The 144,179-nt window shown below is 46.4% G+C and overlaps 2 protein-coding genes across 4 annotated transcripts; one reads left to right on the top strand and one right to left on the bottom strand.

The window, feature by feature from the left end:
- Window positions 1-44,509: 44,509 nt before the first annotated feature.
- LOC140207355 (relaxin-3 receptor 1-like) lies at window positions 44,510-45,685 on the top strand. Its single transcript, XM_072275909.1, has one exon. The coding sequence runs from the start codon at window positions 44,510-44,512 to the stop codon at window positions 45,683-45,685; it is 1,176 nt and encodes a 391-aa protein (XP_072132010.1).
- A 7,337-nt stretch (window positions 45,686-53,022) lies between these two features.
- On the bottom strand, window positions 53,023-136,599 carry smg5 (SMG5 nonsense mediated mRNA decay factor). Of its 3 annotated transcripts, XR_011889762.1 has the most exons (23): window positions 136,422-136,599; window positions 127,166-127,264; window positions 114,708-114,831; window positions 113,538-113,694; window positions 109,001-109,090; window positions 108,221-108,310; window positions 104,309-104,387; window positions 102,056-102,181; window positions 101,690-101,758; window positions 97,182-97,393; window positions 93,388-93,525; window positions 92,528-93,166; window positions 88,438-88,607; window positions 86,003-86,078; window positions 82,986-83,161; window positions 76,949-77,107; window positions 73,439-73,498; window positions 71,417-71,576; window positions 70,948-71,038; window positions 69,997-70,071; window positions 68,450-68,588; window positions 64,004-64,240; window positions 55,085-55,165 (listed from the first exon to the last, which is right to left on the bottom strand). XR_011889762.1 is itself a non-coding variant. In XM_072283619.1 (22 exons), the coding sequence occupies exons 1-22, from the start codon at window positions 136,496-136,498 to the stop codon at window positions 55,082-55,084; spliced, it is 3,090 nt and encodes a 1,029-aa protein (XP_072139720.1). In that variant the 5' UTR covers window positions 136,499-136,599; the 3' UTR covers window positions 53,023-55,081. The 3 variants fall into 3 exon arrangements, 2 of the variants coding, with proteins under 2 accessions (XP_072139720.1, XP_072139734.1); XM_072283619.1 differs by lacking the exon at window positions 64,004-64,240 and having other exon boundaries at window positions 53,023-55,165; XM_072283633.1 differs by lacking the exons at window positions 55,085-55,165; window positions 64,004-64,240; window positions 68,450-68,588; window positions 69,997-70,071; window positions 71,417-71,576 and having other exon boundaries at window positions 70,953-71,038.
- Between the last annotated feature and the right edge of the window lie 7,580 nt (window positions 136,600-144,179).

Here is a 144,179-nt window from a genome sequence, read left to right as displayed (position 1 = left end):
TACCTTCTTAAAATCCAAGTACACAACATCAACTGATTCTCTTTTGTCTATCCTGCTTGTTATTTCTTCAAAGGATTCCAACAGATTTGTCAAGCAAGATGTTCCCATGCTGACTGTAGCATATTTTATCATGTCCCTCCAAGTACCCTGAGACCTCATTGTTAATAATTCACTCCAACATCTTCCCAACCATTACGGTAAGACTAACAGGCCTATAGTTTCCTTTCTTCTGCCTCTATCCCTACTTGAAGACTGGAGTGACATTTGTAATTTTCCAGTCTTCTGGAACGATTCCAGAATCTAGTGATCCTTGAAAGATCAATACTAATGCCTCCACGATCTCTTCAGCCACCTCTTTAAGGACTCTAGGGTGTACACCATCTGGTCCAGGTGATGTATCTACCTTCAGACCTTTTAGTTTCCCAAAAACCTTGTGCAACTTCACACACTTCATTACCACTGACTCCAGAAACTTCCTGTATATTACTAGTGTATACCACAATGAAGACTAATGCAAAATACTTATTCAGTTCGTCCACCAGTTCATTATCCCCCATTGCTACCTATCCAGCATCGTTTTCCATCGGTCCAATATCCACTCTCGCCTCTCATTCACACTTCATTTAGCTGAAGAAACATTTGGTATCCTCTTTTAGTTAAAGGTGACTTACTAAGATTAATCTGAGGGGAACTTCTCTCTAAAATTGGTGCGATTGTGGAACATGCTGCCAGCGAAGTGGTAGATGCGGTTCGACTGCAACAGTTAAGGGAAATTTGGATAAGTACATGGATGAGAGGGTTATGGAGGGATATAGTCCGGCAGTGGGTCAATGGGACTAACCAGAATAAAAGCTCCAGAAGGACTAGATTGACCAAAAGGTCTTTCTGTGCTGTCGTGCTCTATCATAGTACTCTATGCACACGATGGACGGAAAAGCCTCCATCTGCATCTCTGAGCCTCAAGATTAATCAGCCTCCTACACTGACCTCACAACGAGTCATAATTATAACAGGCCCTTCGACCTAACTTGTCCATACTGACTAGTGTCTTCCTGAATGAGGCTCTTTCACAGTTCATAAGGTCAAAGAAAACTAATTATCTAAGTACTTATATATTGCCATATATTACCCAGAAACTGATTTTCTTGTAGACATTTTTAGGTAAAAAGAAATGCAATAGAATTTTACGAATAGCTGCAAATTCATAGACAAGTACTCGCGCAAAACAAATTGCAAAAGAAGGCAAGTCGTGCAAACAAAAAATAATATGGGATGTAAAGAGTCCTTGAAAGTGAGTCCACAGTTTGTTTTGCGGCAGCAGTACAGTGTAATACATAGTATACATATACACATATTTTTAATCACCATAAGACCCCAAGGATAAGGAGCAGAATAAGACCATTCGGCTTACCAAGCCTACTCTGCCACTCAATCATGGCTAATTTATTGTTCATATAATATTACACATATTTTAATTACCATAAGACCCCAAGGATAAGGAGCAGAATAAGACCATTCGGCTTACCAAGGCTACTCTGCTACTCAATCATGGCTAATTTATTGTTCATATAATATTACACATATTTTAATTACCATAAGACCCCAAGGATAAGGAGCAGAATAAGACCATCCGGCTTACCAAGCCTACTCTGCCACTCGATCATGGCTAATTTATTGCTCCTCTCAACCTCATTCTCCTTCCTTCTCACCATAATCTTTGACGCCCTTACTAATCAAGAATCTATCAAACTCCACTTTAAATATACCCAATGACTTGGCCTCCACGGTCATCTGTGGCAATGAATTCCACAGATTCAACATCCTCTAGCTAAAGAATTCATTCTTATCCCTGTTCTGAAGGAAGGTCCTTCTACTCTGAGACTGTGCCCTCTGGTCTTAGACCATCCCACTATAGGAAACATCTTCACCACGTCCACACTATCTGTATCTCCTCACCCACCTTCTATTCTGGCTTCCTCCCTCCTTCTTTTCCAGTCCTGATGAAGGATATCTGCTCGAAACATTAGGACCAGAATCAGGTTTCTTGCCATTCACCTATGGCGTGAAATATGTTGTTTAGTCGTAGGAGGACGGTGCAATACATAAAAATGTTATAGCTTACAATAAAAAAAATGAATCATTAATAAATATATCGTGCAAAATGGGAGCAAAATACTGAGGTAATGAGTTATGGAACTTTCAGAAATGTAATGGCAGAGAGGAAGAATCTGTTCCTAAAACGTCAACTCTTTATTCCCCTACTGCACAATCTCTTTACACCCCTTATTAACTTCATTGTCCTTTCTGTCAATCAATTGGCAATGGAAACGGACCTCTGCCTGCAGCGCACATATGGCGGTGGGAGAAGACCCACCATTGCAGCCCCAGTATCACCCGGCGATTAGGGCGGCCTCCAGCGGAAGGAAGGTCGTCGGATGACCATGAGCTGTTCAAGGTTCACGGTGACAAGGGTGCCAACCTAGCTCAAGGTGCCCACCAGCTTCAGCTGAGCTGGGTGCAACAATGAAATGCCTGGGTCTAGACCTTTGCCCTTTACAGACAACAACCAACATAAGGCCTGACTAAGGGTGGGGGGACTGAAGTATTGAAATGGAGTTTCGGGTAAGCGCCTCCACCAGGAGTGTGACCTTTAAGAATGCTTCTCTGACAGTCCCTCGGCATCGACGGTGCGTTGCCTCCATTCTGGTGCTGTGGGATCTGAGGTGCATAGGAGCCCATTGAGGAAACTGCAGACTCTTCCACGGAACGGGCAGGACGCGGTTGACTGGAGGGTTGTGTGGGTTTTAGTGACGTGGGTTTGCCATTCGCACGAGGCCTCTATTGGCTCCTAGTCCTTCCACGTTCACCGTGTCATCCCAAATACTGCTTCACCGCTTAGAAAGGTCATGCGCTCGAGCCTTCGTGGAGTCAAAGTACGAGCCTATCTCTGAAAATCTATCCTGGGCCCAAACGCATTGCAGCAGTCACGAAGAATCCGCGACACTGGCTATATTTCATTAGGAGTTTGAAGAGATTTGGTATGTCGCCAAAGACCCATGTCCTGTGGAGATCATATTGACTGATTGGTATGGAGGCTCCAATGCACAGGATCGATAAAGTGCAGATGGTTACCGTCTCAGTCAACTCCATCACGGGCACTAGTCTCCCCACCATCAAAAGGCGGTGTCTCAAGAGGCCACCATCCGTCATAAAATACCCTTACCATCCAGGACATGCCCTCCTATCATTATTACCATCATGTAGGAAGTACAGGACCCTGAAGGAGACATTCTCAATGTTTTAGGAACAACTTCTTCCCCTCCGCCATCAGATTTCTGAACGGGCCTCGTGAGTACTGCCTTCCTACCTTGCTCTCTTTTTGAACGATTTATTTATTCTTTATATATTTCTTTTCTTTATCATTAAGTGCAATCGTGAACAATAGCCAGATCAGAAATGCTGATCAAGTCAACTAGTTCCCAAAGAGGACTCTGATAGGCCGATCAGATGGTTCACTGCTGCTCAGCGATAGAACACAGAAAAAAAAATCATATGTACAATTAAAAAACATTTTTAAAATAGTAGAAATGCTGGCGTCATGATGATCATGATGATGTCTGCTGGGGAGGGACATTTATACACCTGCTGCCCTCCATAATTCAAAGAGATTGAAGGATCAGGTTGCAGGGTGACAAAACGTGGCAGGAGCACTTGGAACTAAAAACTAGCCCCTACCGGGAGAAAACAGCACCTGTTCTTTCCGCACTGTTCTCCAGCAGTTTAAAGACAAAGTCCAGCCGGAACATAACTCACAAGTGCTCTTGAAATTCAGGTATTCACCCTACCTACTAACAACTAAGTATTGCCCTCCTGGTCCCCTTCATGATAGCTTATGAAGAAGCATGTTCTTACTGCAACTTGTTGTATTTTTATGCCTTGCAGTGTATGGGCGCAACACAACATTCTGTATTTCATGACGAATATCAGTGATTCCGGTTCTGATTGCGCTTTTTAAATGCCTCCACTGCCTCCCTGTGACGGGGTTTGGAATTGCAATTGATATTAGTTTATTGTTATCATAGGCATCGAGGTATCCGGAAGAGCTTTTCTTGCATACTGTTCGTACAGATCAATTCAATGTCCAGTACATTGAGGTAGAACAGGGTAAAACGATTAACAGTGAGGAATAATGTGTTACTGTTACAGAGAAATTGCAATGCAGTTAAACAACTAAGTGCAAGATAAAACGAGATGGACTGAGCGGTGAAGAGACCATCTTATCGTAGTCGGGAACCATCTTATATTAGTGGGTTAGAAACTGTCATTGAGACTGAAGGTATGTGCTTTTGTATCTTCTGCCCGATGAGAGAAGGGATGGGAGAATTCCGGGGTGGGTTGGGTCGTTGACTGTGCTGCTTGCTTTTTTGAGCCAGTGAAAAGTGTAGACAGAGTCCACAGAGGTGAGGCTGGTTTCCGTGATGTAAATGAAGTGTGTGTGGTCTGGGGAATAAGAATGACGTAGCCATGCCATCGTGGCCGCCTCAGAAACCATGGCCTCGGGTATGGTCATGTTGACCCGAGAGGGAACTGTGACATTGTTCCCCTAATCCATGTTACAACAGGGGGGGAGGGGTGACGCCAGCCATTGAAACCGAAGGATTCGTCACGGCAGTCAATGACAGAGGGGGTGGGCGGGGTTTCCAGCAAGCCAAACGGTTGCAAGCATTCCACAACTCCTGCAGGCTGCGAGCTGACAGGTTTAAAGTGGTTTCACATTTGCCACATGTTCCGTAGTGCAGTGAAAACTTTGTTTTGCATGTCATCCATACAGATCACTTCCGTGCATCGAGCTCTTAGACCACTGAATCAACAGATTAATGCAGCACTGCCTTGATGGGTGATACCAACGTCCAGGAATTAGAAAAGTCGACAGAAAGGTGTGGATACTGCCCAGTCTATCACAGGAAAAGCCCTTCCCACCATTTACAAGGAGTGCTTCCACAAGAAAGCAGCATCCATCATCAAAGCCCCTTATTATCGAGACGATACAACCATCAGACAGTCCCACATCACCAGGTTTAGGAACAGTTGTTACTGTTCGACCATCAGGTTGCAAACCCGGTGTGGCTTATCCAATCACCGCTTCTCTGAACTGATTCTACATCCTTCGCAGGCTCACTTGCAAGGACTCCCTACAAGTCATGATCTCAGTATTTGTATTATTTGCACAATTTGTCTTCTTTCACACTCTAGTTGTTTGTCAGTCTTTGTCTGTTTGTGTACTTTTCTGTTTGCAAACTCAATTGTGCTTCTTTTTCTCTGTAAATGCTGCAATAAATTGTATCTCAAGGTAATAGATGGTAACATATACTTTGATAATACATTTACTTTGAACTTTGTCCTATTCCCATCCCAATGCAAGGTAACTGCATGATCAAGTGGGTGAGTGGCCATCCTCGGTTGCTTCCAGGACAACAAGAACTTTGTGCTGAATCAGGGTATCTTCACTTTTCCCACTAGATTTCACCTCTAACCTCCTCACCAGTGCATTCCCTTCACATCAGAATCAAACCATAAAAGCAGAATTAGACCATCAATCTGCTCCGCCATTCCATCATAACTGATTCATTTTCCCTCTCAACTCCATTATCCCTCCTTCTCCCCTTGACACTTAAACATAATCTTTTTCAGACACAGCAGACTTAGTCTCTTAAGATCCACGATGATATAGTAAACTGACTTGACAATCAAAGACAGGGTAGTGGTGGAGGGATATAATTCTGACTGGAGGTCGGTGACCAGTGAGGCTCCGCAGTGATCAGTCCTGGAAACTAAAGAAAAAGATTGATTATATTTATCACATGTACAAAGCGTAGAGTGCCTCAAATCTAATCAGTGAGGATTCTGCTGGGCAACCTGCAAGTGTCGCTGCGCTTCCGGCGCCACAAAGCATGTCAACAACTCACCTCTGTCGTATGTGATGTCTGGCATGAAAATGTAATTGTCAGATTAGCAAATTTGCAGATGGTGTAAAGATTAGTGGTGTTGTGGAGAGCGAGAATGGTTGTCAAAGGATACATGGAGTCATAACGCCATAGAAAAGTACCATCTAATCCGTGCCAAACCATTTAGGCTGCCTACTCCCACCGACCTGTACCGGCACCATTGCCTTCCATACCCCTAGAATCGGCGTACTTATCCAGACTTCTCTTAAATGTTGAAATCAAGGTCGCATCCACCACTTATGTTGGCAGCACATTCCGCACTCTCGCGACCCTCTGAGTGAAAAAGTTGCCCTCTTGTTCCCATTACCCTATCTATACCCCTCATAATTTTGTATACCTGTATCAAATCTCCTCTTAATCTTCTACGTCCTAAGGAATAAAGTCCTAACCTATTCACTCTCTCCTTATAATTCAGGTCTTCCGGAGCCAGTAGAAATTCTTGTAAATTTCCTCTGTATTCGTTCAACCTTATTTACATCTTTCCTATAGGTAGGTAACCAAAACTACAGACAACACTCTGAATTAGGCCTCACCAATGGCTCGCACAACTTCAAAATAACATCGCATCTCCTGTGCTCAATACTTTGATTTACGAATGTGAATGTGTCAAAAGCTTTCTTTACGACCCTATTTACCCGTAACGCCAGTTTCAATGAAATATTGACCAGTATTCCCAGATCCGTTTATTCTACCGCACTCCTCAATGCCCTGCCTCTCACCGTGTAAGACCTACCCTGGTTGGTCCTACCGAAGTACAACACCTCCTGCTTGTCTGCATTAAATTCCATTTGCCATTTTTCAGCCCGTTTTTCAAGTTGGTTCAGATCCCGCTGCAAGCCAGGATAACCTTTCTCACTGTTCACCGCACCCTCAATCTTGGTGCCATCCGCAAATTTGCTAATCCAGTAAACCACGTTATCATCCAGATCGTTGATATAGATGACAAACGACAACGGAACCAGCACTGACCCCTGCGTCACTCTACTAGTCACATGCCTCCAGTAAGAGAGGCGACCATCTATGACCACTCTCTGGCTTCTCCCAAAGGGCCAGTATCTAATCCAATTTACTATCTCAGATTGAATGTCGAGTGACTGAACCTCCTTGACCAATCTCCCAGGTGGAGCCCTGTCAAATTCCTTGCTGAGGTTCATGTAGACAACATCCACTGTCTTGCCTTCATCCACTTTCCGGGTAACTTCCTCGAAAGCCTCTATGAGATTGGTTAGACATGATCTACCACGCACAAAGTCATGCTGAGTTTCCGTCCATGTCTTCCCAAATACATATATATCTGGGCACTTAGAACACCTTCAAATAACTTTCCCACTGGTGATGCCAGATCCACCGGCCTATAATTTCCAAGTTTATTTTAGAGCCTTTCTTAAACAGTAGAACGACATTGGCTACCCTCCAATGCTCTGGTACTTCACCTCACCTATCCTTAATGATGAGTTAAATATCTCTGTCAGGGTCACGACAATACCTTGCACTTGCATCCTGCAGAATCGGAGGGATCATCTTGTCAGGCCCTAAGGAGTTATCCACCGTAGTTTGCCTCAGGACTGCAAACACCTCCTCCTCTGTGGTCTCACAGGGCCATGAAGTTGATGCTGCTTTGCCTCGCTTCTATAGACTATGTGTCCATCTCCTAAGTAGATATGGATGCACAAAAAATAATTAAGATTCCCCCATCTCTTCTGAATTCACGCTTGGTTTATCAATTATCATTCTGATCTTCCAGAAGATCAATTGTGTCCCTTGCAATCCTTCGCTCTTAATATATCTGTAGAATCCCATGGGATTCTCCTTCACCTTGTCTGCTCATGAATCATCCTGCTCTCTTTTAGCCCTCCTGATTTTTTCTCCAATCTTGCATTTCATTTTTTTCCTACCTGCCTACAGGTAGAAACCTGGGCTGAGAAATGGCAAATGGGGTTTACTCTGGACACATGTGGGATCAAATGCAAGCGGGAATCGTACAGTGAATGCCGGGAGCCTGAGGAGCACAGATGTACAGAGGGACCTTGCGATGTAAGTTCCAACACAAGGGCATCAGGTGGCAAAGAAGGAATAGGGGTTGCTTGCCTTCATTGATAGGAGAACGGTGGAGTATAAAAGTTGGAAAGTCGCATTGAAGCTGTATAAACCTTTACGTAGGCCACATTGTGTGCGTTTCTGGTCGTCCCACTACAAGAAGGATGTGGAGGATTTGCAGAGGGTGCAGGAGAGGTTCATCAGAATCAGAATCTGGCTTATTATCACTGACAGATGCTGTGAAAGTTTTCTGTAGCAGCAGTACAGTGCAATAAATAACATTAAATTACTACGTTACAATGAGAAGTATAAAAAATAAATAAGTGCAACGAGAGAAAAATAGTGAAGTAAGAGGGAAAGTTAGTGAGGTAGGGTGCAAAGTAATGAGTTATGAAAGCAAAGTTTGGTAGGGAGCAAATTTGTGAGGTAGGGGGCAAGATAGTGAGGTAAGGAGCAACATAGTGCAGCTCGATAAAACTCTGGTTAGGCCACACTTGGAGTACTTGTGTTCAGTTCTGGTCACCTCACTATAGGAAGGATGTGGAAGCATGGAAAGGGTACAGAGGAGATTTACCAGGATGCTGCCTGGTTTAGAAAGTATGCATTATGATCAGAGATTAAGGGAGCTAGGGCTTTACTCCTTGGAGAGAAGGAGGATGAGAGGAGACATGATAGAGGTGTAGAAGATATTAAGAGGAATAGATAGAGTGGACAGCCAGCGCCTCTTCCATAGGGCACCACTGCTCTAATCAAGAGGACATGGCTTTAAGGTAAGCGGTGGGAAGCTCAAGGGGAATATTAGAGGAAAATTTGCTACTCAGAGAGTGGTTGGTGCGTGGAATGCACTGTCTGAGTCAGTGGTGGAGGCAGATACACTAGTGAAGTTTAAGAGACTACTAGACAGGTATATGGAGGAATTTAAGGTGGGGGTTATATGGGAGGCAGGGTTTGAGGGTCTGCACAACATTGTGGGCCGAAGGGCCTGTACTGTGCTGTACTATTCTATATTCTATGTTCTATAGTAAGGTAGGGAGCAACATAGTGAGGTAAGAGAAAATAGTGAAATAAGAGGGCAAGATAGTGAGATAGGAACAAAATGATAATGTAGACAGTAAAATAGTCACGTAAAGAGTAATTTGTGAAGTAGTGAGCAAGATAGTGAAGTATTACACAAGGATGTTGCCTAGATTGAAGAGTATTAGATATTAGGTGCGACTGGACAGATTTAGTGTGTGTAATCGTACAGATGAAGAATGCCTGAGTGCTGGTTGTAGAATAACTCAGTACAAAACCATACCCTTCCGTCCACTCTGCCCATGCTGACCCTCAGTTACCCCTCTGCACTAACTCCTTGTCTCGGGGCCCTCTGATCAATTCCAATATCTGAAACCACCCGGTCACTCTCAAAATGCAGTGGCCCTCCTCTGTTTAGCTGAGCCGCGCGGTTTGCGGAATTCCCCCAGCGCCCCGTATGTAAAGCAGTTTCGAGATGACGGTATTTTTGTTCTTTCTTGGGGCCACGTGGCAGTGCCGGGGGGAGGGAGAGAGCAGCCAGATCGAGAGAACATGCAAATCCCCATCGCGGCTCGACTCGAGGGGACGAATGTAGCTTTTAATAATGACTGGAGGAAGTGTGTCAGTGTCTGTTGCTGGGCAGGAAGCGATGCAGAGTAAACGGTATAGGGGCAGGGGAGGGGGGGTTGGCCTCGGTCTCCTCCCTCTTTGTGCTCTCTGACCCCAGAGACAAGATATGCCAGATCAACCCAGCCGCTAATCTTTACTTGGGCACGCAAGCTGTTCATTCTTTCACAAAACGGGAGCAAATCTTGCGGGGGAGAAAACTGGTTAACCCCTTCACCCCTCCTGCGCCTTCTCGCTCCTCCACAGTGCTACAGTAGCTGCTGTTACGCATTGAGAGTTGCTGCTGAATCAGCCCCTGTCATCCTTTCAAGGAGGCAAGAGAGCGGCTCTGATGGCTTCTCCCCATCTCTTTTCGAGGTTTTCGAATAGACAACACAAAATATAGAACATAGACGTATAACAGCGACACAGAACGTAGAACGTAGAATATAGGATGCAGGGCATAGGACATAAATGATAGAACATAGATTTCTTAAAACTTAAAATAGCACAGCCTTTTGGCCCACCATATCACCGTGGCAAACATGAAGCCATTTTAAACTACGTCCCTTGAGGCAGGAGCTCATAGCTCCTCCTTCTTTCCAATTCCCTCAATTATCTTCACATTCATCTGTCTATCCATCAAACTCTTAATCACCACTATAGCATCTGTCTCCACCAGCAGCCCCGGCCGCCTGTCCCACCACTCTCTTTAAAAGTACTTGTCCGTACATCTCCTTTAAACTCTTCCACTCTCACCTTAAACTTATGCCCTCCCGTATTCGACAATTATACCATGAAAATAAAAGATCTGACTGTCTATGCTACTCGTAATATTATAAACTTCTATCAAGTACCCTGTATCCCATCAAGCCTCAGACGCTTCAGGGAAAACAGTCTCTGATTATACAGGGTACTGGTGAGGCCGCACCTGGAGTACTGCGTGCAGTTCTGGTCTTCATACTTGAGGAAGGATATATTGGCTTTGGAGGCAGTGCAGAGGAGGCTCACCAGGTTGATTCCAGAGATGAAGGGGTTAAGGAGAGATTGAGTCGCCTGGTACTATATATACTCTCTGGAATTCAGAAGAATGAGAGGGGATCTTACAGAAACATACAAAATTTTGAAAGGTATAGATATGATAGAAGTAGGAAAATTGTTTCCATCAGTAGGTGAGACTAGAACTAGGGGACATAGTCTCAAGATTCAGGGGAGAAGATTTAGGACGGAGATGAGGAGAAACTGTTCTACCCAGAGAGTGGTAAATCTGTGGAATTCTCTCCCCAGGGAAGCAGTTGAAGCTTCTTCACTGAATATATTTCAGATACAATTAGATTTTTACTTTATAGGGGAATTAAGGGTTATGGGGAAAAGGCAGGTAGATCGAGCTGAGTTTACGGACAGATCAGACATGATCTTATTGAATGGTGGGGCAGGCTCGATGGGCCGCATGGCCTACTCCTGCTCCTATGTTCTTATGTTCTTATGTATACCTCCAATCCAAACAGGATCCTGGTAAACATCCTCAACACCCAGTCCTAATCCCCCACATCCTTCCTGTAATGGAGCGATTAGAACTGCCCACAATTTTCCAAGTGTGGCTTAACCGAAGTTTTCGAGAGCTGTATGTGACTTCCGGACTCTTAAGGTTCCGTTTGCTCTGTGGCCGTGTGGTTAGTGCTTCTCCTGCCTAACACCGTCTACGGGTCTAAACTGCAGAGTCTGACGAGTGATGTAGATAGATTAAGTGAGTGGACGAGGTTCTGGCAGACGGAGTACAATGTTGGTCATCCACTTGAAAGGAAAAATAGATCAAATTATATATATGTAAATGTTGAAAGGTCGCAACGTGCTGCTTTACAGAGGAAAACAGCATAATACAGGCCCTTCGGCCCACAAAGCTGTGTCGAACATAGGAATGCTTGTGCATGAATCACAAATGGCCAGTTTGCAGAGGCCGCAGGCTATCAAGAAGGCAAATGGAATGTTGGCTTTCGTTGCCAGAGGGAATGAATTTAAGACCAGGGAGGTTATGATGTGACTGTATAGGGTACTGGTGAGGCTGCGCTTGGAGTACCACCTGCAATTCTGGTATCTCAACTTGAAAAAAGATATTCTGGCTTTGGAGACGGTGATGTGGAGGTTCACCAGGTTGATTCCAGAGATAAGGAATCCATCCTATGAGGAGTGAATGGTTCACTTGGGACTATACTCACGGGAATTCAGAATGAAGGGGATCTTATCGAAACATGTAAGCTTATGAAAGAGATAGACAAGATAGAGGAAGAAAAAAATGTTTCCACAGGCAGATGAAACTAGAACTAGGAGACATAGCCTCAAAAAATTGTATAAGATGATGAGAGGCATTGATCGTGTGGATAGTCAGAGGCTTTTTCCCTGGACTGAAATGGCTAGAACGAGAGGGCACAGTTTTAAGGTACTTGGAAGTAGGTACAGAGGAGATGTCAGGCATAAGTTTTTTACACAGAGGGTGGTGAGTGGGTGGAATACGCTGCCAGCGACGGTAGTGGAGGTGGATACGATAGGGTCTTTTAAGAGACTCTTGGATAAGTACATGGAGCTTAGAAAAATAGAGGGTTATGGCTAACCTTAGGTAATTTCTAAGGTAAGGACATGTTCGGCACAGCTTTGTGGACCGAAGGGCCTGTGTTGTGCTGTAAGTTTTCTATGTTTCTATGTTCGAACAATACATTTCGAATGGAGATCAGAAACTGCTTTTCCCAGAGTGTAGTGAATCTGTATAAATTCGTGGCCACAGAAGCAATAGAGGCTGCCTTAGTAGATATACTTAAGACACCGTTGGATAGAGTTATGCCTACCAGGGGAATTAGGGGTTATGGGAGCTGAGTCCATGTCCAGGTCAGACACGATCTTATTGAATGGTGGGGCAGGCTCGAAGGGTCAGATAGCCCACTCCTGCTCATGTTTCTCATTTTATGTTTCAGAAACCATTGGCCCAAACTGCTTCATCTTTTCTCATAAAATGCCCCTTAATTTCTGGAGCCAAGCCATTAAACCAGAAATAGTAACACTGGAGAGGAGGAAAAGGACGTTTTAAGGACGTTGTTTATAAAACTCTAGTTAGGCCGCATCTGCGGTGTTGCATGCATTTCTGTCTGCCCCGTTACAGGAAGGAAGTCGAGGCTTTGCAGAAGGTGCAGAAGAGGTTGACCAGGCTGCTGCCTGGAATTTGGGGCGTGTGCTATAAAAAAGGTTCTACAAACTTGGATTGTTTTATCTGGACAGAAGGAGGCTGAGGGGAGATTTGATACAGATTTATAAGATTATGAGAGGCATAGACAGAGTAGGCAAACGGTATCTTTTTCCCAGAGTTGGAATGTCTAATACCAGAGGGCATGTACTGAAAATGGGAGGGGGAAATTTCAAAGGAGATATCAGAGGTAAGTGTCTTTGCACAGACAGTGGTAGAATGCGATACTTGGGGTGATGGTGGAGGCAGCTACTGTACATTTGGGACTTTTTAGAAGCGTTTAGATAGGCACGAGAATATGAGGAAAAGGCGAGGATATGGACGTTGCATAAGAAGAAGAGATTAGCTTACTTGACCATTTGATTACTAATTGATTTGGCTCCGTACAACATTGTGGGCCGGAAGGCCTGCTCTGTGTTGTACTGTTCTGTGGTCTGTGTTCGATTTCTATGATCTTGCCTGCACTGGCAAAACGTTATATGCTATCCCGTCTAGACCAAGCTCGCTTGCAATGAGAGAGGTGGGAGCCTGGAATGTTCTGACAGGGGTTTAGATGGAAGCAGGTACAATCGGACGTTTAAGAGCATCTTAGATAGGAACACCAATAGACATGTCGTTTGGGGGCAGGTTAAGCGAGATAGGACTTTTCTCTATGGAGTGGAGGAGGATAAGACGTGACTTAATAGAGATGTACACGGTGATAAGAGGCATAGATGGAGTGGACAATCTTTTCCACGGCAGAAATTGATAATATCAGGAGAAGTGAGCATAATTTTCAGATGATTGAAGAAAAGTATAGGGGGGATGTCAGAGATATGTTATTTACACAGAGAGTGGTGGATGAGTGGAACACGCTTCCGTGGATGGTGGTAGAGGAAGATATATAAGGGGTATTTAAGAAACACTTAGATATGTATATGAAAGAAAGAAAGAGGACTATGTAGGAGGGAGGGATTAGATTTATATTCTACGTGGTGTCTGTACTGCGCTGCCATGTTCTGTAAAAGGGCAGAGAATGAAAGGATATGGACATTGTTTAAGTAGAAGGGCTTCGTTTTGTTAGTTAACTCGGATTTCATTAGTTGGGCACAATATCGTGGACTGAAAAGTGTGATCTTGTACTGCACTGTTCTATGTTCTGTGTAGACACGCAGATTAGAGGAGGCTGAGAGACTGTTTCCTTGAAGTGGAATTCTTCTTCTTAAGCCCAGCACCCGTACTGAGGCATAGGCCGCAGACAAGCAGCTCGCCAGATTCCTCTGTCCTGGCCGAGTTCTTCAAGTTGACCCCAGGTGTATCATATCGAACATTCTTCCTGTCCCAGGGATGAGGTCTTTGGAGGTTCTGCTGGCGTTTCTACTGGATGGGGTTGCTAGCCCTGTCCCCAACCTTCCTCCTTTCGCAGCCGGGCTTGAGAACGTCGGTTGCGGAGTTTTACTCGAGGTGAATACGTGGAATTTATTACATAAGGCTGTGAAGGCCAAGGCATTGGATATATTTAAAGCGGAGTTTGATAGGCTCTTGATTAGTAAGGGCGTCAAAGGTTGCATGGAGAAGACAGGAGAATTGGGTTGATAAAGAAAATTAATCATCCATGATCAAATAGCGCAGCAGACTCGATTGGCTCAATGGCCTAATTCTGCTCCTATGTCTTATGATCTTATTGTGGGGGCAGCCCGACAGGTTGAGAGGAGCAATCCACTTCCTACAGCACATCGTCAAGTGGTTAAGGCGTTCGTCTAGTTACCTCAAGGTCGCTAGTTCGAGCCTCAGCTGTGGCAGTGCCTTTGTGCCCTTGACCAAGGTACTTAATCACGCATTGCTCTAGACTGTGCGAGGAGTGGCGCCCCACAAAGACTTCCAATCTGCGCCTTGTAAGGCATGAAAATGCCCGACGCAGGCCTCTCATGCTCTGAGTCGACGTTCCCTCCCTCCGTCCTACAGTAGAGAGGACAGTAATCAGAGGCTGATGGTCACATTCAAAGACACTTTAGGGCGCCATTTTGTGGAGCTATCACGTCTTGTAACCCATGCCTGGTCCCTGAACTGCAGTAAACTGCTACAAATATTAACTCCTTCCATTGTGGCACTTTATTGAATTATCTCATCGGTTCTAACAGCCTCTAGTGGGTGCCCACTACTGATGTGAAACTAACCGGCAGGTAGTGTGTATTTCTCTCTCTCTCTCTCTCTCTCTCTCTCGCGCTCTCTCTCTCTCTCACACACACACACACACACTGTCTCTCTCTCTCTCTCTCTCTCACACACACACACACACACACACACACACACACACAGGACTCTCTGTCTTTCTCTCTCTGTCTCTCCTCTCTCCTCTCTCTCCTCTCCTCTATCTCTCTCTCTCTCTCTCTCTCTCTCTCACACACACACACACACACACACACACACACACACACATACACACACACACACACAGGACTCTCTCTCTGTCTGTGTGTGTCTCTCTCTCTCTCTCTCTCTCTTTCTCGGAAGTGGGAGTGTCAATATTAATTTATCACGCCATCTGTGAAGTTCTGTACCATTAAGGAAATATTCCCAACCAACCCTGGCCTCAGCCTGTCCCAAGATGCTTCACGGGCCATGAAGTGGCGAAGAGTAACAGAGTCACACCGCACGTAAACAGGCCCTTCGGCGCAACCCGTCCATGGCCTCCCAGATTCCTACCCTTTTGTCTGAGTTTGGCCCATATTCTCCTGAAGTATTCGTATACATATACCTGTCCAAATGTCCTTTGTACCCACCTGCACGATATTCCATGCTCTGTGTTCTCACCGTTGGGCAGAGGATAGGAAAGCCTGAAACCATCAGGACGGTTTCTATCCCACTATTATAAAACTCTCGAATGAACCTCTTGTACAATAAGCTAGACACTTGGCCTCACGGTCTACCTCATTACCATCTTGCATTGAATCGTTTACCTGCTCTGCAGTTTTGCGGTAGCTGTTACACTTATTCTGCATTGTTATCGTTTTCCTTTATTCTCGGTCACTGCACTGAGTAATCATCAGATCTGAATAAACAGTATACAAGGCAGACTGTTCACTATCTCGGTACATGTAGCAAGGATAAAGCAATACCAATACCTCCCAGATGTCACGCTGAAATTAATATTGACTCTACAGTTCATGACTACAAATATAATTAGAATATTATAATCGAGATTGAACCCAGTGTGAGAGAAAGAGTCAACATTTACATCATATGGAGAGCGTGCCTGTGGGTTGTTGGCAGGGATCGCTGTAAATGTGTATACTTCCTTCCTAATTAAAATAAATTAACGTTTAATCCCCCTGCTCTTTCTTCGAGAATGTTTGTTTACCATTGCGTATGTCAATATGGATGGGAAATTACGGGGAATAAAGGCAGATTTCGTCATTGTATCACGTGGGTGGTAACTTCACCCCTGCATTTCATGTGGGGCCTCTGTGAATGTCCCGAGATTAGCTGGGGGGGGGGGGAATCCGTCGAGGCGAAACATCTTCTTCCCCCAGACCCACAGCGTGACGCTTTGATTATTATCTGAGGTATAAACTTTGAAACGTAGCATGAATCAAGGTAATCTGACATGCTTGGGCCACAGTCCGTGCAGTGTTTTTTATAGGTGACACGCGTCTCCAGATGACGGAGGGAGGGACGGAAAATATGGAAATTTCTGGCGCTGCCCAAACTAACCACACTTCTTAATTCCGGGTTTGGGGCGCTGCTGGCCGCAGCTTCTCGAACGTTCTTTTGGATGATTTTAAAATCTTCTCGGAAGCGAAAAGTTCATGGGGTTTTCACGCAGATTCCAGCTAATTCGTTGGCAATGATGAGAGGGCCCCGTCCACGCTTACAAAGGGAACATGCCTCTATCTTGTGGGCCTGCCCCTTTACAGACCACATTCTGCCTGCCTCCCAGCGCAGCGGCCTGGCAGCATGCCGCCTCACTGCCTTCCGTTAGGGACAAGTCCAGGTTTATTGTTGTCAGGGGCACCCACAGCACATACTCAGGGTACAAATCAGCCGAACTTTCGGATTGAGACCCTTCATTAAGTCCTGATTTGAGTCCTGATGAAGGGTCCCGACTGTTTATTCATATATGCTCTCCGACTTGCTGAGTTCCTCCAGCATTTTGTGTGTGTTGCTCGAGATTTCCAGTATCCGCAAATCTCTTATGTCTATGTCTGTAGCCGCTGTACATTAACTGCATGATGACCACAGAACACTACAGCACAGTACAGGGCCTTCGACCCACGATGTTGTACCAACTTTTTAACCTACTTTAAGATCAAAATAACCCTCCCTCCCCATATAGCCCTCCGTTTGTTTCTAAGATTTTCTTAAATGTTCCTAATACACGTATCTGTCTCTATCACCAACCCTGGCAGTGCATTCCACGCACCCACCACTCTCTGCGTAAAAAAAAACAAAACCTTTGACACTCTCCTATTCTTTCCGACAATCACCTTAAAATTATGGCCCCTCGTATTAGCCATTTCCATCCTAGGAATAAGTCTCCGTCTATCCATCCTATCTATGCCTCTCCTCAACCTATACACCTCTATCAAGTCACCTCTCATCCTCTCCAAATAGAAAAGGCCTAGCTCATTCAGCCTATCCTCAGAAGACTTGCTCTCTCATCCAGGCAGCAGCCTGATAAATCTCCTCTGCACCCTCTCTGAAGCTTCTACGTCCTTCCTGTAATGAGACGACCAGCGCTGAACACAATATTGAAGTGAGGTCTAACCAGGGTTTTACAGAGCTGTAGCCGTACCTCGCGGCTCTTGAACTCAATCCCCTGACTAATGGAAGTTAACACACCATACGCTTTCTTAACCACCCTATCATCTTGCGTGGCTGCTTCGAGGTATCTACAGATATGGACTCCAAGATGCTTCTGTTCCTCTACACTGCTAAGAGCCTTGCCATTAACCCTGTATACCTCCTTCTAGCTCGACCTTCCTAAGTGTAAGTGAATTACTTCACAATTTTCCAGGATGAACACCATCATAAGGATGAACTTATGTTAACATCAACTTAAATTGACATAAACTATGCATAACTTACACATATGCAAACTAAATACGAGAACATTACAGTAAGTTGAGAGAGAAAGGATGGTGGGGATTCCTGATGATGTCACTTTCTTGACACATTGTCTCCTGAGGATCAAAGTTCAAAGGTCAAAGTTAATTTTTAATTAAATTGAATATATGTTACTGCTTTGAGATTCGTTTCATGCGGGCATTTACAGGAACGTAAAGAAATACAATAGATTTATGAAAAATTATAAATAACAAAGATGGCAACTAACCAATGTGAAAAAGAAGACAAATCGTGCAAATAATAAGAAGTGTAAATAAATAATTCTGAGTTGTAGAATCCTTGAAAATGACTTGTTTTAGCGACGCAGAACGGAGTAGGCCGTTCTGACCCTTCGATCACGCCGCCCATAACCCAGATTAACCCGAACCAAATCACGGGAAATTTTATAACACTCTGTGACGCCCACAGAGTGTTATATCAAAGTTCAAAGTAAATTTATTATCAAAGTGCATATATGTCACCATATACAGCCTGAGGACTCATTTTCTTGCAGGCTTCCACAGTAGATACAAGACTACACACAAAGACGGACAAACGACCAACGTGCAAAAGGCAAGAAACTGTACAAATATAAAAAGAGGGAAAATAATAAGATTAAATAAATAATATTGAGAACATGAGCTGTGGGGTCATTGATAGTGAGATCATGGGCTGTGGAATCAAGTCAGAGTTGGGGTGAAGTTATCCACTTTAGTTCAGGAGCTTGATGGGCCTATATGGAATGTGTTGCCAGAGGAAGTAGCTGAGGCCTGTACAATAATGCACAACGTGCTTGAGAAACTCAGCAGACGAGGCAGCATCTATGTAGAAAAATAAACAGTCCTCACAACACGCTGGAGGAACTCAGCAGGTCGGGCAGCATCCGTGGAAAAGATTGGTTGACGTTTCGGACCGGAACCCTTCGTCAGGACCGAAACGTCGACCGATCTTTCCCACGGATGCTGCCCGACCTGCTGAGTTCCTCCGGCGTGTTGTGAGTGTTGCTTTGACACCAGCATCTGCAGATTATTTTGTGTTTGAAAATAAACAGTCGACGTGTCGAGCTGAAACCCTTCATCAAGACTGGAAAGGGCGGGGGGGGGGGGCAGAAGCCAGAGTGAGAAGGCGAGTGCGGGGAGGGAGTTACACAAAATGGCAGGTGATAGGGGAAACAACCTTTAAAATACATTTGGGCAGGCATGTGGATAGGAAGGTTCGGACCAATACGAGCCCGCAACAGGCAACTGGGACTAGCATAGTTGAGGCATCTTGATCGGCATGGACAAACTGGGCCGAAAGGCCTGCGGCTGTGCTGTATGACTCTGTGATGTAATGAGAGTTGCTGTCTGAAGGGGAAGGTTGGGAAGAGTATTCGCACCCACACCGGATGGAAAATTGAACAGCCTTAACAGTGACGATGAGCAGACAGAACGGAGTCCAAGTTCATAGGTCCCAGACAGTGCCTACACGGGTGATAGGATGGTTAAGACGGCAAATGGTACGCTTGCCTTTATTTATCAAGACATTGAGTTCAAAGGTCAGGAAGTTATGTTACAGCATTATAAAATTCTCGTTCAGCCATATTTAGAATATTATGTACAGTTCTGATCACCTCGCATAGGAAGGATGTGGAGGTTTTGGAGAGAGTGCAGAAGAGCTTTACCAGAAAGCTGCCCGGATTCAGAGAGCATCTGTGAACATGAAAGGTTGGATAAACTTGGGTAATTTTCTCCGGAGTGGCGGAGGATGAGGAGGAGATCTGCTGGAAATGTATAAGGTCATGAGAGGCATAGATAGAGTAGACAGACAAGCGTTGAAATGTCTAATCCCAGAGAGCATACACTTATAAGGTGCGAAAGGGTAAGTTCAAAGCGGAGAGTGGTAGGTGCCTGGAATGCGTTGCCTAGGGTGGTGGTAGAGGCAGAAACATTGCAGCACGCAAGAATGCTGGAGGATCTCAGCAAGTCAGGCAGCATCTACAGAAAAGAGTACAGGCCGCATTTCGGGCCGAAACCCTTCCTCAAGACTTCTTTTTTCTCCAGTCCTGAGGAAGGATGTCGGCTCGAAATGTGGGCTATTCCGTTTTCCATAGATGCTGCCTGGCCTGCTGAGTTCCTTACGCATCTTGGTGTGTGTTGTTTGGATTTTCAGCATCTGCAAATCTCCTCTTGCTTGAGACAGAAACATTGTAGGTTTTTAAGAGGCGTTTAGATAGGCACATGAGTGTGAGGGACGTTGACATTGTGCAGGCACAAGAGATCAGTATCGTTAGCCATTTGATTACTAATTTAATTGATAAGGCACAACGCTGTGGGCCAAAGAGGCTGTTTCTCTGCTATACTGTTCTATATCCTATCAGTAAGTCTGCAGATGCTGGATTATCTAAAATAACACGAACACTTAGCAGGAAAGGCTGTGGGAAGAAAACCGGAATTAACCTATGTCAAAACGCCGAAGACCCTGTGTCAGAACGAGGAAATTCTCCAGCAGTTTGGAATGGAAAATTATTCTCCTTATCTCCCTCCTTCCTGTTTGTGCCGTAAATTGAAATGCTGCACAGTAAACTCTCCGCGCAGATGTTTGCAGAGAGATGTGTGCTGTTCTTCATCAATAACTACAAATTTAATCTGTTGAGATGTCGCCTGGGAACCGTGCAGATTAGAAGCAACTCGGGCGTGCAAAACAACACAGGCAGTCTGGAGGAGATAAGCGGGGAGGGGAGGGGGGAGCCTGCGCCTCTTCGCACAGACACAGAATGTCGCGACGCACTAAGGAGCTGCAGAAATGCTTCTCAGTGCAAGGAAGCAGAGATGGAGATGCTGCGGGTATTCTCAGAAATGCTCTCACACGCGGTGCAGTGGGCACGACGGGATTGTTGTTGAGGGATAACCTCATCCACATGTGTAGCACCTCACCCTGTGACACTGGTGCACCCTCGGCTACATCCCTCTAACCAGGCAGGCCTACTACCGCCCCTACCAGAGTTGAATGCTCCCTCACAGGTACCCCAGCAACAAGCACTGTGCGGACCCCATTCAGCACCCCAATAGGGCCACACTCGTTCAGCATCGATCCGCCCACAGTGTGACGCTCCCTCTGTACTGTCTCTCCCACAGTGTAACCCTCCCCCAGTACCCCCTACACAGTGTGACCCTCCCTCAGTCTCTCCCCTCCTACAGTGTCACCGTCCCTAAATTTCGCCCCTCCCACCGTGTGACCCTCCCTCAGTAAAGCCCTTTTCAAAGTGTGACGCTCCCTCAGTACTGACCCTCCCATAGTATGAGATTTAATCAGTACCGCCCTTCCCAAAGGGGGGCCCACCCTCGGGGCCTCTCCTCTCACAGTAAGACCTTCCCTCTGTACCGCCCACTCCCCACAGCCTCACAGTGCTGCCCCTCCCGTAATTAACCCTCCATCACTACTACTCCTCAAACTGTGTGGCACTTCTTCGGTGTGCTCCTTCCGATTGTGAGACCCTCCCTCATAAAGTTCCCTCAGATAACGTGGCACACGCTATAAAGTCCCACTAATAGTGAACCTCACTCAATGACCTCCTGTGACTCTCTGACCCTCCATTACTGACCTCCCTCGGGCATTCTGGCCCTACCTCAGTGAGTTCCTCTGACAGTATGACCCTCATTCAGTGATCTCCCTCTGCCAGTTTGACACTACTGCCGAACGTTCCTTCAAACAGGAAGGTGTGATCCCCCCACAGTCAGCTCTCCCCAAAAGCGTGACACTCCCCAGTTAGCTTGCTCCGACAGTCACACCCTTCCTCACTGAGCTCCATCTGGGAGTGTGAGCTTCCCTCAAGTGAGCTCTGAGAGTGTGACACTCCCTAAAACTTCTCCCTTTGCCAGTAAGTCCCACCCACAGTGAAATCCCTCTGACAGTGACGCTCCCTCAGTGATCTCCCAAAGGCAGTCTGATACTCCTCTCTGAGCTCCCACTGAATTTTCTGAGCCTCCGCGGTGAGATCCCTCTGCTGTGTGTCTCTCCCTCATTGACAGGTTGTGACCCTCCACCAGTTAGAACCCTCCGCCAGTGAGACCTCCCTCAGTGAGCTCCCTCTAACGTGAGAATTCCCTCAGTAGGTCCCTCTGATTGTGGTTCCCTTGTTGTATGAACTCAGGTGAGTCACCGTCCCTCTATTAACCCCTTCTGACGGTGTGACTCACTCCCTCTCAGTGATCTGCTCTGAGAGGTAAATATTTCCTCAGATATCTCCCTCGAACAATGTGATCACCCCTCAGTGATCTCCCTCGGACAATGTGATCCTCCTTCAGTGAGATCCCTCTGAATGTGAAACACTCCCTCAGTGATCTCCCTCGGACAATATGATCATCCCTCAGTTAGATCCCTCTGAATGTGAAACATTCCCACAGAGATCTCCCTCGGACAATGTGATCCTCCCTCAGCGAGCTCTCTCAGACAGAGCGATCCTCCCTCCGTCAGATCTCTGTCTATGAATCCCTCTCTTATTGAGATCACGCTAACTGTGAGACCCTTCCTCAGTGAGATCCCTCTGACTGTGAGACAGCGTAGCCCTCCATCGATGAGATCTCCTACATTGGGTACCTCGCTCAGTATTCTCCCGCTGGGAGTGGACTGCATCAGACAGTGATGTTCCCTCAGTCACCTCCCTCTGGCGGTGTGAAACATGCTCAGTAGGAACCCTTTGAAAGTGCTCCCGTCCCTCAGGGTGTGTCTCCAAATCACTGAGCTCCCTTAATGTGATCCCGATGACAATGTGACCCTGTCACAGTGAGATCACTATGACAGTGAGACGCTCCCTCAGTGAGATCCCTTTGATTGTGAGACTGTTCCTCAGTGAGCTCCTTCAACCAATGCAGCCCTCCATCTCTGAGATCTCTGACGTTGGTACCTCATTCAATATTCTCACTGAAAGAGAGCCCCACGTTCACTGACCTGCATCAGACGGTCACGTTCCCTCAGTTACTTCCTTCTGGCAGTGTGAAACGACCCCAGAATATCCCTTTGAAAGCGTTACCGTCGGTTAAACGTGTCCGCCTCCAAATCACTGAGCACCCTCAGTGTGATCCCCACGACAATGTGACCCTCCCTCAGTAAGATCCCTATGGAATGTGACCCATCCTGAGTGTGATCCCTCTGGGAATCTGACGCTCTTTCTCAGTGAGATCCCTATGACATTGTGATCTCCGTCAGTGTGATTCCAATAGCAGTGAGTCCTTCCCTCGGTGAGATCCCTATGAAATTGTGGCTCTCTCTCAGTTTGATCCTAATGGCAGCGATGCCCTCCCTCGGTGGGATTCCTATGACAGTGATCCCCTCCCTCACTGGGGTCCCTATTGCTGTGAGACCTTCCCTCTGTGTAATCTCCCTCAGTGAGCTGCCTATGACGATGTGGCCTTCCATCTGTTTGATCCCTATGGCAGTGAGACTCTCCCTCCATGTGATCAATATGACGGCGAGAGCCTCCCTCAGTGACATTCCTATGACAGTGATCCCCTCCCTCACTGGGATCCGTATGGCAGTGAGATACTCCATTAGTGTGATCAATATAACGGCGAGACCCTCCCTCGGTGAGATCCCAACAATGTGACTTTCCCTCAGTGTGATTCCTATAGCAGTGATCGACACCATCAGTGTGATCCCTCTGACAGTGAGACACTCCATCAGTGAAACCTTATGATAATGTCAGTCTGCCTAATTGATATCTCTATTACAGTATGACCTTCCCTCAGTGTGATCCCTATGACAATGTGACCCTCTTTCGGTGTGATCCCTACGGCAGTAAGATACTCTCTCACAGTATGATCACTATGGCAGTGAGACACTTCCTCAGCGAGATCCATATGGTAATGTGATTCTCCCTCAGTGTGTTCCTTACGGTAGTGAACCCTTCTCTCAGTGAGATCCCTATGACTGTGACACCCTCCCTCGGTGAGATCCCTATGATTGTGAGACCCACCCTCGGTGAGATCCCTATGACTGTGACACCCTCCCTCGGTGAGATCCCTATGGCTGTGAGACTTTCCCTCAATATGATCAATCCGACACTGTTACCCATCCTCAGCGTGATCCCCATGGCAGCATGTCCCTTTCTCAGTGAGACCCCTATGACACTGTGACCCTCCCTCAGTGAGACCCCTATGACACTGTGACCCTCCCTCAGTGCGACCCTTATGACAATGAGACGCTCCCTTAGTGAGTTCCCTTTGATTGTGAGACTGTTCCTCAGTGAATTCCTATGACAAATGTGAGCCTACCTAATTGATATTCCTATGACAGTGTGACCCTCTCTCAGTGAGATCCCTATGACAGTGAGATACTCCCTCAGTGTGATCACAGTCGTGGCGAGATCCACCCTCAGTGAATTCTTATGACAATGTGAGCCTACCTAATTGATATTCCTATGACACTGTGACCCTCCTTCAGTGAGACCGCTATAGCAGTGAGATACTCTCTCATTGTGAACTCTATGGCAGCAAGATCCTTCCTCAGTGTGATTCCTATGATAACGTAACCCTCCGTCAGTATGATTAGTATGGCAGAGTGACCCTGCCTCAGCGAGATACATATGGAAATGTGATCTTCCCTCAGTGTGTTCCCTATGGCAGTGAGACCCTTCCTCCCTCAAAGTAATCCCACAGACAACGTGACCCTCCCTCAGTGTTAGTCCAAATGACTGTGAGACCCTCCCTCGGTGAGATCCCCATGACTGTGAGACCTTCCCTCGATATGATCACTCTGACACTGTGACCCTCCACTCAATGTGATCACTCTGACACTGTGACCAACCCCTCAATGTGATCACTATGGCAATGAGGCACTCTCTCAGTGAGATCCCTATGAAAATATGACCCATCCTCAGTGTGATTCATAAGACAAAGGACCTTCCCTGAACGTGATCACTATGACAGTGATCTCCGCCCTCAGTGAGATCACTATGACAGTGATCCCCTCACTCAGTGAGATCCCTATGGCAGTGATCTCCTTACTCAGTGAGATCCCTATGGCAGTGATCTCCTTACTCAGTGAAATCCCTATGACAGTAATCCTCTGACTCAATGAGATCACTATGACAGTGATCCCTTCACTCAGTGAGATCACTATGTCAGTGATCCCCGCCCTCAGTGAGATCCCTATCACAGTGATCCTCTCACTCAGGGAGATCCCTATGATAGTGATCTCCTCACTCAGTGAGATCACTATGAAAGTGATCCTCTCACTCATTGAGATCCCTATGACAGTGATCCTCTCACTCATTGAGATCACTATGACAGTGATCCTCTCACTCAGTGAGACACCTATGGCAGAGATACTCTCCTTCGGTGTGATCTCTCTGACAGTGAGGCGCTTCCTCAGTGTGATCCGTTCCACAGTGTGACCCCCCCCCACCCCTGAGAACCCTCTGACGCTGTGACCTCCCCCGCTCCCCACCGTGAGATCGCTCTGATAGTGTGACACTCTCTGTCTGAAATTTCACTCTGACCATAAGATACAGGAGCAAAATTGGGCCACTCGGCCCATCAAGTCTGCTCTTCCATTCCATTATGGCTGATTTACTATCCCCTTCAACCCATTCTCTTGCCTTCTCCCGACAACCTTTGGCTAACTAAGGATCTATCAATCTCTGCTTTAAATACACTCAATGGCTTGGGCTCCATTGACGGTGGCAATGAATTCCACAGATTCACCACCGTCTAGCTGAAGAATCCAGCGATGAAATCCCTTTTCATCTCTGCTCTGAATGGAAGTCTGTCTGTTCTGGTCCTAGACTCGCCCACTATAGGAAATATCCTCTCCACCTCCACTCTGTCATTATTCGATAAGTTTCAGTGAGATCCCCCCTCATTTGTTTGAACTCCAGCGATATCAGAGCCATCAAACGCCCCTCATACGTTAACCCTTTCATTCCCAGAACCATTCTCGTAAACTTCCTCTGGACCACATCCAACGTCATCACATCTTAGAGAAGGGATCCAAAACTGTTCACAATGCTCCAACTGCGGTCTGAGCAATGCCTCACAAAGCCTCAACATTACATCCTTGCTTTTCTATTCTCGTCCTCTCGGTGCCTTCCTTGCCATCGAGTGAGGCTCCCTCAGTGAGCTTCATCTAACTGTGTGGCCAACCTTCAGTAACCTGTGTCTACGTGATTCCGCGTCCCCCGCCCCCATTTTTATTCCTCTAATGGTGTGACTCTCCCTCAGTGGAATTCCCCTAACAGTGGGACCTCCCCTCGGTGAGATCCCTCCAGCAGTGTGACACTCCCTCAGTGAGATCCCTCTAACAATTTGACCCTTCTTCAGGAAGATCCCACTGACAATGAGATCTTCTTTCTGCGTGCTCCCTCATATTGAGAGGCTCTCTGTCTAACAGTATGACACTCGCTCTGTAAGGTCCCACCGAGAGTGTGACCCTCCCTCAATGAGCAAACTCAGATCTTGTGACCGTCTTTCGGTAGCTCCCCCTGGTTGGGTGACACGCCCTCTGCCTCTCAAACCTGCCCCGATTTATCACGACCACTGCGAACGCAGGGCCCTTAGCAATATCGGTAATCCCTCCCATCCGTCCAACAATCTCGGCCCATATCATCAGGCAGGAGGTACCGTAGCACAGGAAAGAACTGTTAGGATGGGAAACTGCTTTTTCTTCCAGGCAGTAGGACTACCCGCTGCCACCACCCAGGTCTCGTCACGCATGAAGCACCTGTAGCGTTTTATTGTTTACTTTTTGCAACTTATATGCACCTTATTTACATTCATATATTTATTTATTTCGAGCTAAGGAGCAGAGTCGTCCATTCCGGCCGTTCAAGCAGCACAGCCCAGCGACCCCCGACAACCCGGACTTAACCCTAACCTAATCACGGGACAATTTACAATGACCAATTAACCTACCTGTTATGTCTTTGGACTGTGTGAGGAAATTGAAGCACCCGGAGAAAACCCATACATTCCCCAGGGAGGACGTACAGTGGACGCTGGGATTGAACTCCGAACGCTCTCCAAGCTGTAAGACTGTTAGGCTAACTATAGTGCTACCGTGGCACACACTGTAGCATAGTTGTTATAGATTATTTGTTTATTTATTTGCGATAATATTACTTCGTGTGTTATGTGTGTGGGTTATATGTACTGTGATGAGCATCTTGGTCCGGAGGAGCTTTGTAACATTGAATTTCAATAAGCCTGAACTTGAACCGATACTTATCTATCTCTGCCTGGTACAGTGCCCCCTAATTTCATTATCTAAACGCCTCCTCCTCCACCCCCACCCCCCCCCCCCCACCCCCGGGTAATTTTTATGAATCGATATCTTGTATTCAGCAATATATATAAATGAAATACAAACAAACAAAGACCACTTACGTTTCTTTTGACGTCAAAAGCAGACAACACTTGCACACTCTGACCGCCTCAGTTTTTTTCTCACTGATTGGCCCCGGTTGCCTTGACAAGGTCTAGAGGGAGCCCAGACCATCCCTGCACTTAACCATAGAATGCTGCGGCACAGAGACAGTCCCATCAGCCGATCTAGCAGGTGCCGATCTGATCCTCTGTCTAGTCCCATCTCTCTACATCTGGACCATATTGTGCCAAACCCTTCCCGCCCCTGCGCCTATCCAGACTTCGAAACTCCAAGGAGTATAGATCGAAACCTTAAAACCATAAGAAATTGGCGCAAAATTCGGCCATTTAGCCTACTGAGTCCACTGTTCCAACCTGGTTGATTTATTATCTCTCTCAAATTCATTTAACTGCCTTCTTCCCGTAAAATACGATACCCTGGCTAATCAAGAAACTATTAACCTCCGTTTTAAATATACCGAATGTGTTGGCCTCCAAAGCCGTCTGTGGAAATAAATTTCATCTTTATACTATCCTCTGGCTAAAGAAATTCATCCTCATCTCTGTGTTAAATGGACGTCCCTCTATTCTGAGGCTGTCCAGCCTCTTTTGATAGGAAAACCCTTTCATCTCGGGTCAATCTCCTCTGGTCTGCCTCCAATCCTTTCTTAGGAAAGGGACCCGAGCCCATGCACAGTATTCCAGGTCTGGCGACTCCAACATCTTATCCAACTGGAACATGGGGGCGCCACGTTAGCGATTGTGGCGACGCTACTACAGCTTGGGGCATCAGAGTTTGGAGTTCAATTGTTGCTCCGTCTGTGAGGAGCTTGTATGGTCTCCCCTGGAACCACTGGGTTTTTGTTGCTCCAGTTTCAACCCACATTCCAAAAACGCAGCAGTCAGTAGGTTAATTGTAAATTGTCCTGTCATTAGGCTGGGGTTGAATAGGTGGGTTGCTGGGGGGTGGGGAGAGTCTCATTGGACTGGAAGGGCCTGTTCTCCACTACATCTCTAAATAACAATAAAAAATAACTCTCCTGTTCTTAAACTCCGACCTCTTCACAATAAAGGCTAACAAGCTGTTTGCTTTCTTAGCTGCATTTGGATCAGCCCGCTATGTCTCATGCGGTAGAATACCTCGATCACTCTGAAATTCACTCGATTGCAGTCTTCCCTCTATGAGGATAACAATCTGTCTCCTGATTCCCTTTACCGAAGTTCCCCGCATTATGAGCACATTTCATGGCTCTGGGCCTGTACTCGCTGGAGCTTAAAAGATTGAAACCTACCGAATATTAAATGGTCTACATACAGTGGACGTGCAGAGGATGTTTCCTATGTTTCCTGTGGGAGTCTTGGACCAGAGGGCACAGCCTAGGGACATAAGGACGTCCCTTTAAAACAGGGATTATGAGGAATTTCTTTAGACAGAGGGTGGTGATTTTGCGGAGTACATCACCACAGGAGACCAAGTCTCTGGGTATATTTAAAGCGGAGGTTGATATGTTCTTGACTGATAAGGGCATCAAAGATTACGGGGAGAAGACAGGAGAATGGAGTTGAGAGGAAATATAAACGTTAGAATGGCAGAGCAGGCTCGAAGGGCCGTGATGCCTAATGCTGCTCCTTTGACTTATGGTCTAATGGTCGTATTAAATTCTATTAGACAGGTTTTCACCTACTCATCCATTGTGTACTCCAGTGCAAAATCACATTTCAACACGTCCTTCCACCTATTTATCAGCAGATGTAGAAACCTGGCATTTCGTTTCCTGCTGCAAGTCATCAGGGTAATTAATAAATCACTTGGGTTTAAGACCAATCTCCGAGTTACTTACCAGATGCATCTCTCCAGCCCGAAAAGGACTCATTTATTCCAACTCTGCTTTCCCTGTGACAGCTAGTTTTCGGTCCCTGCAAACGCACATCTTCCAGTACCGTGGGCGCTTAGGTAATGCTCCGGCCTTTATGTGGCTGCTTGTCAGGTGCCTTTTGCAATTCTAAATAAACTGTATCTACAGGTTTCTCTTTTTTCAACCCTCCCTGTCATAATCCTTGAGGTATTCAAGGAAACCCGTCAATAAAACCTTTCATTTCAGCCTGAAACGTCGACTGCACCTCTTCCTACAGATGTTGCCTGGCCTGCTGCGTTCACCAGCAACTTTGATGTGTGTTGCTTGAATTTCCAGCATCTGCAGAATTCCTGTTGTTTGCGTTTAAATAAAACCATGTTGACTGGGTTTGGTTAGATCCAGGTTTCCCAAATTGTGAGTTATTTCCTTGTTGACTATTGATTCTAGAATCTTGCCAACAATAGACGTCAAATTAACTGGCCTGTAGGTTCCCGCCTTCTGTTTTCCTCAAAGGGAATCCAATTTATTGCCAGATGTACACGTACAAGTTTGCGCAGGTGCAATGAAAAACTTACTTGCAGGAGCATCACAGGCACAGAGTATGAGAAGCACAATATGCACAAGAGAAACATAAATTAAGTACAAATTATACATAAATTTTACACGGAAGGACACAACGAGAACACAATAAAAGGAGTAAAGCACAAAGTGCTGGAGGAGCTCAGCGGGTCAGACTTTTCGGGCCGAGACCCTTCTTCAGGTCTCAAGATCAATGACTAATCTTGACATTAATCCTCAAGAAGGGTTTCAGCCCGAAACGTCGACTGCTTATTCCTTATTCCATTGATGCTGCCTATCTGCAGAGTTCCTCCAGCATTGTGCACGTGTTACTCTGGATTTCCATCGTCTGCAGAATTTTGTGCGCTTAACACAAAAATAGTACCTGGTGATCAAATGGACATATTGTTGTAAAACTGATCAGAGAGAATGACGAGACGGCCTACAGGGACGAGGTCCAGCACCTGGCCGCGTGGTGTCCCGACAACAACCTGGACCTTAACACCCAGAAGATCTAGGAGATCATTGTGGACCTCAGGCTTGCTAGGAACCACACTCACGTCCCCATCTACATCAACAGAGCTGTACTGGAGCGCGTATCAAGTTTCAAATTCCTTGGTGTCCACGTTTCCGAGGGTCTCACCTGATCCCTGAACTCCTCCATCCTGATCAAAAAGGCGCAACAACGCCTTTATTTCCTGCAGAGCATGAAGCAAGCTCACCTGTGTCCCAGGATACTGACGGACTTTTACCGCTGTACCACTGAGAGCATACTCGCCAACTGCATCTCAGTGTGGTATGGCAACTGTCCCGCATCTGACCGCAAAACACTCCAGCGTGTAGTGAAAACTGCCCAGCGGATTATTGGCACCCAATTGCCCACCATTGAGGACATCTACCATAAACGCTGCCTGGGCAGGATGAAAAGCATTATCAAGGATGCATCTCACCCTAACCATGGACTTTTTACTCTCCTCCTATCCGGTAGGCACTACAGGAGCCTCCGCTCCCGCACCAGCGAGCACAGGAAGAGCTTCTTCCCTGAGGCTGTGACCCTGCTGAACCTCACATCACAGCGCTAAGCAGTATTGCACCCATATTGTACTGTCACAGTACTTTTATATTTGTGTGCTGTAGCATTTACTTTTTATTCGCAGTTATTTTGTAAATTACACTATTCTTTGCATTTCTGGTTAGATAATAACTGCATTTTATTGGCTTTGTATCTGTACTCGGCACAATGACAATAAAGTTGAATCTAATCTAATCCAATCTAATCTAAACTGTAGTGATGACCCTTGCACAGTTGGTTCTGGAACTAAATGGGTGAAAGGAATGATCTGTCCCTGAATCTGCTGGTATGGCTTCTTTACCTTCTGCCCGAAGGGTGCTACAAGAAGATACCATGACTCGGATAGTGAGGATCTTGAATGAGTGATGTTGCCTTGATCAGATAGCGCCTCCTACAGGTATTACCGACGATGGGGAAGGATGTAGCGTGATATATTGAGCTTTCCTGTTGAATGAGGGTTTCACTTTGTCTATTTGCCAGTCAACTAATTTCCCAAGTTCTGAACATTTTCCAACCAATTAATCTACTTTCTCTATCGCCACTTCATTTAAAACGCAGCCAGGTCCTGGTTTCAGCCCCGTGAATTTCTCTAATAATTAATCCCTTGTATTAGGATGAATACAAATTCGCCATGTTTGTTTCAAGTGTATCTATCTCAAATAGAGTCAGAGAGTCATACAGCTGTACCGCACAGAAATTCGGCCCATCTAGTCTATTCCGAACTATTATTCTGGCTCGTATTTCCAGCATCTGCATATTTTAGACAATAGACAATAGGTGCAGGAGTAGGCCATTCAGCCCTTCGAGCCAGCACCACCATTCACTATGATCATGGCTGATCATCCACAATCAGTACCCTTTTCCTGGCTTCTCCCCATATCCCTTCACTCCGCTATCTGTAAGAGCTCTATCTAACTCTTTTTGAAAGAATCCAGAGAATTGGCCTTCACTGCCCTCTCAGGCAGAGCATTCCACAGAACCACAAACTTCTGTGTGAAAAAGTTTTTCCTCAAATCCGTTCTAAATTGTCTACCCCTTATTCTTAAACTGTGGCCTCTGGTTCTGCACTCCCTCAAAATCGGGAACATGTTTCCTGCCTTTAGCGTGTCCAATCCCTTAATAATCCTATATGTTTCAATCAGATCCCCTCTCCTCCGTCTAAATTCCAGTGTATAGAACCTCAGTCGCTCCAATCTTTCAATATATGACAGTCCCGCCATCCCGGGAATTAACCTCGTGAACCTACGCTTTCACCTTTTCTCTTGTCTATTATTTCTCTGGCTAGTTCCCAGTTCAGAAGGTCTTTGACAAGGTGCTGCACATGAGGCTGCTTAACGAAATAAGAGCCCATGATATTACAGAAAAAATACTAGCATGTATAAAAGATTGACTGGCTGGCAAGAGGCAAAGAGTCGGAATAAGTGGGGCCTATTTTGATCGGCTGCCGGTGACAAATGGTGTCCTGCAGGGGTCGGTATTGGGACCAATCCTTTTCACGTTATCCTTCAACGATTTTGGATGACGGCATTGATACTTTATGGCCAAGTTTGCATTCGATTAAAAGATAGGTGAGGGCAGGTATATTGAGGAAGCAGGGGGTCTGCAGAAAGACTTGAACAGATCGGGAGAATGAGCAAAGAAGTGGCAGATGGACTATAGTGTACGGCGGTGCATGGTCATGCACTTTGGTGGAAGGAATAAAGACATAGACTATTTTCTACACGGGGAGAAGATTTAAAAATCAGAGGTGCAAATTGACTTGGGAGTCCGAGTGCAGGATTTCCTAATGGTTAACTTACAGGTTAAGTCGGTGGTAATGTTAGCACTCATTTCGAGAGAACTAGAATGTAAGAGCAACTGTGTGATGTTGTGGCTTTGTAAGACATTGGTCAGGCCCCGCTTGGAGTATTGTGAGCGGTTTTCGGTCCCTTATCTAAGAAAAGATATACAGGCATTGGAGCGGGTCCAAAGGAGGTTCTCGAGAATGACTCCATGATTTAAAGGGTTAACGTACGAGGAGTGTTTAATGCCTCTGAGCCTGTATTCACTGGAGTTTAGAAGAATGAGGGGGAGCTCATTGAAACCTATCAAATGTTGAAAGGCCTGGACAGAGTGGAAGTGGAGAGGATGCTTCCTGTTGTGGGTTGTCTAGGACAAAAAAGCACAGCCTCAGAATAGAGGCACGTCCATTTAGAACAGAGATTGAAAGGAATTTCTTTAGCCAGAGGGCGGTGAGTGAATCTGTGAAATTCACTGTCACGCATGGCTGTGGAGTCCAAGTCACTGAGTATAGTTAAAGCAAAGGTTGATAAGTACTTAGTTAGTCAGGACATCAAAGGTTACGAGGAGAAGGCAGCAGAATGGGATTGAGAGGAATAATGATTGGAATGGCGGAACAGACTGGATGGGCCGAGTGGCCTAATTCTGCTCCTATATCTTTTGGTCTTAGGGTCTAAAACACGGTCAGGTCCTGGCTTCAGCTCAGTGACGTTCTCTAATACGTAATCCCTTGTGATTTAGATTGCTACGGATTCACCCTGTTATTTCAAAATAATCCATCTCTTATAGAGTCATAAGAGATGTCTCTCAAGTCGTTCGGCCCATCTAGTCCATGCTGAACTATTATTCTGCCTAGTTCTACCGACACACACGCAGACCAAAGCTCTCTATACCTCTTCCGTCCGTTTCCCTATCCAAATTTCTCTTAAATGTTGAAACCGAGCCCGTATCCACCACCTCACCTGGCAGTTCGTAACAGCCCCTGAGTGAAGAAGTTCTCCCTCATGTTCCCCTGAAACATTTCACCTTTCATCCTTAACCCATGACCTCTAGCTCTCGTCTCACCCAGTTTCAGTGGGGAAAAAACTATCTGCATTTACCCACTCCATACCCCTCATAACTTGTCTTCCTCTATCAAATCTCTTCACATTTCCACACGCTGCAGGGAATAAAGACGTAACATATTCAATCTTTCCCTATAATTCATATCCTAAAGTCCCAGCAAAATCGTAAATGTTCTCTGCACTCTTTCAATCTTATTGTCTTAAGGAAGCTGGCAATAGCGTCCTGGGTGAGGATTGATGCAGAAATTAATTTAGTACATCTGCTAGTTATTTGTTTCCTGTAATTATTCGCCAGCCTCCTCAGCCTGACGACTCCTTTAGCTGCCTTCATCCTGTTTATCGACACTCTTACCGCTTGTTTTGATATACTGTACACTCAGCGGTGCACCTGTACACCTGCACCTCAATGCAAGTATCTAATCTGCCAATCAGGTGGCAGCAACCCCATGCATAAAAGCATGCAGACGTGGTCTGGAGGTTCATTTGTGTTTGAGAGCAAATATCAGAATGAGGAAGAAACGTGGTCTAAGTGGCTTTTACAATGGAACGATTGCTGGTTCCAGATGGAATGGTTTGTGTATCTCTTAAACTACTCATCTCCTGGGATTTTTACAAACAACAGTCGCTAGAGTTTGCAGGAGATGATGAAAAAAACCGGAAATAGATAGATAGATTAATAGAGACAGAGAGATTGATAAATATTTAGATAGATAGATAGATAGATAGATAGATAAACAAACAAACATCCAGTAAGTGGCAGCCTTTAATGAGAGAGTTTGGAGGAGAATGGCCAGACTGGTTCAAGCTGACAGGAAGGTAACAGCAACTCAAATGACCACACGTTACAGCAATGGTTTGCAGCAGAGCGTTTATGAATGCACAATAGGTCGAACCTTGAAGTGGATGGACTAAAGCAGCAGACGACCAGGCACATACGCTCAGTGACCACTTTATTAGATACCAGGAGGTGACTAATAAAATAGGCACTGACTATACGCCTTTCCTCTTAAAATCAGTATGCTCCCTTCTCAAAAATTTTGCTCGGTATTTTGCTGTTGACTGCGAAGAACGCTCCTTCCCGTAGTCAGCCAGCAGCCCTTGCAGTCTGTGCACCCTATTTTATTAATTACACATTATCCTTGACCGGTGTGTATGGGCTGTCCAGGGAGGGTTCGTACCTCTAGTGAAGGCGCCTGTCGTTTCCACTCTGGCCAGCTCACTGACGTTTGGTCCCCACCAGATGCTCAGCTCCCACCTGTGGCTCCAAGTAGCCGTTTGCATTCCCTCCCCCACACAAGTTTGCAGATGACGCAGAATTAAGCAAATGGACTGATAACATTCAGGCAGCAGAATCAATACAGTTAGATCTAAACAAAATCCAGATGTAGGAAAATAAATGGCAGATAAAACTTAACGTAAATGAATGTAGAATATTACATTTAGGAAGTAGAAATATTAGATATAAATATACAATTAGGGGTCTTGAATTCGAAAGTGCGCTGTCTGAGAAGGATTTGAGCCTCCCGGTAGAGTCGTCACTATCAATATCTAGACAATGCACAGAAGCGGTTAGGAAGGCTAATAGGATGTTGGGCTACATAATGCACTCAGTGGAGTTCAAATCTGAAGGCTGTATCTTGCGCGTGTGAGGCCACGCCTTGATTACAGTGAATAATTTTGGTCTCCATACTTTGCGTGGGATGTGAATGCACTGTAGAGAGCTTAGAGAAGGGCCACGAGACCCATTCCAGGTCTGCAGGATATGAGCTATGAAGAAAGATTGAAATAATTAAATCTGTTTAGCCTAAGTAGATGTGGAATGAGAGGAAACATGATTGAGGTGTTCAAGGTGTTAAGGGTATAAGTAAGGTGCATGCCAGCTGCTACGTCAAAATAATGACACAGTCAACGAATGGTTTTCTTTTCCTGTATGTAATTATTTTTATTTTGTAATATTTCTGAATAAAGTATTTTTGGAAAAAAAAAATAATGACACAAGGCCATAGATGGAGACTGGTTAAAGGGAGATTTCAGTCTAACATCAGGAAACATTTCCTCACACATCAAGTTGTGGGCAAATGAAACAAGCTACCTAGTTGTGGTGTCGTTGGGAGTAGTACCTTAGAGACTTTCAAATTTAAACTGGCTAGTTACTTCAACACACTATGTGAATAGGAATTTGGCAAGCTTTGTTGGGCCGAACGGCCTGGTCTGGTCAAAAAAAAAATTCTACTGCTCTAATTCCACAAATACACCACCCGCTGGCTAGAGCAATTCCTCCTCATCTCTGTTCTAAAATGATGTCCTTCTGTTTCGAAGCCGTGCCCTTTGGTCCTAGACTTTCCCATTATTGGAAACCATCTTCTGCACCTCCACTCTATCTAGGCCTTTCAAATTATTGCTACAGGTCATAGAGAGGCACGAACGCTGATGCCTGGTGATACCCTCTACCTTTACATACTTACAAAAGCTGCTTCTCATGATCAAGTTGCAGTTACTCACCAATAGTCAACTCACTGATGCCCAGCTTGGGTTTTGCCATTACCAAACTGCATCACAGCCTTGGTCCAAGCATAGACCAAAGAGTGAGTGGCAGAGATGGGGCGAGAATTATCTTCACTGGCTGACTATTATTAATGTCCACGTTTTTCCAGGTGGGAGTAGGTCCTTCCCCTCAGAATCTTTTTCATTAAGTTCCTTGCCGCCAATGTAAAGCTCACTGGCTTTAATATCCTGGTCTGTGCCTAATCCTGGTCTTAACACACACACACACACACACACACACACACACACACACACACACACACACACACACACACACAGATACATATATACACAGCCTAAACTAGGCGAGGGTAACCGGTCTCATAACCCGGTAAGAGAGGGACATCACTGTCCTAGCATGTGAAGTCATCTTCAGCGGGACTGGGCGGATGACATCAACAGTGAGATCGAACGGCCAGACAGGCAGTTCTGCGACGCTTCATGGAGAACGAAGGGCATGATACGGCACAGAAGTCATGGTCATCCAACGCAACCAGGGAAGGCCCCAATTTGTGACGACTACTCGTACCACTGGACCGGGATTTCTGAGATCGAGACAGTGGAACCGTCCCAGCGCAACGGCTTTTCCGCTTTAAAAACTCTCCTGCACTGGTCTCCTGTCGCAGGAAACGACGGACAGTCAACACATCCTAGACCTTTGTTAACAGCGGATTGTGTCTCTTTCTAATTGAGGTGCACATTCCTGCTAAGTTTTCTGGGCCATTTTCCACTGTTCATCTACTGTCTCTTAGCTGCGATTAGGCTCATAAATTAGATGTTCAAAGTGAATTTATTATCAAAGACCGCATATGTAACCATATACTACCATAACATTCATTATTTTCTTGCAAGCATTCACAGTAGAACAGAGACACAATACAACCAATGAAAAGTTACACACAAACGGAGACTGACGGTCATAATCCATACACGACCGGGCGGCATGTCAACGTAGCAGTTAATGCGACGCTTACAGCTCGGTGCGTCGGCGTTCGAGGTTCAGTTCATGATCGTCTGTAGGTCTCCCCGTCGAATGCGTGGGTTTCTCCGGGAGCTCCGGTTTCCTCCCACAGTCCAAAGGCATACCGGTTAGTAGGTTAATTGGTCAATGTAAATTGTCCCGTGATTATGCTGGGTTTAAATCGGGAGTGGTTGTGTGGCGAGGCTCGAAGGGCCGGAAGGTCTGTTCCACTTTGTATTTATAAATATAATAAGTCAATAAAGCAAACGTAAAGTCAGCGCACCCTGTGCTTCTTAAGGAGTTTGACACCAGAATTAATGCAACCACAGGTCAGGCATCCCCCAACTTCAGCAGATCGGCCCTTCTTCTTCTGAAGCCAATCGCCCCTACTGAGGCAGAGGCCGCTGAGAACAGCTCTCCAGAGTCCTCTATCCTGGGCCGATAGAGGGTTGGTCAGCCTTGTAGCTTCCGCTTTCACCACACGATCTCATACGTCTTCTCGGCGAAGATCGTTCCTCTCCCACGAATGGGGCCTTTGGAGGTTCTGTTGGCGTTTCCGTAGATCTGAGTTTTTACGGGATGGGGTTACTAGCCCCACGCCCAAACCTCCCCCTTTCGCGACCGGGCTTGGAGCCGTTCATGGCGGAATTAGATGCGGCCAGAACAAGGTGATTTATCTCAGAGGCTGGTGGACATTATGCTGTGATGCCTTTCAAATCCGGCACAATCCTTTTCACGTTTCAAATCTTAGAACTATTGCATTATTAGGTAGTGTTTATCATATGGAACCAGGGGTGTGGAGAGAAAGTGGGATCAGAGCTCGGGAAGGTCTGAGCAGCCATGATCTCTTTGAAAGGTGGAGCAAGCTTACAAGACCGAATGGCCTACTCCTCCTGCTTTAGCAAGTTTTCTACAGATTGCAGCAAGAAATGAAATGAGGCGAGTTATTGAATATCACAGTAACAGAAGAACAATAACTGAGCAACTAAATTAATAATCTGTCCTCAAAATCACATTATAGTCCCAAATTAATTCGTTTATAGTTTTGAATAACGACTACGGCCGTAAAGAGCAACAGTGAACAGGTTGCAATGAGCATTGCAGTGCATCAATATTACAATCAGGCGTGTGGGTGTATCGGTGTCACAGTGTGGGGTGTGGGGTGAATCAGTGTTACAGTGAGGGGTGTGGGGTGTATCAGTATTACAGTGAGGGGTGTGGGTGTATCAGTGTGACAGAGAGGGGATTACAGTGCGACGTGTGGGTGTATCAGTGTGACAGAGAGGGCTGCGGGTGTGTCATTGTTACAGTGAGGGGTGTGGGGTGTATCAGTGTTACAAAGAGGGGTGTGGGGTGTGTCAGTATTACAGTGATAGTTGTGGGGTGTATCAGTGTTACAGTGAGGGGTGCAGGGTGTATCAGTGTTACAAAAAGGGGTGTAGGGTGTATCAGTGTTACAAAGAGGGGTGTGGGGTGTGTCAGTGTCACAGTGAGGGGTGTGGGGTGAATCAGTATAACAGTGATAGTTGTGGGGTGTATCAGTGTTACAGTGAGAGGTGCAGGGTGTATCAGTGTTACAAAGAGGGGTGTAGGGTGTATCAGCGTTACAAAGAGGGGTGTGGGGTGTGTCAGTGTCACAGTGAGGGGTGTGAGGTGTATCAGTGTTACAGTGAGAAGTGTGGGGTGTATCAGTGTTACAGTGCGACGTGTGGGTGTATCGGTGTCACAGTGAGGGGTGTGGGGTGTATCAGTATTAGAGAGAGGGGTGTGGGGTGTATCAGTGTTACAGTGAGGGGTGTGGGGTGTATCAGTATTACAGCGAGGGGTGTGGGTGTATCAGTGTCACAGTGAGGGGTGTGGGGTGTATCAGTATTACAGTGAGGGGTGTGAGGTGTATCATTGTTACAGTGAGGGGTGTGGGTGTATCAGTGTCACAGTGAGGGGTGTGGGGTGTATCAGTATTACAGTGAGGGGTGTGAGGTGTATCATTGTTACAGTGAGGGGTGTGGGTGTATCAGTGTTATAGTGAGAGGTGTGGGTGTGTCAGTATTACAGTGTGGGGTGTGGGTGTATCAGTGTCACAGTGAGGGGTGTGGGGTGTATCAGTATTACAGTGAGGGGTGTGAGGTGTATCATTGTTACAGTGAGGGGTGTGGGTGTATCAGTGTCACAGTGAGGGGTGTGGGGTGTATCAGTATTACAGTGAGGGGTGTGAGGTGTATCATTGTTACAGTGAGGGGTGTGGGTGTATCAGTGTTATAGTGAGAGGTGTGGGTGTGTCAGTATTACAGTGTGGGGTGTGGGGTGAATCAGTATTAAAGTGATGGTCGTGGGGTGTATCAGTGTTACAGTGAGGGGTGCAGGGTGTGTCAGTGTCACAGTGAGGGGTGTGCGGTGTATCAGTGTCACAGTGAGGGGTGTGGGGTGTATCAGTGATACGGTCAGAGATGTGGGTGTATCAGTGTTACAGTGAGGGGTGTGGATCTATCAGTATTACAGTGAGGGGTGTAGGGTCACTCAGTGTTACAGTGAGGGGTGTGTCTGTATCAGTGTTACAGTGAGAGGTGTCGGTGTATCACTTCAGTGACAGGTGTGGGAATATCACAATGACAGTGAGGGATGTGGGTTGTATTAGTGTCACAGTGAGTGGTGGGGTGTATCAGTGTTACAGTGAGGTGTGTGGTTGTATCAGTGTTACAGTGAGCGGTGTGGGGTGCATCAGCGTTACAGTGATGGGTGTGGGTGTATCAGTGTCACAGTGAGGCGTGTGGGATGTATCAGTGTTATAGTGTGGGGTGTATCAGTGTTACAGTGAGGGGTTTAGGTGTACCAGTGTTACAGTGAGACGTGTGGGTATATTAGTGTTACAGTGAGGAGAGTGTGGTGAATCAGTGTTACAGTGAGGGGTGTTTGGTGTATCAGTGTTACTGTGAGGGTTGTGGGTATATCAGTGTTACAGTGAAGGGTGTGGGTGTATCAATGTCACATGAGAGGTGTGGCTGTATTAGTGTTACGGTCATGGGTGTGGGGTGTATCAGTGTTTCAGTGAGGCGTGTGGGTGTATCGGTGTTACAGTGAGACATGTGGTTGTATCAGTGTTACAGTGAGTGGTGTGAAGTGTATCACTGTTACATTGAGGGGTGTGGGTGTATCAGTATTACAGTGAGGGGAGTAGAGTGTATCATTGTCAGAGTGAGGGATGTAGGTGTATCAGTGTCACTGTAAGGTGTGTGGGTGCATCAGTATTACAGTGACGGGTGTGAGGTGTGTCATTGTCACAGTGAGGGATGTTGGAGTGTGTCAGTGTTACAGTGAGAGCTGTGGTTGTATCAGTGTTACAATGAGGGGTGTGGGTGTATCAGTGTCGCATTGAGAGGTGTGGGTGTATCAGTATTACAGTGAAGGTGTGGGGTGTGTCAGTATTACAGTGAGAGGAGTGGGTGTATCAGTGTCACAGTGAGGGTGTGTGGTGTATCAGTATTACAGTCAGCGGTGTGGGATGTTTCAGTGTTACAGTGGGGGATGTGGGTGTGTCATTGTTATAGTGAGGGGTGTGGGGTGTGGCAGTGTTACAGTCAGAGGTGAGGGTGTATCAGTGTTACAGTGAGGGCTGTATCAGTGTCACAATGAGGGGTGTGGGGTGTATCGGTGTCACAGTGAAAAAATGTGGGTGTATCAGTATTACAGTGAGGGGAGTGGGGTGTATCATTGTCACAGTGAGGGGTGTTTGTTGTATCCCTGTTACAGTGAGGGGTGTGTGGTGTATCATGTTACAGTCACGGGTGCGGGTGTATCAGTGTTGCTATCAGAGGTGTGGGTGTATCAGTGTTACATTGAGGGGTGTGGTGTATCATTGTTACAGTGAGAGTTGTGGGGTGTATCAGTGTTACAGTGAGAGGTGTGGGTGTATCAATGTTACAGTGAGAGGTGTGGGGTGTAGCAGTGTTACAGTGAGAGCTGTGGGTGTATCAGTATGACAGTGAGGGGTGTGGGGTGTAGCAGTGTTACAGTGACGGGTGTGGGTGTATCAGTGTTACAGTGAGAGTTGTGGACGTATCAGTGTTACAGTGAGAGGTGTGGGTGTATCAATGTTACAGTGAGAGGTGTGGGGTGTATCAGCGTCACAGTGAGGAGTGTGGGGTGTATCAGTGTTACAGTGAGGGGTGTTTGGTGTTATCAATGTTACAGTGAGGGGTGTGGGTGTATCAGTGTTACAGTGCAGGGTGTGATGTATCAGTGTTACAGTGAGGGGTGTTGGGTGTCTCAGTGTTACAGTGAGAGGTGTGTCTGTATCAGTGTTACAGTGAGAGGTCTGGGATGTATCAATGTTACAGTGAGAGGTGTGGGGTGTATCAGTATGACAGTGAGGGGTGTGAGTGTATCAGTATTACAGTGAGGGGTGTGGATGTATCAGTATTTCAGTGAGAGGTGTTTGGTGTCTCAGTGTTACAGTGAGAGGTGTGTCTGTATCAGTTTTACAATGAGAGGTCTGGGGTGTATAAGTGTTACAGTGAGAGGTGTGAGTGTATCAGTGTTACAGTGAGGGGTGTGGGGTGTATCAGCGTCACAGTGAGGGGTGTTTGGTGTATCAGTGTTACAGTGAGGGATGTGGGTCTATCAGTATTACAGTGAGGGGTGTGGGGTGTATCAGGTTACAGTGAGGGGTGTGGGGTGTATCAGTCTTACAGTCAGAGGTGTGGGTGTATCAGTGTTACAGTGAGGTGTGTGGATGTATCAGCATTACAGTGAGGGGTGTTGGGTGTATCAGTGTTACAGTGAGAGTTTTGGGTGTATCATTGTTACAGTGAGTGGTGTGGGTGTATCAGTATTACAGTGAGGGGTGTGGGTTGTATCATTGTTACAGTGAGGGATGTGGGTGTATCAGTACTACAGTGAGAGGTGTTTGTTGTATCAGTGTTACAGTGAGGGGTGTGGGTGTATCAGTGTTACAGTGAGGGATGTGGGTGTATCAGTATTACAGTGAGAGGTGTGGGTGTATCAGTGTTACAGTGAGGGATGTGGGTGTATCAGTACTACAGTAAGAGGTGTTTGGTGTATCAGTGTTACAGTGAGGGGTGCGGGTGTATCAGTGTTACAGTGAGGGATGTGGGTGTATCAGTGTTACAGTGAGAGGTTTGGGTGTATCAGTGTTACAGTGAGGGATGTGGGTGCATCAGTGTTACAGTGAGGGATGTGAGTGTATTAGTGTTACAGTGAGGGGTGTGGGTGTATCATTATTACAGTGAGAGGTGTGGGTGTGTCATTGTTACAGTGAGGTGTTTGGGGTTTATCAATATTACAGTGAGGGGTGTGGGGTGTGTCAGTGTTGCAGTGAGAGTTGTGGGTGTATCAGTGTTACAGTGAGGGGTATGCGTGTATCAGTGTTACAGTGAGGGGTACGGGTGTATCCGTGTCACAATGAGAGGTGTTGGTGTATCAGTGTTACAGTGAGGGGTGTGGGGTGTATCAGTGTCACAGTGAGAGGGGTGTGGGTTGTATCAGTGTCACAGTGAGGGGTGTGGGTTGTATCAGTGTCACAGTGAGGGGTGTGGGGTATGTCATTGTCACACTGAGGGGTGGTTGAGTGTGTCAGTGTTACAGTAAGAGGGATGGGTGTGTCAGTGTTACAGTGGGAGGTGTGGGTTGTGTCAGTGCTGCAGTATGAAGCATGGATTAGGTCAGCTTAACAGTGAGGGGTGTTGGGTGTTTTGTTATTATTATAGTGAGAGGTCTGTGGTCAGTAAGTGATATAGTGAGGCTTGTGGAGTGTACCAGTGCAACAGTGTGGGTGTGCCATTTCTATACTGAGGGGTGTTGAATGTATCTCAGTAACCTGGAAGTGGAATCAGGTAGGGTAATTGTTTTTTTTTTCCTTCAGGGACCTGACGAGCCATATATTTTTCTTGTATTGATTTAAAAGTATTTGCCTTATTAATGAAAAGTTAACATTTCCCATATTACCACTCCGATAGAATACACACACCTCACTGTAACACAAATAATCTATGCTCACATTGTAGCTTTCTGATGTGACTGAAGTCACTGTTACTAATTTCGGCTCGTTTCTTAAGTCCATCTCTAATATTTGGGCTCCATTTAGAGAATATGTGACCCTTACATCTGAGATGTCTCATTGTCACATGCCACTCATTCCGATAGCTCCATGGGTTTTGTCGGCGTTTCCGTTAACAAATTGTTCTTGCCTCGGCCACGCTGGGGCTGTTAATCCGTAAATCACTCAGACCCCTCTCGCCCATCTTCTCCCACCTGTCTGACACGCCTGAGGGGTCGGTGTTTTTATCATGATTTTTTTTTCTACGAAACGGTAAGCGTTCAAGATAATATTGTTTCCTGAATTAATGCTATCTTAGTCGCCAGACCAGGATTCGCCTTCAGTCGCCTATTTCCTTGGCGAAATTAGCGAGGCGGTTTCAGCCGCGCAGCAAAGCCGGTGATGGAGTCGGGTTCAGCCCTGGAATCTCGCGTGTACTCCGCCAGTTGTAACCAGCCAACTAGGTAAGGCCGAGCAATTAAACTTCCCCATCGCTCAGCCAGCGGACGTCAGTACCCTGGAGAGCTCTCGGTTTGGGAGGGCGGTGAGAATACAATACTTGGGCACCCTCGTGACTTCAGCACCGTTGACAGGGACTCGACCCCCAGGGTGGGCACACACTGAACCTTTAACGTCGTGATCGGTGCAGCAAGAGCAGGAGAAACTCACAGATACACTGTAGCCCGGTCACTCTGATGCTAACCTACTGCACACCCTGAACACAGTTCTCAAAAGGCAATGACAGGAGAAACGGGATTCCGAACTCCCAGCACTATTTCGACCAGTGAGCGGACTCCCGGTGAGTAAGTCAATGTGGAGAGAGAGAGAGAGAATTAAGTGAATGCCGAGCCGCTTTATGGCGCAGAATGCTGTACCTGGGGAATAGTTTGTGTGACATTCCTTGAAATTCTCCTCGGGAATCCAACGCGAGCGAAATGATGTCAGTAATTAACGGGAAGATTTTCCAAACCACTCCTGATAAGGGACTCGGATCCGAGGACGCACATCCAGTAGAGGATTAAGCGTTGTTTACAAGACGCCGCGGTATTTACGACAAAGGATAAAGAGGCGTCATTACTACAGTATTGGAAACCGTGCGAACGACAATGTGACACTGGCCGGTGCGATTGTTTTGCTCTGGTGACTGTGGGATAAATATTGAGCCCGGAGCTCCGGGGAGGATTCCCTGCGCTTCCGTACATCCAGCTGAGAGGCCGAACAGGCGCTGGACCCGTATCATGAGAGTCAGACCGTCGCAGCGTCTGCCCGTGGGTCCCGCTGAAGACATAGCACCATAACGCGCTAGATGATGGACGACTGGGATCTGGAGCACGTCTGGAACAGCAGCTACTTGGAAGAATTGAACAACACATTCCTTTACGACCTGACCCACCTGAGACCCGCCGGGCCGGTTGACGCCGCTTTGCGGATAGTGACAGTGCTTTTGTACTCGGTGCTGTGCGCCATCGGGCTCCTGGGAAACGTCCTAGTCATGTACTTGGTGCGGGGAGGCAGCGGACGCTCCCAGCCCTCCATCCATGTCTTCGTCTTCAGCCTGGCGCTGACCGACTTCCAGTTCGTACTAGTGCTGCCCCTGTGGGCGGCCGAACTGGCCCTCCACCACCAGTGGCCCTTCGGCGACAGCATGTGCAAGATCGCCCTCTTCTTCACCTCCCTCAACATGTACGCCAGCGCCTTCTTTCTGGCCGCCATGAGTGTCAGCCGTTGCTGCTGGGTGTCGCAGACCGTCAGAGCCGGCAGGAAGCCGCAGCGAAGGCGCACTCTGAAGTGGGTAAGCCTGGGTCTGTGGGCGGCGGCCGCCCTCGCCAGTCTACCCCCTACCATTTACTCCCGGACTGTGGACTTCAACGGCGAGCATCTGTGCATCCAAAGGTTCCCGGACGGGGAATACTCTTTGGCGCTTTACCATATCCTGAAGGTCACTGTGGCCTTCCTGTGTCCCCTGGTTATCATCTCCGTCTGCTACTTGTTGATCCTGAACTTCCTGCGGCGACATAATCTGCGGAGTAACAACCCCAGAAGACATTCCAAAGTCACCAAGTCCGTCACGACGCTGATCCTGGTTTTCTTCCTGTGCTGGCTCCCGAACCACACCATAACCTTCTGGGGGGTTCTGGTGAAGCTGGACATGGCGCCGTGGGATGCGTCCTACTACATCGCCCACATGTACATCCACCCCCTGAGCATCTTGCTGGCCAACACCAACAGCTGCCTGAACCCCATCATCTACTGCCTAGTGACCAAGCACTTCCGGAAGTCTCTGAAGACCCTGCTGCGGAGGATGTGCTCCGCCGGCCACCCATGGCTGAGCACGGCCGCCGCCCGCAGCGCGGACCCGAACGGGGATAGCCAGGTAGCCATCCCCCTGAACCAGATGGAAGCTCAACCGGTCTCCGGCGCGCAGGAGAGAAGAGGCGACACGTTGCCCGGAACCAGCACCAGTGTGGTGCAGAGGAACTGATCACAAGTTTTTCCCCCTCCCCCTGACCTCACCCTCCTCGAAACTCAGCTATCCGAGGAACGCACGGTGCATTTCGCGGGCCAGAGAAGCAAGTGGTTCTGGCCTATGGTGCACCTCACTGGACCTCTACTATATCCCACGGTTCACCCTTCCATTCCCCGCCGGTTTACTCAGCTCTCTCGGACATTTATGCCCCCTATCCCCGAAGAAAGGTGCTTGCCACCGGAGAGGTTGATCCCGATTTCCCGATTGTGTTTATCAGGAGCTGGTTTATATTTGTTGAGCGGGACAGGTCACCCCCTACTTCTGGGAGGATGATCCGCAAACACACCCCGTTGAGGACATTCATCGACTGTCAAGGATCGGCGAGGCACGCCGGCGCAGCGCGTAGAGCCGCTGCTTCACAACGCAGGAGACCCGCGTTCGATCATCGCTTCCGCTGCGTGCAGTTTGCATGTTCTCCCCGTGACTGGGTAGGTTTCATGATAGAGGTGTCCAAGATGATAAGAGGCATAGATCGAATGGGTACGCAGAAGCTTTTTTCCCCAGGATAGAAATTGCCAAATCAAGTGGGCATAATTTCAGGGTGATAGGAGAGAATTTCAGAGGTAACTTCTTTGCGCAGAGAGTGGTGGGACGCCCTGCCCGGGTTGGTGGTAGAGGCAGATACATTAGGCACATTTAAGAAACCCTTAAATAAGTACCTGGATGATAGCAAAACGGAGGGCTTTGTGGGAAGGAAGGGTTAAGTCTTGGAGTATGTTAAATGGTCGGCACAACATCGTGGGCCAAAGGGCTGTAATGTTCAATGATTGTGTAGAGAATGAAGAGTTATAGACACTTTGTCGGTAGCAGGGATTAGTTCCGTTAGTTAAATAGGATTTAATTGACTAGGCACAACATAGTGGGTACAGCTTTATGTTACATGTCGAACTAAAGAGGTTCCCCGTGAGGTACCGCAGTGAAAGGGCAAAAAATATGTTTAACAAATAGATACCCCCACTTAAGACATTCTGTCCGAAAGAAGTATAAAGAGAGTGCTTACGTCACACAGTTCTAGAGCACAGAGACAGGCCCTTCAGCCTATCGAGTTGCGCCTACATCAAACACTCGATGCCGCTGACATAGAAACATAGAAAATAGGTGCAGGAGTAGGCCATTCGGCCCTTCGTGGCTGCACCGCCATTCAGTATGATCATGGCTGATCATCCAACTCAGAACCCTGTACCAGCCTTCTCTCCATACCCCCGATCCCTTTAGCCACAAGGGCCATATCTAACTCCCTCTTAAATATAGTCAATGAACTGGCCTCAACTGTTTCCTGTGGCAGAGAATTCCACAGATTAACCACTCTCTGTGTGAAGAAATTTTTCCTCATCTCGGTCCTAAAAGGCTTCTCCTTTATCCTCAAACTGTGACCTCTCGTTCTGGACTTCCCCAACATCGGGAACAATCTTCCTGCATCTAGCCTGTCCAATCCCTTTAGGATTTTATATGTTTCAATAAGATCCCCCCTCATCTTCTAAATTCTGACGCTAACCTTATTCGTGTTATTCCCATCAATTCTTACCTCCTGATTCTACGCACTGAGGCCCATGAACCTAAGTGCAGCATATAGAATATGTGTGGTACCAACCTTATAATCTACTCTAAAATCAAACTAATTCTCGCCTCCCACATAGCCCTCCATGTTTCTATCATCCATGTGTCTATCTAAGAATTCTTTGAATGCCTTAATGTATCTGCCTCTACCAGCGCCCCCGGCAGGGAGTTCCATGCACCCAACATTCTGTGTAAATAACTTACCCGTGACGTCTCCCCTCAATACTTTTCACCAATCGCCTTAAAATTATGCCACTCCCATTAGCCATTTCCACCCTGGGGGGAAAATGTCTCTAGCTGTTCACTAGCTGCTTCTTTTCACCTTGTACATATCTATTAAGTCACCTCTCATCATCTCTCACTCCAAAGAGGAAAAACCCCTAGATCGCTCAATTTTTCCCAATTGGATATGTTCTCTAATCTAGCCAGCATCCTGGCAAAGCTCCCCTGTACCCTCTCTAAAGCTTCCACAACCTTCCTATAATCTGGAAGAACTTTTAAAAAAAAACAATCACGAGGGATAAAATATTAGAAAGACTCACCGTGGACAGGTCACTAGAAGCCAATAGAATGGACCCAAGGGTTTTAAAGGAAGTACTTATGAGGTTGTGCACCATAGGCTGAAACCTCAGTAAATTCCAGGAGTGTGTCAGAAGGCTGTTAAACAGCCAATGTGCCTCCCTTCATCGAACAGGAATGAAACAACGCTGGGAACAACAGGCCAGATAACTTTAACGTGGTGTTAGTAGGCAGCTGCCCACTATTGGCGAAGAGGGCTCGATGCCGTCACATCCGCGCCACCCTTCGCTCATAAGCTTCAACGTGGGGCACGACACGTAAAACGTGGAAAGAGGAGAAGGTGATGAGATCAGTCGCGTACAAACAGAAAAGTGAATGGAAAACGGGTGGAGAACTCAACCTCAATGCCTCTCTGAATTGAGGAAGGCGAGGTTTGTATTCGGCGACTGAGTCCCTTTGAACCCATTGACGCTGGTAGAACGCAGAAACTTCCATCCCGTCCCAATTTTCCTTAGTTCGGGGGATGTGGACCTCGCAGGAGAGAAGCACTTTCTGCCATTCCCGACTTTTGGGTCATTTCCAAAGCAAAACCATTTCCTCGGGATTGACGTCACGCAGTCGCCCGCGTCTACTGGAGAGCCCGATGTTTAAAATCAAGATTGATTGCCTGCCATTATAGAAACTTTGGGTTTTGTTTAGTTCCAGATGTTCAGATAAGTGGATGTCAACGTTTCCAGTTGTCTAAATGGGGCGATACACATAAAAGTTGCTGGTGAACGCAGCAGGCCAGGCAGCATCTCTAGGAAGAGGTGCGGTCGACGTTTCGGGGCGAGACCCGGTCGACTATCTCCAAACAATCATTCCACTGCCCTGGGGTTGTGTTCTGCAGCAAGTTAGAATTAGATACCATGGGATGAAACGTTCAGAGAGTCGGAAGAGTATAGAAACAGGCTATTCGGCCCATGTGGCTATGCCAGGCACGCGAATGACAGTGCCAAGATTAATAAGGTCGGTGATCCGAATCCTCGCAGGTTATCAGGCATCAGAACAATATTTTGTACAGTTGGATCTCTTCTCCTGGCCTGCCTATTACTCCCTCTGCTTCCCCTCCTCCTTCCCCTTCTCCTGTAGTTCACTTTTCTCTGCTATCAGATTATTTCTTCTTCAATCTTTTACTCTTCCACCAATCTCTTCACAGCTTCTCACTTCATTCCCCACCCCTACCCCCACCCCCAACAAACATGGTGAACGAGGGTATAAAGACTAAGTGCGGACTGGAAACAATGTATTGGTGGTAACTGCATCCGAACTTCTAAGCAATCGGTATCTCTGAAGTATGTAGTGACACTGATATGTCGTCGGGTTACTGGTGAAGGGAAATGGATGAATCTTATCATGGTTGCATTCTTCTTAAACTAATTCGATATTTCAAAGTTCCGCGGGGGCACCGCGCTCTCCCTTTAAGTAATAAAAACACAATTTAAAATTAAGGACAAAGGGGTAATCTTATCTTAATCTTAATTTGCAGCCTGATAAAGTATGCCTGAGCTCTCGTTGAAGATCTTTCATTTCGGTAGCGCCTTTCAAATCAACTTAACTCATGACGGGAAACAGTACTTAATTTATACACAGAAAGCTCCCACGAATTGTCATATGATAGAACTAGGTAACGTTAGAAGTGTTGATTGAAGGATACGCATTTGTTTGCTAATTATACTTATTTATTTTGAAATTCAGCACAGGCGACGCCACCCAATTAACATACTAACCTGTACATATTTGGAATCTGGGAGGAAACCAGAGCACCTGGAGGAAACCTACGCAGTCACAGGTAGAACGTTCAAACTCCTACAGATAGCGGTGGAACTTAACCCACGTCGCTGGTGCTGTAAAGTGTTTGCCACACTAACGTGCCGCCAGCTAAACTCAAAATCACGGGCGTGGAGACGCTAGGGAGTGATCGCACTGGCATTTCTGACTGTTCTTAAAGGGTCAAAGGCACAGGAAAGAGGAATCGGAACCTCTGGTCTCACAGACCTAGATGCCATGCACCACTCCCTCAGATACTGGAGAGAGACCAACACATTGGCAAAGACCTTAAGACATAGGAGCACAAGTAGGCCATTCTGCCCATCCATCATGGCTGGTTCATTTTCCCTTTCATGCCTATTCTCCTGCTTTTCCCATGAAACCTTTGATACCCTTACTAATCCAGAACCTATCAACCTCTGCTTTAAATATACCCAATGACTTGGTCTTCACAGCCGTTCATAGAGATCAATTCTACAGATTCACCACCCTCTGGCTAAAGGCATCCCGCCTCATCTCTGTTCTAAAGATAGGAGTGACTCACACACATAATGAGAACCAGTGCTTCAATGGGTTAGGAAGAAATCAATGCCAATCTAGAGACACTCTGTCTTCCTCAGAAACTTCAACCCCATCTTGATAGCAGAATGAGTCAACATTACAAATGATCATAGATGGGCAGTCTGGTGTAAGTATGTGGGGTTTAACAGGGTGTGATGGGGTCAAAGTAAACTTATTAACAAAGTACAGTACTTTGTACATAGAAAATGTACATAGGTTCATTTTCTTGATGGCATCTACAGGAAAAGAAAATAATTTACAAAATATTACACATAAACAAGACTGACAAGCAACTAATGTACAAAAGATGACAAATTGTGCAAATAAATAAATACCGAGAACACGTGTTGTAGAATCATTGAAAGAGTCCATAGGTTGTGAAGTCAGTTCACCGTTGAGGTGAGTGAAGTTATCCCCACCAGTTCAGGAACCTGATGGTTGAAAGGTAATAACCTCCTGAACCTGGTGGCATAGGAGTTGTATGTCTTGTACCTCTTGCCTGATGTTAGTAGCAAGAGGAGGTCATATCCTGGATGGAGGAGATCCTTAATGGTGACTGTTGCTTTCTTGTGGTATGGATGGGTGCCAGAAGAGCTGTTGATGCAAAAACGCTATGCCTTCCACCTCTCACATCAAATGTTGAAATTTCACCGCAAAATCTCTGATGAGATGAACAACATCACAGATCATGGTGGTATATGTGCATTTAGTCCTTGGCCCCACATCAAGGACCACTTGGTAATGGAGTTAGCTCCAGGTTCTGCCCTGATAATGGAGCCAGGCAAATCGCCTAGCACGTTCACACCCATGTAATGCCAACCCCCAGCACTTGGCCATAACGTTTTGTGCCAGGGAGATCCAAGGCCTCTTTCTGACACTTCTTAGATGTTATCTACCCTGCTTCCACCTGTTTGTGTATTCTAGGTGCTCACCACTCTCTGGGTGAAAACAGTCACCCCTCAGATACCATCTGAATCTTTCTCCTCACCCTAAACCTAAATGCTGTGTTCTTATTTACCGCAATGTGCTTAGGTTTGCTGTAGTCTGCCCAATCTGTGCCTTGCAATTTTATACACACCAGTCTCAACCCCTCTGAACCTCCTACAGTCCAAGGAGAACCCACCCAGTTTCTGCAGTTTCCCACCACGTGAAACATTCCATCCGAGGGAACATCTCTGCACCCTCTCCAGCACCACCATACCCTGCATGCAGAGGTCCAGCTGAGGCTTGACCAATGCTTTATATAGTTGGAGTACAACCCTCTCTTCTCCTCCTCACCTGTCCATCAATTCTGTCTGGCACCCCTCCTACTCCTCCCACAGCCCTCTTCCCTCTCCTATCAGATTCTTTTCACAGCCTTTGACCTCTTCCACCTGTCACCTCCCAGCTTCTTCTCACTTAGACCCTGCCCCACGGTATTCCTACCCCTTGCACCATATTCTCCCTTCCTCTCCAATCTCGGTGCCTTAAATGTTGACTGTTTATTAATTTCCATAGATGGTGCCTGACTTGCAGATATCCCCCAGTACTTTGTTTGGTTTATTTATTTAGAGATACAGTACAGAACAGGCCCCTCCAGTCAACAAGCCATCCCCAGTTTAGGCCTAACCTCATCACAGGACAACAGAGTGACTAAGCTACTAACTGGTACCCTCTTTGGACTGTGGGAGGAAACCAGAGCACCTGGAGGAAACCTACACTGTCACAGGAGAAAGTACAAACTTCTATCTTATAGGGGGCTGTGCTTGCATGCGAGTGCATGTGTGTGTTCTGTTGTGCATTTCCAGCAACTGTACAGTGTGGCAGGAATTCAATCTGTTTATGATTCCTATATAGAAGGTCTGTGACATTGCTCCTTGGGAAATGTCTATCTTGATCGGCAAGGATAAACAGTTAAGCTGCTCCCCAAGGCTGTGCCCAAACTGGCAAGTTTATTCCCTGCAACACTCAGCCACCTCACGGGCGAGGCATAGGTGGTCAGGAACACCCTGTCAGGCAAGAGACTCTTACTTTCTCCATGAAGTTCTGGTATGGTGCCACGTTTGCCATCCTGAGTCACACAATCTTACAGGCGCACAGACAGATGGCTCTAGATGCCTGTCAACAATCCCATTAACAGAAAGTTATTTTATGATATTATTTCCTGCCTGGTCCTTCATTTCATTATCAGGAATTATCATTGCTTTGTTGCTAAATTGAGACTTGATAAATATGAAGGGCCAAGGCAGATTAACATAATTTCATCAGTCTGATAGACTAACACATTTAATGGAGAAGTGAGCATCATCAGCATTATCCGCTGCTCCAGTGAAATCACACTGTTGCAAATGTAGATCTAGCAGACATCTTGCACTCAGCAGTGTCCCGCACTCAAGTGTTAGGACCCCAGCTCCCGTCTCATATTATTTTTAATTTTTATTTTATTCAGAGATACAGTATGGAGTTTACAGATGATCTAAAAGCAGGTGGAGAGGCAGACAGTGTTAAGGAAGTAGGGAGTCTGCAGGACTTGGACAGATTAGGAGAATAGGCAAAGAAGCAGCAGGTGGAATACAGTGTCAGGAAGTGTATGGTCATGACATTGGTAGAATAAATAAAGACAGACTAAATAGTGAGCAAATTTAGAAATCAGAGGTGAAGGAGACTTGTGAGCCCTCATGCAGGATGCTTGGAAGGTTAATTTGCAGGTTGAGTCAGTGGCCAAGAAGGCAAATTGAATTTCAGGAGTAGAATAAAAGTAAGGATGTAAAACCAACGCTTTACAAGACATTGGGGAAACCTATAATCTGGCCACAGGGCAACAGGATGTACACATCCTCACAAACAAACCACACAGGAGTCACGTGTTCCTTTCCCACAATAATTTCAAGACTTTATTGCCTTTTTTTTTAAACTGGAATTGAAAGGATTCTTGAAATTTCTTTTTAAACTTACGCTTGAGAAACAGTTTTGGATCATCTTTTGTTTTCACAAGAGAAATGACGCTTCATAAGACAGTGAAAGCAGGGCAGTCTGGGGAGTGGGTACCTCCTGAACCGGTGCCCACCCTCAGCCCAGCACCACTTCAAGCTGCCAGCGCCCTGACACCAAACTCTCACAGTAAGCTCCCAAACATCAGCCACACTCCACATCACGACAGCAGGCAACACCAAACAACAGAGCACAAAGAAACACAAACCAGGTAGGAGTAATACCAGAGGCCCCCTCTTCCCAGCAATCTACCCTCCTCCTCTCCCTGAACCCCATCTAAAAACTCTCCTCACTCAGCCTGAGATTTACAGAGCCCAGTTCTGAGGTTTCTACTGGCCCCACTCTCTGGACCAACCCTGCCATGGATAGCCCCAAGCTGTGAAAGGAGGAAGGTTATGCATGGGGCTAGCAACCCCATCCCATAAAAAACCCAGAGCCACAGAAATGCCAACAGAAGCTCCTCATCCCTGGGAGAGGAAGGATCTTAATCAAGATGAGCTAGGGACAATTCGAAAGACTGGCCCAGGACAATTCGAAAGACTGGCCCAAGACAGGGGACTCTGGTGAGCTGTTGTCAGTCACCTCTGCCCCAGTAGAGGTGACGGGCTAGGCAAGTATTCTCTGAACACAGAGTGTGAAAGGGTGTCTAACACTCCTGAGTACAGGGTGAGGGAAGGTAGGTTTGGTGCATCTCCCATCAGCAAATGGTGGCCCTTTTTGAGGTTGAGTTTGCTTCAGGGAACCTGAATCTTAAAAGTGCAGAACAATTGGCCCAGATCACAGCAACGCCAATCAAATGAGACTCCCTTCACTGAACAGCTGGGAAGGAGGAACTGAATGGGGTTGGATGCTGGAGGGGAGGAGTCCCAGGGTGTGATATTGTCTTTCTCAGTTCAGTAATCAGACTAGTGAGATTGGAGGCAGGGATGAGTTCCCTGCAGAACTCAACCCTGCCTCCTCCTCTTTCAGAGAGAAGCTGAGATACCTCGTCTCTGCCTGGGAGGAGGTGGCAGGGACAGGTTCTGGAGGAACTTTCACAGGGCTCTGGGCTGCAGGAAGCCTCAAGGAAGTTCTTGGGCCAAGAGTGGTACTAGAGCTGGGTTGTTCCTCAGGATGGCAGGGGGAATACTGTCAAAGGCAGAGGCAACAGAAAGGCGAATGGACCCCCACCTCAATCACATTTCTCTTCCCTCTAAAATCCTCCCCTTACCCTTACACTCAGCCCAGCACTCTCGACCCACCATCACCTCCCCACCCCTGAACTCCCCCAGGAAGTGGCTGAAGTTGACCCTCAGTGAGCAGCATTGCAAGAGGGGTTTCAGGACGAGGGGAAGGGGTCCAGCCGACAAGTGCAACCCAAACATGAGGGACAACCTACAGCAGCGCAGTGATCAATTAACCCACTGACCACAAATGGTTGGGACGTGGAGAGACACCCCTGGTTGTGGAGGGAGTGGAGAGCGGGGCGGGGTTGGGGAAGAGCACCGGAAACAAAAGGGGCTCAGTCTACTTAGCGCAGTACCCTTATGGGCTGGCAGGCTAGGATGTTGGAGAAATCGCTGAAAGGTTCCCACTTCACGAGCCCAGGATGGGAGATGGCAGCACCATGTCAGCAGGGCAGAGGGGCCCCATTCTCCCTCCACTGTTTCTCTGCAGGGCTCTGTGTTTAAAACAAGGGGGCAGAGGTATCCAGCCTTTACTACTCCACCCTTCGCATCATGAATTTCTTTTTTTTTTTTAAAGTTTGTTTCCCCTCACGGGTGCGCGGTCTCCGCTCGATTTTCGTGCCGCGTAGATCGGGCAGCGGGTGACGGTGAACGCCACAGCAGTTCCAGCGAGCTTCCCTCAGGCACCTTTGCTGTGTATGCGTGGTTTTTGATTTTGTCTGAAGACGTTCTCCCGAGGTCGTGAGTCCCGAAGTTCGCCGTCTCTACTTCAGCCCATCTCCTTCCACTGCCTGTAGAAATCCAGAACATTCCTGACATCCACTCCGGAATTGTGTGCAGCTTGCAGGGCAGCCTGGTTGGGATGGGACAAGGAGACAATTATCAGATGGATTACATTTAACATTCTAATTTGCTCCCTTAGTCCTAACTTTATAAACCCTTGCCCCCTTCCTCAATGATAACAAGACAACGGAGCTGGTTATCGACTTCAGGAGAACTCACACCACTCCTTACATTAGCAGCACAGCAGTGGAAACTGCAGGCAGTTTCAAACTCCTGGGAGTGTACATCTTGCACAACCTCTCCTGGTCCCAAACATAGACTACACAATCAGATAAGCTCATCAACTGTTACTTTCTGAGGCTGAAGAGAGCGAAACTACAGGTAGGTGCACAGGAGGGAGCATCCTAAGTGCTGAATCACTGCATGGTATGGAAACTGCACTGTGATGAACAGGAAGACCAAACAATCTGTAGCCAAAGCTGCCCAATGCACCATCAGTACCAGCCTAACTGTAACAGGGACATACACGCAGCACAGTGTTGGAAAAGGGCCAGTAACATCATGAAGGATCCCGCCCTGTTCATGGACTGCTTGTCCCACTCCCATTAGGGAGGAGGCTACATAGCATCCACGCCAGGATCACCAGACTCAGAAACAGTTACTTTCCCCAAGCAGTAAGGTTGATCAACACCTCCTCCCACTAACCCACGTCCCACCACCCTAAGATAAAGATGAAGGCATCTGTTAGTCTTGCGAGACCGTGGATCTGCGCCTGGAAAGTCTTCACTCTCCAGGGCGCAGGCCTAGGCAAGGTTGTATGAAAGACCAGCAGTTGCCCATGCTGCAAGTCTCCCCTCTCCACGACACCAATGTTGTCCAAGGGAAGGGCATTAGGACCCATACAGTTTGGCACCAGTGTCGTCGCAGAGCAATGTGTGATTAAGTGCCTTGCTCAAGGACACAACACGTTCCCTCGGCTGGGGCTCGAACTCACAACCTTCAGGTCGCTAGTCCAATGCCTTAACCACTAACCCACGTCCCACCACACTATTTTATCACTTCCTGTCAGAGTCACCTTGGGTACAGACATTACTGAGCCTAGCATAAATTTATGGACATATAATCAACCTATGTATATAAGCTATCTTACATATTTATTGTGTTTTTTTATTCTTAAGTTCCTAACTATCACTTTGAGGTTTTTTTTTGTGCTGCATCGGATCTGGAGTAACAATTATTTACATTTGTGTACTGAAATGACATTAAACGATCTTGAATCTGTGTTCAGACTCTTCCTATGCACAACCTCTTTTTCCATCCTACCACTTTCCTCCATTTATCTATCTATCTAAGGAACAGGCTCTTCTGGCCTAACGAGCCATACCACCCAACTATTTATCACTATCCTAATCACAGGACAACTTACAATGACCAATTAATCCACTAATACATCTTTGGACTGTGGAAGAAAACTGGAACGCAGAGAAAACACACACAGTTCTCAGAGAGGACATTCAAACCCCCTTACAAACAGCGCTGGAATTGAACTCCGATCTCTGATGACCCAAGCTGTAATATCATCACACTAACCTCTATGCTACTGTGCCCCCTACACAGTGGGTAGAGCTGTCACCAAAAGGCTCCAGCACCCTGGGGATGATCTCAGGTCTGTATGGAGTTTGCCACACTCTGTGGTTTCTCCCAGGTGCTCTGATTTCTTCCCACATCCTCAACACACAGCTTGTGGGTTAATCGACCACTGGACTGCCTTAGGTTGCCCCTGATGTGTGGGTGAAGGTTTACATGGTTGTGTAAAGGTTAGTATAGCGTTTTACAGCACCAGCTGTAAATCAACTTTCTCCTGAGCGTTTCAACTTAATCAAGGGATCAAAAGTGGGAAGGGTGAGCAATTTCACATTCTTGGGTGTCAACATCTCTGAGGATCTGTCCTGGGCCCAACACGTGGATGGCGGCGCCTATATTTCATTAAGAGTTTGAAGAGATTTGGTATGTCACCTAAGATGCACGCAAATTTCTACAGATGTACCATGGAGAGCATTCTAACTGGATGCATGACCATCTGATATGGGTACTCTGCACAGGATTGAAATAAGCTACAAAAAGTTGTAAAATCAGTCAGCTTCATCATGGGCACTAGCCCTTGCAGCCTTCAACAAAAATAAATAAATAGGCATCCGTTAGTCTCATGAGACCATGGATTTGCGTCTTGGAAGATCTCCTGGGTAAGGTTGTATGGAAGACCAGCAGTTACTCATGCTGCAAGTCTCCCCTCTCCACACCACCGATGTTGTCCAAGGGCAGGGCATTAGGACCCATACAGCTTGGCACCGGTGTCGTCGCAGAGCAATGGGTGGTTAAATGCCTTGCTCAAGGACACACATGATGCCTCAGCCAAAGCTCGAACTAGCGACCTTCAAATCACTAGACGAACGCCTTAACCACTTGGCCACGCGCCAACACTACACACACACACTCTCACATTCACATTCATTCAGTCTTTCACAGCCAGGGCCTGAAATCTTCCCTCTGCCTTACCACTGTCTGTCCTATTCTTCAATTTAACATTATCCATGACCTCCATTGTCACCCACCAATTGTATCCCTCTAACTGGGATAAGTTCCTGCTTACAGACCAGCTGTTGAACATCTGACACTGCTATCTACTGACAAGTCCCTTAGGTCAGCGGTCTCCAACCACTGGGCCACGGACCGGTACCAGGTCGTAAAGCATGCGCTACTGGGCCATGAGGAAACGATATGATTTGGCGATGGGAGTCAGCTGCACCTTTCCTCATTCCCTGTCACGCACTGTTGAGCTATTACGCATGCGAGGTCATTACCCGCGCGTCATCCATGTCAGCGCGGGGAGAGGATCAACTCCTCGAGCTTGCAAATGACGGCGGGCTGGAAAGTATGGTTGAGATAACATCTCTGCAGGCATTCTGGATCAAAGTCAAGGCGAAATATCCTGAGATAGCCACGAAAGCACTGAAAACGTTGCTTCCATTTCCAACATCATATCGCTGCAAAGCAGAGTTTTCTGCAATGAATGCAACGAAAACTAAATTGCGGAATAGACTGGACATAAGGAACCCCCATCGAGTATCGCTGTCTCCCATCACCCCTCGATAGGACCATCTTGTTGCAGGGAAACAAGCCCAGGGCTCCCACTGATTCAGCGATATTGGTATGTTGCAATGATTTTATATGTTCATACGGGGAAAATATGTGCTGTGTGTTTAATATCCAAACGTTACTTAAAATGTTATGATGCTGTTGACTTACTTATATAACCATATAACAATTACAGCATGGAAACAGGCCATCTCAGCCCTTCTAGTCCATGCTGAACGTTACTCTCACCTCGCCCCCGACCGACGTGCACTCAGCCCATGACCCTCCATTACATTCTTGTCCATATACCTATCCAATTTTTCTTTAAATGATAATATCGAACCTGCCTCTACCACTTCTACTGGAAGCTCATTCCACACTTACTTCAAGCTCCCCTGATAATTGACTTACCGCTATATTCATGTGAGGAAAATATGCGCTGTGTGTTTAATATTAAATTCGTTAGATAAAGTCTCTTAGAAACGAAATTGAGTGTATTAGCCACTTATCACCTATATTCCAGTCGTGATTAACCCCTCCCCCCAAACAGAATCGCCAAAAACAAGATGTATAGAAAAAATTGGCACGTACACGCATGCGCACTGGTGCCCGTGCAAGGCTTCATGGTCATTGTAGTGTCTGAGTGTAAACAACGTATTTGATTGCTACTCTTGTCCGTTGGCAACCCTACCCCCCCCCCCCGCCCCCCGGTCCGCAAGAATACTGTCAATATGAAACCGGTCCACAGTGCAAAAAAGGTTGGGGACCCCTGCCTTAGGTTACTTTCCCAATTCACCTTTAGTGGCTAGTGTAACACTATTAAGGCACTACTAGCACCCTGGGTTCAATTCCCACCACTGTCTGTAAAGTTTGCATCTTCTCCCCATGACCAAGTGGGCTTTCTGGGTGCTCCAGTTTCCTCTCATATTCACCAGTGGTTAGCATGACATCATTACAGCTCATGGTGTCAGAGTTCAGAGTTCAATTCTAGCATCCTTCGTAAGGAATCTCTTTACGTCCTCCCTGTGGAATGCGTGGGTTTTTCCCCAGGTGCTCTAGTTTCCTCCCACAGTCCAAAGTAAACTGTCCAGTGATTAGGTTAGGGTTAAGTCGGGATTGCTGGGGCAGCAGGGCTCGAAGGGCTGTGAGGGCCAACTCTGCACTGTACCCTTGAATTCCAAAGATGAACGGCTTAGGGTTGGTAAGCTGAGACCGAGCTGCTGCTTTGAAAATTGTGCATTGTCACAATTTCAGTAAAGCAGCCTGAGACCTACTGTGTAATCGCACTGTACAGATGCAACTGCCAGAGCTGTAGCTCTTTAATGAAGTCTCCATTTAACATGGGAAGCAGTTTCTTTGTGTATCAGACTATAAGAGGCATTGATTGAATGGACAGCCAGCACCTTTTTCCCCAGAGCATCGATGTCCAATACAAAACGGGCTTGTTTCAGTGCCTCTGAAGTTCACTCAGTGGAAGACCAAGCTAGACCAGGACAATGTCCCACGCACCATCACCTTCAGGCCGTGCCATTCATGGTCTTTTTCGTTTGGCTGTATTCATTTATGGTTGGGTGATAATTAAACCTGAACCTTTAAGGTGAGTGGAGGAAAGTAGAGGGGAGGGATGTCAGAGATTATTTTCTAACACAGAATGGCAGGTGGATGGAATGCACTGCCAGGGGTTGGTGGTGGAGGCAGATACATTCAGGACATTAATAATTTTTATTTAGAGAAGGGATTTCCTACCTTTTTTTATGCCATGACCCTTATCATTAACCGAGGAGTCCATGAACCCCAGGTTGGGAATCCCTGGTTTAGAGATACAGCTGGTAACAGGCCCTTCTGACCCGCACAGCCCATTACCCCCATGTGACCAACGACCCTACTAATCTGTGCATCTCTGGAATGTGCGAGGAAATCAGAGGACATGGAGGAAACCTACGCGATCACAGGGAGATCATACAAACTTCGTACTGACAACAGTGGGAATTGTACCAAGACATGAAATTCTGCAGATCCTGGAAATCTTAAGCAACACACACAAACTGCTGGAGGAACTCAGCAAGTCATACAGCATCTATGGACTTTCATCTGGAATGGAAAGGATAGGGGTAGAACTCAGAATAAGAAGGCAGGGGGAAAGGAAGGAGGCTGGCTGGTGAGGGGAGAAGTGGGTAGACATTTAAGACTTAGATAGGAAAGGGTTATATTGATATGATAGAGTCATAGAACACTAATCACAGAAATAGGCTCTTCAGCCCAGCCAAAGTATTAATCTGCCAAGTCCCATCAATCTGCACCCGGACCACACACCTCCATACCCCCCCCCCCCCATTTACCTATTCATATTTCTCTTAAATGTTGAAATCTACCCCACAATTTGTGCTGGCAGCTCATTCCACACTCTCACATTCTTAGTGAAGCTCTCTTCTCATGTTCCCCTTAAACATTTCACCTTTCACGCTTAACCCATGACCTCTAGTTCTAGTCTCACCCAACCTCAGCAGAAAAAGCCTGCTTGCATTTTCACTACCTACGTATATCCCTCATAATTTTGTATACCTTATCAAATCTCCCTCAATCTTCTACATTCGATGGAATAAAGTCCTAATCTGTTCAATCTTTCCATATAACTCAGGTCCTCAAGTCCCAGCAACATGCTTGTAAATTTTCTTTGCACTCTTTCAATCTTATTTACACCTTTCCTGTAGGTCGGTGACCAAAATTGCACATAATACTCCAAATTAAGATTCACCAGCATCTTATAGAATTTCAACATAACATGTCAATTCCTGCTCTCAATACACTGATTCATGAAGGCCACTTTCTTTATGACCCTATCTACTTGTAACGTCACTTTCAATGAATTAGGGATTTGTACTCCCAGATCCCTTTGTTCTACTGCACTCCCCTATGCCCTACTGCTCACTATGCAAGTCCTACCCTGGTTGGTCCTCCCAGAGTGCAACACCTCACATTTGTCTTGAGGGAGTGTTGGCAAAAATCGACACAAGTGTAATTACTTCTTACACCTTATTCTACTTGCTAACAAATGGCGTTGTACACAAGAGAAAAACCCATCCCCAAAACGTAATAATGTAGAATGTAACACATAACGTACACGGCAAACTTAACCCTCAACAGTCTGGGTGAATTCTGCCTAATGAAATTAAGGAGGCCCTACACACGCTCCACCCATAACCCCCCCGGCAGAATTCACCCTAGCAGACAAAATCAAATGAGCAGGAGCCCCACAAAACTCAGCCAAACCTAATCCTTTTCACTGGCAGGTGCCAGGGAGGAAGAACAATCAATGTCAGGAGCTCTGGAGGTGGGAGGCCAGCCCCTCAATGGGGGCTGTACCACTTCCGCTGGACAGTCCAGGTCCAAACGGGCAGGCTCAAGACACTCCACAGAAACGCTGTCCACGAAGCGGCTCGTTTCATGCGCGCTCTCTACGAGGCCCTTAAGGGCAAAGCGGCCAAGCAAGTCATGGACTGAATGGAGGAAAGGTCCAAGGTGTTCTCAGACTCTAATCAAGCATTGTCTAATGCAATGCTGCTGGTGCACCGCCTCTCAGACGAGCTGATCACTCTTACCACGGATGTGTCGGATTGCGCGGTTGGCGCGGTGCGTGAGCAGTTGGGTCAACAGCTTTTGGCAGCCTCTCGCCCTTTTTAGCCGTCAGCTTCGCCCCTGTGAGCGCAAGTACTGCACGTTCAACGGTGAGCTTCTCAGCCTGTACTTGGCAGTGTAACATTTTAACTTTCTCCTAGAGAGCCGTCCATTTATGACTTTTGTCGATCATAAGTCCCTCACATTCACCATGACTGAGGTCTCTGAACCTTGGCCTGCTCAACAGCAGTGCCATCTTTCTTTTATTTCAGAGTTCACCACGGACGTTCAGCATGTAGTAGGGAAGCATAACTTGGTGGCTGACTGCCTTTTCCGGTCCTTCACTGGTGCTGTCCATTTGGGTGTGGACCAGGTTTCGGACCCGAGCGTGCAGGCATTGCGTTCGGCAGACACAGGGTTGAAATTGGTGAACGTTGCTTTCAGTGACAGCAGTGTTTCATTACTGTCTGATGCGTCGATGGGGCAACCCAGGCCGAGTGTGCCAGCGAGCTGGCGGCAGTGCGTTTTCAATGCGGTCCACAGGCTTTCTCACCTGAGCCAGAGCGTATCGCAGAAACTGGTGAAAGAAAAGTTTGTGTGGTATGGGCTTAAGAAGGACGTCAGGGACTGGGCTAGTGTTTGTTTGATGTGCCCACGCGCAAAGGTGCATCAACACACCAAGACTCCATTGGCTCCTATCGCAGTCCCTGAGCGGTGTTTCGACCACGTGATTGTGAATTTGGTTGGCCTGTTGTCCCCGGTGTCGCATACACAAGAAAAACCCTGCCCCCAAAATGTAATAACATACAATGCAACACGTAACGTACATGGCAAACTTAACCCTTCACAGTCTAGGTGAATTCTGCCTAATGAGATTACAGGGTCCTGACAGTCTGCATTAAATCCCATCTGCCCATTTCACCAGGAGGTCAAAATCAAATCTTCTTTGCTGTGCACCACACCTCCAAACTTGGTGTCATCCACAAATCTGCTGATCCAGTTTACCACATTATCATCCAGATCACTGATATGGATGACAAACAACAACTTACCCAGCACTGAACACTGAGGCACACCACTAGTCACATGCCTCCAGTTAGAGAGGCAACCATCCATAACCTCTCTTTGGCTTCTTCCAAAAAAGCCAATGTCCAATCCAATTTACTAACTCATCTTGAATGCCGAGCAACTAAACCTTGGCCAACCTCCCATGCGGGATCTTGTCAAGGGCTTTGCTGAAATCCATATTTACAATATTCACTGCTTTGTTTTCATCAGCTTTCCCAGTAACTTCCTCAGAAAGCTCACAGATTGGTTTGACATGACTTACCTTGCACAAAGCCACCTTGACTATCCCTACCTAATCAGTCCCTGTCTATAGATTCAGTCCCCCACAATACCTTCCAATAGCTTTCCCACTACTGATGTATAATTTTCTGGCTTACTCTTAGAACCTCCCTTAAACAACAGAACATTAGCTATCCTCCGACCCTCTGGCACCTCATCCGTGGCTAACGACGATTTAAATATCTCTGCTATGGCCCCTGCAATTTCTGCACTTGCCTTTCACAGGGTCTGAAGAAACAAACTGTCAGGCCCTAGGGATTTATCCACCCTAATTTGCCTCAAGATAGCAAAAACCTCCTCCTCTATAATCTGTACAGGGTCCATGATCTCGCTGCTGCATTAACTCACGTTTATAGACTTCTTCCATCTCCCGAATAAATACAGGTACAAAACAATTCGATTTAAGATCTCGCCATCTCTTTCGGCACCACGCAGAGGACCAATTTTGTCCCTGGCTATGCCTTCGTTCTTAATATATCCATAAAAGTCCTTAGGATTCTCCTTCATATCAACAGAGCAATCTAATGTCTTCCTATAGCCCTCCTGATATTGGAGTAGGTTAGAAGGTCAGTAGAACATTAAGGACCAAAGGGCCTGTAATGTTCAATGCTTCCACATCTGCTGCCGTCTTCTGCAGGAAGATGAGCAACTGAACTGGCCTGCATACGAGCCCCTTCCATTCTGCTACCCATGTGTTAACAGGACTGGTGCACTCTATGCTTGTAAAATCCCCTGTCAACACGCGTTAACTACGTATCTGCATCAGTAAGGTACTGATGAAACCATACCGACATGCACCATGAAAACCTACATCAGCAATGCCAACAAAGGAGCTCACAGGATTGTATAACTGAATGGTAAAAGTGAGAATGGCTCTATAGGGGATATCAGATCCAACAGGTGAACCGACAAGGTGCTGGAGGAACTCAGCAAGTCAGGCAGCATTCATGGAGGCGAATAAACAGTCAACTTTTCAGGCTGAGACCCTTCGTAAACATCGACTGGCCATTTCCCTCTATAGACAGTGTTGGCCAGAAGGAACTGCAATCTACAAATAGGAATGAAGAAAGGAAGGACATTAGCCGGGAGGATGTGGAATCGATATGGGTAGAGCTGCATAACACTAAGGGGCAGAAAACGCCGATGGGAGTCGTGTACAGGCCACCTAACAGTAGTAGTGAGGTTGGGGATGGTGTTAAACAGGAAATTAGAAATGTGTGCAATAAAGGAACAGCAGTTATAATGGGTGACTTCAATCTACATATAGATTGGGTGAACCAAATTAGTAAAGGTGCTGAGGAAGAGGATTTCTTGGAATGTATGCGGGATGGTTTTCTGAACCAACATGCCGAGGAACCAACTAGAGAGCAGGCTATTCTAGACTGGGTATTGAGCAATGAGGAAGGGTTAATTAGCAATCTTGTCGTGAGAGGCCCCTTGGGTAAGAGTGACCATAATATGGTGGAATTCTTCATTAAGATGGAGAGTGACTTAGTTAATTCAGAAACAAAGGTTCTGAACTAAAGAAGGGTAACTTTGAAGGTATGAGACGTGAATTAGCTAAGAGACTGGCAAATGACACTTAAAGGGCTGACGGTGGATATGCAATGGCAAGCATTTAAAGATCGCATGGATGAACTACAACAATTGTTCATCCCAGTTTGGCAAAAGAATAAATCAAGGAAGGTAGTGCACCCGTGGCTGACAAGGGAAATTAGGGATAGTATCAATTCCAAAGAAGAAGCATACAAATTAGCCAGAAAAAGTGGCTCACCTGAGGACTGGGAGAAATTCAGAGTCCAGCAGATGAGGACAAAGGGCTTAATTAGGAAGGGGAAAAAAGATTATGAGAGAAAACTGGCAGGGAACATAAAAACTGACTGTAAAAGCTTTTACAGATACGTGAAAAGAAAAAGATTGGTTAAGACAAATGTAGGTCCCCTACAGACAGAAACAGGTGAATTGATTATGGGGAGCAAGGACATGGCAGACCAATTGAATAACTACTTTGGTTCTGTCTTCACTAAGGAGGACATAAATAATCTTCCGGAAATAGTAGGGGACAGAGGGTCCAGTGAGATGGAGGAACTGAGGGAAATACATGTTAGTAGGGAAGTGGTGTTAGGTAAATTGAAGGGATTAAAGGCAGATAAATCCCCAGGGCCAGATGGTCTGCATCCCAGAGTGCTTAAGGAAGTAGCCCAAGAAATAGTGGATGCATTAGTGATAAATTTTCAAAACTCTTTAGATTCTGGACTAGTTCCTGAGGACTGGAGGGTAGCTAATGTAACCCCACTTTTTAAAAAAGGAGGGAGAGAGAAACCGGAGAATTATAGACTGGTTAGCCTAACGTCGGTGGTGGGGAAAATGCTACAGTCAGTTATCAAAGATGTGATAACAGCACATTTGGAAAGCGGTGAAATCATCAGACAAAGTCAGCATGAATTTGTGAAAGGAAAATCATGTCTGACGAATCTCATACAATTTTTTGAGGATGTAACTAGTAGAGTGGATAGGGGAGAACCAGTGGATGTGGTATATTTGGATTTTCAGAAGACTTTTGACAAGGTCCCACACAGGAGATTAGTGTGCAAACTTAAAGCACACGGTATTGGGGGTAAGGTATTGATGTGGATAGAGAATTGGTTGGCAGACAGGAAGCAAAAAGTGGGAATAAACAGGACCTTTTCAGAATGGCAGGCAGTGACTAGTGGGGTACCGCAAGGCTCAGTGCTGGGACCCCAGTTGTTTACAATATATATTAATGACTTGGATGAGGGAATTAAATGCAGCATCTCCAAGTCTGCGGATGAGACGAAGCTGGACGGCAGAGTTAGCTGTGAGGAGGATGCTAAGAGGATGCAGGGTGACTTGGATAGGTTAGGTGAGTGGGCAAATTCATGGCAGATGCAATTTCATGTGGATAAATGTGAGGTTATCCACTTTGGTGGGAAAAACAGGAAAACAGATTATTATCTGAATGGTGGCCGATTAGGAAAAGGGGAGGTGCAACGAGACCTGGGTGTCATTATACACTAGTCATTGAAAGTGGGCATGCAGGTACATCAGGCGGTGAAAAAGGCGAATGGTATGCTGGCATTCATAGCAAGAGGATTCGAGTACAGGAGCAGGGAGGTACTACTGCAGTTGTACAAGGCCTTGGTGAGACCACACCTGGAGTATTGTTGCAGATTTGGTCCCCTAATCTGAGGAACGACATCCTTGCCATAGAGGGAGTACAAAGAAGGTTCACCAGATTGATTCCTGGGATGGCAGGACTTTCATATGATGAAAGACTGGATCGACTAGGCTTATACTCGTTGGAATTTAGAAGATTGAGGGGGGATCTGATTGAAACGTATAAAATTCTAAAGGGATTGGACAGGCTAGATGCAGGAAGATTGTTCCCGATGTTGGGGAAGTCCAGAACGAGAGGTCACAGTTTGAGGATAAAGGGGAAGCCTTTTAGGACCGAGATGAGGAAAAACTTCTTCACACAGAGAGTGGTGAATCTGTGGAATTCTCTGCCACAGGAAACAGTTGAGGCTAGTTCATTGGCTATATTTAAGAGGGAGTTAGATATGGCCCTTGTGGCTAAAGGGATCAGGGGGTATGGAGGGATGGCTGGTACAGGGTTCTGAGTTGGATGATCAGCCATGATCATACTGAATAGCAGTGCAGGCTCAAAGGGCCAAATGGCCTACTCCTGCACCTATTTTCTATGTTTCTATGTAGTTAAAACAGACAAAGCTGAAGTCTTTGTTGTTGCCAAGTGGTTGCAGGATCGGAGGCAGTCATTTTGTCAGACTGACCTTGCAGCTGCTATTTTGTGAACTGGCTCTTGGTCAGGGATAGCTTAATCAAAGCAAGTGAATGTGGAAACAATAAGTTTTCTGCTCATAATCTACTAAACCTGAGACCAATTTGAGAAAAGAAGCTGTTTTTTATGTAAAGTCGCAGGCGTGTAATCACAGCCTGTGATCTGGTCACCTGGGCCCAGTGTTTGGCTGATCTAGCTGAACTGGTTTGAACCAGTCTGAGTTGGAAAAAACAAAAGAAATCACCTCAGGATCAGATTTAATATCACCGGCATATGGCGTGAAATTTGTTAACTTTACAGCAGCAGTACAATAAAATACACCTTAAATAAATAGAGGGAAACAATGGGTGATATTAAGTACATATACATCTATTTAATAGTTAAGTTAAAATAAGTAGAAATTAAAAGTAGTGAGTTCAAAATCCATTTAGGAATCGGATGGCAGCGGGGAAGAAGCTGTTCCTGAATCACTGAGTATGTGCCATCAGGCTTCTGTACCTCCTTCCCAACAGTAACAGTGTGAAGAGGGTATGTACTGGGTGGTGGGGATCCTGAATGATGAAAGCCACCTTCTGAGAACATAGAGCTGACTAATTTTACAAGTTTCTGCAACGTATTTTGATCTTGTGCAGTGGCCCCCACTGTACTAGACAATGACACCTTGGGCAACACACACAAAATTTTTGAGGAAATCAGCAAGGCAAGGAGCATCTATAGAAATGAATAAACATTCAATGTTTCGGGCCGAGACCCTTCGGCAGGATTGTTCATTCATTTCTATAGATGCTGCCTGACTTGCCGAGTTCCTCCAGCATTTTGTGTGTGTTTCTTTGAATTTCCAACATCTGCAGAATCTTGCGTTTAGAAATTACATAGGGCACAAGACTGGGCGAAAGAGCCTTAAAGCAGTGGTGCTTGTAGCCTTGGGCCAAATCCAGTAACATGGGTCAGTTTGATGACCTTAAGCCTGAGTAGGAAACCTGAGTAGGGGAACATCACACAGAGCCCAGTTTCAACTAACAGACTCAGGAGCCGAAGGGATCGTTTCTGCACTTTATCTTGCTGTGACTTCCACTATCTACAATCCAAAGAGATTCTAAGTACGTGGACCCAATGCAAGCAAGAGAGCTTAGTGTAGACGGGCAAAGAAAGGGTCAGCCTGGATGTGGTGGGCCGAAGGGCCAGCTCCTGTACGAACCTAGCACTTTGCTCTTTACATAAACCACCCTAGAGGGCGAGGAGCTGTTCAGTTCCTGGAATCTCTGCCAGCAGACAGCGAGTTCACAACAGACCAATGTCACCCACGCTCTGCCGCAAACCTCCACAAGTAAAACACACACACCTCATTCACTGACCCATCCAGCCACCCCTATATCAGCAGCGCAAGGGGGGTGAGGCGAGAGAGGAGGAGTGTGACAAGTGCAAATACAAGGTTACCTGCACATTGCTGGAGAGCGATCCGGGATCATCCGGTGAGAATTCCGTCAAGATGGTGACCATTCCTGCCACCTCTTCCTCACCACTGCCCTGAGACACCGTCAACTGTTTGCAGCTGTCCAGGATTTTATACAGGTGCCTGCAAGAGAAGATGCTTTACTGGACAAGCTGTGATACTCTGCTCACTGGCTTGGTGCAAGGCTTTTCGGTGGCAGTGACTGTAGTTCATTCCCACTGAGTTTGTACATTGACCACAAGGGTTTCCTGCAGGTGCTCCAGGTTCCTCCCACTTTACAAAGATGTACAAATTGGGTTGTGGGCATACTATATTGGCGCCAGAAGCACAGAGACACTTGTGGACACATCCTCAGTGTTGGTCATTGATGTAAACAACACACTTCACCATATGTTTCGATGTACCTATGATGAATAAAGCATACAAAGCTTACCTTCCTCAAAAAAAAAGGGAATTGGTAGAATTTGGAGTGGGTTGATAAGAACATGGGGAGTATTTGAAAATAGCATTAATGTGGAGTTACTTATAAATGGGCGGTTGTAGGTTGGGTAACTGTGGGTGGGTTAAGGACCACATTCAGGGATGCATGACTGTGTGACTCTAAGACTCTGCACTCTGCTGGGAGACAGTGGATGTCCCAGCTGGGATTCTGGGACAGGTAATGTACACAGCTCGCTAGACGGCCCTAACAACGGCAGTCTCCAGGACTGAATCTGACTGCAGTGACTCTAACAGACATCACAGAAGGCTCAAGCCCAGTAGCAAGACAGTTACATGGTGAACTCTCCCTATCACACTCCTTGCCCAACCACATTCCACTGCAGCTTCGCTCATAACTGGCATTGGTGGGTTCAGGAGTTTCATGACAACGATTGCAAGGATGAAAATACTAACATGTGAGCCACATTGGATGGCTTTGGGTGTGTAGTTATTGGAGATTTGAAGAAAGATGAGGGGAACTCATTGAAATCTATTGAATATTAAAAGGCCTGGATAGAGTGGACATTGGGAAGATGTTTCCTATAGTGTTTGAGTCTATGACCAGAGGGTACAGCCACAGAGTAGAAAGATATCAATTTCTTTAGCCAGAGGGTGGTGAATCTGTGAAATTTATTGCCACAGAAGGCTGGAGTCCAAATCATCGGGTTTATTTAACGCAGAGGTCAGTAAGGGCGTCAAAGGCTATGATGTGAAGGCAGAAGATAGGATTGAGGGGGATAATAAATCAGCCTTCCACATTCCAAAGATGTACGGGTTAGGGTTAGTGAGCTGTGGGCATGCTACGTTGGTGCCTGAAACATGGCGACACTTGCAGGCTGCCGCCAGCACATCCTCACACCGTGATGGTCCGACTCCCGGACTCCATTGGCACAACCAGGCTGGTCAAATGGGACAGGGAGCCAGCTTTGTGTGGAAACTGGTCCCCTGCCAACTGCGGCGGGGTCTCCCCTGCAGGAGGTGGGAGTGGTGACCTGCTGCCCCTTGTGGTCTGGGGAGGCAAGGACTGAGAACTCATTCGGCAGGGCCTTACCACGCATCCAGATCCTGCCTCTTCAGCTTGTGCCTATCCGCAGTCCTGCCACTCTCCCGCTGGCAACGGATGTAACTGTGACACAAATCCAGACAAAAGGTGTCAATACCTCGGCTCACGTGTTCGAAAATCATTGACACCACCTTTTCCTGCCCATAGAAGGCAATCATTTATCCCATTCTACCTTACTCCACCCAATATCACAATGGGAAAGTGGACACAGAAAACTCTGACTTGACCGCAGAAATGGACACGGTAAAGTCTTGGCTACAGAAGGGTCTTGGCCCTGCCACCCTCCCACTGGCAGCAGACGTAACTACGACAGACACCCAGACAAAGGCGTCAACGTGCATTCAAAAATTATCTTCTAACAAAACTTTTCTTCTGCCCACAGAAGACAATTCTGACTCCCACCTCTATAATGAGAAATGGCAGTAAGGTCTCACTAAAGCTGCAGGTGCTGCTTTAGTACAATGGTTAGCTTTCCAGTCACAGCATCGCTCCAAAACTGTCAAATCATTTGCAGGGAGAAGTATCTAAAAATGAACTACTTCAAGTAATAAATCACAGCTTTAAACCCTGATCTGATTACTGCTGCTCCCAAGAAGTCACTGGGGCGTGACTTTGAGGTGAGAGGTACAAATCACAACACACAAGATGCTGGAGGAACTCAGCAACATCTGTGGAGAGGAATAGACAGTCAACGTTTCAGGCTGAGACCCTTCATCAGGACATGGAAAGGAAGAAAGTGGGAGGGGAGGGAATGGAAATACAAGCTCGCAGGTGAAAGGTGAGACCAGGTGAGGAGGGTAGGTAGGTGGGAGGAGATGAAGTGAGAAGCTGGGTCCTGTTCAGTAGAGTTTCTGTGTCGAGGGAGAAGGGTAGGAGGACCCCTGACTAACACTGCACATCCCACCCCAGTTCCTATCCACCCATGAAACGGTTCCCTACCGGTTTCCCTTCTTGAACTCAGATTCCAGGAATCGGATGGCATCGCGCGCTCCTGAATTTTCTTTCTTCAGGAAATCCAATCCATCGATCACTGTAGAAAGGACAAGAGGACAACAGTGAAGGTCACCCGTTCTCTGAACTCAATGGATCCACCATGTCAGTAACACCCCAGCACATGGAATACACAGAGTGAAGCTCCTTTCACACGTCCCACCACACACTCCCGGGGTCAGGCATGGAATGAAGGTCCCTCTACACCGTCCCATCACACACTCCCAAGGTCAGTCCCAGAGTGAAGCTCCCTCTGCATCATCCCCTTACACACCTCTGGGGTCAGACACAGAATGCAGGGCCCTTTACAACACCATCCCATTAAACACTCCCGGGATCAGATGCAGAGTGAAGCTCCGAAATGAGGCTCTCTCTGCATCCTGCTATCAGACACACCCAGGGTCAGACGCAAGCCCACCTGTGCGGGGGATGATGATGATGAACCGGCTGCTGTTTGCCAGCTGCCTGATGTTGGCCAGCTGCTGGCAGATGGCCTGTGTGTTGGGGATCAGGTATGGAGACATCGTGGACTGGCCCTTTGGCTGCTGCAGGCTTCCCTCCAACTGAGACACTTCCAGCTGAAGCGGATGGTGGGGGGGGCATGGAAAACAGACACAGGGAAAAGGGTCGAAGGCAAGGTTAGGGGGAAAATACAGGACATGGAGAGGGAAGAGCAGCAAGGAGGAAAAAAAAGTTAACAAGTTATTAAGGTGTCCTCTACTTTTGCCGTCCAAGAGAGTTCAGCCTTAAAACACAAACTCAGTTCGTCTTTCCACAGATGCTGCCCGACTGGTTGAACGTCTCCAGCATTTGCTGTGTTCCACCCAGGTATCTATACTTGTGCAATCTTGCTGTGCACAAACCAGCTCACAGATAACCCACTGTAAACCAAGGACGTGTCCACAGGGGCCCAAAGGTCATGAAGCATCCTCTGAGCAGGGACAATCCACTCCCATCTTCGTGTATAAAGAGTGTTTGATGGCTCTGGGACCGCACTCGGAGTTCACAAGAATGAGCAGGATCTCATTGAAACCTATCGAATCTTGAAAGGCCTAGATAGAGTGAACATGGAGAGAATGTTTCCTATAGTGTGCGGGTCAAAGACCAGAGGGCATAGCCTCAGAATAGGACACGCTGTTAGAACAGAGATGAAGAGGAACTTCTTTACCCAGAAGCTGCTGTAAATCCCTGGAATTCATTGCCAGAAATGTTGTTTTATTCTGAGGCTGTGCGTTCTGATCTTAGACTCACTCCCACTATTGGATACGTCCTCTCCATATTCACTCTATCTAGGCCTTTCAATATTCGATAGGTTTTAAAGAGATCTCCCTTTATTCTTCTAAACTCCAGCAACCATTGGCCCAGAGCCATCAAATGCAGCTCATACATTAACACTTTCATTCCCAGGATCTTTCTCATAAACCTCTTCTACATGCTCTCCAATGCCAGCACATCCTTTCTTATATGTACACGGAGGCCAAAGCTGCTCACAACACCCTTTGCCGTCGCGCCAATGCCTTATAAAGCCTCAGCATTACATCCTCGCTCTTACATCCTAGCCCTCCCAAAACGAATGCTAGCATTGTATTTGCCTTCCTTACACTGACTCAACCTGCGAGTTAACCTTTCGGAAATCCTCCACAAGGACTCCCAAGTTCTCAAGGTACCAGCACAAGCTGCAGGAGAAACTCAGCAAGTCAGACAGCAGCTGGAGGGCAACAAACAGTGAATATTTTGGATGGAAAATTCCAATGTCCATCCCTCCCTCCTCACCCCCTACAACCTGCTGAGCTATCCAGCAGCCAGTGCATTGCTCCAGGAGCAACACTCAGTGACTCAGAGCTGAAGGGCGACTGACGGATTTGGGTGCGAGGTACAGTACACAGTCCTTGACTGCTCTCTGCTGGCCAACACACAGCACTGCAGTCGGCGGTACTAGCACTGGAGTGGGTCCAGAGGAGATTTATGGGAAAGATCCCAGATACAAAAGGATTAACGTAAGAGGGCCAGTACTCACTGGAGTTTAGAACAATGAGGGGAGATCTCATTGAAACCTATCTAATATTAAAAAGACCTACATAGAATGGCTGTGCAGAGGATGTTTCCAATGGTGGGAAAGTCTAGGACTAGAGGACATCCCTTTAGAACAGAATGAAGGGGAATTTCTTTAACCAGAGGGTTGTGAATCTGTGCAATTCATTGTCAGACAGCTGTGGAGGGCAAATCACTGGGTATATTTAAAGCAGGGAGTAATACCTTCTTAATCAGTAAGAGCATCAAGTTTACAGGGAGAAGGCAGGAGAGGAATAATAAATCAGCCATGATGGAATGGTATAGCACAGTTGATGGGCCAAGTGGCCTAATTCTGTTCCCATATCTTAAGGATCTTGTGATTTATCTGCTTCACACCATCACCCTGGGCAGCAAAACCCTCACTTACCTGGAGACGGAGTTGAGCCATGTCCCTCATCAGACGATTCCTACGAGCCTCTTCCTCGGCCTAGGGTTCAATGCACACAAAGGCAAATCACTCTGCCTGTCAGTGCAGCATTGGGCAGCTTGCAGCGGGGAGCACGGCGCTACGTATAACGGAACGGGGTGGCGGGGCGGTGTTCAGGGCAGCGGCTATGATTACAGCCGCAGGTTGTACATTACCACTCGAAACTGGACTTGCAGTGGGTAAGACGGTGTTGCGTACAACATGAAGCTTGCAGCAGGGAGTGCGGCACTATGTACAACAGGACAGGTACAGCATACTGGACATTGACTGTTACTACAGCATCAGGCAGCGCCTCATTCAGCAAAACTATTCTAAGGGTAAGATGACACAACTGTGGCTAACAAGAGAAGTCAAAGCCAACATAAAAGCTAAAGAGGGAATATAATAGAGCAAAAATTAGTAGGAAGTTAGTGGAATGGGAAGCTTTTAGAAACCAATAGAAGAAATCTTAAAAAGTTATTAAGGAAAAGATGGAATACAAAAGTAAGCTAGCCAATAATATTAAAGAGGATACCAAAAGTTTCTTCAGATACATGAAGTGTAAAAGAGAGGCAAGAGTGGACATCGGACTGCTGGAAAACAATGCTGGAGATGTAGTAAAATTACATACAAGAGAAAACCTGCAGATGCTGGAAATACAAAGCACAATGCTGGAGCAACTCAGCAGACCAGGCCGGATCTAATGAAAGGAATAAGCATTCAATGTTTTGGGCCAAGACCCTTCATCAGGACTGGAAAAAAAAGATGAGAAGTCAGATTAAGAAGGTGGAGGGAGGGAAGGAAGAGATACAAGGTGGTAGGTGATAGCTGAAACCAGGAGAGGGGGAGCTGGGTGAATTCAAGAACTGGGAAGTTGATTGGTAAAAGAAAAATAGGGCTGGAGGAGGGGGAATCTGACAGAAGAGGGTAGAAGACCATACAAGAAAAGGAAGGAGGAGAAGCACGAAAGAAGGAGTGATGTGTGAGGAAGGAGGTGTGGCACTCGTTCTGCTTGCAAGCATGTCACCCTCATTCCCATCACTTCCATTTTGTATAAGTCTGCCCTCACCCCATCTTCCCACCACAGCACCAGGGATAGGGTTCCTCTTGTCCTCACCTACCATCCATTAGCCTCCATGTCCAACACAATTTTCTGTGACTTCCGCATCTCCAACAAGAGCCCACCATTAAGGCATTCTTCTGCAGAGTTTGCTCCCTACGTGACTCCCTTGTCCATTCGTCCCTCCTCACTGACCTCCCTCCTGGTATTTAGCCTTGCAAGCGGAACAAGTGCCACATCTGCCCCCACACCTTCCTGCACAACCACTCAGGGCCCCAAACAGTCCTTCCATGTGAGGCGACATTTCACCTCAGTCTGTTGGGGTCATGTACTGTATCTGGTGCTCCCTGTGTGGCCTCTTATACATCGGTGAGACCCAACATAGACTGGGAGACCACTTTGCTGAGCACTTACGCTCCATCCACCAGAAAAATTGGGATCTCCTCGTAGCCACCCATTTCAATTCTACTGCCTATTGCAACATGTCATTTCATGACCTCCTCTACTGCTGCAATGAGGCCACACTCAGGTTGGAGGAGGAACACTTTATATTCTATCCTCCAACCTGATGGCATGAACATAGAATTCTTGAATTTCTCATAATTGCCCCCATCCCACCCCCACATTCCCCATTCCTGTTTTTCTCTCTCACCTTTTCCCTTACCTGCTGATCAACCACTCTGGTGTCCTCCTCCTTCCCTTTCTTCCATAATCTTCTACCCTCTCCTATCCAATTCCTCCTGCTCCAGCCCAATCAACTTGCCAGCTCTTTACTTCACCCCCTCCCCTCAGTTTCACCTATCACCTACCACCTTGTACTTCTTCCTCTCCTCCCCTCCCCTATCTTCTTACTCTAACTTCCCATCTTTTTTCCCCAGTCCTGAAGGGTCTTGGCCCGAAACGTCAGCTGTTTATTCCTTTCCATAGATGCAGCCTGGCCAAGAGAGGTAGCAATTGGGGAGAAGGAAATGGTGGAGGAACTGAATAAGTATTTAGCATCAGTCTTCACTGTGAGACACTAGCAGTAGGCTGGAAGTTCGAGAGTGTCCAGAGTCAGAAGTGTGTGATGTTGCTATTACTATAGAGAAGGTTTTTGGGAAACTGAGAGATCTGAAGCTAAATAGTCATGTGGGCCAGAACATCCACCAATGTGTACACCTCAGAGTTCTGAATGGAGTGGCTGAAGAGATCATGGACACAATAGAAATGATCTTTCAAGAATCAATAGATTCTGGGATGACTCAGGAACATGAGAAAATTGCAATGTCACTCCACTCTTCAAGAAGGGAGAGAAGCAGAAGAACGGAAATTATCGGGCAGTTACTCTGACATCAGTGGTTCAGAAGATGTTGGAGTCGATAGCGAAGGATGTGGTTTCCAGGTACTTGAAGGCTCATGATAACAGGCTGTAGTCAGCATGGTTTCCTCAAGGGAAAAGCTCGCCTGACAAATTTGTTGGAATTATTTGAAGAAATAACAAGCAGGATCGACAAAGGAGAAGTGGTACACGATTTTCAAAAGGCTTTCGACAAGGTGCCGCACATGAGGCTGCTTAGCAGGATAAGAGCCCATGGTATTACAGGAAAGATGTTAGCATGGATAAAGCAGTGGCTGATTGGCAAAAGACCGAGAATGGGAATAAAAGGAGCCTTTTCTGGTCGGCTGCCGGTGACTAGTGGTGTTCCACAGGGTCCATGTTAGGACTGTTTCTTTTTACATTAAATGTCAATGACCTGGATGATGGATTTGATGGCTTTGTTGCAAAGTTTGCGGATGATACAAAAATAGGTGGAGGGGCAGGTAGATATGAGGAAGCAGAGAGGCTACGTAAGGACTTGGATAGATTATGAGAATGGGCAAAGAAGTGGCAGATAGAACAGAGTGTCAGGAAGTATATGGTCATGCACTTTGGTAGAAGAAATAAAAGGGTAATTGGGAGCACGGCACTGCTCCGAACAGGCAGCCTGCAGTGGAGAACAAAGAACTCCTTCCAACAGGCAGCTTGCAGAGGGGAGTGCAGACCTGCGTACAACAGCCAAGCTGCACGGTGTTGTTTGCAAGGGCAGCCTGCAGTGGGGAGCACAGTGCTGCTTCCGACAGGCAACTTGCATCGGAGTGCACAGCGCTGCTTCTAATGGGCAGCTTCCAGCAGAGAGCACAGCGTGTGTACAGCAGCACAGCTGCAGTGTACACAACACCAGCTGAAATCACAGCCTCAAGCAGTGGCTCATTATTCAGAACTGCGCTTTCAGCAAGGAGCATGGCACTGCATACGACAGGCAGCTTGCAGCAGAGTGCACAGTGCGATGTACGCTGGGCAGCTTGTAGCTAGGACCATGGCACTGCGCACAGCAGAACAGGGGTAGTGTACAGGACACTAGCTGTGATTACAGCCTCAGGTCGCAGCTCACCATTCGAAACTGGGCTTGCGTCTGCTCCATCAGCGTCTCCTCTTCACACTGACTGATGCTGATGAAGATCCCCAGTTCCCGGTTGTACTGCAGAACGTTCTTCTGGAGACGTGTGAGGAAGTGGCCAAAGCTTCGGATGCAGCAGACACGGACCACGGACTGTAATGGATGGAGAGAGATGAGGGAGAAAGTGGGAGGTGGAAAGGAGACAGCCTCACCCACCCACCCAACCCGACATAGTGTGACAGTGGTTCCACTCCAGCTCAAAGGCTAACTCACTGGTTTTGGGGGTGGTGCCCAGCCCACGTGGCACAGACAGGAACGGTAACACCTACAATGCAACCCCGAGAAAACACAATATCCTGGAGTTCAGATCCAACAATAAACCAAGTATGTGTGCATCTCCTGCTCTTCAATGATGTCAAAATATATTCAGCATTATATTCACTAACTACACTACATTATCCTAAGTATATCCTATAATATATTCACCTAAATATAAAATTACATCATGATTTAGTAAATATTTTGTAGGAGGTTAAGTATAAATTTATTTGGCGATATATTTGTTCAACATTACATTATATTCCACAGCATCTTTGCTAAATATTACACTATATTAATATATATTTCAGCAAATATATTATGGAATATATTTAGTATAAATATACTTTCCCAACATAGTCACTACATGTTACACTTCACTAAATATCGGGCGCCACAGTAGCGCAGTTGTCAGCATGACACTATCCCAGCTCACAGCATCAAGTTCTATTCCGACATCAACTGTAGAGTCTATACATCCTCCCTATGGAATGTGTAGGTTTTCTCCATGTGCTCTGTTTTCCTCCCATAGTACCAGTTAGTAGGTTAATTGGTCATAGTAAATTGTCCTGTAATTAGGCCAGGATTAAATCTGGGGATTTTGGGCAGCTCAGCTCGTTGGGCCAAAGGGCCTAATCTGCACTGTATCTCAATCAATAAGTCCCATGATACATTTGCTAATTACACTATATTACTGCAATAACAAATAGCATGGATTACATTTAGTATATTTGGCAAAGTATTCACTAAATATTGCACTGTACCGTGTTTGGCAAATGCCCATCCCCCAGATTCCCTGAGTTCTGCTTTGAAAATGGCACACTCTGCTCTCAGCCCCCAGATGCTGCCTCACACACACAGTTCCACCAGCATTTCAATGACCGATCTAGACATTACCATCCCGCCATTTGTGGGAGTTTCAGTTGTCAACATAGGAGACTGCAACTCAGCCCACTGGAACCCAGAGGAGTAATGCCTTCAGTCTCGGTCCCACAACCCATCTACTTTACCTTTGGCATTTAATCCCTCTGTACCTCAGCGATATAAAGGGGTCTGCCATTAACTGTAGTATACTTTCCCTTTCATTTGATCTCCCACAGTGCAACACCTCACACACCTGGATTTTATTTTACTTTAAGATACAACATGGAACAAGCTTCCAGCCCAACAAGCCGTGCCACCCAGCAACTCCTGATTTACCCCAGCCTAATCACAGGAAAATTTTAAATGACAAATTAACCTACAAACTGATACATCTTTGGACTGTGGGAGGAAACCAGAGCACCTGCAGGAAACCCACGCACTCACAGGAAGAACGTACAAACTCCATTACAGATGATGCCAGAATTGAACTCCGAACTCTGGGATGTCCCAAGCTGTAACAGCATTGTGCTAACCACCACACTACATCTGCCTCTTTTCTGCCCATATCTGAAACTAATCTATATACCACTGTATTCTTTGATAGCCCTTTACAGTGTCCACAATTCCAACCTTATACTCAATGTAAGACCAAAGAATTGACTGTGGACTTCAGAAAGGGCAAGGTGAAGAAACACACACCAATCCTCATTGAGCAATCATCAGTGGAAAGAGTGAGCAAATTCAAGTTCCTGGGTGTCAATACCTCTGAGGATCTATCCTGGGCCCAACAAATCGATGCAGCTACAAAGGTACGACAGCAGCCATATTTCATTAGGAGTTTGAGGAAATTCGGTACATCACCAAAGACATTTGCAAATTTCTACAGATGTACCATGGAGAACATTCTAACTAGCTGCATCACTATCTGTTATGGGAGGGGAGGAGGGGCACTGCACGGGATTGAAATAAGCTTCAAAACGTTCTAAACTCGCTCAACTCCATCATGGGTACTAGACTCCCCAGCATCCAGGACATTTTCAAGGAGCAATGCCTCAAAAAGGTAGCATCCATCACCAAGGACATGCCCTCTTCTCATTACAACCTTCAGGGAGGTGGTACAGGACTGTCTGTGTAAACATACATGCTGTTGGTTGACCGTCATTTCCAATTATGAAGTAAGCTGTGCAAAAGAGGTCTATAGTGAAAAGGCCATTACGCACACATATACACACTTATGGTAATTTACAGTTTTTACTATATATTGCAATGTACTGCTGCCACACAACAAATTTCACAAAGTATGCCAGTGATATTGAACCTGATTCTGATTCTCAAACTTGGTGTCATCCACAAACATGTCAATTCACCCATCTACGTTTTCATCCAAATCACTGATATTTCAGCAAGGTAAGGGTGAAACTGTGTGTTAACCAAACAGAGCCAAGGCACTTTGTATAGAGTTTCTCTGTGATAAGCTGACAGGGACAGTGTGCAGACATGGTGCAGTCATCCAGGTTGAACACAGGTTTTGAAAACCAAACTGTGGTACAGCCTTTCTGTTCAAACCTGGGAAATGAGCATACTGAGACAAGATAAAGAAGCAAACCAAGGATTCTAGGGCAACAAATACTATTGGACAGTTTATTTTAGTAATTCTCAAATATTATTTGCCTTTAACACAGATTTAATTGGTTATTAACACCTGAATTATGATTGGTACTTAAATATGCAAATGACAGGATTCAAAAGTGCAAAGACCTTCTGTTATATCAATACAGTAGATTCTGGTTAATTGAGCCATTGGTTAATCAGGGAAGCCGCTTATTTGGGTCAACCCTTGAAGAACAAAAGCTAATTGAGAAACTTTGGGACACTATGCCACTTATTTGGGACAGGAGACTGTTGCCAAACAGTTTCTAACTAGCATCAATTGCATGTACCTTTGTGGCCATTAGGCACTACACCAGTTTTTAAATAGTGCCAGTTGTGTGTGCTTGTATTATGTTATTCATTTGGGCCAACAGACACCAGTTCAAAAAGCAGTGATTTTTGATCATTTTGGTGGTTTTTTTTAAAGAAAATGGAGGAAAGTGATGAAGATGAAACATCTGAACTTCAGCTAGTGACTACACAGGATGCCAGGAAATGTATTGATCAATTACATCACTACTTCATGACGGAAGGCAACAGAGGCAGTCCATTATTTGCACTAGGTGTCCGCACTGATTTTCCTTATTGACAATCATGCCAGCATACAGTGGGCAAATTCCTCCATTGATCACTATTAGGAACTAATACAGTTTGAAGGTACTATAGTAAATTTGATAGTGTTCTAATTTATTTATAATTATTCATAATTTGTTACTCAGGCTACGTCCACACTAGACCGGATAATTTTGAAAACGCCAGTTTTGAGTAAAAACGACAGGCGTTCACACCAAGCATTTTTCAAAATATCTCCGTCCACATTAGAATGAATATTTGGGCGAATCTCCTCCTACTGGGCATGCACAGACACACAGAAAACAAGCGAAGAGGAAACAGTATACTTGGTGCGCGTTTGTCCAGTTACAGAGTAGAAAAACTTTAAAGGAGTTGCTATTGGCTCTCGCACAGGAGGACTTAAAACTAAAAAACAAATACTGGAGCGTATGGAGGCAACCGACAGGGAGTTCATGGACAGTATGACCCGGCTGACGACGAACATTGAAAAACTGGCTAACTCTGTTGCACTAATAAAGCACCTTGTTAAATATATAAAACATGTCTGCATCAGTGTTATCTTGTATTTCTATACAATGTTACATTAGGCTGTTACACATCTATTGTCAGAGAAGTACTTGCATAAATAGGTAAACCACCTTCATACAAGCAAGGACAGAAAACAAGGCAAAGTGAGTACACTTATTTATTCAGTAAGCTATGGGTCAAAGTATTTGGTGAGTACATTTCTAACTCTTCTGGCTTCAGTCTCGTTGCTATCTGTTCTGAAATTGTTGGGTTGTGTGGGGGGTTGTGTTCAAGAAAACAACAAAATGCCACACTGCGGCCATCTGTTCCGGCACGTCATGACAGCGTTTTTAAATAGTCAAAAAAGCTCACTTTACAATTTAACTCTCATATCGTTTACACCGACTGCACATTATAACAGCCATCCAGCAGTGCTTGCGCAGTACCAAGCAGACGCAGAAAAAGTATTGTTCTGGTGTTGTCATGACAGCGTTTTTAAATCTCTCCGTTTACCCCATCCACACTACAACGTGCAACAATCGTCTTCTTCAAATTTACACACTCTGGAGAGTGTTTCAGAAAAGCCCAGTTTTTAGGGGATGAAAACGCTGTTTCAATGTGGACGGAGGGTCAAAACGAAGAGAAAAAGCTTCGTTTTCAAAATTACCCGGCGTAGTGTGGATGTAGCCTCAGTTTAATGTAAATTTGCCTTTTAAATTAATTATGTCCATGAAACGTTTGCTATTTGGGATAGCCACTTAATTGGGCCAAAGTGTACTAGTCCCGAAGCATCCCGACTAACTGGAATCTACTGTATTTGCATACAACTGGTCAATTTCTGTATAAAAACAACATTTATTTGATCCATCTACAGAGCAGTGTGGTGACAGGGTCAATTGTGCACAAATAAATGAAGTGCGATTGAGGAATGAATGCAAGTTGTCAGAGTCCAGTTAATCAATGACAACAATATATCATCACAAACAAAAGAGCCCAGCACTGATCCCCAGAGAACACCACTGGTCACAGACCTCCGGTCAGAATAACCCTTCAAACCCTTCTCTGTCATCTACGGGGCAAGCCAGTTCAGAATCCAAACTTGCAATTCACACTGGATCCCATGCATCTTTACCTCCTGAATCGTACTACCATGAGGGACCTTATCAGATGTTTTACTAAAGTCTACGCAGATAACGTTCACTGCCTTAGCCCTCATCAAACTCCTTTATCACCTCTTCAAAAACATCGATCAAGTTTATAAGGCCCTGCACAAAGTCACACCGAATGTCCCCAAGCAGGTCGTGCCTTTGCAAATATGCATGGATTGTATCTGTCAGTATTCTCTCCAATAGCTTCCCTTCCACTGACAGATAATTACCTGCAACATTAGAACATCGAACTGCATAGCACAGGAACAGACCTTCTGGCCCACAATGTTGTGCTGAACCAGTTAAATTAGTAATCAAATGGCCAACTAAACTAGTCCCTTATGCCTCCACAATGTCCATATCCTTCTATGTTCCTCTCATTCATGTACTGTACTTATCTAAATGCCTCTACCACAACAGGTAGTGCATTCAAGGCACCCCCATACCTTGCCCCTCACATCTCCTTTGAACCTACCTCCTCTCACTTTAAATTCATGCCCTCTGGTAATCCTAGGAAATAAATATTGTCTGCCTACTTTATGCCTCATAACCTTATGAACCTCTATCATATCTCCCCACAGCCTCCACCGCCCCAGAGAAAACAACCCACGTTTGTCCAACCTCTCATTATAGCAAAGGCCCTCTAATCCAGGCAGCATCCTGGTAAACCTCTTCAGCACCTTCTCCAAAGCCTCCACATTCTACCTACAACGTGGCGATCACAACGGTATGCAATACTCCAGACGTGGCCTAACTGGAGCTTTTCAAAGTTGCAACTTTGTTGAATGAAGGAACAACATTTGTTACTCTCTAGTCCTCGGAGACCTCACCTACTGCTGATGAGGACACAAAGGTCTGCCTTTCCAATCTGCTCCTCTCCCTACAGATGCACCCTGACCCACTTGGCATTGTCAGAGTTCAGCGTACATCACCAGAAGAGTATACCATGCCCACCTTCTCCGCTTCCTCACCTCTTCCAGCGTGCCTGTGGCCAAGCTGATTTGCTCTGGCCCGAGCTTCCGATGCACAGTCCGGAGAACGGGAAGGTAGCGGAGTGCCATGTCTTCGGGAAGCAGCACGACCTGGGCCAGATCTGGCTCCTCGCAGTGGCTCAGCAGCTGGGCGACCTCATCACTGACGCATATACCTGGAGATCAGTGTGGGGTATGGGTGAGGGAGAGCGCAAAGAGGACAGAGAGACCAGGGAAAACAATATATTCAGGTAAATTGCGGTACAGTAATGCAGCAGTTGGCACAACTCTTTACAACGCCAGCAGCCAGAGTTCAATTCCCGCCTCTGTCTGGAAGATTTTATGTTCTCCCCATGACTGCGTGGGCTTCCTCCGGGTGCTCTGGTTTCCTCCAATATTCCTAAAACGTACCGGTTGGGTTTAGTAAGTTGTGAGCACATTATGCTGGCGCTGGAAGTGGAGCTGCTCTTGCGAACTGCCCCCAGCACGTATTGGGACTGCGTTAGCCATTGATGCAAACAATGAATTTCACTGTATGTTTCAATATTAATGTGACAAATAAAGCTAATCTTTAAAAAAAAATTAAATCAGAGCGAGGGGGCATCCAGTGTCTGCAGCACCAGTGAACTCCATCTCAAGGTGATTCTGACCGCTCCCCACTTTCAATAACGCCATTGTGTTCCAGCCTGGTTACTGATCCTGTTTGTGGTCAACAATCAGATAACTGATCACGAGTTCAGCTTGCCTTAAACTTGATAACTGATCCCATGCTCAGTTCAGTCCTCCACCTGGTAATTACCCCCACCGTCAGCCTTCCAGCCTGTGTGCTGGGAGCTGTTCCCTGTTCATTGCTGCCCCCTTCACCCCACCTTAGTGTGAATTGATCCTGCATGCAGTCCCACCTCCAGACTGGCATTCAATCTGGTACAGTTAATAACAAGTGGATAATCATTGCAAGTGCTCATTCTGAGAGAAATAGACATTTCCCACAGCAGCCCTGTCACAGACCCCCTTCTTGGGTGGTTGACCATCCTAGCTGTCAAAGTCAATACGTGAGCCAGTACACAAGCCAGCGCAGTAGAACAAGGAGAGCAAGCTGTTGCCCATGCAGCAGACTCACCCTCTCTACGCAGCTGATGAATCCAAAGGAACGGCAGAGACCAAAACAGTTTGGCACCAGCGGCGTTACAAGAGCTGCCAGTCAGCATTGACTACCTTAGGAACTTCAGCTCTGGATTTTTCCCTCTGGGTTTACTCCTGAAGACTTCCCCATGAGTGTGCATAGCCACAAGACAGCAGAGGTTTAAAATCAGTTTTCCTTCTCCTAGATGAGCTGCCATCCATGGTTGATGAGCCCCATCTGCCTGAAGCGACTGGTTTTAAGGCATCAGTAACCCACCTTTGTCCCTTCTCCTGTCAGTAGAAACGGTTCTGCAGTTCAATGCTGACTGGCAACTCTTGCTAAGCCACACGTGAAGGCTAGGGGCTGGACTTGGTTGTCAGAGGCTATTTGAGATGCATGCCATTGACAGCATTTAATAGGTAGTGGAACCTATTATCACCAATACGCCCTCCCAGCTATGACAATCCCACACTGTGTATTAAGACTGCATTCATCAGATGTTTCATGTACACTTCCATTGCTTACTGTGCACAAGTCTTGCCTTTATCTGTTTTTCTATAGATGTTCATTGCATTTCTAGAACAAGACCTTAATAAATTAAAGGTCTTAGTTTTAAAAGAAAAAGAAAAAGTTTTAAAAGAAAAAGAGCCACCCTTGTCTTATGGAAGGGTAAAACACAGGCGGAGGATCTTTGGCCCTCAATGTCTGTGCTCAACATGATGCCAAATTAAACTAAACCTGTCTGCACAAGATCCGTGTCCCTTATATTCATATATCAATCTTGAAGCCACAAACTTCACTATCTGCTTCTACCACTACCCTGGCAAGCATTTCCAAGCACCCACACAAAGAACAGATCGAGAGATGCTGGAAATCTTCAGCAACGCAAAATGCTGGAGGAATTCAGCAGGTCAGACAGCATCTACGTTTCAGGTCGAGACTTTTCACCAGCCATGATGGCTCCACCTACCTGCCTTTTCTACCTAACCTCAATTCCCCTGCTATGCAAAAATCTAACTAACCGTGTTGTAAATATATTTAATGAGGTGGCCTCTACTGCTTCCTAGGCAGAAAATGCCACAGGTTCACCAGTCTCTGGGAAAAACTTCTCCAACCTAAATCTATTCCCCTGAATCCTGATGCTATGTCCCCAGTTGTAGTCCCACTTGCCAGTGGAAACAACTTTCAACCTCTATTTCTATAAGATTCCCATCTATAAACTTTGCTTTCAGCCTTCCCCTTCTCACCTTAAATGCACATGGTGTGGTATTTGCCATTTCTACCCTGGGAGAAAGATTCTAGTTGAAGTTCAAGTTCATTTGTCATTCAACCACACATGAATACCCATCAATAAAACCAAACTCCAGGGCCAAGGTGCGAACCACAGTACCAACAGTCACACACAGCACAAGGCACATGTAAGATAGCAAGCACATACAAGATATTAGTAAAATACAATCACACAACAAAAATACAGTCTATGAATGTTGCTGGCGTCCGCAATTGAACACAATACAGCTTGTCTTCTGCCAAGCGAACACTGGGAGGCAGCACCAACTCCAACTATCAAGTCTCCCTATCAATCTTCACCATTCCAGGGTAAATACCTCAAGTTTGTCCAACCTCTAATCCAGACAGCAAGCTGGTAAACCTCTTCTGCATCCTCCCCAAAGCTTCAACCAAAACTACACAAAATCCACGGCTTTAAAATTCCTGCCCAGGAAACCTATAAAGGCTGAATCCTCACGTGCATTCAAGGCTCAGAGAAACCACTGATCAGTCATGGAACCAAGGATTATGAAACAGGTGGGACCATGGACAAGGGGAAGTTGAAACAGACACAACGTCACTGAATAGTAAGCAGAGTGAGTTAAGCGAACTGAAGGATACACACCTGGCTCTCTCATCTTCCTTCCTTCAGGCAACATGTTCAACAGCACAGACAAGCGATTCCACAGACTCTGAGAGCTCTGCAAAAGACGGGGAGTCAGATCACACACATGCAACACGAAAGTAACTAGTTTAGTATCACAATTGGGAGACTGGGCAAAACGACTTGCAGGAAAAACACAAGGTTAATCGCAGGATTCTTAACAGTGTGGAGGAACCAAGGGATCTTGGGGTTCACATCTATAGATCCAATTTGCTGGGCAAGTCATAGGGTGCTTAAGAAAGTGTATGGTGTGTTGGCCATCATTAGTCGGGGGACTGAGTTCAAGAGATCTGAGGTAATGTTGTGGCTCTGTAAAATTTTATTTAGCCCACACTTAGACCATAAGACAATGGAGCAGAGTTAAAACATTTGGCCATTGAATCTTGGAGTATTGTGTTCAGTTCAGGTCGCCACAGTATAGGAAAGAAGTGGAAGTTTAAGAAAGGATGCAGAGGATGACATATGGATTACAGAACATGTCTTGAGGATAGGATAAATGAGCTAGGGCTTTTCTCTTTTGAGTGAGGAAAATGAGAGGTGACTTGATAGAAGTGTACAAGATAATAAAAGTCTTCGCTAAAACGAAGAGCCAGAGACTTTTTCCCAGGGTGTAAATGGCTAATAGGCGGGGACATATCTTTAAAGTGCTTGGAGGAAAGTATAGGAGCAATGTCAGAAGTAGGTTTGTTTTTAAATACACAAAAAGTTGCGAATGTGTGGAACATCCTGCCAGGGGTCATGGTGGATATACTAGGGACATTTAAGGCCAGGGGTGCAGTGTTAGCTGGAGCGCGTCTGGCACCTCTAAGAAAAAGCCAAAATAAACAAGAATTGATTAGATGCCGCCCAAGGTGATTTGAGTATCTCAGAAACTGATCTCCTGGGATTTTTTACACACAACACACTCTGGAGTTTACAAAGAATGGTGCCCAAAAACAAAAAAACATCCAACGAGTGGATTTAACAAGATGCTTTCACTCACAGAACAGCCACTCGCTGGATTTCTTTTTTTTTGTTGTTGTTTTTGGCACTATTCTTTGTAAACTCCAAAGTTTGTGTGCGTAAAAATCCCAGGAGATCAGAGGTTTCTGAGATACTCAATTCAGCCTGGGCGGCACCTAATTAATTAGCTTGTTTATTTCGGCTTTTTTCTTAGAGGTGCCGGATGCACTCCGGCTAGCACTGCACCACTGTTTAAGACCCTCTTTAATAGGCGCAATGACAAAAGAAAAATAGAGGGCTATGTGGGAGGGAAGAGTTAAATTGATAGTAAAGTAGATCAAAGGGTTGGTACATTATAATGGGCCGAGGGCCTGCAATGTCCTGTACTGTTCTACGTAGAGATGATGGGACCCAGCGAGCAAGGGACTGCACATTTAATTAACCCCGCCAGGAACTCCTATTGCTCACTAGTACTTCATCAGAGGGATGGTGCAGGAGGCAAGACATGGGGTCAAACAGGAAGGTGTCCTGCAGAGCCAGGGGTCTGGAGTATGGAGGGAGTCCATAGTTCAGGGCCCAAATAGCTAAAGGAAGAGAAAAGCAGGGGAAGAATACAGGGAAAAGGGAACTGCAGAAATTGACAGCCAGATGGCAGAAAGGAGATTGGGCTGATCTCCACTGGTAGTGATAGGGGGTGGACATCTCCTTTCCACTAGCAGATGGAGGGAATTCTAGAGAACTTAACAAAAGAAGGTCACGTTGAAAGCCCATTCAAAAGCAGTGGTTCTACCGACCAACAAGCCCTCAGCCCTAAGGGGGGGCAGAGGGGAGCCGAAGGGGGCGGTTCGGGGGTGCGGGGGGGGGGAGCCGAAGGGGGCGGGTGGGGGGTGCGGGGGGAGAGCCGAAGGGGGCGGGTGGGGGGTGCGGGGGGAGAGCCGAAGGGGGCGGGTGGGGGGTGCGGGGGGAGAGCCGAAGGGGGCGGGTGGGGGGTGCGGGGGGGAGCCAAAGGGGGCGGGGGGGTGCGGAGGGGAGCCAAAGGGGGCGGGGGGGGTGCGGAGGGGAGCCAAAGGGGGCGGGGGGGTGCGGAGGGGAGCCAAAGGGGGCGGAGGGGGTGCGGAGGGGAGCCAAAGGGGGCGGGGGGGGTGCGGAGGGGAGCCAAAGGGGGCGGGGGGGGTGCGGAGGGGAGCCAAAGGGGGCGGGGGGGGTGCGGAGGGGAGCCAAAGGGGGCAGGGGGGTGTGGAGGGGAGCCAAAGGGGGCGGGGGGGGTGCGGAGGGGAGCCAAAGGGGGCGAGGGGGTGCAGATGGGAGCCGAAGGGGGATGAGGCGGTGCAGAGAGGAGCCAAAGGGAGGAGGTGCGGAGGCGAGCCAAAGAGGGAGAGAGGGGCGGAATTAGGAAGTGAGAGGATGGGGGTAGGCTTGGTTGGGGATGTCGCTCTGGCCTGGAGGTCCCACACCTGTGCACACATGAGGATGATGTCGGTGTTGTTGCGCAGCCAATCCAACAGGACCTTAACAGTGGTCAGCAGCCCCTCGTGGGATAGGATCTCCAGCTTCTCCAGAGGCGTCTTCTCCCTCCGAAGTGACTTGTTGCTGGCATCACTGGCCTCTGAGTCCGAGCCTGTGTCTGCAGAGGGGACAAAACATTAGCCAAGGCAAACAGGCACAATCCTGGAATCCAGTTTTCTGCTGTGGAGTCAGCATGTAAGGGATTAGCAAGAACCACTCTCTCTACAAGACAGGGGAACACAGTAGCGCAGAGGGAGAAAGAGTTCCCACATCAAGACCATAAGACATAGGAGCAGAATTAGGACATTTGGCCCATCGAGTCTGATCTGCCACTCCCCCCCCCAACCCCCTCATTCTTCTACACTCCAGTGAGTAGAGGCCCAAAGACATCAAATGGTCCTTGTATGTTAACTCTTTCATTCCTGGAATCATCTCGTGAACCTCCGCTGGACCCTCTTCAATGCCAGTACATCTTTTCATCGGCAAGGAGCCCAGAACAACTCACAATACTCCAAGTGTGGTTTGACCAATGCCCATTAAATCCTCATCATTATATCATTGATCCTTTCAAAATGAAAGTTGATACTACATTTGCACTGACTCAGCCTGCAAAAAAAAACAAGAGAACAGCAACAGGCCAGCAGACCAGCATTCTCAGAGAACCCTGCACTTACCTGTCAAACATCCCAGAGCCCGTGAATTCCTTTCAATAGCACGTTCACTGGGAGCATAGTGGTGAATCACAAACAACAAGGTCGCAAATGGCAACTTACTGACAACTGCTTTTCAGAGAGTAAAAATAGCTTTCTTTGTCACATGTACATTGAAATGCATTGCTTGCTTCATCAAGCAACAGTCCAAGGATGAGCTAGGGGCACACTTCCAGCGCCAACATAGCATGCCCACAACTTACTAGCTCTAACCCATAGACTTTGGAATGTGGAACTGTAACAGGCCCTTCTAGCCCAATGAGCCCACACCCATGTGACAAATTAACCTACTAACCAGTAAGTCTTTGGACTGTGGGAGGAAACAGGAGAACCCAGAGGAAACCGGAGAACCCAGAGGAAACTCATGCAGTTACGAGGAGAAGGGACAAACTCCTTCCGGTCAGTAACAGGAACTGAACCCTGATTGCTGCCGCAGCAAAGTGTTGCACTAACTGCTAAGCTACCCTGCTGCCTGATGTTGGGGCGGATATAAAGGACAAGATGTTAAGGAGACCACCGCAGTTGTTCTCTAAAATGAGACTCCTGAAATCCTGTCTGAGCAGCCGAGAGGCAAGGGGTTTTACTTTAACCATGTCTAAAGGACAGTATGGGTCCTCCTCAGGTCAGCCACCATGAACTGTGTCGCAAGTCCTGTCTGTGGCCATCAAACTTCACAACTCCTCCCTTGGAGGGTCAGACACCCTGAGCCAATAGGTTGGTCCTGGACTTATTTCCTGGCACAATTTACATATTACTATTTAACTATTTATGGCTTTATTACTATTTAATTATTTATGGTGCAACTGTAACGAAAACCAATTTCCCCCAGGATCAATAAAGTACGACCACGACTAAGTACAAAGGGTGGTACAATAAAGGCATCCGTTAGTCTTATGAGACCATGGATCTGTGCCTGGAAAGTCTTCACTCTCTAGGGTGCAGGCCTGGGCAAGGTTGTATGGAAGACCAGCAGTTGCCCATGCTGCAAGTCTCCCCTCTCCATGACACCAATGTTGTCCAAGGGAAGGGCACAAGGACCCATACAGCTTGGCACCAGGGTCGCCGCAGAGCAATGTGTGATTAAGTGCCTTGCTCAAGGACACAACACGTTCCATCGGCTGCGGCTCGAACTCACGACCTTCAGGTAGCTAGTCCAATGCCTTAACCATTTGGCCACGTGCCCACACGTGGTACAGTAGCGTAGCAGTTAACAGAATGCTTTACAGAGATTGGGTTACACTTCCCACTGCCATCTGTAAGGAGTTTGTATGTTCTCCTGTGATCCTGTAGGTTTCTACCGGGTGCTCTGTTTTCTTCCCACATTTCAAAGATGTAGGTTAGCGTTAGTAAATTGTGGGCATGCTATGTTGGTACCAGAAGCATGGCAACACTTGTGGGCTGCCCCCAGCACTGTATTGCTCATCGACGCAAACAACGCATTTCACTGTTTTGCTGATTTGATGTACCTGTGACAAACAAAGCTAATCTTTAATCCAATTAGTCCACAAGCAGGAAATGCTGCCTTGAAGGGATCAAATGTTAATTTAATAATCCACATGGGGATGGGGATCAGAGTGAGGGGCCTTCAGAACAAGATGATCAGCAAGAAATCAAACAGGGATCTGGGAATATAGGTCCATAATTTCCTGAAAGTGACATCAAAGGCAGACAGGATCGTATAGAGAGCTTTTAGCACATCGGCTACTGGCCTTCATAAATCAGAGTACTGAGTACAGGAGTTGCAAACTTATGTTGAAGTTGTACAAAACATCAAAGAGGCAAAATTTGTATTGTATGCAGTTCCTAATGGGAAGGTATCAATAAGCCTGAAAGAGTAGAGAAAATTTACAAGGATGTTGCTGGGACTTAGGACCTTGAGTTGTAGGGAAAGGTTGAATAGGTTTGGATTTGATTCCCTGGGGCACAGAATAATAAGGAGATTTGATAGGGGTATACAAAATTATGAGGGGTATAGATAAGGTGAATGCAAGCAGGCTTTTTCCACTGAGGTTAAGTGAGACTAGAACTAGAGGTCATAGGCTAAGGGTGAAAGGGGAAATATTTAAGAGGAACATGCTGCCAGCGAAAGTGGTGGATGCGGGTTTGATTGCAACATTTAAGAGAAATTCAGATTGGAGGGGTGTGGGAGGTTGGTCAACAGGACAGCGGAATAGATTTGGTACAGACTAGATGGGCCAAAGGACCTGTTTCTATGCTGTTGTGCCACAGAACTCTTAATTCATTGCTTCTATCACTTTCCACGTCAATGCCCATGATATCTCAAGGCCACTTATAGGCACTAAAGTAATTCTGGTGACCTCTGTAAAGCAGGGCACATGCACAACAGCAGGGTGACAAAGGAGGCATTTGGCATGCTCTCCTTCAACTGTCAGGGTACTGAGTATAGAGCTGGGATATTATGCTGCAGTTGTATGCCATTTGTGATTAAAGCATTGGTCACCCTGTTATGGGAAATAAGTGGTTAAACTGGAAAGATTTACCAGAATGTTGTCTGGACTTGTGGAACTGAGCTACAAGGAGTGGCTGCGTACAATGGACTTTATTCCCAGGAGTATAGGAGACAGAGGGGTGAAATTATAGAGGTATACAAGATCATGAGGGGCACAGACAGTGTGAAAGCACACAGTCTTTTTCACAGAGAGGGATGCTAAAAAAAAAACAAGTGATTAAAAAAGAGCAGCACAGCGATTAGCACAGCACTATTACAGCTTGGGAAGTCAGATATTGTACAATCGTGGCGTCCTCTGATAGGAGTTTGTACATCCTCCCCGTGGAATGCTTGAGTTTCCCCCGGGTGCTCCAGTTTCCTCCCACAGTCCAAAGATGAACCGGTGGGTAAGTTAATTGGTCTTTGTAGATTACCCTATGATAAAGGCTAGGGGTTCAATCAGGGGTTTCTGGGCAGTACGGCTCAAAGGTCCAAAAGTGTCTGTATCTCTAACTAAATAAATCAGAGGTGAAAGGGCAATGTCTTCACACAAAGGGTGGTGCGTATTTGGAATGAGCCGCCAGAAATAATGGTTGAGGCAGACACATTAGGAGCATTTAAAAGCCATCTCGAAAAGTGCATGGATAGAAGAGGTCAAGATCAGAATCCGGTTTAATATCAGTGATATGTTGTGAAAATTTTTTTTGTTGGATGGCTATGTGCAATCTAGCTCACTGGGCAATACGGTCAGCATGGAAGAGCTAGACTCGCAGACTCTGCTCGGTTGTTATGGATTAAAGGAAAGATACTGGCAAGAGAGCATAGAACACATCTGTGCTGTGCCAGGGGAGGTTTTGCCCCAGGCCGAGGGAAGCTTACCGTGTTCAGTCACCCCGGGGCTCTGGAGGACGCCATTGGCACAGGGTTTCTCCTGCTGTGTGGCAGGGGCTTGGTCCTCCACTGGAGGTCTAACCATCATATTGCTGAAGGTGGGGGCCAGGCGGAAGCACCTCTTGGGCTGGAACATCTGGGAGGACAGGGCCTGGAGGTTGCTGGCGATGGTGGCGTCGTTGGCAGTGCCAGGCCCATTGGTCGGCGGCTCAGAGACATCGGGGGAACGGGCAGGGAGAGGGCCGGTTTCACCTCCCCTGCCAGGACCCCGGGGCCCTTCCTCGATGTCCTCCAGATCAGAGCGGGACTCTTGACTATTCATGTCGGAGTCAGACTCCAGATCGAAGGCCGCCTCGGCCTCCTCATCCTCCTCCTCCTCCTCCTCTTCATCCGTCTTATCAGAGCCGGAGTCAGAATGCTCGCTCTCCTTGGCCGAATCCTCGCTGGGGTCCGAATCAAAGCCCTCACTCAGGTCGCTCTCGTCGGCCTTCTGCCGCAGCCGCCGCCGTCGCAGCTGCCACATCCGTGAATACTTCCGGCCCTTGGGCTTGCCATCCGGCTCCACTGGTCCATTCAGTACCTCGGGCTCTGGGCCCCTCGATGGCGCCTCCTTCACCTCCGTTTCATCTGGGGGTTGGGGAGGGGAGAGAATAGAAAAAAACAGGGTCAGGCAATCATAGCCCCCTTGGCTGAAAGCAGGAACGTCACAGGAATGTGTTGAGAGGGGCAGAGAGGGTGGAGGGAAGGAGGACTGGGGTGGGGAGGGGGAGAGAAGGGGGGGTGTGGGTGGAACCGACTGAACCGGGACTCCCTCGACAGAGATGGGAACAGATAGGAACACAAGTTACCTATGTGCTCGGGGTGCAAGGAAGGAACAGCATTGTCGCCATCTTCCAGCTCCGCCTGCAGCCGAATGTTGACGTGGTTCACCAGGTGGGAGAAGAGGGCTAGAGTGAAGGCGATGGCTGCACTGTACTGCTTCAGGCCTGCAACACACATGACAACAGTTGGTGAACTACTGTTCTCACCCCCAACACCCCCACCCCATGGGACACAGAGGCAGCGTGCACAGGCACAGCTCAAACGTGAGTTTTTCCAGTAATATTCACCAACATTCTCCTGCAATCACTCATCCACAGAACCAGATAAAGCACCGGCACATAGCCATGGTGGCAGGAATGCAAAGATCAGAATTAGGTTTAATATCACTGGCACATGTCGTGAAATCTGTGGTTTAGCATCAGCAGTACATGGCAATATGTAATAATAAAAACTATAAATTACAAAAAGAAATATTTTTATTAACTAAATTAAATTAGTACAAAAAATATTGAGGGAGTATACATGGGTTCATTGTCCATTCAGAAATCTGATGATGGAGGGCAAGAAGTTGTTGTTAAAATGTTGAATGTGTGTCTTCAGGCTCCTGTACCTTCTCCTTGATTGTAGCAATGAGAAGAGCGCCTGTCCTGGGTGATGGGAGGTCCTTAATGATGGACACCACCATTTTGACACATTGCCTTTTCAAGGTATCCTGGCTGCTGGGGAGACTAGTGCCCATGATGGAGCTGGTTGAGTTTACAACTTCTGCAGTTTTTCTGATCCTGTGCAGTGATGACTTCATATCAGACGGTGATGCAACCAGTAAGAATGCTCTCCACAGTACAACTGTAGAAATTTGCAAGAGTCTTCGGTGTCATACCAAGTTGCCTCAAACTTCTGATGAAGTATAGCTGATGCCATGCCTTCTTTGTAATTGCATCAATATGTTGGGCCCAGGATAGATCTTCAGATGTTGAACCCCAGGTACTTGAAACTGCTCACCCTTTCCTCAATGAGGCTGGTGTGAGCGTTCCCTTGACTTCCCCTTTCTGAAGTCTCAGCTGCTGTAAGCCATCGAATAGATCACAGCCAACACAACCCCTCCAGCCCCGATCTCAGTGAATAAGCAGCTGCCCATCCCAGCCTTGAGAACGCTCAACTGACCTCAGTCCTATGAGAAAGATTACAAACGATTCTCAGCCGTCCACAAGAAGGAATTTCTTATCATTCTGAATATCAGCCTCTGCTCTCAAGATTATGTGCCATAGTTATGGAGAGGGTGAGCAGCTTCAGTTCCTGGGTATCAACATCGCCAAGGATCTATCCTGGGCCCAACATACTGATGCAATTACAAAGGCAGGCCAGTGGCTATACCATAGATTCCCCTCTTGAAGAGTGGAGAGACATTTGCAATTTTTCAGTCCTCCAGAACCATGACAGAATCTATTAATTCTTGAAAGATCATTACTAATGCCTCCACATTCTCTTCAGCTACCTCTTATAGAATGTTGGGGTGCACATCATCAGATCCAGGTGACTTATCTACCTTCAAACCTTTCAGTTTCCCAAGTACGATCACCCTAGTAATAGTAACTGCACTCATTTCTGCCCTTTGACATTCTTTAACTTCCAGCATACTACTAGTGTCTTCCACAGTGAAGAGTGATGCAAAATACTTATGCAGTCTGTCTGCCAATTCTTTTCCCATCTGTATCTCTCTAGCATCATTTTCCAGTGGTCCAATACCTACTCTAATCTCCCTTTTACTCTATATATTTGAAAAACTTCTGGAATCACTTTTGATATTATTGGCTAGCTTATTTCATCTTTTCCTCCTTTATAGTTCTCTTAGTTGCCTTCTGCTGGTTTTTAACATTTTCCCAATCCTCTAACTTCCCACTAATTTTTGCTCTATTATATACCCCCTCTTTTGCTTTTAGGTTGGCTTTCACTACCCTTTTAGAATACCTCCTCTTCTTTAGAATGTATCTATTCTGCGTCTTCCGAATTGCCCCCAGGAACTCCAGACATTGTTGCTCTGCTGTCATCCCTGCTAGTATCCCCTTCCAATCAACTTTGGCCAGCTCCTCTCTCAGGCCTCTGTAATTCCCTTTACTCTACTATAATACTAAGCATCTGACTTAACTTTTCCCTCTCAAACTACAGGGTGAATTCCATCATGTTAAGATCACTACCTCCCAAGGGTTCCTTTACCTTAAGCTCCTTAATTAAATCCAGTTCATTACACAATAGGAAGTGAGGAAAGATGTCACAGGTGGAATCTGCAGACTCAGGCAACTTCTCCCAGTTTGTCCACGAAACAGCACATTTCTCGCCTTTCTTTTCTTTTCAAAGTGGTTGTGATTCCTTTGAAGTCCGTGATCTGCAGTTCAAACTATAGTTATTCGCAATTGGTGGACTGACTGTGCAGACTTGTGCTTTGCACTCTCCAGGAATGGCCTGGAAGAGGCACGCCCTCTGTTCTGGGAGGTTGCAAGTCAGGAAGCAGTCTTGTGGGCGACCTGGTTCCTCATCAATTTCGCCAACTGAAGCGTCATGGGACATTGAAACATTGGTACAGCAGGCGACGTGCTTGCTAATCACCGGTTGCTGTCAGAAGAAGGCTCCTGTACTTGAGCGATTCCCCCCCCCTATCGATCATCAAGACAGGGGGTTTAGAGAAGCGACATGGAAGATTCTAACATCGGAACAGCGAGTTGTTGGTCTCTGCTCCCGTTGTTGCAGGAGTGACCTCTCTCCCCCTCGCAGGAGTAAGACAGCCTGTCTGAGATACCAAAGTGCTGCCTTGTGGACTGTATGTAGCTGGATGGACTCTGGATCCATGGGTGGGGGGGGGGGGGTCAGTACTTCTGCAGGTGGGTTGATGCTTTTAGTTGCTGCTTCTGCGAAGGGAGGGGGAGGGGCATTGGCATTTGGGGATTTGATGTTTCTCTCATTTTAAGGGGTTTCTTTGTTTCGTGGAAGTCTGTGAAGAGGACAAATTTTAGGTTGTGTAGTGGATACATATTGTAGTTTTTAAACATCCAATCCAGAATTGCTGATTCCCCTAGTGGGCGCAACCACAAAGGCATTCCACAAATTATCCCTCTTGGGATCCAGCATCAAACTGATTTTCCCAATATATCTGTAGATTGAAATCCCACGAGTAACGTAACATTGCCCTTTTTACGCGCCTTTTCTATCTCCAGCTGTAATTTGTAGACCACATCCTAGCTCCTGTATATAATTCCCATCGAGGTCTTCTTACCCTTCCAGTTTCTCAACTCCACCCACAAGGGTTCTACATCTCCCAATCCTACGTCATCTCTTTGAGGCTCCAATGCACAGAACCAGATAAAGCTGGAGAGGGTTGTAGACTCTGCCAGCTCCATCATGGGCACAACCCTCCCTGCCATCAAGGACTTCTTCAAAAGATGATGCCCGAAGATGGTAAGGACCCTCACCACCCAGATCTTCTCATTACTACCATCAGGGAGGAGGTACAGGACCGTGAAGACCCACACAACATTTCAGGAACAGCTTCTTCCCCCGCCCCCACCATTAGATTTCTGAACAGTCCATGAATCCATGAACACTACCTCACTACTTTTTCTTTGGGCAGTGAGAAATAAGAAATGTTTTTAATATATTTCCCATTGTAAATAATAGTAATATTTTTACATATTGCACTGTACTGCTGCCACAAAACAATACATATGTCAGTGATATTAAACCTAGTACTGATTCTGTGTGAACCAATCACCGCCCCCCCCCACCCCCGCCACCCCAAATCCCACCAGGAAGGTAACCGTCTACCTACCGGTCTTTTTGAGACTGTGCACGCTCATTAAGCAGATGACCATCATCCGGAAGATGAGGAGGTCAGGCAGGAAGCCGCAACCCCGGTCATACTCCTCCTCCTCCTCGCTCGAGCCACTGTGATTGAGGTTGGAAGGCAGGTAGAAGAGGCACAGGTTGAAATCCTCCAAGACCGACTGGCAGATGGAGGTCACCTCCACATCTGCAGTGCTACTGCGGAGGGAGAGAACAGGGAGAAAGATTCAGAATGAGCAGAGTGGAGAACTGCATATCCAATCAGGGCCGAGGAGCAGTCTCGGAATATTGAGCTGACTTTCAGCCGTCCTTGTCCAGTTCCCACCGTTCCCCCACAGCATTCTGGACAGTGCTCCCCAGGCAAAACTGTCTCACCTAGTGAGGGGGAGAAAGGTTACATGTCTGACCTATTCACTAGGATGCCAGTGTCATAGGACAGCATGGTAACATATGGTTTGCATAAAGTTATTACAGTGTCAGCTGGAAGATCAGAGTTTAACTCTTTCTGCTGCTTGTAAACAGTTTGTACGTTCTCCCCACGACCGCTTGGAATTGCTCCATGTGCTCCAGTTTCCTCCACATTCTACGATGTACAGGTTAGGGTAAGTCATGGGCACACTATGCTGGCACCAGAATGTGGCAATTGCGGGCTGCCCAGCTGATTTGATTTGATGAAAAATGACACATTTCACTGGATGTTTCGATGTCCACATGACAAATAAAGCTAAACTTTCAACTTAATGCCCTTAACTGATGCTCCTTTTTCTCTCTGAACAGTTCCACACCACGTAAACTCATTTATTTTATTTAAGAGATAGTGCGAACAGGCCCTACCAGCCCTTTTAGCTACACCACCCAACAGCCCCTGACAACCCCAATTTAACCCTAACCGAATCATGGGACAATTGACAATGACCAATTAACCTACCTGGTACCTCTTTGGACTGTGTGAGGAAACCAGACCAGCCAGAATATTCTTTGCATGGGGAGAATGTACAGAGATTCCTTAAAGAAGATGCCTGGATTGAATTCCAAACTTTTGAAGCCATAAGCTTGCACTAACCACTCTGCTACCGTGGCACCCAATGAAGCCCTACACTCCTCCAGGTGTTTAAAGCATAACAACACGCCATAGGCCCAGGAACAGCTTTGCACAGTGACCACATGTCCCTCTCTATCACCATCCCAGTGAAAAGACAGTCCAAAATAGTGTGGAAGTTGTGGTAAGGCAAGGGTTAACAAACTGTCCAAGCAAGTAGACAGCCCAGGGAAGAAAGGTCTTTGAAAAGCATAGCAGGGGTCTGGAGACCAGAAAAGCGATCCAAGTGATAAATATCCTTCTGAGCAAAGGTCATCTTCCCTAGAAAATAGGATCAAAATAGGTCAAAATCCTACAGCACAGGATTGGGGGGTGACCTTTCAGCCTTGGAGCTGGTGACGTGTTAAAGCCTGCTTCTGCTTTCTCGGACTAAAATATATCAGGAAGCATATAATGCTGAGGCTTTAAGGCATTGGTGAGACCACATTTGGACTGTTGTCAGCAGTTTTGGGCTCCGTATACAAGGAAGGATGTGCTTCCATTGGACAGCACATAGAAGAGGTTTATGAGAAAGATCTTGGGAATAAAAGGGTTAATATATGAGGAGCTTTTGATGACTCTGGGCATATACTCACTGGAGTATAGAAGGGTAAGTGGGTTGGGGGGGTGGAGATTTCATTGAAACCTATGAAATATTATAAGGCCTAATTCAAGTGGACATGGAGAAATCTTTTCTACAGTTGGGGAGACTAGGACTAGAGGCCACAGCCTTAGAGTAAATCATCTCTGGCCTCAGAATATAAGGATGTCATTTTCAAACAGAGACAAGGACAAATTTCTTCAGCAAGGTGGTGGTGAACCTGTGGAATTCATTGCCATGTACAGCTGTGAAGGACACATCTGTGGGTATATTTAAAGCAGAGATTGATAGGTTCTTGATTAGTCAAGGCATCAAAGGTTACATAGAGAAAGTGGAAGAATGGGGTTGATAGGAATAATAAAACAGCCATGATGAACTGGTGGTGAAGACTTGATGGGCTGAATGACCCAATTCTGATCCTATGTCTTAATAGTCTTATGTGCTGGGGGGTGGAGAGGCTAGTCTGCAAGTTTTGCCACACAATCTGCTGTCAATATAGCACAGCCACAATGTTCAACACATAATCAAACAACAACAGGAAAACAAACCCTTTTCCCACCCACCCACTCACTCACACCGACAGGCCTTTAAACTCATGGTAGACCACCTTCAGTCATCCAGTCGGGCCCATGACCTCCAGTCCCTGGCCCATACTCTCAGACATCAGGCCCCTGACCTCTGGACAAGCTGACCCAGGGGCCTCAACCTCTGCATACCTGCAGAGCTCTGGACCTTGACCTTTGCCCTCCATGGTTTGCCAACCTCTGCGTATCTACCCCAGGACTCGCTGATCATGGGTTTGACCTTTAAGGCCTCTGCCTGATCCCTGCTTAATTCCGCCCGCCACGGACGGATCCAAGCCCGGCTGCAAAAGGGGGAGTGTTGGGCATGGGGCTATCAACCTCATCTCATAAAAACCCAGAGCTACAGAAATGCAAACAATAGTTCCAAAGACTTCATCCCTGGGAGAGGAAGGATCTTTGCCTAGAAGACATGTGGTGAAAGCCACAGGTCTGTGGAAGCCACAGGCGGATAAGAGAGGCCGGCCAAATAACACATGGTGATGCAATCTTGAAGCTGTCACCAAGATGGGCTACAGCTGGGGACAACTTGAAAGACTGGCCCAGGATAGAAGACTCTGACAAGCTGCTGTTAGCAGCCTATGCCCTAGTAGAGGTAATGGACTTATGTACTAAGGTATTACATACTTAAATGAAATACAGAACAAATTAGAACATTACCAATGCTACTACAATACAATACAGCTGTATTAGTTCCTAATGGTTATAAAACAGAGGAATTCATCCAGCGTACGATGCATTGTTCTTTCTGATTGACTAGAAATGAACAAAATCAGCGCAGGCACCTTGTGGACTGTGCCCTAGTAGGGGTAACTGGATTCTTTCCAAGCACAGCAATGAAATTGTCTCTTATTGTTGTTGGTTATCAATAAAAGAACATGTAGCACAACATTTACAGCAGTTGTCAAAACAGTGTACAATGTATTCCACTTAGTTGGGTCATCAGTTAATCTGGGCAGCCGCTTATTTTGGACAAATCTTAAAGAACAAAAATTAATGGAGAAAGTAACCAGGATTCCCTTAGTTTACTTGGGACAACATGCCTATTAATTGGGACAGAAGAATGTTACCGAATAGGTTTTAACTGGAGTCAGTCTCGGACACTTGTGTGGCCTTTAGACACTACGCTGTGCTTAGAGCAAACAGTTTTTAAATAGCATCAGTTGCATGTGCTTCTTTCAAAAAGCAGTGATTTTTGTCACTAATAGTTGGCAAGAAATAAGCTGCAAAAAAAAATTCAGAACTGTTTTGCTCACTGTAGTTTCAAGCATTCAGGCCTGGGAATGAAAATGAAACAATTTCACCACTTCAAGTCAGGAACTAATGAAGAATTTGAAGGCATCAACAATCACCTCCAATGTTACAATGAAAAAGATTTGGAGGATGCAACTGATAGCATTGCATGAAAGTGGCCCAATATCTACACAAGGTGCCTGCACTGGTTTTGTTCATTTCTAGTCAATCAGAGAGAACAATGCATCATACACTGGCTGAACTCCTCTGTTTTATATCTATTAGGAGCTAATACAGCTTTATTGTATTGTAGTAGCATTGCTGATATTCTAATTTGTTCTGTATTTCATTTAAGTACATAATGTGTTACTCGGTTAAACAGCAATTTGACTTTTTTAAATGCCCTTTTAAACTATTTCCATGAACCATCAGCTAACTAGGGGAGCCGCTTAACTGGTCAAAATGTACTAGTCCCGGTGTGCCCCAATTTTAACCGACTCTATATATCCAATTCTCCATTTTAAAAGTTAGTGTTAAAAACGCTTCTACATCGTTCCAGCCAGTGGGCTGCAGGTTACTGTACATTTAATGCCATTGCCTTGTCCATGAATTATCTGGACTTCAAAATGATGCTTCATAATGATGCTTCATTTATGGAGCAACTGTAACAAAAACCAATTTCCCCTGGGATCAATAAAGTATGACTATGACTATCTCAATCTTCACACACCTGCCCTACTATGGATTGGACACTCCTTCTGGAGGGAATCGCAGACTGTACATTTCCCATTCCCCTTTGTTGATAATCAGCAGCAAATCACAGTCTGCAACTCCCAACGGCAATTCGTCTTAGCAGCTCCACGCTAACACAAGGCAGGAAACCCCGGCTGCGTGGCACTGAGCTGCTTTGTAAAGAAAATTCTGTCTCTCTCACACACACACACACACACACACACACACACACACACTGCAAGAACCGATGAATGGGATGAGACACGTACCTGTTCTTGGGTTGAAGTAAACTCTGGAGGTACATGAAGCTCACCAACAAACGCTTGATGTCTCTCGTCCTGGTAGGAAACACAGGAAGTCAAAGTTACAGCCATAGCTGCTGTTTTTAAAAAAGTTCTAAACTTCTAAACACAAGAGATTCTGCAGATGCTGGAAATCCAGAGTGCACACAAAATGCTGGAGGAACTCAGCAGACCAGGCAGCATCTATCAACGCTGAACCACAACTACCTGTGGCATTACTAACATCACAGGAGGTCTCAGCTTTAGTCCCATCACCAGGGCACCAAAACAAGCTAGTTCCTAACTTACTAATGAAATGAGTTCAGTGTTTGAACGAGCAGCAATATACCTCACCTTTGCCTGCTCACTGACAGCTTCTTCGTGTCTGTCCTGCGGATCTGGTGGTAGGCCTTGGCAGCTTTCTCAAAGAGCCGGTTCAGGTTCCCATAGGCTCCTTCGAAAGGCATTTCAGAGTGGATGCTGTTGGTGGGATGGTGAGGAGTGCAAAAGAGATGCAACAGTAAGTCAAGGTGAACAAACAGAAGAGGAGATCCCCTTTAAATCTCACACACACCATAACTGCAATGCAGGCTCACTGAGCATAATTAGCAACTTGCTAAATGCCATGTTCAGACTTTCAGGTCCAGCACACGTACATGAAAACAAACTAACGAAATGCATCATTTGCATTATCTCCATCATGGAGCCAAGTTGCACAAGGAGGGTAGGGCATGAGGCTGGTAACCCCACCCCGTAAAAACCCAGAGCTACACAATTGCCAACAGAAGCTCCAAAGACCATATCCCTGGGAGAAGAAGGATCTTCGAAGATGAGCTACACCTGGGGACAACTTGAAAGACTGGCCCAGGACAGGTGACTTTGGCGAGTCGCTGTCGGCAGTAGGGGTGATGGGCTTAAGTATCGTTTGCATTAACAATCAACACACACAAGGATGTGCTGAGGTCAGCCCGCAAGTGTCACCACACATTTCGGCGCCAATGTAGTATGCTCACAATGTTCAGCGGAGCTTAAGCAACGACAGCAAAACAGTAACAGAACAAGCCTCCCACCCACCCTCAGTAAACAAACTACAGAGGTACAGATCAATACACAAACTGCTGGAGGAACCCAGCGGGACAGATATCATCCATGCAAGGAAATGCACAGTCAACGCCACCAGGCCAAGATCATCCATCAGCATGGGGAGAGGGCGCCTGTGCGAAGTACTGAATGTTTCCCGCCACATATGCTACCCAACCGGCCGAGTTCCTGCAGCAGCCCTTATTCAACACAGCCAGAGAACAGTGTTTATTTAAACATGGATGTGTTCTGCTGTGAACTTCAGTAAGAAAATGTATCTCAGGGTAGTACATGGTAATATATACATACTTTGATAATAAATTTTCTTTTAACTTCTAATCTTTACTGTGCCAGAGGTACACACACTATAGAAACGCTAACCACACTGCTGACAAGACAGCACTCCTTCCTTCCCAAACCCCAGCCACCCATGGTTAATGGTGGGCTGCCCCATCACTAATGTCCCTTGATATCGAGTGCTTCTTCTGTGCTCCGTAATAGACAGCACAATGCTTTACAGTGCCAGTGTTCAGGGTTCAATTCCCGCTGTTATCAGTAAGGAGTCTGTTCATTTTCCCTGCGATCACATGGGTTTCCTCCGGGTGCTCCAGTTTCTTCCCACATTCCAAAGATGTACAGGTTGGGGTTAGTAAGTTGTGGGCATGCTACGTCGTCACCGAAAGCCTGGTACACTTGCAGGCTGCTCCCAGCACATCCTCGAATTGTGTTGGTCATTGACACAAACACTGCATTTCACTGTGTCAATACACATGACAAATAAAGCTAACCTTTATCTCCAAAATTTTTCTTCAATAGGGTATCCCATTTTCAATGCCCTTTCTCAAACGTTGCCATGTTCCCTCAGCACCACCCCTCCAGTGCATATCCTTCCAACACATCTCCAAAGGCACAGTGCTTACCCACCACTGTCCTTTAACAGTGCGAACGTCACTCCAGAGGCAGGAATGCCACACGTTAACACACACCCAATGATGTCACCTGCAGAAAGCATCAAGATATTGCCCCATACCTCCTGGATCATTGCATAAAATGGGATGGTCGCACAGACACAAGAAAGTCTGTAGATGCTGGAAACCGTGAGGAACACACACAAAATACTGGAGGAACTCAGCAGGTCAGGCAGCGTCTGCGAAGGGGAATAAACAGTCGGTGTTTCAAGCCAAGACCCTTTATTAAGGCCGGAAAGGAAGTAGGGGGAAAACGCCAGAATAAGGTGGTAACAGAAGTGAAGGAGCTGGCCACACATAGATGAGACCGGGGAAGGGGTTAGGTGTGGTGGGGTACGGAGATTAAGTAAGAAGCTGGCAGGGTTCAAGCAGAAGAGGCAATGGGATGAAGAAGAAAGAAATCTGATAAGAGAGGAGAGGAAGGGGGAGACAGGAAACCAGAGGGAGGAGCTGTAACGGGAGGACATCACCTACACCTTCCTCCACACATTCACCCCAGACGTAACAGTAAATCAGAATTATGAGGGCTCTGCAGTTACAAACTCTCAGTACAACCTACCATCTGAGGTAGTAGTAAGTGGCCTCCACGTTGTAATATTTACTCCCGGCCAGTGTCCCAAGCTGGTTAAAGGGCATGCCTGGAAAGAAAGAGCACAAAATAAATTAGAGGCAATAACGAACCTGGAGCAGCTACACAATTCAATAACAAAAGCAATCAGGGGTTCCAGATACGCCTTGCGTTTACAGTAACCACAGAGACTGCCTGGGAAGCTGCATCATTCACTTCATTTCACTGAAGACTTTCATCAGTCTTATGAACACGTGAATTTTAGTCTATTATAAAATAAGTCCACCTGTACATACACAGGTGTATCTCATTGTATATAGTTCACGATTATTTGCACCATTGTTTTGTTTGCTTTTTGATTCTGTGCAGTGAGAGCTCAGGGAAACCGGCATCAAATTCCCTGTAAGCGTCCACATACTTGGTGATAATAAAGAATTCTGATTCTGATATTACACACAGACCAATGCTGGTAGCAAAATATTCCTCCCTCATCTGAAAGCGCTTGCTTTCACTCCCAAAGCACTCGCTACCTTCTCCCTTTCACACTGACAAGCCAGGAGCCTGAAGCAACCTGTCCTCCCCTACTTCACTCTACGTTGCTGGCACATTATTTGCCTAGGACAGCAGCCTCCAGTGCTTTCTTGTGTATCAGCAAAGAGAGACAAGTGGCATAGTAGTGAGCAGCTATTACAGTGCCAGAGACCCAAGTTCAATTCCAATGTTTGTAACATGTTTCTACATTATCCCCATAACCACATGTGTTTCCACCAGGACTTACAGTATGGGTTAGGGTTAGACAGTTGTGGGTATGGGTATGTTGGCGCCAGAAACATGGCAACACTTGCAGACTGACCCCAGAACATCTTTGGACTGCGTTGTTGTTGATGCAAATGACGCATCTCACTGTATGGTTCAATGTACATGTGACAAATACAGCTAATCTTTATATGACATATTGCTTTGCAGCAGCAGTATAGAACAAAGACAAAAGTACTAGAAATCACAAAATAAATTCTGCAAAAGAAATAAGGGACAGTGTTCATGGACTGCTCAGAAGTCTGACGACGGGGGGGAAGAAGCCGTTGCTGAATTGAGTGTGGGTATTTAGTACCCACATAAAGTATTTATCTATGTTTTACTGACTACTCTAAAGCCTTCAAAAGTAATAAACTATAGCAACCCCTTAAAGAAATAGAGGATATCTCTGCCTTATGAGAAACTTGTACAAAGATCAAGAAGCAACAGTTAGAACTGAACACGAAACAACAAACCGGTTCAAGATTGGGAAAGGAGTACGACAAGGCTGTATACTGTCACCTATTTATTTAATCTATATGCTGAACACATAATGAGCAATGCTGGTCTACAGACTCAAATGTTGGAATCAAAATAGTCGGACAAAATATTAACAACCTCAGATATGCAGATGATACCACTCTAATGGCTGAAAGTGAGGAGGATCTGAGGAAGCTTCTAATCAAAGTGAAAGAAGAAAGTGCAAAAGTTGGCTTGTTGCTCAATATTAAGAAAACCAAGATTATGCCGACCAGCCCTATTAACTCCGTGGTAATAAATGGAAAGGAAGTGGAAGCAGTGACTGATTTTGTCTTCCCCGGATGAAAGATTTCTGTAGATGGCAACTGCAGCCACAAAATTAAATGACGTTTACTTCTGGGGAGAGCAGCAATGGCAAATTTAGATAAAATACTGAAGAGCTGAGACGTAACATTGTCTACGAAGATCCGTACAGTCAAGTCTATGGTATTTCCAGTTGTGATGTATGGCTGACAGCTGGACTATTAGTAAGGCTGAATACAAAAGAATCGACGCCTTTGAGCTTGGAGGCTGGAGGAAAGTGTTAAGAGTTCATTGGACGGCAAGAAGATCCAAAAAGTCAATACTTGAAGAAATACAGCCAGACCACTCACAGAAGGCTTGATTATTGGACAAAAGCTCAAATATTTTGGCCACATCATGAGAAGACAGGATTCCTTGGAGAAGACTCTCATGTTAGGTAAAACAGAAGGTAAGATGAGAGGACGGCAGAGGCTACAATGGATAAGTATCACTCAATGTGTATGACCTTGGGGATATTAGACAGGCAGTTTCCGACAAGGCTTGGTGTGCAGGAGTCCATGGGGTCACAAAGAGTTGGACTCGACTTAACGACCGAACAACAACATTTAGTACCTTCTTTCTGACTGTTCGAAGTAAATTATCAGAGTACATATATGTCACCATATACAATCCTGAGATCCAATTTCTTGAAGGCATTCACAATAAATACGAGAAACACAATAGAATCGATGAAAAACCGCCCCAACAGAACAGACAAGCAATCAATGTGCAAAAGACAATGAACATAATACAAAAATAAAACAAATACTATTAACAAATAAATAAGCAATATATATCAAGAACACAAGATGAAGAGTCCTTAAAGTGAGTCTATAGGTTGTAGGAACAATTCAGTCATGGGGCAAGACTGAAGTTATCCCTCTGGTTCAAGAACTTGATGGTTGAGGGGTAATAACTGTTCCTGAACCTGGTGTATATGTCCTGATGCTCCTGTACCTTCCTCCTGATGGCAGCAGCGAGATGCTGAATGGTGCAGGGCCTTGATAATGGATGCTGCTTTCCTGCAACAGTGCTCCATGTGGAAGTACTCTATGGTGGGGTGGGCTTTACCCATGATGGATTAAGCCATATCCACTACCTTTCGTAGGCTTTTCTGTTCAGGGACATTGTGTTTTCATGCTAGATCATGATGAAACCAGTCAATATGCCACACATCTATAGAATTTTGTCTAAAGTTTTAGACGACGTTGAACCTTCGCAAGCTTCTAAGAAATTAGAGGCACTACTGTGCTTTCTTTGTAATGTCACTTAAGCGCTGGACCCTCAGTCTGCCGAAGCAAGAGGTTAAAGGTATTGGTGAACACTCCAGCCAGCTTATCAGCACCCTGTCTAGTCCAAATGCTTTCCATGGGTCCAGCCTCATGAAAGATGCTCTCACGTCAGCTTCAGAGACTGAAATCACAGAGTCATCAGGGCTGTGGGAGTTCGTGAAGGTTCACCACATCTTAGCGGTCAGAGCAAGGATAAAATCTAGGAGCAAAGTTGGTAGGAGATGATAGCATTCAAGCCCCACCACAGCTTCAAGCATTCTTCAGTGATTTACATTTGGTCCAAAATTGGCTTTCCAAAGATTGTACTTGGACCTTTTGTATTTTACCTGGTTGCCAGACCTGAATGCTACTTAATCTGGTCCTCAGCAGATTGCAGATCTCATGGTTTATCCAGGTCATCTGGTCAGGGAAAACTCTGAATGATTATTGTGGGGACACACTCATCCACAGCAACCATGGTGTATTGATTCAGATCATCTGATGAGTCCATGAACACTGCCCAGTCCACTGACTCGAAGCAATCCAACAAGCCACTCGCTCCTCTGCCTCCTGCAACCACCTTTTTCTTGTCCTTAACTCTAGAGCCTTGCTGTTTAGCCTCTGCCCATATGCAGGTAGCAGTAACACAGCCAAGCAATCAGATTTTTCAAAATGCAGTCTGAACATGGAACTGGAGGTGTTCCTTATAGTAGTATAGCAGTGGTCGAGTGTGTTGGGACTCCTTGTGCTGCAGGTTAAATGCTGATAATTGGGCAGAAATTTATTTTCAAACAAGCCTGATTGAAGTTCCCAACAATAATTTGAAAGGCATCAAGGTAAGCTGTTTCTTGTTTACCTGTATTGTAGTAATGAGAAGGTTGGCAAAATTCAAGCTCGTGTCAAGGAAAAATGATTTGCTTCCTCCTCATGCTGGCCTGATACTACGAACAGGCCTCCGCTGGAGGCTCCCCGCACCAACAACAAGCCCATTCTCCCAGCCTGGTATTGTACTCACCCACATGAGGCGCCACCGAGAGCGACTGGTAGTAAAACCTCTCGGCCAGCTGCTCAGTATCTACGCCCGCCAGCTCATTCTGGTACCGCGCTGAAAGGCAGGAGGAAATACACATGAAGGTATGGCAACGACCCGGCTATTCCACAGTCAGATATAGTGGACGGAGACAGGGACTGAGGGTGGAACAGTGGAGGATGGTGGGGGCTGAGGGGGAAGATGGGAGGCAGCCAGGGTGGGGGTTGAGGGAGGAGACGAAGGTGGGGCTGAGGAAGAAAAGGGGAAGGGGTTCAGATTCAGAGTCATTTATTAATCATGTACACCGAAACACAATCTTACTAGAGAACCCTTAGTAAACAGGTGTCTCCAGGCCAGTAACTCACAATGTAATCCTTGACCATTTGACCTATTTCATTCTAAGCCCCACCCTTCATGCACTTGTTAATTGATACCATTATATCTGTATCAACCACTGCCTCTCGCAGCTCATTCTACATACTCTCCAAACTATTTGGAAAAAGTTACCCCTCATGTCTCTTTTAAATCTCTCCTACCTCACCCTAAATCTATACCCTGCTAGCTTTGCACTCCCCTACCCTGGAGAAAAGACTGGAACCATCCAAACTTGTTATTACATATTAACATATTATACAGCGACAGTGTAATAAAAATTTTGTCCCTCAGTTCCTTAAAAACTCCTTCCTCACACAGAGTACTGTACAAATGCAAATAGTATTCCTTTGTTGCAAGCAGACTGCAGGCTCATGTTCCGTCAACACTCACCAAGGTCTCCCAGGTACATCAGGCATCTGTGACAAGCCATTTGAGCCCATTCCATTTCCTTGCCTGAGGCAGTAACCAGCTTCCTACGACCTGTCCGGGGGAGAGAGGCAAAACCTTTAGATCCTCAAGACAGAAGAGACACTCAAAATGTTTCTAGACTCTCAGCATCAACAGGACAGGAAAGTAGATGAGTTACTTGGATTATAGGAAGGATGTCGAGGCTTTGGAGAGAGTACAGAAGAGCTTCACTAGAATGCTGCCAGGATTAGAGGATACGTGGTAACACGCGATGTTGGACGAACTTGGATTGTTACCAGTGGAACAGCGGAGGCTGAGGGGAAATCTGAGGTCTATAAAAATGAGAGGCACAGAGAGTAGACAGATAATATCTTTTTCCAAGGGTTGAAATGTATAATACCAGAGGGCACTTAAGACGAGAGGAAGCAATTTCAAAGGAAATATGAGGGGCAGGTGTATACACAGGGTGATGGGTGTCTGGAATGCGCAGCCTGAGGTGATGGTACAAGCAGAACCATTGGAGATTTTTAAGAAACATTTAGATAGACACATGAATGCAAGGAAAATGGAAGGATATGGACATTGTGTAAGCAGGAGAGATTAGTTTAGTTAGACATTTCATTACTAATTTAATTAGTAAATTAAATTAGGAGAAGATGGCGGCGCGACAACAGAATGCACGGTCTCTCCGGTGAACGATATCTGTAATCTGTCAAGTAGGGGACCGTGCACAATTCTGATTTGATGGAGACAGACGTGAGAGTACGGAGGAACATCTGGGAAACTTCTGAAATGCCCGCTTCGCTGCTGCTGCTACTGTGTGGTAACCAGAATCTCCAGAGCAGAAGGCCCCAAATCCTCGGCTTTGCTTGTTTCAGCAGCCGGGGCTGGGTCGAAGGCGCTCGGGAGGCTGTATCGGAGGGGCTGGTCGAAGGCTCGAAGTTTTCAGATGGACGGACTCAGTGCCGGCTGTGGTCGGCTGCTTCCAAGGCATCGGCAAGTTGACAGTGCCTGGGGGTTTATGGCAGGGAGTTTCTCCCTTTTGCCACCTGCTATCAGGGACTCGGGGACCTTGAGACTTTTTTTTACCGTACCCATGGTTCGTTCTTCATCAAATTATGGTATCGCTTTTCACTGCTGTAACTATATGTTATAATTATGTGGTTCTGTCAGTGTTAGTCTTTGGTTTGTCCTGTTTTCTGTGATATCACTCCGGAGAAACATTGTACAATTTCTTAATGCATGTATGCATTTCTAAATGACAATAAAAGAGGACCGAGTATTCTCATAATCTAAAAAAAAATTGGTTCAGCACAGCATTGTGGGCTAAAGTGCCTATCCTCATGATGCTCTATGTTCTATGAGCCCAGGGTGGTAGACTTGCCACAGCAATAAGGCATGCAGTGTAGACTAATGGAGTGCCACAGGGATCACCGTTAGGTCTGTTACTGTTTCTCATCTATATAAACGATCTGGATGATAATGTGGTTAACTGGATCAGCAAATGTACAGATGACATCAAGATTGGGGGTGTAGTGGACAGCAAGGCAGACTACCATGGCATGCAGCAGAAGCTGGGCCAGGTGGAACTTAATGAATTTAATGCAAACATGTGTGAGGTATTTTACCTCAGTAGACCAACCAGGGTAGGTAGGTCTTACACAGTGAAGGTTACGGCACTAGAACGAAGAGAAGTAGAAATAGTGCAGTAGAACAAAGGGATCTGGAAATACAGGTCTATAATTCATTGAAAGAGGTGTCACAAGTAGATAGGGTCGTAAAAAACCTTTTGGCTCATTGACCTTCATAAATCAAAGTACTAAGTACAGTAGATGGGATGTTACATTGAATTTGTATAAAACATTGGTGTTGCTTAATTCAGAGCATTGTGTACAGTTTTAGACCTACCTACAGAAAGATGTAAATAAGGTTGAAAGAGCACAAAGAAATTTACAATGATGTTGCCGTGACTGGAGGACCTGAGTTATGAGGGAAGATTGAATGGGTTAGGACTTTATTCCTAGGTATGTAGATTAAGGAGAGATTTGATAGCGGTATACCAAAATATGAGGGATAGCTGTAGATAGTGAAAAAGCAAGCAGGTTTTTTCCACTGAGGCTGGGCAAGGTTATAGGTTAAGGGTGAAAAGTGAAAAGTTTAGGGGAACATGAAGAGAAACTTCTTCACTTGCAGCGTGGAATGAGCTACAAATGTATGTAGTGCGTGCAAGCTCGGTTTCGACATTTAAGAGAATTTTGGATGGTAAGGGTATGGTGGGGCATGGTCCCAGCGCAGGTCGATGGGAGTAAGCATTTTAAATGGCTCAGTACACACTAGAGGGGCTGAAGGGCCTCTTTCTGTTCATAATCTATGAATATGACTCTATGCTGGCAAGTTGACTCTAGCATACCCTGTGTTAACCTATTACTGTATAACACTATACCCTACTACTTTCTACTATACTGCTACTACTGTACTTCACACATCACTACTGTATAGTATACCTTGTATAAATACACCTCAATATACTTCCTTAGGGTTGTTATAGCTGGGCGAGGGAGCAGCATAATGGTAGTGGGATACATTCCCACTTCTTATTAAATGCTCCCAATGGTGTGCATCTCAACTAGCCTCTGACAACTGAGTCCAGCTCCTGGTCTTCACATGCGGCTCAGCTACCAAGTCCGGCAGGTTACTGATGCCTTAAAACCAGTCTCTATAGGAAGCTCATCTAGAAGGAAAACTCCGATTTCAAATCTCTACCGCCTTGCAGCTACACCTACTCATTAGGGAAGGCTTCGGGAGTAAACCCCAAAGAAAAATCCCGAGCTAGAGTCCTACATTGAATTCAGTGCTGACTGACAACTCCTGCGACACCACTGTTGCCAAACTGTATCGGTCTCTGCCGTTCCTTTGGGTTCATCAGCTACGTGGAGAGAGGAGCTTGCAGCATGAGTAACAGCTTGCTCCCCGTATCATACTGCCCTGGCTCACATATCACGTAGACAGCTAGGATGCGAATCTTTAGTCGACTCCAACCAACAGAGGACCTCAAACCTAGGTGTTATTCAACAGATTGTTACTATATAACAATATTCTGGTGGGTACAAATCAGTACTGTACCCAAGATGGGTCATTGTACCGGTGTTGTACAATGACAGACCCATCAGCGCCAGTACTGTACCCAGGTATTATACATCAACAGACCCATCTCCACTGTACCCAAGTATTATACAGTGACAGACCCATCCCCACTGGTACTGTATCCCAGTGTCATATAGTGACAAATCCATTCCCACCGGTACTGTACGCTGCTTACTGTAGGCCGGTGCTGTACGACAACAGACCCATCCCCACCGGTACTATACTCGGGTGTTATACAGAAACAGACCCGTCCCCACCTGTACTGTACGCCAGTGTCATACAGTGACAGATCCAACCCCACCGGTACCGTACCCCGGTGTTATATAATGACAGACCCATCCCCACTGGTACTGTACCCGTGTTATACAGTGACAGACCCATCCCCACCAGTACTGTACCCCAGTGTTATACAGTGACAGACCCATCCCCACCGGTACTGTACCCGTGTTATAGTGACAGACCTGTCCCCACCAGTACTGTACCCAGTGTTATACAGTGACAGACCCATCCCCACCAGTACTGTACCCCAGTGTTATACAATGACAGACCCATCCCCACCAGTACTGTACCCGTGTTATAGTGACAGACCTGTCCCCACCGCTACTGTATGCCAGTGTTATACAATGACAGACCCATCCCCACCGGTACTGTACTGTACCCAAGTTTTATATAGCAACACACCTGTACTACCAATAGTTTCCAGGTAATTCACTTTGAGTGTACTTCAAGACCACCTCACATCCTACGAAAACACTGGAAAGCCCTCAACTCCTCTCAGACCCAACACTAATACTCCCACCAACCACCTACCATCCCTAGACACACAGCGTGAGCTGGCCCCCATCACTCGAGTCACTGAGAGTCCATAGTGTGATCAAACGCCTGGAGCCACTTGCACACCCACTGTGGTTACATTCAGAACCAGATCAAACAGCAGGGCTCCCTGATACCAGCACCAGGTGTCAATGGCATGATAGCACAGGGATTAGCACACCTCTTCACAGCACCAGCAAATGGGGTTCAATTCCTGCCGCTGTCTGTCAGGTGTTTGTACATTCTCATCGAGAATGCACAGGTTTCCTCCAGGTGCTCCAGTTTCCTCCTACATTCCAAAGACAGACAGGTTATGGTTAGTAAGTTATGGGCATGCTATGTGTGCCAGAAGTGTGACGGCACTGCGGACAACACCAGCACATCCTCAGCCTGTGTTGGTCATTCAATCAAAACAACACATTTCAATTTACGTTTTGATTTTCCTGTGACAAACGAAGCTAATCTTTAAGAAGTCCCAATGCTAGAAGGGTAACACACCCATCCCACTGACCCAGCCCACCAGCTCCCTTCTCCTACGTTCTCTCTGGGTCAAAACACTGACCTATCAGGGGGTCGGTGACATGGGTCCAGTCAATGGAGCTGTGCAGTTCCAGTTGGTAGTGGGACTGGACGTACAGGAGGAGGTGCTGGTAGAAGCCAATGCCCGCAATCAGGTGGGTACGGTAGGCACACTCCAGGGCACTCCGACTGTGGATATGCTGCGAGAGAGAACACAAGACAGTGAGACCGGGACAGAGTCACAGTGAGGGTTTCAAAAGAGAACTGCAAGTGAAACCCTGGAAATTTCTGTCCACAACCATCACACCCATTCCTTAGCTAACTTATGTTTGTAATGTTCTGTGTTGGTGCTACAAAAAAGCTAATTATTTGCAGCACGTATATGTACATTTATTTACTTAGATTTAGAGCACGACAGTTGGCCATTCTGATCCAACAAGCCCCCAATGCCCAATGTGACCAATTAAACTACTAACCCACTGGTCTTTGGAAAGTGGAGGGAAACCGGAGCACCCACAGGAAACCCACACAGTCACGGGGAGAATGTACAAACTTCTTACAGACAGCAGCGGAAACTGAACCCGCGTCACTGACACTGTAATATTGTTTTGCTAGCCACTACACTACTGTGCTGCCCACAATTTCTACGACAATGAATTTGAACTAAAGATATCAGGCCTTTGAAAAACTGCTTGATATAGAGTTAAATAAACAGTTCCAACAGATGAGTGAAAGCTCAGGAATCTGAGGCACTCTTCCTAATAAGGTTATGGGGAGATTTAGTAGGTGCTCAAAGTCACGGTGGTTTAAACAGAGTTTGAAACAGAATCTAAACACCCAGAAAGGAGAAGAAAATTATTTATTCTGACACAGCAAGTTGTTGTGATTTGGGATCAGCTAGCTGATAGGCCAGCAGAAGTGCATTCGGCAAGAACCTTTGAATTGGTTAACTGCTTCAAGGGCAAGAATTGCAACAGGAGGCAAGATTATGGTATCAGCTGCACAGGCTGAGGGCCAGCCTCCTCAGCTTTTATGACATAGAATACTACAGCACAGTACAGGCCCTTTGAGGTGTGCTCCTCCAACCTGACAGTGGCCCCGTTCTTCATGGCAGTAGCAAAGGCCATGGACGAAAATGTCAGAATGGGAATTTAAATGGATGGCTACCGGGAGACGCTGCCCTCTGCGGTGGACGGAGTGAAATCAGAAATACCTTCTTGTTGGTTTTGACAAGCTGGATGACTTCGTAGTAAACCTTCCTCCACAGCAGTTCCTCCGCCTTGCGGCCGTACTCTGCCGGATGCAGAAACATGAGCTTCACGCAGAGCTCCCTCAACCTGTGGGCACAGAACACAAACACGGCTTTGTCAGCAGCACAGGATAGATGGGCCAAATGGCCTAATGCACTACGTCTTTATAGATACGCTTTACTCTTCATTATTGTTTTACCTCAAAGCCCCATGTAATGATTTGATCTGCATAAGCAGTATACAAGACAGTTTTTTTAAAGTTTGGTAGATGTGACAATAAACCTATACGAACAGCACTTACTCTCAGCGCCTGTACCTCTGACCCACCATGCCTTACATTCACAAGCCAAGAGAACAAAACGACTATGAGATAGAGAACTAAATGGCAAGTTCTCTGGTGCAGCCTTGGGCAGAAAACTGTCGCATCTCCTGAGTATGGACTGCAAGAGCCAAAATAACAAGAGCAAGCCAGCACTGGGGGATGCTGGGTACATGGGGAGAGATCAGTACTGACAATTCTGCTTCACAGGATGCTCTGGACGACAACTCTGTTTTTTTTGGAGATAAAACACTCATTGCAACATTTAAGAGATGTCTGGGTTAAGTACTTGGATCAGAAGGGTATGGAGGGCTGTGGTCCAGGTGCTGGTCAATGGGACTAGGCAGAATTACAGTTCAGCACAGACTAGGTGGGCTGAAGGACCTGTTTCTGTGCTGTAATGCTCTACAACTCTCTACAGCACAGTTAACAGGTCCTTCCACGCTTACACCCACGTAACCAATTAACCTACTAACCCGCATGTCTTTAGAAAGTGGGAGGAAACCCATGCAGTCACAGGGAGAACATACAAACTCCTTATGGACAGCAGTGACAATTGAACGTGGGACACTGGTGCTGTAAGAGCATTAAGCTACCTGCTACACCACCATGCTGAGCCTCTTTAGTAACTCCTTCACCTCCATCAGAATTTCAATTCCCAGTGCTGCAGTGACAAGGAGGCATACAACAGGAGTGAGCTAGATCAGCTGGTTGAGAGTGGTGTCGCAACAACATTGCACTCAACAATAAGACCAAGGAATTGATTGTGGACTTCAGGAACAGTAAGTCAAGGGACACACACCAGCGTTGATCAAGGGATCAGAAGTGAAAAGGGTAAGCAGTTTCAAGTTCCTGGGTGTCAACATCTCTGAGGATCTATCCCGGGCCCAACAAATTGATGCAATTACAAAGGAGGCATGATAGTGGCTATATTTCATTGGGAGTTTCAGGAGACTTGGTATGTCACCAAAGACACTCACAAATTTCTACAGATGGACCGTGGAGTGCATTCTAACTGGTTGCATCATTGCATAGGATCAGGAAAAAGCTGAAGAAAGTTGTGAACTCAGCCAGCTCCATTATAGGCAGTAGCCTCACCAGCATTGAGACATGCGGGTTAGTAGGTTAATTGGTTACATGGGTGTAAGTGTGGGCTCCTTAAGCTGGAAGGACTTGTAACTGTGCTGTGGAGGGTTGTAGAGCATTACAGCACAGAAACAGATCCTTTAACATCTGCCGGACATTGCTGAGGATGTTCTACGAGTCTGTGGTGGCCAGTGCTATCATGTTTGCTGTTGTGTGCTGGGGCAGCAGGCTGAAGGTAGCAGACACCAACAGAATCAACAAACTCATTCGTAAGGCCAGTGATGTTGTGGGGATGGAACTGGACTCTCTCACGGTGGTGTCCAAAAGGAGGACGTTGTCCAAGTTGCATGCCATCTTGGACAATGTCTCCCATCCACTACATAATGTACTGGTTGGGCACAGGAGTACATTCAGCCAGAGACTCATTCCACCGAGATGCAACACAGAGCGTCATAGGAAGTCATTCCTGCCTGTGGCCATCAAACTTTACAACTCCTCCCTTGGAGGGTCAAACACCCTGAGCCAATAGGCTGGTCCTGGACTTAATTCCTGGCACAATTTACATAGTACTATTTAATAAAGTATGACTATGACTTGAGAACACCTTCAAAAAGCAATGCCTCTAAAAGGTGGCATCTAACATCCACCCAGGACATGTCCTCTTCTCATTGCTACCATCAAGGAGAAGGTACAGGACCCTGTTTCAGGAACAGCTTCTTCCCTCCGCCAGATTTCTGAATGGACAATGACACATGAACACTACCACAGTATTTTTTCCTCTTTTAGCACTACTTATTTAATTTTTCAATATACATTTCGTGTTGTAATTATAGTTTTTATTATGTATTGTAATGTACTGGTTGTCCCTCAATTTTACGATGATTATGAGGACACGCAGTCCCCTTTTATTGTCATTTAGTAATGCATGCATTAAGAAATGATAAAGATGTTTTTCCGGCCGGGATTTCCGGGTCATCAAGGGAATGGCGGCGTAAGGAAAAGGTCTCTCGACAAAAAAGAAGGTAAACTGCCCCATAATCGAATTTAGACAAATACTTAATATTGCATAACTATATTAATAAAAGGGGCAAGGATGATGTCTAAGAACAAGATTAAAAAGTCCGCTCCGAAGGCTGATAAACATAAAGAGACGCTGCAAGGCGACGGGCCTAGCTCCCCCACGGCAAGCCAGGACGGAGATAATGAGGGGGAATCAGTGACTCTGTCCTTGATTCTCGGAGAGATTCGCGAGTTCCGACAAGATAACAGCAAACAGCTGGAAGATATTAAAGGAGAAATAGTAAAAACTAACTCGCGGATAGATGAAGCCGAAGCGAGGATTGTTGGAATTGAAGAGAAGCTACAAAACGCAGAGGAGGTGATAGCAGAAATGCTGAAGCTGCAAGACCAGCTCCAGTGGAAACTAATAGATCAAGAAGGCCGCTCGAGAAGGGAAAATGTGAGGATTTACAGAGTTCCCGAAGGAACTGAAGGTAAACCCGGATTGATGATTCCCTTCGTGGAGAAGCTACTTAGAGAGAACCTTGATATACCGGCCGCAAAAGACCTACAGATAGAAAGAGCTCACCGCGCATTGGCACCACAGCCCCCAGCAGGCGCCCAGCCCAGATCGATTCTGGTCAGATTTCTCAGTTACAGAACGAAGGAAGAGGTGCTTAAAAGGGCATGGCAAAAGAAAGGTTTCATGTGGAACAACTGTAAAATCAGTTTAGACCACGACTACGCAGCAGGGATTCTTGCCAGATGGAAGGAATATACGGAAACATGGAGAGTCCTGAAGGAAAACAACATCAGATTCCAGACCCTGTATCCAGCTCAGCTGAGAGTCTTTTACGACAAAGGGACAAAAACTTACGCTACGGTGGAGGAGGCAACATTGGACCTGGCGGACCGGGGACTACCTATTAAAATTATCACCCAACCGGAGTCGCTACTGGAGAGGATTCGGCAGAAGTCGTGGCAGTTAGTGGGGCGAGGACGCTCCACACGAACCAGAGTGTCAAACTACAAGGAAAAGCTGCAAATATTCAGACGCGAATGTACAGAGAACACAGATTAATTAAGAGAAATGACTGAAAAGAGTAAATCGGACTGAAAGGTAAAATGAAAACTGGTAACTGAAAATAAACTAGACGGAATAACTTGAATGATAGCAATATGGTCGAGACATAAATAGGAGAAAATTCTCTATGATTATTCAAACTGCTGAGGGCCCTCTAACACAGGGTGAAGATAGAGGTTATCCCTCTGAACTGAGGCGGGTCGGTGCTCAGGCCTCACTGTGGGAAGTCAGGAAAAATTTTCAAATGTTGCACGTTCAAAAATGTCTAGGGTGTGGTTATATGTCTTGGTTTACTGTTGAGAAGGGATTGCTTACTGTTTGGTTAGAAAAGGAGATTGTTTTTTTTTCTACTAGAGAAAAATGCAAACTGAATTGGTAAAAATAATTTCCTATAATGTTAATGGGGTTTTGAATCCAATTAAAAGAAATAAGATTATGTCTAAATTGAAAAAAGAGAGGGCACAAATAGCTTTCCTCCAGGAAACACATATGAGCCAATCTGAACATGGAAAATTAAAAAGAACGGGCTTTAAGCATGTATTTTATTCATCATATAAATTGAGTCACAAAAGAGGGGTAGCTACTTTAATATCAAGTACTCTTAATTATGAACATATTTCAGAGACTAGAGACAAAGAAGGACAGTTCGTAAAAATCACAGGAAGAACAGAAGGTACAGAAATAACATTGCTGAATGTTTATGCTCCTCCAGGTTGTGAATGGTCATTTTATAGACACATTTTTGACCTAATGCTCAGTTCTCAAGGGGTAGTAATTTGTGGAGGGGATTTTAATATTAGATTAAATCCTATATTAGATTCTTCAAGAATAGTTACTCAGAATAAACCTCTGACTCGGAAAGTGAATTCATTGATGGAGGAGTTGGGAATTATAGATGTTTGGAGGGAATTACACCCTACTAGTAAAGATTATACATATTATTCTTTCCCTCATTCAGCCTATTCAAGGATAGACTATTTCTTTATCTTTAATACAGATAGACTCAGGATAAAAAACTGTAATATTGCAACAATTGATCTGTCGGATCATAGCCCAGTCTCTATGTCCCTAATCCTGGAAAGGAAAATGAGGAAAACACTATGGAGGCTAAACTCACATATACTCAATAACCCGAAAGTAATGGAGAGATTAAGGGGAGAGATCAAAGAATATCTAGACCTTAATGACACGGGAGAAACATCACCAGTGATCTTATGGGATACATTGAAAGCTGTACTGAGAGGGAAAATTATTTCCATTACCACTCACATGAAAAAAATCAATGCACAAAAATTAGCAGACCTTCAAGGAAAACTAAAACAACTTCAAGTTGTAGGTAGCAACAAAAGTAATTCAAATCGAAAACAGGAAATTAGGAAATTGCAAAGTGAAATTGACGATATTTATACGTTGGAAACTCAAAGAAATTTTCTTTACCTGAGACAAAAGAATTATGAAGTAGGAGGTAAATCAGTTAGATTATTAGCATATAAATTACGAAAACAACAAGCAGACAATACAATTCATAAAATAAAGAATCCAAAGACAAAGCTTGTGGAGAGTACAATAGGGAAAATTCAAGAGAGTTTTGAAACATATTATCGAGAGCTGTACTCCCAACCCCGGGCCCCCAATGAGCCCTACATAGACAGTGTATTGAATTTTTTAGATCTACCTAAACTTACAGATTTACAAAATGAAAGTTTATTAGAACCAGTAACTGTCAAAGAACTGAACGTGGCCATCTCTAGGTTAAAGGCTGGAAAGTCCCCGGGTTCTGATGGGTTTACCTCAGAGTGGTACAAGTCCCTGAAGACACAGTTAGCCCCATTACTACTTTACTTAACACCTTTAATTGGATCTTGCAGAGAGAAGAAACTCCACCTTCCTGGAGAGAAGTGATTATTTCAGTTATTCCTAAAGAGGGTAAAGATAAACTAGAATGTGGCAATTATCGGCCAATTAGTGTTCTTAACTTAGATTACAAACTATTTACATCTATATTAGCGCGCAGATTGGAAAAGCTTTTACCTGGCCTAATCCATTGAGACCAGACTGGATTTATTCAACAAAGACAAACACAGGACAACATAAGGAGAACTCTGCACATATTAGAACAGGTTAATAAGAACGAGACAGAGACAATGGTAGTAGGATTGGACGCTGAGAAAGCTTTTGATTCGGTTAGTTGGGCATTCCTATACAGAGTGTTAGGAAGATTCGGCTTTCAAGAAAAGTTTATTAAAGTAATTCAGACTCTATATGACAGCCCTACAGCCCGAATTAAGATAAATGGGGACCTCTCTGACTCCTTCACCTTAGAGAGAGGCACGAGACAGGGATGCCCAACTTCTCCTCTCCTTTTTGCACTATATATTGAACCGCTTGCCCAACTAATAAGACAAAGCGAAATCGTAAAAGGTATCAAGGTGGCAGGGATTGAACAGAAAGTGGCGTTATTCGCAGATGATGTTTTGGTCTATCTGAGTGAACCAGAAAAATCATTTATAGGATTGTTTACACTGTTGGATGACTTTGGGAAAATATCAGGTTATAAAATAAATGTAAAGAAAACGCAGGTTATGTCCCTAAATTATACACCATCCAAAAAATTGCAGGATACATATGATCTTAAGTGGGAAGCTAAATCATTAAAATATTTAGGAATAACCCTGCCGAAGGATCTTTCAACACTGTCACAGGTAAATTATGGGCCATTAATCTCAGAGATAAAAGCAGATATGCATGGATGGAATCTTATCCCCTTTTTAAGTTTAAATTCAAGGATAAATACTATAAAAATGAATATTCTTCCTCGATTATTGTATCTTTTCCGTACTTTACCGGTGGAGGTGGATGATAATCAATTCAGGGAATGGGACAAATGGATTTCCCGCTTCATTTGGCAAGGAAAGAAACCTAGAATTCGATATAACACCTTACAGTTAGGGAAGGGAGGAGGAGGAATGGTTCTTCCTTGCCTGAGAAATTATTTTTATGCCTCACAGATAACCCCCCCTGTTATATTGGTGTAATAGGGAATATAAGGCTAGACGGAAGGAAATAGAATTTGGATTAGTTGACAGTTTTCCTCTTCAGGCCTCAATAGCTGACAAAGGATTGATGGCCCAGTTGGAAAAATTTAAAAACGCTTGGATAAATCTTATATTAAAAGTATGGCAGAAGGTGGTTAATTCATGTGGAATTAATAACATGTTAAAACTCTTTAGATGGTGTGCATATGATACCGAATTCCTTCCCAACAGAGGAGATAAAAGATTTGAGCTATGGATAAAGAAAGGTCTTACAACCTACCTCTCATTTATAGATAAAAGAGTATTACAAAGTTTCCAAATCCTGCAGGACAAACATGGCCTAGAACATAATGACTTTTTTAGGTACCTTCAAGTACGAAACTATGTTAACCAGAGTTGTAGATATACAGACCTATCAACAGTAGAATTAGAATTTTTCAAGATTCTGAATTGCAGTTCAATACCTAGTAAATCAGTTTCTTGATTATATAATGCACTCTCCCATGCTAAAAATGTAAATACACTGTATATTAAAGAGAAGTGGGAGAAAGAAGCGGGGTTGGTACTTTCAGAGGAGGCTTGGGAGAAAATCTGCAGCTTTCAATGGTCCTCGACTAATTCTTTGACTTGGAGAGAACATTGTTGGAAAAACATTATAAGATACTTCAAGACCCCATATCAGGAAAAATATAAAGATACAAATGTGATGTGTTGGAGAAGGTGCGGCTCCAAGGAGGCAAATCATTTTCATATTTTTTGGGATTGCCCTAAATTAAGTCTATTTTGGGAAGGTATTCATAGAACATTAGTTAAGGTACTTAGGTCCCAGATACCTCTGAACTTCGAGACGCTCTATTTGGGGCATGTATTGTTTCTTGAACAGAAGGAAGATATAAAGTTGCTGCAGGCCCTCTTAGCGGCAAGTAAGAAATCAATCACTAGAAAATGGCTAAATCCAATACCACCTACATTAGAAGATTGGTACGAAATTATCTTGGAAATATTTAAAATGGAAAAGTTGACTTACTCCCTGAGAACTCAAAAAGAAAAATTTTATCAAATCTGGAATAAATGGATTGAATATATAACCCCAACGCGAGCAGACTTTAGATGACTCTCCTAATGATTTCTACTGCTCTTCTCATCAACACAGTAATATTGCTAACGTAAGCACCCCTAGTCTAAATGTTTGTTTTTTTTGTTTTCTTTTGGAAAATAGAGAATTAACACAAGTAAAGGGAAAGATTTGGGAAAGGGATAAAAAAATGAAAAAATTAAGTAAGTACATAGGGATTGGATAATTATGTCTGTGGGCAGGAGCAAGCATGAACAAATTAGGATATAAACACCTACAATGGTTGATACATAGGCTTATATACAACATTTTGGACCAGTGGAAATGGTCCAGAAGGGTTATATGGAAACTATTATTACCATTTTTCTTAACAACTAATTCCATTACTTAGCCTAATAGGTTAGATTTACCACAGTACAAAATTATCTATTTAAATGTTTATTTTCCTTTTATATCATCTCAATGTGTACTTAAGAATGTATAAATAATTGTAGTTTTATACATATAAAAAAATGGAAAAGGTTATATGTGTGAAAAAAGTACATGATATTTGTGAATTCCTTATCCAAATAAAAATAAAATGTAAAAAAAAAAGTTTTTCCAGAATATCACGAAAACACATGACAAACCGACTTAAAAACAAAAACCACATAATTATAACAGAGTTACAACAGTGCAAAGCAATACCGTAATTTGATAAGAACAGGCCATGGCACAGTAAAAATCTCAAAGTCTCTCAAAAGTCTCATCATCTCACGCAGAAGGTAAACCTCCAGCGCCACCAACTTGCCGATGCAGCATCCCGGAAGCATCCGACCACAGTCTGACCCCGAGTCCGTCCGAAAACTCCGAGCCTCTGACTAGCTCTCCGACACCGATGCACCAGGCACCATCTCTGCCAAGCGTTTCGACCCCGGCAACAGGCGACACGCAAAGCCAAGGATTTGGGGCCTTCATCTCCGGAGATTCTCGATCGCACAGTAGCAGCAGCAGCGAAGCAGGCGTTTCAGAAGTTTCTCCAGATGGTCCTCTGCGTTTTCACAGCTGTCTCCATCAAATTCAGATTGTGCACGGCACCCCTAGTTACACATATCGATATTCAATTTTGTGCAGTTCATCAAATGTGTTTGGAGGTGACTGTAGAGGCCAATTCTTGAGCAGCATAGACGTTCACAGTGCAGAGGAGGGAGTTGTCCCGATTCCATAGGCACAGGTGTTGCTGCTGCTTTCCTCTTCTGTCAGGCAGTCCGCAGCTTCACGTGACGCCTATTTACCAAGTTGCTGTAAGGCTCACCAACCAGTTGTCTCTTGCCCTATGTTCCTGATGCCAGGGAGCAAGCCCACTATAAACAATACTGGAGTTCACAGTCTCTTACTAGGCTCCACCAGTTTCTGCTTCCCCGTGATAACTGGCCAGACAGCAGCTGCTTAGGGAGTAAGGAGTCCTCCATGCATATAACGTGTCCAACCCAACAAAGTTGTGCTTTCAGGATCACAGTTTCTATAATGGTACTCTTTGCCCTATCGAAGACTTCCAGGTTTGTGATACGGTCGTGCCAGCGGATACCCAAATGGATCTCGGGCTGCACATGAAGCACTCTGGCAGTCTGAGTTGCCTTTTGAATACAGTCCACATTTCACAAGCACCCAGGAGGCCAGTAAGGACAACAGCCTTGTATAGATTGATCTCAGTGGACATCTGGATATTGTGCTGGCTTAGTACACATGATCACAGGCAGCCCAGACTCTGACTGGCCTTACAAATCCTGGCATCGATTTCTTTCGGCAAGGAACCCTCACTGGAGATGACACTGCCAAAGTATTTAAATTCCTTTTCTACTCTCAGTTTTGTGCCTTCAATAATGATGGAATGCACATAGCGATGCCTCCAAGGGCAGGCTGAAATTAGGCCACTGTTTTGTCCAGACGAATAGTGAGGCCAACCAGACGTGAGGCTTCTGTGAACCTGTCAATAACAAGACTGGACTCCATGCGGGCCATTAGAGTGCAGTCATTGTGTAGAGTACTTTAACGGTAACTCTTAACAGTGTTAGATTTGTATTTTAGGTAATGCAGATGAAACAATGGTCCATCAAGTCTGTTCTGTAAGTACAGACCGTATTCAAGGTCACTGATCGTGTGGTTATGTACACATGTGAAAGAGGCCAGCAAACACATTTGCTTTATGCCATTTCTGAGGCTCCTCCATTTGAGAGAAAATGGCCATCATATCGTCGTGGAAGAGGCGAGTAAAATTGGCAAAGTTGCGTGGCCAACTTTAATAAGATTGTCCAGAGAACAATACAGCACAGAACAGGCCCTTCAGCCCACGTGTTGTGCCAAATTAGCTAAAAAGTAAATCAAAAATATCCAAACACTAATCCCTCCTCACTACACCATGTCCATATACGCCCATCTTCCTCACATTCATGTGCCTATCTAAACATCTCTTAAAAGCCTCTAAGGTATTTGCCTCAACCACCATACCAGGCAGCATATTCCAGGTATCCATGAGAAAAAAAACTTACCCCTCACATCCCCTTTGAACATACCTCCTCTCACCTTCAATGCATGCCCTCTGGTATTAGACACTTCTACCCCGTGAAACAGATATTCCGTCTACTCTGTCAGATCTCCCCCTCAGCCTCTGCCGCTCCAGAGAAAACATCCCAAGTTTGTCCAGCCTCTCATGACAGCAGATGCCCTCTGGCATCCTGGCAAACCTCTTCTGCAGCCTCTCCCAAGCCTCAACATCCTTCCGATAGCGAGGTGACCAGAAATGTATGCATGCCCCAGATAGGGAGTATCTGGAGTTAACCTCTGTTAACCACGTCAAAGGCCTTGGCTAAGTCTATGAAGTCAAGGTTCAACACATTTTTTTAACTTGATGGACAGCGAATATATAGATGGTGCATTTTCCAGGGCTGAAACAGCACTGTGTCTCGGGCAGGTTCTTTTCTGATTTGGTGGTAATTAGGCAATTGAGAATGACATGGATGGGCTGGCTAGTGGCGTAACGACATCGGCGCCGGACCCAGGAGCAGAGGTTCCCGGGTTTGAAACTGGTCGGGTCTGCCCCCGAGTACGCTTTCCGGCACGGGTTGAGTGTGGAGACGGCAACTCGACCTCGTAAAACAAAGAAAATACTGCGGAAATGTCTGTGTGAGGAGAGGCGCGCCACACAGTCTCTCTCTCGCTCTGCGGCTTGGAAAAAGCCATGAAAAATCCATCATCACCGACGCATGCACAGACACGCAGACACACGCAGGCACATCTTGAAAAGATACAATCAAAGTGTATTGCAATGTACTGCTGTCACAAAACAACAAATTTCACAACATATGCCAGATATTTTAAACCTGATTCTAATTCAGAAATTTGAGAAAGTAAACTGATAATCCACTGCCAATCTCACCATCTACCTCAAGACCTGCTCCTTAACTCTGTAAACTCTTTGCTACTTCTAACCAATTCAAGAGTTCTTACAGACCATCTGCCTCAGTGTCTACAACATCCAACAACCACTCAGCCCCCACCCTCCATTAATGGAAAGCATTAGTGAAACAAACTCTACCATGGATAGTCCCAATCCTGACCATGAAAGGAGGGAGGGTCGGGCAAGCGGCTAGCAACCCCATCCCATAAAAACCCAGAGCTACAGAAACCCAAAAGACCTCATCCCTGAGACAGAAAGGATCTTTACTTAAAAGACACTACTGTTGTAGGCCGAAATGGTGAGGAACCTGCATACAAGAGGACTGAAAATCTGGCTGAGAGGTGATATAACAACAATCTCTTAATCAATGCCAGCAAGACCAAGGAGCTGATTAGTGACTTCAGCAGGAAGCCAGCGATCCAGGAGCCAGTCTCATTGGAGGATCGAGGTGGAGAGGGTCAGCAAGTGCAAATTCCTGAGTGTTATCATTTCAGAGGGACCTGCCCTGGGCCCAGCACGCAGCTGCAGTTACAAAGAAAGCACGGCAGTGCCTCCACTTCCTTCGGAGTTAGCAAAGATTCAGTATGGCATGTAAAGCTTCGACAAACTGCTACAGATGCGTTGTGCAGAGTATATTGATTGGCTGCATCACAGCCTGGTACGGAAACACCAACGTCCTTGAATGGAAAATCCTACAAAAAGTAGTGGACCATCAGGGTTAAAGCCCCTCCCCCACCATAGAGCACATCTACGCGAAACATTGTAGCAGAAGGCAGCACCCATCATTGGGAACCCCCACCAGAACATGCTCTCTTCTTGTTGCTGCCATCAGGAAGAATGTACAGTAGCCTCAGGATCTACACCACCAGGATCAGGAATCGTTATTACGCCTCAATCAGCAGGCTCCTGAACCAGTGGGGATAACATCAGTCAACTTCACTTTATCACTGAAATATTCCCACTACCTATGGATTCACTTTCAGGGACCCCATCTCATTTTTTGAATATTGTTATTTTTTTCTCTTTATATTGCACAGTTTGTGTATTTTTCCACACTGGTTGAATGCCCAAGTTGGTACAGTCTTTCATTATGATTATAATTCCGTTATGGATTTATTGAGTATGCCCACCAGAAAATGAATCTCAGGGTTGTATATGGCAACTTATATTTAGTCTGCTAATAAATTTACTTTGAATTTTGAAGATGTATGAAGTTGTGTGGTGAAAGCAGAAGCCACAGGGTCGATCGACCTTCGGGCAGGACAGAGAACTCTGACGAGCTATTGTTGGCGGTCTATGCCCCAGCAGGGGCGATGGGCTTAAGAGGTTGGTAAAACAAGCCATTGGATTGGACACAAAGGCTCAACTGCTTCCTACCCACACTCACCTGTTCCTCAAACTGATGTTTTCGGGTTTGAATACCTCTCGGTATGCCATCTTGTTGCTAACAATCACGTCCAATCGATGAACTGCTTCCACCACAGCCCTGCAACACAGGTCAGAACAGCTTAGAATAATGTTTATTTCGACAAAATAAAATGGAGATCTACTTGTACCCAGCAAACTCCCACCAACAGCCGGGTGACAAGTTCAAGTTCAAAGTAACTGTTGAAAGTTCTAACCAAATTTACTATCAAAGTACTACGTTACAATATACTACCTTGAGAGTCAATTTTTTTTTCAGGCATTTACAGGATGAAAAAGTAATACAATAGAGTAATAGAACAGCACAAAAACAGCTCTTCGATCCATCTGGTCTGTGCTGAGCTATTACTCTGCCTAATCCCATCGACCTACAGCTGGAGCAAAGCCTTCCACACCCCTCCCATCCATGTACTTATCCAATTTCTTTTTCAAGTGCTGAAATTGAACCCACATGCACCATTTTCACTGGCGGTTCGTTCCACACTCTCACCACTGCTAGCGATGGTTCCCCTTAAATATTTAATCTTTCTCCCCTAACCTCTAGTTTTAGTCTCACCCACCCTCACTGGAAGAAGCCTGCTTGCACTTACAAGCTTTACGAAAAACTGTAATTCTACTGTATTTCCTTTTTCCCCTGTAAATGCCTGCAAGAAAATGAATCTCAAGGTAGTACTCGGATGGAGGGCATCAGGGTGACCGTGGAAACGATATAGAGTTGAAGTCCCAGACGAGCCTCAAGCACAGAATACAATTTGGCTTTCCGTGTAGAAACCTGTGCAGCATCCCACTTTTCAGATGTTGAGCACACTGTACTACCCTTGAGGGGGTGAAATATGTGCCATGTCACCTTTTTCAAATTGTGGAGAATTCACTCTGGTGAACTAGGACCAATAATTCTTCCTGAACTACAGTGAAGTGATGACACAGGGCCTCAGACTGAATCGGGTGTCACTACTGCTACCTGATTTACTGAGTTCTTTCAGTAGCTTGTTTTTACTCCAGATTCTGCACCCAATGAAATGACCTGGTGATCAGCCCAAAGTGTGGTGGGGCGGGCCTATAGCCCACAATGTCTGTGCTGAACATATCAAAGAGAACTAAATATCTATTGCCTACATATGGTCTATATCCAGCCATTCCCTGCCTGTTCATCTGTCGGTGTAAATGTCCTAACCTCAATCATGTCTGTCCAATTTCCTCAAAAGTTCAAGTTCAAAATAAAATTATTATCAAAGTGTAGTTTAATATCATTTCCTATACATAAGTGTAAAGGCAAAGGAAACAATTGTTACTCCAATCCGATGCAGCACAAAAGCAAAAGATAAAGAACACATAAGTATAAATAAATAAGACAGTTTATATACATAGACTGTCTGTGCATAAAGTCACAGGAGTGTCTGCACAGAAGGTAACTGACAGGAAATGATAAAGTAGTGGTGATGGTGGAAGTGTTGATCAGCCCTGTGGCTTGGGGAAAGTAACTGTTTTTGAGTTTGGTGGTCCTGGTGCGGATGTGATGTAGCCTCCTTCCTGATGGGGAGTAAATCACCATCTAACACTGATATTCATTTTCTCACAGGCATTCGCAGTAGAAATACAATAGGATCCATGAAAAACTACACACGGACTCACAAGCAACCAATATGCAAAAAAGACAACTGTGCAAATACAAAAAATAATAGTAATAATAAATACATAAATACTGATCAGCACGAGTTATAGACTCATCAAAGCCTTTCAAGTTGATAAAACATAACCTTCCCTGTACAAAGCAATGCTGGCAATCCCTAATAAGTCTTTGATCTTCCACATAAGAGTAGATCCCATTCTCAAGAATCTTTCCAATAACTTCCGTCACTGACGGAAGTTCTACGAGTCTGTGGTGGCCAGTGCGACCATGTTTGCTGTTGTGTGCTGGGGCAGCAGGCTGAGGGTAGCAGACACCAACAGAATCAACAAACTCATTCATAAGGCCAGTGAAGTTGTGGGGATGGAACTGGACTCTCTGACGGTGGTGTCTGAAAAGAGGATGCTGTCTAAGTTGCATGCCATCTTGGACAATGTCTCCCATCCACTACATAATGTACTGGGTGGGCACAGGAGTACATTCAGCCAGAGACTCATTCCACCAAGATGCAGCACAGAGCATCATAGGAAGTCATTCCTGCCTGTGCCCATCAAACTTTACAACTCTTCCCCTGGAGGGTCAGACACCCTGAGCCAAAAGACTGGTCCTGGACTTATTTCATAACTTACTGGCATAATTTACATATTACTATTTAACTATTTATGGTTCTATTACTATTTACTATTTATGGTGCAACTGTAACGAAAACCAATTTCCCCGGGGATCAATAAAGTATGACTGTGACTTGTGGGACCATGTTGGAGGCTAACGAAGATACAGAGATCTCTATCAAGGTCCCAGAGGTCATCAGTCTTAATCATTCTCCATTCAATACCAGCACAGTCTGTAAAGAGATTGTGTGTTCTCCCTGTGACTGTGTGGTTTTCCTCCGGGTGCTCCATATTCAAAAGACATACAGGTAAGACAAATTGGTTACATGGGTGTAATTGGACTCCACAGGCTTACTGGGCCAAAAGGACCTGTATCATGCGGTAGCTCTAAATAAATAAAAACCAAGGATTTATCTATCACTGTAACAACACTTCGCTGGCTGTGAAGCAATGCTCCGGTCACTGAAGGTGCTCTATAATTGCCCACCCTTTTTCTTCTGGTAAACAAAAAACGAAATATAAGCTCATATACACAAGATGTTGGAAATCCAGTGAAACACACACAAAATGCTGGAGAAACTCAGCAGTTCAGGCAGCATCTAGGGAAATCACTAAACAGTCGATGTTTCTGGCCAAGACCCTACTTCAGGACAGGAGAGGAAGGGGGTAAGACACCAGAATAAAAAGGAAGTGGAAGGGGGACTAGCTAGGTGATAGGTGAAGCGAGGTGGGTGGGAAAGGTAAAGGGCTAGAAAAGATGGAATCTAATAGGAGGGGTGTGGACCATGGGAAAAAGAGGAGGGGCACCAGGTGATAGGCAGGTGAGGTGAAGAAATTAGAGGCCTGAGTGGGGAAGAAGGGGGAAGGGGGTGAGGGGAAAAAAAAAATCAATGTAAAGGGGCAGGTGTAGCTTTTCTGTTGCTTGCAGGAATATGTGCCAGGAGGGAGAATAGTGAGGAAGGATGAATAGAGTTCAGCTGCTAGCTGAGGAGATGTGATTGGTGGAAAGAGAAGGAAAAGTGAGATACGGGGAGGTGTGGAGGAGTGACATCAGCTCATTACCAGCCAGCAAACAACAGGAAAAGCACTTGGCCCCTACGTGATCACATCTATGGTGGAATGCCACACACTCTCAGGTTGTAGGAGCAACTCCTCCTTCATTCTTTCTGGGTAGTCTGTAACCTGAGAGCATGAACATCAATTTATCTATCAGTAATTTTCCCCCCCCATCTCTCTTTTTCCATTCCCCATTCTGGTTCCCCCGTTGTCCCTTTCTCTTCTCTTTCCTTTCTCCTACGGACCATTCTCCTCGCCTATCAGATTCCTCCTTCTTCTACCCTTTACCTTTCCACCTATCACCTCCCAGCTTCTTACTTCATGTCACCTATCACCTCCCAGCTTTTTTAGTTCATGTCGCCTATCACCTCCCAGCTTCTTACTTCATGTCACCTATCACCTGCCAGCTTGTACCCCTTCCCCTCCTCCCATCATCTTATCCTGTCTTCAGCCCCCTTCCTTTCCAGTATGATGACTGGTCCCAGCACGAAATGTCAATTGTTTAGTTCCCTGCATAGATGCTGCCTGACCTACTGAGGTTCTCCAGCTCTGTGTTTGTGGCTGTTAACAGATATTGGGTTCACCGATGAACAGACAAAAGTTGCACAGCAGTGTTGGTAAAAGGAACAGGCAGGGAGAAAACACTAATATTTCAATCTGCAAACTAATCTTCCTTCAAATAAATCCAACCCAACACTAAACCTCACAGGGATTTTCCTGCCATATTGAATAATAAAACCAGCACATGCCTGGAACATCACTATGGAGACAGAAAGTTCCTGTTTCTCAAAAGAAAGCCTGATTTCTAACTAAGAATACTACACCCTCTTCTCATTGTTACATTCAAGGCGGTGGTACAGGAGCACTGAATACTTCACAAACTTGCTCCCCTCCGCCATCAGATTTATGAAAGGAAAATTAATCTATGTACATTACCTCAATACTTTTACTCATTTCTGCACTAAATTTTATATCCATATATTTCTTACTGTAATTTATATTTTTATGTACTGCACTGTACTACTGCTGCAAAACAACAAACTTCATGACATATGCCAGCGATATTAAACCTGATTCTGATCATTTGTGCGCATCACGGGGCTGCCATGAGCACCTCAGTGATTTGGATGTGGAATAACTCAATCAGGTATAAGCTGACCACAGTCCACAGTGACTGCTCCACCAATCCCTTTGCTTCCGGGCTCTACCTACTAACCCTCTTTGCCACCGGATTTTCTTGAGCTAGCTAACCACGATGATGAATGTTAAGAGGATTAATGGGAATCTAGTGGGCCCTCTGTTGGTCAGATGTTGCGTCCTCACTGTTGATGTTCAGTTGATACGCAAGCCAGAGCAGTATGATATGGAGAGCGAGCCAGGGTCAATGCAGCAGGCTCCCCCCCTCCATGCGGCTGATGAATCCAAAGGAATGGCAGAAACTGATACAGCTAGGCACTAACAGCATCACAGAAGTTGCCGGTCAGGTTGAACTCAACGTAGGACTGCTCCAGATTTTTTCCTCGGTGTTTACTCCTGAAACCCTCTCCTTGAGTGAGTACAGCTGCAAGGCAGCAGAGGTTTCAGATGAGAATTTCCCTTCTCCTAAATGAGCGGCCAGCCACGGCTACAAGCCCCATCTACCTAAATCATCGACACAGAATCCGGAACAAATACGTAATGTGTGGCTTACAAAAGAGAGGGGCAGAATCTACGGAATAAACTGTCAACGTTTCAGGCCAGGAGTCTTCATCAGGACTCTAAAGAAAGGGGGCAGAAGCCAGAAAAAACACAAGAGATTCTGCAGATGCCTGAGATCCATAGCAACACACACAAGAACCAACTGAATCAAAAACAATTTTCAGAATCCAAGATAATTAAAGAATTTTCCTCAAAGATGGAGAAAGGCTTTCAGAGACTCTCAAACCTGAGATTATTGCTGCCTCCATCTAAAATTGGCACCCGTCATTTCTCAAGAGTCTCCCATTTCTAGATTCCCCAGAAAAGAAGGCAGCTTACAACATATTAGAGACCTACGGCATGGTAGCGTAGTGGTTGGCGTAAAACTATCACAGGCCAGTGTTGAACAATCAGGATTGAATTCCTGCCGCTGCCTGTAAGGAATCTGTATGTTCGTTCCATGATCACATGGGTTTGCTCCAGGTACTCTGGCTCCACATTCCAAAGACGTACGGGTTAGGGCAGTGTGTTGTGGTCATGCGATGTTGACAGTGGTGGCACTTGCAGGTTGCCCAGCACAATCTTTGCAGATTTGATTCGACACAACAATGTATTTCACTGTAAGGTGAGGTGTGTAACAAAGCTTTTTTGTTAAATATTCTGTCTTCACAAAAATCAATCCAAGTGTAGGAAAAGGTAACCCTATATTCCCCACAACAGGATAACAGCACGGACTGGAAGTCTACAGACAGTCCCGACTTGAGCGTGACTCAGTGTCTCCCTCCTTTCCTCAGGGAGTGAACATTTATTTATTTTATTTGGAGATACGGCGTTGACAGAACCTTCCACCCCAATGAGCACAGCAACCCCCGATTTAACCCTAGCCTAATCACGGGACAATTTACAATGACAGATTAACCTACTAACCGGAACTGTGGGAGGAAATCAAAGTGCATATGGGAAAAACATACAAACTCTCTTTCAGAGGACGTTGGAATTGAACTCTGAACTCCGACACCCCGAGCTGGAATAGTGTAACCGCTGTGGCACCCCATTCCTCACTCACTCCCTGATTCACTGTATCCTTCCATCAGACTAGGTGACTATTTTCCCTCCAGATGAGTTTCCTTGCCTTCGCTACACTTCCCTCCAAAATCATGCAAAGCATGGTACGTTTCCTCTGTCCCAGTGCCCATCAAACATCCCTTCACCCCACCCTGCTCTCCCCATCCCTTCCCACTCCATCTGCCCCTCCACCGTTACTTGAGTGATTCAGCGTTGTGTGCCAGCTGTGTTGCTGCCGGAACGTGTGGAAACACTTGCGAGCAGCCCCCCCAACAGCACATCATTCAGTTGAAGTTTATTGTTATTCAACTGCACTCATATACACGGCCAAATGAAACAATGTTCCCCCAGACCAGGCTGCACAACGGAGTATATACCACACATACACGTAAAACACAAAGTAATATTACCACAAATTAACAAATGATAAGGTGCATCTATGACACGAGTTAAAAATAGTAAACAATAAAACACCACTGTGCTTCATTGTGTGATGAGACCTCAGTGGCAGCAGGGAGTTCAAGCTGTTTCCCATCCGAACAGTTCTTGTCTTAATGCTACGGTACCTCCTGTCCAATGGTAGGGGGTCAAAGAGATAACTGGACGGATGATAGGGATCACTGACAATGCCAAGGGCTCTACGTACACAGTGTTCCAGATAAATATCTCACATGGGTGGAAGAGAGATCCTGATGATGGTTGTGTTGGTCGTGAATGTAAACGACACATTTCACTGTACAGGTGACAAATAAATGAATCTGCATCTGAACTTCTGAGCACACAGGAGCTGACTTGAATTAGGACACGGGCAGTGGAGTTTTGCAGACTCGAGAGAACAAAGAGCAACATAACAGTCGAAACTCCATCTCCAAAATTACTGTCAACTCAACAGATTTACAATTGTTCTTTCTTAGCACAATTGTCTCCCTGATGATTTTATTCTGTACCTTAACTATGAAGGTCAAACAAACAAAAAAAGTTGTGGCTTCCCGAGATCGTCAGCCCAGGCTCAGTGCAAGTGCACTGTATTCTGGACAAGTATGTTCACTGCCTGCTGCAGTAGAAGTTGAAGGAGCGTTCCATTGTCAGAGAGGCAACGTGAGGGAACAAAGGCTCACCCTGACACATAGGAAGCAGGGAACAGGTCACTGACACTCCGTCTATGTGGGATGTTTCTTTGGCTTCATGTGGTGAACAGAAAAAGGACCCAAGCTTCACACCCAGCAGTTAAATAGTCACAGTAAAATATTGCTGTTAAAATCAGTGCTCTCTAACCTTTAACATTTCCTTTCAGTAGTACCAACCTCCTCCTCATCCTATACATCGTGAACACCCTCTCTCTCTCCTCCACACTCTCTGAATTCCCCCCTCCCCAACACTTATCCTGCCTCTACTCCCACTTCCACACCTCGCCTGCAGGCAGATGCACAAACACAAGAGATTCTGCAGATGCTTGAAATCCTACACACGAAATGCAGGAGAAACTTAGCAGGTCAGGCAGCATCTACAGAAATGAATAAACAGTCAATGTTCCAGGCCGATCACCCTTCTTGTCCAGTTCTGATTAAGGCTCTCAGCCTGAAGAGTCAACCGTTTATTCATTTCCCACAGATGATGTCTGACCTGACCAGACACCCTCCACTCCAGGTACTAGGTCTCCTGCTCCCCACACTCAGTCCCCCTTGAGACAACAGCTTAAACCGCAGGAGCTGGACTGTATTCACTGCCTCCATCCTTTCCTCAGGAAGGGAGCGTTTCGGTATGCCTCCCCACCCCCAAAATCTTTCAAATCAGAGTACATTTCCTCTGTCCCACTGCCCATCAGATATTCCCATCCCTTCCCACTTCCCCCCTCAGTTTCTTTCCCCTTGTCCCTTCCATTCCTCCTCCCCTCTCTCCACTTTTCCACACCCCGGCTCCCCCTTCTCTTCTCCACCCCGTCTCCCCCTTCTCCCTACTCTTCTCCACCCCGTCTCCCCCTTCTCCCTACTCTTCTCCACCCCGTCTCCCCCTTCTCCCTACTCTTCTCCACCCCATCTCCCCCTTCTCCCTACTCTTCTCCACCCCGTCTCCCTCTTCTCCCTACTCTTCTCCACCCCGTCTCCCCTTCTTCCTGCTCTTCCCCACCCCGTCTCCCCTTCTTCCTGCTCTTCCCCACCCCGTCTCCCCTTCTCCCTGCTCTTCCCCGCCCCTCTCCCCTTCTCCCTGCTCTTCCTCGCCCCTCTCCCCCTTCTCCCTGCTCTTCCTCACCCCTCTCCCTGCTCTTCCCCACCCTGTCTCCCCCTTCTCCCTGCTCTTCTCCACCCCGTCTCCTCCTTCTCCCTGCTCTTCTCCACCCCGTCTCTCCCTTCTCCCTACTCTTCTCCACCCCGTCTCCCCTTCTCCCTGCTCTTCCCCACCCCGTCTCCCCTTCTCCCTGCTCTTCCCCACCCCTCTCCCATCTCCCTGCTCTTCCCCACCCCTCTCCCCTTCTCCCTGCTCTTCCCCACCCCTCTCCCTTCTCCCTGCTCTTCCCCACCCCGTCTCCCCTTCTCCCTGCTCTTCCCCACCCCTCTCCCCTTCTCCCTGCTCTTCCCCACCCCTCTCCCCTTCTCCCTGCTCTTCCCCACCCCTCTCCCCTTCTCCCTGCTCTTCCCCACCCCTCTCCCCTTCTCCCTGCTCTTCCCCACCCCTCTCCCCTTCTCCCTGCTCTTCCCCACCCCTCTCCCCTTCTCCCTGCTCTTCCCCACCCCTCTCCCTTCTCCCTACTCTTCTCCACCCTGTCTCTCCTTCTCCCTGCTCTTCTCCACCCCCTCTCTCCTTCTCCCTGCTCTTCCCCACCCCTCTCCCGCTTCTCCCTGCTCTTCCCCACCCCTCTCCCGCTTCTCCCTGCTCTTCCCCACCCCTTCTCCCTGCTCTTCCCCACCCCTTCTCCCCTCTCCCTGCTCTTCCCCACCCCTCTCCCGCTTCTCCCTGCTCTTCCCCACCGTCTCCTCCTTCTCCCTGCTCTTCCCCACCCCTCTCCCCCTTCACCCTGCTCTTCTCCACCCCATCTCCGCTTCTCTACTTTTCTCCACCACCCTCCCCTTCTCTGTTTTCTCCATCCCCTCTCCATCTCGCCCCCTTTCTCTCTCACACGCCCGTCCATTCCTTCCCTCCCTCCTCCTATGTCACCCACTCCTCCCGTTGCCTGCCCCGCTCACCGGTACAGCCGCTTGGTGTGGAGCAGCTTGGCGTCGGGCTCGCCCTCAGGCTGCCCATCGCCATCGGGGTGACTCATCTTCAGCCACCACAGCCGCCTCAGTCTCCCGGGCCCCCCGCCACTACCGTCGCCGCCATTCCAGCCCTCACCACGGCAACTCTCGCGAGAACTGCACCCGCCACCTGGTCTCGCGAGACTCCCGCTACGGGATCGAGTTTCAGAGAGGACCGAGGGGTTGGGGGAGGGTAGACGGGGGAATGAGAAGACATCATGTGACAGACACGGGCCAATCCGGAATGTCTTCTGGATAATTGACCCGCCCCTCGCTGTCAGTGTGATTGTCCCTGCATTTCCCTGGCCTCCCCGATCTTTACACCCGTCTCCCTCCGGCCCCTGCACACCTCCTCCTCTCTGTGACCCCACTCCCGGCTCCTACACCTTTCCCTGATTGTAACCTCCTCCGGCCCCTACACCTTCCCCGTCTCCGTAACCCCCTCCGGCCCCTACACCCTCCCCGTCTCCGTAACCCCCTCCGGCCCCTACACCCTCCCTGTCTCCGTAACCCCCTCCGGCCCCTACACCCCTCCCCGTCTCCGTAACCCCCTCCGGCCCCTACACCCTCCCCGTCTCCGTAACCCCCTCCGGCCCCTACACCCTCCCCGTCTCCGTAACCCCCTCCGGCCCCTACACCCTCCCCGTCTCCGTAACCCCCTCCGGCCCCTACACCCTCCCCGTCTCCGTAACCCCCTCCGGCCCCTACACCCTCCCCGTCTCCGTAACCCCCTCCGGCCCCTACACCCTCCCCGTCTCCGTAACCCCCTCCGGCCCCTACACCCTCCCCGTCTCTGTAACCCCCTCCGGCCCCTACACCCTCCCCGTCTCCGTAACCCCCTCCGGCCCCTACACCCTCCCCGTCTCTGTAACCCCCTCTGGCCCCTACACCCCTCCCCGTCTCTGTAACCCCCTCCGGCCCCTACACCCTCCCCGTCTCCGTAACCCCCTCCGGCCCCTACACCCTCCCCGTCTCCGTAACCCCCTCCGGCCCCTACACCCTCCCCGTCTCTAACACTTTCCGGCCCCTACACCCTCCCCGTCTCCGTAACCCCCTCCGGCCCCTACACCCTCCCCGTCTCCGTAACCCCCTCCGGCCCCTACACCCTCCCTGTCTCCGTAACCTCCTCCGGCCCCTACACCCTCCCCGTCTCCGTAACCTCCTCCGGCCCCTACACCCTCCCCGTCTCTGTAACCTCCTCCAGCCCCTACACCCTCCCTGTCTCCGTAACCCCCTCCGGCCCCTACACCCTCCCTGTCTCCGTAACCCCCTCCGGCCCCTACACCCCTCCCCGTCTCCGTAACCCCCTCCGGCCCCTACACCCTCCCCGTCTCCGTAACCCCCTCCGGCCCCTACACCCTCCCCGTCTCTAACACTTTCCGGCCCCTACACCCTCCCCGTCTCCGTAACCCCCTCCGGCCCCTACACCCTCCCCGTCTCTGTAACCCCCTCCGGCCCCTACACCCTCCCTGTCTCCGTAACCCCCTCCGGCCCCTACACCCCTCCCCGTCTCCGTAACCCCCTCCGGCCCCTACACCCTCCCCGTCTCCGTAACCCCCTCCGGCCCCTACACCCTCCCCGTCTCCGTAACCCCCTCCGGCCCCTACACCCTCCCCGTCTCCGTAACCCCCTCCGGCCCCTACACCCTCCCCGTCTCCGTAACCCCCTCCGGCCCCTACACCCCTCCCCGTCTCCGTAACCCCCTCCGGCCCCTACACCCTCCCCGTCTCCGTAACCCCCTCCGGCCCCTACACCCTCCCCGTCTCTAACACTTTCCGGCCCCTACACCCTCCCCGTCTCCGTAACCCCCTCCGGCCCCTACACCCTCCCCGTCTCTGTAACCCCCTCCGGCCCCTACACCCTCCCCGTCTCCGTAACCTCCTCCGGCCCCTACACCCTCCCCGTCTCTGTAACCTCCTCCAGCCCCTACACCCTCCCCGTCTCCGTAACCCCTTCCGGCCCCTACACCCTCCCCGTCTCCGTAACCCCCTCCGGCCCCTACACCCTCCCCGTCTCCGTAACCTCCTCCAGCCCCTACACCCCTCCCCGTTTCTGTATCCTCCTCCAGCCCCTACACCCTCCCCGTCTCTAACACTTTCCAGCCCCTACACCCTCCCCGTCTCTGTAACCTCCTCCGGCCCCTACACCCTCCCCGTCTCCGTAACCCCCTCCGGCCCCTACACCCTCCCCGTCTCCGTAACCCCCTCCGGCCCCTACACCCCTCCCCGTCTCTGTAACCTCCTCCAGCCCCTACACCCCTCCCCGTCTCTGTAACCTCCTCCGGCCCCTACACCTCTTCCCGTCTCTGTAACCTCCTCCAGCCCCTACACCCCTCCCCGTTTCTGTAACCTCCTCCAGCCCCTACACCCTCCCCGTCTCCGTAACCTCTTCCGGCCCCTACACCCTCCCCGTCTCCGTAACCCCCTCCCCGTCTCCGTAACCCCCTCCGGCCCCTACACCCTCCTCGTCTCCGTAACCCCCTCCGGCCCCTACACCCTCCCCGTCTCCGTAACCCCCTCCGGCCCCTACACCCTCCCCGTCTCTGTAACCTCCTCCGGCCCCTACACCCTCCCCGTCTCTGTAACCTCCTCCGGCCCCTACACCCTCCCCGTCTCTGTAACCTCCTCCAGCCCCTTCACCCTCCCCGTCTCCGTAACCTCCTCCAGCCCCAACACCCCTCCCCGTCTCTGTAACCTCCTCCAGCCCCTACACCCTCCCCGTCTCTAACACTTTCCAGCCCCTACACCCTCCCCATCTCTGTAACCTCCTCCAGCCCCTACACCCTCCCTGTCTCTGTAACCTCCTCCAGCCCCTACACCCTCCCCATCTCTGTAACCTCCTCCAGCCCCTACACCCTCCCCATCTCTGTAACCTCCTCCAGCCCCTACACCCTCCCCGTCTCTGTAACCCCCTCCAGCCCCTACACCCTCCCCATCTCTAACACTCTCCAGCTCCTACACGCTCCCCGTCTCTGTAGCCTCCTCCAGCCCCTTCACCCTCCCCATCTCCGTAACCTCCTCCAGCCCCTACACCCTCCCCGTCTCTGTAACCTCCTCCAGCCCCTACACCCTCCCCGTCTCTGTGACCCCTCCAGTCTCTACACCTCCCTGTCTCCGTAGCCTCCTCCAGTCTCTGCACTCTCCCCGTCTCTGTAACCTCCTCCAGCCCCTACACCCTCCCAGTCTCTGTAACCTCCTCCAGCCTCTACACCCTCCCCGTCTCTCTAACCTTCTTCAGTCTCTGCACCCTCCCCGTCTCTGTGGCCCATTTTGCCCCATAAACCATTCCTGTCACTATGAACCCCTACACCCCTCCCTCTCTGGCTCCTACACCTTTCCCTGACTCTGTAAGCCCTCCAGCCGTTACACCCCTCCCCAACAGAGTTTTACAAGGTGGCAGTCAGCACAATAATACTGTTATAGTAACTATTTACAGAGAACTTTTCATACAGATGCTGTAGAGTAAAGTGTTTTACAATTGGATAAAAGTACAAATATGAAAATGAAATTAAAAATAAACATGAAGGTAAAAGATTTTTTAAAATGTTAGTTAAAAGGAAGGTTACATAAAATAATTTCATTTAACATGCAGGAGACAGGCAGAAGACCTGAAATGAGCAGAATTATAAAACAAAAATTATTCAAAGAAAGCAACTCATCACGTATGAAGAGCTGGTAGCATTATAGTGTTGACTTTATAACAGGGGTAGGCAACCTTAAGTACAAATGATTTTCTAGAATGCGTAATTCATTAATTTGAGGCAAAACATAACTAGATGTACTTAATTGAATAATTACCATATTTCAAGTTTTTTATGGCATTTATCTGGCCCACCGTCCGCTCATCAGTAGGCGATCCAGCCCACAGAGGCAAAAAGGTTCCAGACCCCTGCTTTATAACTTGGCAGTATACGTGTATCGATCGAATAACAACAAACTGAACTTGAATTTGAACTCAAGATTATGGGAAGCGTAGACAGAGTAGACATCTTTTCCCCCGCGTCAAAATGTTTAATACCAGAGGCATCCATTTAAGGTGACGAGATGAGTGGGACAAGTACTTTTTGCAGAGAGTGGTGGTGCTTGGATTATGCAACCAGGGCAGCAGTGGAGGCAAATACAATAGCTCAGTTAGGCATTTCATTCCCAGTTTAATTCATTTGGTACTACATTAGGGGCCGTAAGATCCATTCCTGTGCTGTATTGTTTTACGTTCTCTCACCTTCGATCTGCGTCTTCTTTTACACTCCTATACACTAGGAACAAAACATTCTTTGTGGGGGGAAAAGTTGTCCCTCAGATCCATTCCAAACTTCCTATAACTCACTTAATAAATTATTGATAGACAAACATGAAAATAAAACATAAAAAGACATTTGTTAAAATAAAGTCTGTGGTGGCAAGTGCTATCATGTTTGCTGTTGTGTGCTGGGGCAGCAGGCTGAGGGTAGCAGACACCAACAGAATCAACAGACTCAGTCATAAGGCCAGTGATGTTGAGGGGACGGAACTGGACTCTCTGACCATGGTGTCTGACAAGAGGATGCTGTCCAAGTTGCATGCCATCTTGGACAATGTCTCCCATCCACTACATAATGTACTGGATGGGCACAGGAGTACATTCAGCCAGAGACTCATTCCACCGAGATGCAACACCGAGCGTCAAAGGAAGTCATTCCTGCCTGTGGCTATCAAACTTTACAGCTCCTCCCTTGGAGGGTCAGACACCCTGAGCCAATAGGCTGGTCCTGGACATTTCCTGGCATAATTTACATATTACTATTTAATTATTTATGGTTTTATTACTATTTAATTATTTATGGTGCAACTGTAAGGAAAACCAATTTCCCTCGGGATCAATAAAGTATGACTATGACTAAAAGTTAAATAAATATTTTTGAGCTGGTATTTAAAGGTATCAACTGAGTCTGCATCCTTTATAGTTTTAGCTATCAATTTCACAGTGTAGGAATGCAGTTGAAAAAAGCTGACTTGCTGATTATTTTCTGAGGGAGATTGGTCATATATAAGAGACCTGAGAGCTCGAGGAAGATTATAAGATGATTCTGTGATGTACTCTGACCCCAGATCATCCAGACCTTTAAAAACAAGTAAGAGAAACTTAAAAAAAACAATTATGCTTGGTTTGGGGGTCATGTGCTATCACGACAGGTTAGATAAACTTGGATTGTCTTCTCTGGACCACCAGAGGCTGAGGGGAGAACTGAAAGAGGTTTACAAGATTATGAGAGGCATAGGTAGAGTGGACAGAAAGTATCTATTTCCCAGATCTGAAATGTCTAATATCAGATAGCATGCATTGAAGGTGAGAGGGGTTAGGTTCAAGAGGGATGTGAGGGGTAAGTTTTTTTACTCAGAAAGTCGAGGATGCCTGGAGAAGCAAATGCATTAGAGGCTATTAAGAGAAGTTTGGATAGGCACATGGATGTGAGGAAGATGGAGGGATATGGACATGATACAGGACGGAGAGATTAGTGTTTGGGTGTTTCTGATTTGCTTTTCAGCTGGTTCGGCACAACATTGTGGGCTGAATGGCCTGTTCTTGTGCTGTACTGTTCTATGTTCTATATCCCTCTTATTTTAGACATTCACCAGCAAGGGAAAAATTACTTTTACTGTCTATCCCTCTTACAATTTAGTATACCTCTATCAGGTCACCTGTGAGCTAGTTCAGTCGTGAGCCTCACAGCAGTAATAAGGAAATTATTGTAAACCTTTCTGAGGGACAGGATTATTATTTACTTGGTAAGGTGGGGACTAATCAGATAACATAATAGCTGTTTGGACAGTTAAATGCAGATCTTATACTTCTTGATGAGGTAACAACGTACAGTGGTTTGTGGTTAACTGGGGCACATTGGCACCAGTACATTTTGGCCCAATTGAGCAGCTGCCCCAGTTAGCCGAAGTTTCATGGGAATAGTTAAAAAAGTATAAAAACAGACAAACTATCATTTAACTGGGTAACAAATTATGTATTTAAATGAAACACAGAATAAATTAAAACACTAGCAACACTACTACTGTATAAAAGTGTGCAACCCACACAAGACACTAGAGGAACTCAGCAGGCCAGGCAGCGTTTATGGAAATGAGTACTGTCGACATTTCGGGTCAAGACCTTTCAGCAGGACTGGAGAAAGAAATATGAGTAGATTTAAAAGCTGGGGGGAGGGGAGGAAGAAATATAAGGTGATAGGTGAAACTGGGATGGGGAGGGATGAAGTAAAGACCTGGGAATTTGATCGGGGCTGGAGAAAAGGGAATCTAATAAGGTTCGTCCATTGTCATCGATGAAGACCTCAAAACCATTAATACTTTTTTTTTACAAAGTCAAGTTGCTAGTTCAACGCTGAACCCAGCACGGATGCAGAGCGTGCAAGGGAGCCGGCTGGATTCGAACTTGGGACCTTTCGCCCTGAAGTCCAGTGCAGATGCCACTATGCCACCAGCCAGCTATTGATGATGTCAAGACTAGCGCTTGATTTGGATTTAAGTGAGGGAGAGTTGCGCAGTGTCAGCCTCACTCTCTTCCCAATTCTCATCTGGATCCAGTGGCAAGACAAGAGTCGAGACGGCTGTAGAGGGGACTAGGCGCGGTGGATGACCAGGATGTCTTCTGTGTCTTGTCCTGCTCCACACGTTCCACGACGCTTGCAGGGACCGCCTTCTTGACCGTTGGACCTTCCATTGGTCTCATCCGCTCAATCCGCCGGAGTCTGTCTTCACACGTGAAGGGAATCTAATAGGAGAGGACAGAAGGCCATGGTCCTGTGCAAGGGGTAAGTAAGAAGAGATGTCTGAGAGCTGTCACTGAGTTTCAGCAAGGTAATCCAAGAAAACCCCACACCATCACCAACCTTATTAGATCTAAGGATCTCCCAACAAGATCATAGTTCCCGCACCCCGCTCCCTACATGACCCCCTTGTCCATTCGTCCCTCCCCACTGATCCTCACTCCTGGCACTTATCCTTGCAAGTGGAACAAGTGCCACACCTGCCCCTACACCTCCTCCCTCACTACCATTCAGGGCCCCAAACAGTCACTCCAGGTGAGGCGACACTTCACCTGTGAGCCTGTTGGGGCCATTTACTGTGTCCAGTGTTCCTGGTGTAGCCTCGATGTAAAATGGGAGATCGATTCCCCGAGCACATGTTCCGTCCGCCAGGAGAAGCAGGATCTCCCAGTGACCACCCATTTTAGTTCCACTTCTCATTCCTTTGCCGATACCTCAATCCATGCCTTCCTCTATTGTTGTGATGAGGACACATTCATTTTGGAGAAGGAACACATTTTATTCTGCCTGGGTAGCCTCCAACCTGATGGCATGAACATCGATTTCTCAAACTTCCAGTAATGCCCCTCTCCTCACCATTCCCATCTGCTTTTTGCTCTCTCTCTCTCTCTCTCTCTCACCTTACCTCCTTGCCTGCCCATCACTTCCCTCTGGTGCTCCTCCACCCCCCCCCCTTTTCTTTCTTCCATGGCCTTCTATCCTCTCCTATTAGATTCCCCCTTCTCCAGGCCTGTACCTCTTTCACCAAACAACTTCCCAGCTCTTTACTTCACACCTCCCCCACCTGGTTTCACCTATCACCTTGTGTTTCTCCCTCCCCTATCCCCACCTTTTAAATCTACTCCTCATCTTTTTCTCTCCTGCCCTGCTGAAGGGTCTCAGCCCAAAAC

This window comes from Mobula birostris, chromosome 2 (genome assembly GCF_030028105.1).
Source record: "Mobula birostris isolate sMobBir1 chromosome 2, sMobBir1.hap1, whole genome shotgun sequence".
NCBI lineage: Eukaryota > Metazoa > Chordata > Chondrichthyes > Myliobatiformes > Myliobatidae > Mobula > Mobula birostris.
Note: the sequence above shows the minus strand (reverse complement) of the source record. Positions and strands in the feature narration are given on the sequence as shown.

What these genes read in the sequence shown, in the direction of transcription:
- LOC140207355 (XM_072275909.1), top strand. Translation starts at nt 44,510, where the DNA reads ATGATGGACGACTGGGATCTGGAGCACGTCTGGAACAGCAGCTACTTG.
- smg5 (XM_072283619.1), bottom strand. Translation starts at nt 136,498, where the DNA reads ATGAGTCACCCCGATGGCGATGGGCAGCCTGAGGGCGAGCCCGACGCC. An exon ending in CGCAAGCCCAGTTTCGAATG is followed by an intron (nt 73,499 to 76,948) that starts GTGAGCTGCGAC and finishes ATTGAACCCTAG; the next exon opens with GCCGAGGAAGAGGCTCGTAG. An exon ending in CGCTCTCCAGCAATGTGCAG is followed by an intron (nt 55,166 to 68,449) that starts GTAACCTTGTAT and finishes CATCCCAACCAG; the next exon opens with GCTGCCCTGCAAGCTGCACA.